Source organism: Miscanthus floridulus, chromosome 4 (assembly GCF_019320115.1).
Source record: "Miscanthus floridulus cultivar M001 chromosome 4, ASM1932011v1, whole genome shotgun sequence".
Taxonomy (NCBI): Eukaryota; Viridiplantae; Streptophyta; class Magnoliopsida; order Poales; family Poaceae; genus Miscanthus; species Miscanthus floridulus.
In genome coordinates, this window is record NC_089583.1 from 90648078 (window position 1) to 90790746 (window position 142669).

Sequence of the window (142669 nt, forward strand, 5' to 3'; positions counted from 1 at the left end):
TGAGCAAGTTCTGGAAGAATCCCTGGTTGTCACGGGATTCGGTAATCGTGATACTGATCCGGAACCTGAGATCGTCAACGAAGGCAAGCCCTGGTTTATGCATTAAACCATTACCTTGTTACTTTGAAAAGTTTATCACCTATGTTACTTATTGCATTAAGTTGATTAATTCAAATGTTACCTATTTGATGCATTGCCTACCTTGATAATTGTTTACCATCCTTGAAGATGTTTTCATTTACAAAGGCGTAGAATGCTTAGTATGCTTTATGATAGGCTTTCAAAGTAAAAGTTTCAATACAATCAAAGATGGCATACTGGCCGAAGAAAGAAAGAAGGTAGAATGAACTAGAGACTAGTCAGGTGACTTATCTTGAATGTTGGGTAATGTTGTCGGCTATGTCGCTTAAAGGCCACTCATTATGGATCTTCTGAATGAGACACTTTTTAGTACTGGTCACATACTCCGGTAAGCCTACTTTGGCTAATCCGATACTAAGATGAATGCCCATGCACTGGGAGTGGAGAGATGGCGGGAGTAGCATGTACCCTCATGGCTGGAATGTGGCCAGATTTGAGGTGTGCTGTGCTCTCGGGTGGCGTGGAGACGGCTTAGTATAAGAGGATCCGGTAGCGAGGTTGATATATGCAAGATTAAGTTCTACATATGTCGTGTGATAAGGAATCCCCAGCTGGGACTTGAATCAATTTGAATTGCTGGTGCTCCACGGATATGGAGACTCGATTCATTATAGAAGCAATATAGGACTGGTGAATTACTAAAATATGAGAAAAGAATAGAATGAGAAGGATTGGAATATGGGAAATGTACATTTAGTTGAGGTAATAAACTAAAAGAACTTAGGGGTAAAACTTAAAAATAGAATAAGAATAGTAAGCTTTTAGCAAAGAACTTTTGAATCTTGCTACATCCTTACCTTGCCCTAAACCCCTGCATCTCTAAAAGTATTACACCCCTTTACGTCGGGTTAGTCTTGTTGAGTACTTTTGTACTCAGGGTTTGTTAACCCTTGTTGCAGGTGAGTCGCATGTGCAGGCTTGTTTTGGTCCCTGCTGCATGTCTGTGTTTGAAGTCAATGACAATGAGGAATGATGAATGGCCTTTGGATAAGGCACTAGTTTGTATGATAAATAAAGTTAATGTAATATTATCCCGCTACTATAGTTGTATGACACTTATGGTATTGTAAGTTTGAAAACAACTGGTTTGTAAACTATGTTATCTTAAGACTTTTGCTATCTTTTACTCTGATGTATATATTTGAATAAACTATTGTAATCTGCAATGTCTGTGATTGGGATCCTATTTGAAAAGAGAATTGTGGATGATTCGGGTTTCCCGAGGACACCCGATAGACCTGTTGAGTTGTTGGGAACTCATGAACGCTATCCGAGGTCTGTTAAGACAATGATAGGTGCACGTGGGCCCGATTCCTTAGGAGGTTCTGCCACATTCGGGCAGAGCATCGAAGCATTCAAGTATTGCAGGCCCATCGTCTCAATTGATGGGACCTTTCTTATAGGGAAATTTGAAGGCACAATGCTTATTTGTATTGGGACAGATATAGAAGACCAGCTTGTGCCATTGGCCTTTGCGGTTGTTTGGAAGGAGGACACGGATAGTTGGTGTTGGTTTCTCAGGCTAGTAAGACAAGTGGTAATTGGTCTAGGACGTGATGTTTGTGTGATATCCGATAGGCATGCTAGCATTCTGAATGCCGTAGAACAAGAGATTCCTAGTTATGGCCAAATACATCACCGGTGGTGCACCAGACACCTTGCTCAGAATCTTATAAGGTGTGATCACACAAAGGACAACTTCAAATTATTTGAGGAGGTTTGCAGGCAGCAAGAGGTTCAATTATTCAAAGACAAGCTAGATGCCCTGAAGTTAGCCATAAATGTTTATGGCAGGCAATTCTTGAGCGAGTTGATGACGTCGAAGGATAAGTGATCACTTGCATATGACACCGGAGGTTGGAGATGGGGCTTCATGACTAGTAACATGGCAGAGATGTTCAATAGCCTTCTAAGAGGTTGTCGTGGTCTGCCTATGACTGCTATTGCCTCATTCACCTTCTACAAGTTGAATGCTTGGTTTGTTTCAAGGAAGAAGCATGCGAGGTCTCTATGGACAGCAGGCAAAGCTTGGCCACTTTTAGCATCTCAGGAACTAGCTTTCTCAAAGAAAAAGTCTAAACGATAGAAGGGTTCATGTTTCGATCCGATCAACCATGAGTATGAGATTCTAGAGGGTGGTGGAACTAATATTGGTGGTGAAGACCGGGGTGCTCAAAAACATAAAGTAGTGATCAATGAGAACAAATGTACGCGTGGAAAATCGACCATATACCATAGGCCTTGCTCCCACATGATTACAGCCTATCGCCTTAGACGTGTTGACGCTGAGGTCCCTCCCCGTATGGCCATGGAGTTCTCTTTGAGGAACCTAATGAGCACCTGGAATCCTCAGTTCGAGCCATTTCTTGATGAGAGTCAATGGCCTACTTATGATGGCCCCAAGTATGTGGCTGATCTTGGTTTACTCTGGAAGAGTAGAGGACCTAGGCAGTGGAAGCGGTTCAGGATGGACATGGACCGAAGGTTGGTTCGATTTCAATCCCCTATTTTTAGAGAGAGTCAAATCTTTTTTTCAGTTTGGGAATCAACCATAGTACATGAAACTTAGAGATAGGTAAACTGCAATTTATGAAATAGCAAATGCACAACGATTACACTCACATCAAAACTAATAATGGCATGTCGCAAACTAAACCTAGCATGCCTTAGGGGATTGAAAGAAACAAGTGATACAGATGTTGCAAAGGTACTACGATTACACACTCACATGAAAACTAACAATGGCATGTTGCAAACTAAACCTAGCATGCCTTAGGAGATTGAAAAGAACAACTCATACAAGCATTCCACATTCGGATTGACTAACAAAGGTTGGTCCTAATAATGCTCCCACATATTGAACTGAGTTGCGCCTTCCCCATAGTATCCTCCAGTTGACAGCGGCGGTGGCGGTGGCGGTGGAGAAGGAGGCCCATGCTTCTTATGGTACGGGCACTGGCAATACGGATTATTGCATAGTGCCTCCTCTGCATTATTGATGTTGTCGTCGTCCGACTTGTCCCTGTTACCACTTCCAGGGCCATACTCTAGGTCAAAGATGCGTCCCTGTAGATATGTGATGTACTGTTGATGGGGATAGATAGAAGGAGGGTCGACCCATCTAGTGAAGCCACAGTTATCTGGACAGCTTGAATCCTGAAAACCCATCTACCAATAAGTACTACTACAAACCAAATGCAAATCTAAAAAAGGAGAGAGTTCAAAGGAAATACAAATCCTCGTGGGCATCTAAAGAAACGACGGCCTCCACCGTCACAGTCGTTGTACATCTGCACAACGCAATCCAAACTGTGGCGGCATTTTGGCCAATCTTCAATGCGCTTGTCGTATGATCTAAGAGGTCTCTCACGGGTAAAGTCACTCTTCCTCTCCAAAGGAAATTCCTCTATTGGTTCTTCAAAAGAATCAGGACCCAGAGAACCCTCCCACACAATCGGAGGTCCCTTCCTCACCCCCTTTCCTCTCCCTTCGCCAAAACCCTTTCCACTCGAGGAACCTCCGCTTGACATTTGCTAAAACTAAACTAGAAAACAAGTTGTGTGGATGTGGAGCAAGACATGGAGCACTATATATAGAGATGAAGGCAGGTTCACCATGAATGCTACTTGACAAAAAAACTTGTGTGCGTACTCATTTATTGAATCTGCAAAGGCTAGATGCTTCATCTGAAAAGCCTACAACCATGACTGGTCATTTCATCTGAAAAGGCTACACCTGTGTTTTGTCACTTTATCTAAATACAGTACATCACTCTGATATTAATTTATTGCGTATACGGATACAACAGTAAACGAATCTAGGCTTTTCAATGAGTTTTCAAATAGACTTTTCATTGACTGCAACAGTACTTGTAGCCCTTTCAGTGACTGCAACAGTACAAGTAGCCTTTTCAGTGATACAAACAGTAGCACTACAGTCCTAGGACAGTTAACGAAGTACAGGGCATAAGACCATCTGAAATAAAAGCATAGTGCATTACAACATAATAAAAAAAAGTCCAGGGAATAAGTTCATCTGAAATAAAAGCAGAGTGCATTACAACATAGTAAAAAAAGTCTAGGGCTACACGACATCGCTCATGAATAAACCAAATACCTACTGAGTGCAATGAGACCACTTTCCCTTCTTCTAGGCATCAGGATTCTCCTCCATCGCTGCCTTCGCTCGACGCACACGCTCAACCTTCTTCTCCCTCTCTGCCCTATACGCAGCAACACGTCTCATTTCCTCCTCTTTCTTATGCTCATTTTCTATAGCCTCTTGTCTGCGTCTCTGCTCAAACCTCTCATTAACCTCCGCATCCCACTCCTTCAGGCCTTCTAGATGCTGCTTGTCTGACTCTTTGATCTCAGTGTCAATCCACTGCTCAAAGTCACACAGTGGTGGAACGGTCTGCAAGAAAAATAAATTGTTACAAAATAAATAAATAAGCAATACTTAATATCACAAGAAAATTAATTAACACACAATAAAAATTCCTCACAATCGATGCACGGCGCTGTTGCTTTGTAGGTTCCTATGCATAATTGGGACACATCCAGTACCTCTGTCTATATGTTTCCTCATCTTCAGAGATGTCTACCTTGCAAGGATCACCACAAAAGCATATGGGTCGAAGAACACCTTCAGGGAAAGGCTTTAGGTCGTAGGGATTTGCCCTCTGGCGACCATAGCTACAATTGAAAGAATTTAGTCATATTAACGGAGAACTAAACCTAAACCTAGGGTTTTCTATTTGTTGCACAAATAATGAATAAACATTGGGATTACCTTGGAATACGAGCTTTACCACGCCTTGACATCCTAACATTATGTAGAAAAAAAAATCAATCCAAAGTACCTTGCAACGAATGTAAAGCTACTAACACTAAATCACCATACCTCCCAAATAAGCTTTTCATTATAAACCCTAAGCAAATTTGAATCCCAACAAACACAAAATTTAACTCAATGATTATAAACCACAACAACAACAACAACAACCATACATTTGGGTCATTCAATCATTTGAACCACCATACATTGCACGAATGACATGAACATAAACCAAACCTATAATGCCAAGTTAAAAAAAACACAAACAACCGAATCTAAATGGATGAAATGAAAGAGGAGAAAGAGGAGTACCTTGGCAAAACGTCAAAACCCTCGATCTGGCCTCCCAAGAGCTGGATTTAGGATTTAGGGTTCGTGGGAAGAGAGAGGGAGTGGGAAATGGCCACCTGTTGGTTCTGAATGGAGGGAGGAGGAAGAAGGGGGCCGCGGCGCGGCCTCAACTGACCGAACCTTGGCGTTGAGTCGGACCGCGCCGAGGTTAGCATCTCGGCGTCAGCTGATCGCACGCCGACCTCTTGGCCCACGAAGCGTTGTTGGGCCACCTGGGCCGCGCGCCGGATGGTGCCAAGAGCTCGGCGTGACTCCCCACCGTGCCGAAGTTAGGCCTGTGGCATTGGCTGACACGACGCCGACGTACTGGGCCCCATGCGCCAGCCCCGGAGTCGTCGGTGACGTGGCAAGGACTCGACGTCGTGTCAGTCGACGCTGACCTTCATACCTCGGCGTGATTTCCTAAGACGCTTTAAAATGGTCTATTTGTAGCAAAAATTTTGGTAGAGGTCTTTTTGTAAAAAAATGTTTTAAAAATGGACCAAAATGCAAAAATTTCACCTCAGGAATCCTCCTTGTGAGTTTGTGACCTCTTATTACGGGGGCCGTGGGCGCACATCGGCTCCGTTCGCGTGCCATTAAATCTGGTTTGATCTGTTTCTTTTTTCATCTGTAATAATGTTTTTGTTTCACAAATTCTTCCAAATTAATTCAGATGCCTCCAGATTTCTCCAAAATTCCTTCCAGTGAACCGGCCGAATGAAAACTTGCAGAGTCGTCCACGGTCGCTAGTAGCACTGGCAGCGCTAGGCTGCAAGGATGCTCCGGTAGTACTTGCAGCAATGCAGTTTGCTCGCGAACACACACGACACACCTCCCGCGCCAGCATTAATGCACAACGTGCAAACTACAGTACATTTATGCTTTTGTTTTTAAATATTTTTTTTATTACTATTCGACTATAATAGTCTTCTCTGAATGCTTCCTAGCTACATCCATTTGCATGAATTCAATTATTATTCGACTATAACTACCATCGATTCTGTTAAGGGGACGCACTGGCTTCGGTTTTGAGCTCAATTGCAGCGCTCAGATGTGCAAAGATCAGATACGCGAGGCATGTAAATAAATTACTGGAAATAAGTGCCATGTTTTTTTTGCGTCTAATGGATGATCTTTTGTGTACTGCCTTAGTCTCTAGTTCAGAACATTGTAATAAATTTTAATGTTAGGTGTGTTTTCTTGTTTTTTATGTGCACTGATGCTTCTTTTTAAAGAAGACTGTAGTCGGAACCATTTTCCATCATCTTAAAAAAAACTACCATCGATCAATTCAGGTTAAATGTCTTTCATGTTCCTTTGTATTCCATTCATATCCCATGGCTCCGCAAATTTCAGCCGAGACCAGATCCAGGTAGTTTTCAGTTCTTTGTTGAGCTTGATAATCCCAGTCTTACACCAAAAATTCAATTGTTTGACCCTCTGGTAAATTTAGATTTTGAATTGTCTTATACCTTACTTAGAGCAGCTGCAGTGTATAGCAAGCTGTAGAAGAACAAAAAGAGACACATGAGCAGGGTGCTAATGGGCATAAAATGCTCTAACCTTTAGCTTTAGCTTGATTTATAAAAGTGAGATTTGAGATAATTAAAATACAATATTTTTCAGATGCATCAGCGTGGCTCAAGTGACTGCCTATGTGTTGTCATCAAATTTTTTTAAATACAAGCACTAGGTGCCGGACTAGGCAATGGGTGCTTCATGCCTTCATCTTCGTTTCGCACCAACCATGCTCCACCGTTCAACACCCACAGAATTCTTCCTAGCACCACCTAGAACCCCCACGTTGCAGCTGCTCTTATGAATTCGTAGCTGCCTTTTTTTTTCCATGAAACATTACTGGATTTACCCAATGTTGCTCATGTCTACTCGAGTCACTGTTGCCTCGGATAGCCACAAGTTGTCCTTGTCATCACGCCAAAATCCATTGGCGCAAGAATTTCAAAACAAATTGTGGGACATTCAATCCATCACTGACATCGGTGAGTTGTTGATCTTTAGCCTGCTATGTATGCCATTCTACCGTAATATTATTATCACTACCATTTTTTGTTGGGGAAATTGGCTGGCGGACACCCACAGTGGTGGTCGTTTGCTGACGGACACCCAAAGTGGAGCTATATGCTAGAAGACACTTTGGTTTGTTGTAATTATACCAGAAGACACCGCGGGCCGGTTTCCACCGGCTGAGGAGAGAGAAAATTTCAGTTTGGACATCCGGTGCCCCTGAGCCACGTTTGGGTCTGGTTGGATCAGCTAATAACCGACCCGAGCCTGGTCTAGTTAACCGGCTCGTCTCCATCTATCTCAGTCTCCCCCGTCTCCACGACAAAGGAAGCGGCGGCAGCGGCTGCGGGCGGGCACGGCGTTGGCGGGCGGCTACGGGTGGGCGCGGCATTGTCTGGCGGGCGTCGTCGACAGGAAAGGGCAAGCAGAGGCCGGTGCAAGATGGCGACAGGCTAGGGCGCTTCGTCCTCGACAGGTTTGCGTGGAGTGAGAGAGGCGCAGCCACTGTGCCCTTTCTGCAGGACGGCAACTGTTGTGGAGCGGACGTCGAGAACCCAAAACAACCCAGACAAGCAGTTCTATACTTGCAGGAATCGGGACTGGGTGAGTTATTTTCATTTCATTTCTTTGTGGTCCATTTTGGCCTTTTGAAATCTTGATCTAGGGTTCATCCCAATCTTGTGTTTTTCGGCGTGAACAGGGCAACAACAAGTGCGGTTTCTTCATGTGGAAGCCACCGAGCGCAGGAGATGGCGTGGATGCTGCAACAGTGATGTCAGGCTTGAAGGCTTTGGAGAAGTCTCTATTGAACCTGACCAATGTTGTTTCTGGTCAGAGGGCTGCTATGAGTAGAATAGGTGGATGAATGTGGTCAGTGTATTTGTAGGAGTTCTGAGCTTTGTTGCCATATGCTTTGTTGCCATGTGGATGAACAATGCATGAACTTTGCTTTGTAATGTTTGTGAAATGAATGGAATGCAGTTATCTGACTGAACAATGTATGAACTTTACTTTGCTTTGTTGCCATGTGGATGAACAATGCATGAACTTTACTTTGCTTTGTAATGTTTGTGAATGTTGCCATGTGCTTTGTAGGAGTTCTGAGCTTTGTTGCCAAGTTTAATACATTTTAATCTTTACCAACTTGAATACAGCAAGCAACATTACCAGTAAAAGGTAGGTGGCACAGCAACCATAATAAGTTGACTAGAATACAATACCAAGTTCAGTGCAATACAATACCAAGTTCACTACAATACCCAGTTCACTACAATACGCAGTTCGATACAATACCAACTACAATACCCTCCAGCTGTTGTAGTTTGTTCTGGCAGTGTTCATATGCCACAGAAGCCACAAAAGCACAGAAAAAGCACATAATCTTTCTTCTCTTTCTGTGTTGCTTGTAGTGCCTACAAGTCCTTCAGGGCCCTCTTGCTCCTAGTGCAAGCGCTTGGACTGCCTGGTAGTTGTGAGGAAGCCTGACTCCTAGTCAGGGGCCTTGGGCTATCTACCACTTGGTGTTTGGCCTGGGTCCTAGTGACTGGGGAGTTTGGAACCCTACAAGATGAAACATGTGGTTAAGATGCAGTAAACTAACTGAAATGAAGGCAAAAGATGGATCATGTACTGTGTAGCTTGTTTAGGAGGTGTAGGCTCAGCAGGAGTCGCCTTCTTCTTCTTGGGTTGTTTCCCCTTGGAGGAGGCCTTCCTCTTCCTCTTCCTCTTAGATGGGTCATCTGTGGTCTCTATAATCTCAACCACTTTTGGCTTATAAGTCTTCCTCTTCTTTGGTGGTGCAGGTGGTGGTGCATCAGGGTCTAGGACAGTTTCATTGCAGGTTTTCTGGAGGTGTCCAAATCCACCACACCTTTTACACCTTCTCTTCCCCCTGCTGCTTGACCCATCTTCCTCAGCACCAACCAGCCTTCTTTTCCTTGGCCTTCCTACTGCTCTATTGCATTTAGGAGGAAGGAGAGTGAAGTCAATGTCCACCTTTTCCCATTCTTCTTTGCCTGGCATCATCTTCTGGGTCAGTGTCAGGATAATAATCACTATCCTCAGCATCATCAATGAGCACATCCTTGTACTTCTCTTTCTCATCATCTACTCCTACATACTCAACTTCATCAGACTCTCCCCAGTCATCATCAACCTCAACATTATCATCACCTTCAGGATTATCATCAACCTTAGGATTAGCATGAACCTCAGGATTATCATCAACCTCAGCATTAGCATCAACCTCAGGATTGGCATCAACCTTAGGATTGGTATCAACCTCAGGATTAGCATCAACCTCAGGATTATCATGAACCTTAGGATTATCAACAGCTTCTGGATTATGAATAGCTTCAGCAGTATGAACAGCTACTGGATTTTCATCAGGCAGAATCATAGCTAATGGCAAACAAATGACCTGACTCTGTTCTGTGCTAACAACAGACTAAGTATCACCAGATGCATTGGCATTACAAACTTGATACTGTAATAAACGAGGACCAGTGTCAACAACCTCTACAGTCAGTGGCACCCTTCTACTGTCTCAATACACATCAAATGCATGTAGCAGAGCAGAATCAAAATCTATGAGCACTGTCTCATCCTTGGTTTTGTCAAAGAAAGTAACCTCTAGTGCTTGATCTTTACCATGAACTATGTCCTCAGCAAGGCAATCATAAAAACCCATCCAACTAAAGATATCCTTGTCCACCACACGCATGAAGTTAGCAGTTACATGATAATCATCGAGCCCATCTGGTCTTTGCTCTACATAGGCAGGTACTCTAATTGCCAATCTACAGGCGGACGTCGGATCCATCCTAATTCAAAAAAAAGACCACATCTTTGGGTCGCGGGGGTGCTACAGATCCTCAGCCCCCCATGGTGGATGACGGCCGAGGCTAGAGGTGTCAGCGGCGGGCACCGGAGTGGATGGCGTCGCGGCGGGAGTGGGATTGGGGAAAGTGACGGCCGCTAAAACCCTAATAGGCGGGACGGGCCGGTTAACCAGACCAGGCTCGGGTCGGTTATTAGTTGGTCCAACCAGACCCAAACGTGGCTCGGGGGTGCCGGATGTCCAAACTGAATTTTTCTCTCTCCTCAACCGGTGGAAACCGGCCCGCGGTGTCCTCTGGCATAATTACAACAAACCATAGTGTCTTCTAGCATACAGCTTCACTTTGGGTGTCCGCCAGCAAACGACGACCACTGTGGGTGTCCGCCAGCCAATTTCCCCTTTTTTGTTTGTCAAAAACACGATAAATCTTGAAAATAAAGCCTCGATAACTGATATCTTTCAGATTCACTTTTATCCCTAAATACGAGTGCATCCAAATAAGTCTCTACGTAGAAATTGAAATGGACTGCAATACTTGTATCCTATCCTAAATTCATCATGCGTCGTATAGTTTATTGCTGTTTAGCAAAAGGACAAGCGTTTGTGGGTTGTGCACGCTTCAGTTCCTTTCTAGCTCCGCAGTTTTTTAGTTCAAATGGATAGTTATCTACAAGACGTCTTGGTTATGTTTAGTCTAAACTTTATTTTGTTTCGGTTACCAGTGTGGCTGGCGGCAAAGGTGTTGTTTTTGAAGTGTGTATGTCTTTTGGCGAGACGTAATAATTGGCATGATTCTATCAGTTGATAGATGAAGCCGGGTATAATCTATCCATTATCTTAAAAAAAAAAAAGCTCATGCGCATACTTGCTCCTGGAATCCTGGCTCCATTCCCCAGTGTTGAAGTATTGCATCAGACCATCATTGGGAAGTGAAAACTGAGAGAGGGCATGCATGGTCATGGGTCACCTGTACTATACTTAAGTCCCCTCGAGTGAGTGACACCTCTAGTAGCTGGTGATTGCAGAATCTCTTCGTGACTTCGACAGACAGCCCCAACCACGGAGGACCGGCCTGTACCATTGGAGGGCAACCATGACACTATAACAGGCCCACCTGACAGCCCATATGCTGGTGGGTCATGTGTCCAAAGACGATTTGATAAAATCCAAACGCAATGTGCAGGTGGTATTCCATCCAAACGTCCGTGCTGAGAAGGAAAAAGTTCATTTTGCCTCCCTTAACTATTATAAAAGTCAGTTTTTTCTCCCTCAACTCTAAAATTAGAAATAGCTCCTTACTCATCTTCCAAAACCGGTCACTTGACCTCCCATGGCTTGATGGTTTTCCTTATATATATATATATATATATATATATATATATATATATATATATATATATATATATATATATATATATATATATATATATATATAATCTTTAAAAAATCGTAATAAATTATAGAAAAATCATAAAATAGAAAATACAATTGTGTTTGACTCTACATGAGTAGATCTACTCACTGTGTAGACCTAATCATGTAAAGTCCAACATAATTGGATTTTCTATTTTATGATTTTTCTATGATTTACTATAATTTTTCAAAAAAAATTAGCTGAAATAAATATAAAAGAAAAACAACCGAGGGAAACAGCCATGGAGTGATCGGTTTTGGAAGATGAGGGAGGAGTTATTTCTGGTTTTAGAGTTGAAAGAGAAAAAGCTTACTTTTGTGATAGTTGAGGGTGGCAAAATGGACTTTTTACTGCTGAGAACAATGGCCTCGGTATCTTGAGCCGTCAACGGAATCATGCACGGCCCATTCGTATGTACAAGTACGTATCAGACGGGACAGGAAAAAAAAAAGGTCGAGAGCGCCGCCAGAGACTGGGCTGGGAGTACGCCATGGCCCACCCAACCCAGCTGAAATCATATTACTGGGACGTGTCTACTGGCGTTACCTGCTGAATCAAAGTTTGTCATGCAAGTAGCCACAATCCGTGTCAACATTTGAAATACGGTAATTATCCTTTGCAGCTTAAGCGGTTTGCATCTCTGTTGTACTTGTACGGTTTCAGACACATTTTTTAACTTTGACAATTGCAATGATTTATGATTTTCTTGTCAGCGTGTGATGGTCGTTCGATGCTTTGGCCCCGAATCAGCGGACTCGACCACCACGTCAGAGTTCGATGCAGTTCCAGCTCCACACCTCATTCGCCGCCGCTTAATCCAAATTAGTGCACCAAGTCCGAAGCTGTATGATCGGCAAAGAACGTAAACGTCCTCACCGAGAAGCAAGCCTGGTTTAGTTCCTCCCCTAAAGCTGGTTTCTATCGTATCGAATGTTTAAACACTTGCATAGAGTATTAAATATAAACTAGAAAAATAACTAATTGTACAGATTACGATTAATTTATAAAAATATTTTTAAGCCTAATTAAACCATAATTTGATAATATAATGCTACAGTAAACATATGCTAATGATTGATTAATTAGACTTAATAAATTCGTCTTGCGGATTACTAAGGACTTCTGTAATTTATTTTATTATTACTATTCGAACACTCGACACCCCGATGTAACACCCGAGGTGACATCTCTAAACTTTACTCCCTGAATTTAAACACCACCTGAATCCACCTGAATCAAAGACGCTTATTTGAAAACATCAGGTGATGAACAATGTTTCTGCACCCGTACAAGGCTAAAATCGTACAACACGTTCTCCGAGTTCACAGACATCCTTCTCTGGCATCCCCCTCTGCCCTTTGTCAAGCACTCAAGCTTTTATGTCAAAGGTTGTACAAACTATTAAACACAACTACGGCCTCCATAGTGAATGGTACTTCCAAGATATCGTCCCTTTCCAGGGATCAAGTGAGATTTCACACACCCAGAGTGGTATGAGCCATCAATTGTCTGTGCCGAAGTAGCGGTCACCATATTCTCCCAGTCCTGGTATCACCCTGAATTCCTCGTTCAGACCATAATCGATTTCAGACGTTACAATCTTCAGCGAAGGAAATCGCTTGCAAATACACTGAATCCCTTCAGGAGCCTGCTTCCACACACACACAAAAAAAGGGAGTGTAGAAGGGGGTTATGCAACTAAACAAAACAGATAATAAGCATTGGAACCATTAAATATGCAAAGAAATATACCGAGATGAGATTGAGGAAAATGATCCGACCCTCAGGAACACCTTTTCTTATCAGAAGGTCAATTGCTTGGGCCACTGAGTTACCTATAAAATAAAGTCATCGTCATGAGCATAGTGAGATCCACCTGTGCTACCAGTTCATAGCCTGATAAATACTGTACAAACTAATTATGAAGCACAAGAAGTATCTGCTTCAAACTCAAGAGAAGGATGTAAGACTGTCCACAGTGTGAGCGGTGCCGAAAAAAATTTCAGTCTGACACAGAGCACCGATGCTTCAGCTCTCCAATTCTCACAGCGTGGGAACCGGTGCTTCACTGTGCTTGTGGACCCTGTGACACACCGTCGTAGCGGCCGCGGAGGCAGAGGCGAACGAGGAATAATATTTTTTAACGTTTGAAGCACCGGTGAACGAACATGCATCGGTGGCCACTTTTTTTTTGATCTCAGCACCGGCTACAACGTGGGCATCGGTGCTCCAAATAGGAGAGAGAGTGTTTGGGCACCGGTAAAAAGCAACGTTGTGGCTAGTCTAACACCAAACTTTCATATTTATTGAGGGCATAAAGAATGACCAGTTAATAATTCAGCAATGCATCAGATTTTACAAGATTTAGGGCATTTCCAAACAGATATGCCAATAAACAAGATTCTTCATTGATTGCACATCTGTGAATGCAATATTGATTATCCTTGAGTGATATTGTATCAGGATATCTCGTAGACCAAATAATTTCTGGACATGTGGATAGTTTCTACAGGATGTTATTTTGTTATCACAACCTGAATCTATTTTTGTCATCACAACCTAAATCAACTTCAGTTCAAACAAACAAGCAGCAGAAACAGAGTAGCAGGCAAAACTGACCTGTACCAAGCACTGGATCCAGAAGTAGAACATGTCGTTCAGCAATATCCATGGGTAGTTTGTGATAAACAAGCTAGATGCAGAAAGTTTATTATAAGTATCCATGGCGATTAGTTTGATCACTTGAAACATACTCCCTCGGTTCCAAAACGTAAGATGTTTTAGTTTTTTCCTAAGTCAAACTTATCTAAAACTGACCAGGTTTATAGAAAAATGCACCAACATATACAACATCAAATTAATTTCATTAAATCCACCATAAAATGTGTTGATAATGTATTTACTTGGTCAAAGTTAGAGAAATTTGACTTAGAAGTTAGGACAAACCCGAAACACCTTACATTTTGGAACGGAGGGAGTACCTGTTAAGGAATCGTTTATCATAATATCTGAATGCTTACCTGCTGTCCATTGTCTCCAACACGATGAATTAGAATTTTACCAATTTTTATTCCTTTACAACAAGCACGCAATGCGTTCTCCATACTCTCACCACTGCAATTAAATGAGGTATAAATAAAGCTAAAATTACTCCATAACTCTATTAATATATTAAAAATGCACAAATTTTACTGCAAAAATGCATTTTGTGTGTGTGTTGGGGGTAGGGGGGTAGGGACATATTGCATGCCAAGGATGATAACGTGGAATTTCAGAACATGTTGCTTGCACAGAAGTTAAACGCGAACATATTGAGTACCAAGTGGTCATAATGATTCATGATGGTGAAGTATGAATCCTAAAAGGAACGAAATACTCATAAAAGAAGAGTATCCAGATAAAGCAGGAGGAAATGTTCCACATATTTAGTCTGGTTTATTTACAAAACTATGTTGCAAGAGCATGGCAAATATGCTAAATGAAAAGGCGAGCACCTGCCATTGATGCTTAAAAAAGAGCATGGCAAATACAAAAGGCAGAAGCTTCTACACGCCAAGATATAATGCAAAATTCTCTACATAACAAATCCTCATGTACATTCTTGTTTAACATCTATCATGAGCCATGGTTAATTCAGAGTGTGTGTGTCCAACTGTACATCATTAAGATCCCTGCTTCTTGAAATGTTTTTGATTGTGTGTTAGTGTTGAAAGTAACTTTATTTGGCTTACCTTCGCACAATAGACACTCCACAGAGCTTCTTACAGAAGTCAACTCCCATATAAACAGATCCTGAACCCAGACAAATATGACATGAGATGACGTTCAACCAAAATCATAGTATTTTTATTTCTCAATGTAAGATACACCTAGGCAAAAAATGACAAAAAACACAAATTGTCTGAAATGAGAAGGATCATCAACAAGCTTTTTATGCCTTTTTAGTTTCGTTTTCCAAAGATATTTCAAACACAATAAAAGAAAATCCTATCCAAATATTTTTTTACAGCCAGCCACAAATTGCCATTTCAAAGTGGTACTAATGTTATCAGCAAACACAGCTAGATACATAACAATGTGGCACAAGTTATCATATTTCAACGATAGGGTAATTGTGGGGGGTATAACCCCAGGTACCCACGGCAATGGACATGGGCCGCACTGCCAGGGGAGGTCCAGCCCATAAGATCAAGGCCTACGGTACTCAGTTCTGGTCGGCGTGCACCGCAAGGCAATCAGAAGGCATCTTGGCAATGAAGGAAGATCTTTTCGGATATGATAGATATCACATTCCTTGTAAACACTTACCATATAACCGAATTGTCGGGTTCATAAACCCGGGGTCCCTCGGGGACCGGCTTCCACGCCAGGGCTCGACCCAGAAAAATGGCCTTTCTTTCTTCTGGACCGGCCCGAAAGTCTAAATCCAACAGACTGGAGCACTCGCTTCAAGCCCAGACCGCCTTCGGCCCATCTCTCCGACCGGAGCACTAGCTCAGGATTAGGCCAGCTCCGAACGGCCTCTCCGATCGGAGCGCTAGCGTCAGGCCCCGGCTGCCTCCGCACGGCCTCCGCTCGGAAAGCCTGACCCGAGGACCGCCTCCGACTCCGACCCCGTGTCTCCTACCGGGATTCATAGAAAAACACCGCCATCACTATTCTCCGACTGGGGACGCCCGCTCGGAAAGAACCAGAAGGCGTGCAGAGAAAGGCAAGGCATGGCTCACAAGTCAACACCACTGTACCAGGGACCATACCCTACACGAAACAATGCTCTGCAGCCACCCTGACACAAAGTATTGTAGGGGCCGCTAGAAACTCCCATATGGTAAGCCCCCTCCGCGTGTCTCTGGACACCGATTGCGGTATGGGCTCCAGGATTTGCCATACCAGGTGAATAAAGCATAGCTCCTCACATGCCACTAGGCATCCAGAAGTATTCTGCAGGTACCGGCGTCATCCTTCCTGAAGAAGATAGCTCGACCTTCCGTACGCATCTGACATCCTACAGCGACATCGACAATATTGGGAGGCTTCAACCATTATCCAGTTTTTATCACCGTAGGCAACTTAGAAATATCTGTACTCTCCCCCTCTCACCTGTAAGAGCCATCCCCTTCATCTATAAAAGGGGATGCACTCCCTCCAACCAGGGGAGATCGATTTCTTCAGGCCCAGACTCACTAGATCGACATCAACGCTCCCAACCACAGGACCGCCCAGTTCCGACCACGACCCTTCCGATCGGAGCCGACCGAACCTCTTGTACACCCCATTCTTCCTCCTTCTCGTTTGTACCCCCACTACAGACTTCGAGCACCTGGGCTCAGGAATAAAGTCGTCGACCGACCCCGACTGGACGTAGGGCACGTTACCTGAACCAGTATAAATCCTATGTCATTGAGTGCTAGACCACCTCCGATCACAACGTACAGCAAAACTACAAATATTTACTAGTTGGTCACTTTCTGCACCGACAGTTGGCGCCGTCCGTGGGGAAGACGTTGTACGTTCAACACCTTTTGGTCATCGGATGGCCCATTTTTCCGCCACTCCCGCCGTGGCGGGCTCCGACGATACGATCCGTTTCGGCTCGCTGGAGTTCCCCGCAGTTTCGCCCGCCGGGATGCGGGTTCCACCCGTCTTCGAGCCATTCCAGGCCTTCCGCTTCGGGAGCCTGGACTTCGTCACCGACCGGCTCGACGTACTCCACCTCCGCGAGGAGGCTCGCGACCCGGCACCCGTCGGAGGAACGTCCTCCATCGACTCCGGGACGCGCGACTTCGACGGCGCGGCATCTGCGCTTCATTCCGAGCAAACTCTCTGCTCAAACCCCACTGTAAGTATTATGCGTGCTACTCACTCTTTATTTGCTCTTTCACCAGTCACCCGGAGGAAATGTACCGCCCACGCCACAAACGCCATACGATCGGTTCCCCTACGGCCTTGCGCCCTCCGCGGACGCCTACGCTCGGGGGCTCCGAAGGATGCTGGCACCGTCCCCCCTCACGTCCGAGTTCGTGGGAGTAGTAGTGGGCTTCGTTCCTGCCATTCCTCACAAACTTCCGGATGATGATGGCGAGAGCAACGGTTCAAGCATCTGTGACGTGGCACCCCGCCACTGTCCGTCCCGGGAGTGCGCTATGGCGGACGCTCCGCGACAACCGCCGATGGTTGCGGAGTCTGTGCAGACTCACCCCTCCGGACCCGCGTGCGGGAGCCCTCGCGTCTGCGCAAGCACACACTGAGGAATTACGACAACGACGGCAGAATCAGCCGCCGTCTGCACCGGCGCCGTCGGTACAGCACGTTGCGCCCCACGTGCCTGGCCTGGCGGGTGGCGCCCGGGGTCGCGCTCGTCAGGTTTAGCACGACATCGTGAGCGAAGGGAACGATGTCCCACAATTCGCCCGGGCCGACCAGAATATCGTTGCTGCAGCAATGCTTCTCTGCGGTGTTCCCGAGCCCGTCGACCCTCAGGAGCGGGCAGTCTACCGAAACCTCCGGTTTCTAGTAGAGGCCGCCGCCGTCCAACAGGCGGAAAGCTCCGCATCGCGACTCCGGCCCTCGCCCTCTCTCCCCACCGGGGGGACAGGGACGCACCAGCCGGATCAATCCGTTCACTCGCCGCCGCAGCCAGCAGGCTCGGCTCGGGGAGTGGCAGCCGCGCCACGGTCCAACCAGGCGCCTGCTCCACACCGACCGCACCGGGACGCTCGTAGTGTCGATAGCAACCGTCGTCGAGCCCGACACGGTAACGACGTCCGCCATACGGCAGCAAACGACACGGACCCTGGCCGAATCATCGAGGGAAGCGGACGTCGTTACCGTGTCGCCTGCTGCCGTATGGCGGACGTCGTTACCGTGTCGCCTGCTGCGTATGGCGGACGTCGTTACCGTGTCGGGCTCGATGGCCAGATGACCGGAGCCCCAGCCTTGAGGGCCCGGGGCCATGGGCCTTCAGCCGGCGCATCCGAAGAGCGCCGTTTCCGCAGCGTTTCCGGCCTCCCACCAACATCACCAAATACACCGGGAGACAAACCTAGGCATTTGGCTTGAAGACTTTCGGCTCGCCTGTCGAGCCGGAGGAGTAGATGATGACTTTTTCATCATCCAATATCTTCCCATTTGCGTAGGGGAGCATGTTCGGGCATGGCTCGAATTCCTTCCACACGATAGTATCCGCGACTGGACAGACCTCAAGAGGGTCTTCGTCGGGAATTTCCAGGGGACATACGTCCGCCCGGGAAACTCTTGGGACCTCAAGAGCTGCCAGCAGGAGCCCAGCGAATCCCTACGGGATTACATCCGTAGGTTTTCCCAACGTTGTAACTCCCTCCCTGATGTCGTCGACGCAGACGTCATCAGCGCTTTCCTCTCCGGGACAAACTGCGAGTCCCTGATCCACAAGCTTGGCTGCCAAAAACCCCGCACCACCCGCGATCTACTCGACGTCGCCACCAACCACGCCTCTGGCGAGGAGGCAGTCGGAGCAGTCTTCAGCGAAGGTCGGGACAAAGGCAAGCCCAAGCGCGCGGATCCAGACGAAGGCCCCTCCACTCAGAGGGGCAAAAAGAACAGAAAGGATTGGTGCCGGACGGACGACACCGCGTTGATCGCCGCAGCTGATCGCGCACCCAGGCAGCCCCAACAGGGACTGCTTGACCACTTCAACAAACTCATGGATGGTCCGTGCCCCAACCACAACTATCCCGTCAACCATCTCTACAAGGACTGCCAGCTCCTCAGGCGCCTGCTGAGGTAGGCCGACAGGCCAAGGGAAGAAAAAGGCGAGGAGGCAGCGACCGAAGAAGGGGGCGCAGCGGACAAAGATCCATACGACTGGAGCATGAAGGGATCCGACCGGAAGCCTACCAACTGAAGGACAACGACGACGATGCTCTCTCCGACGACCTTGGAACGGCTATGTCTTTTCTTATTTTCCTAAGTTTCACTCTTACCTTACTTAGCGAACGCTCCTACAAGAGCTCCCCGACACAAACACTGTTCGGCTCGGAGCGCTCAGGGGCTCCACCAGGGGGCTCTACTACCCCTTTGTTGTTTTTTACCTTAAGTACTCTTTTGCTTTTGTATAAAGAAACTCCTTCCTACCTGAGTAAAAGGGTAGTTCGTTCCTTTGTTTTACCTTACGTAACTTTGCTTTAGAACATTCCGACTGATCGCACCCCGCCTTTTCCTTCGGCTACGACCGGCCGAGCCTCGCGGGCCACGCCCCGGGCTTGTAAAGTTGCAGCCCACGAAACAAACGGGCAGGTACGAGAGAGAAAGAAATTTAAAACAAAATTATGCTAAGGGAGAACTAAGGAACGAAAGGGAACAAGCTTCCCCGAACGGAGCAACTCCATCACAAAAACAAAAACCGATTACAGTCATTAAAACACACCACGAAACGTCTTACACGGGGGCTTCCCCACGAACTTAAAACTTCCTACATTTGCTAACTACTATTATATTTTTACATGCTACTGGGCCGACCCGGCGACATCCGACGACGGTGCAACCGACGAAGGCTCGAGCTGCTCACTGCCCAACGACGCGGCATCCGGCTCGGCCAAGACCGGGGCGACATCCACCTCCAATCCGACATCACGCTCCGGGTTTGCAAAAGGATCCATAAGTCCTCCCCCTCGCTCACTCTTCCTCTCACTTAGGATCTAGTGGAGTGCTAACACCCTTGAAAATGTTTGTGAAAATATGTTAAAACATGTGCACAAGGTGACACACTTGGTTGTTGGCACATTTGAGCAAGGGTTAGAAACTTCACCGGCAGAGTGTCCGCCCGTAGAGTGCGGACAGTCCGACGGTGCCACCGGCGCCATGAACTCAGGTGAACGTGGTCACTGTAAGCGACCGGACATGGTCACTGTAAGCGACCGGACGTTGGTCTCTGAAAGACAGGCGCGTCCGGTCAGTAGCAGCAGAAGAAGCGCAGCGTCGGTCGTCGACCGGACGCTAGCGCTGAAACGACCGAACGCTGGCTGGCTGCGTCCGATCACACTGAAATGGTCGTGCACAGGGGAAACGCCAAGTGACCGGACGCTGGGTGAGTCCGATCGAGCATGACCGGACGCGTCCGGTCGTGAAAAGACGTCTCTGGATGCTTACTAGAAACGACCGGACGCTGGGGTTCAACGTCCGGTCACTTTGAGCTGCTGCGTCCGGTCGTCACTTGACCGTTGAGATCGGACGATCAACATTTGAAGAGAGGGGACACGTGCCACGCATCGCGTGACCGGACGCTGAGGTCCAGCGTCCGGTCAATATGATTGGAGTGTCCGGTCACCCCGTGTTGTGCCCAGTGAAGGGGTATAACGGCTCTATTTCGTGGGGGCTTCTATTTAAGCCCCATGGCCGGCTCAAGCTCACCCTCTTAGCCATTTGCATTGACATAGCAACCTTGTAAGCTTAGCCAAAGCCCTTCCACTCATCTCCATCATTGATTCATCATATTTGTGAGATTGAGAGAGAATCCAAGTGCATTGCTTGAGTGTTTACATCTAGAGGTACTTGGCGTTCGTGTTTCGCTGTGGGATTCGCTTTTTACTCTTGGTGATTGCCGCCACCTAGATGGCTTGGAGCAGCGAGGATCGTCGAGCGGAGAGTGGTGATTGTCTCCGGCTTCGATCGTGGTGATTGTGAGGGGTTCTTGACCTTTCCCCGGTGGAGAGCCAAAAGGTACTTCAGTAAATTACTCGTGGCTTGGGTAATCCTCATCTTGTCTTGGTTGTGCGGCACCCTATTAAGGGTTTGACGTGTGATGCCAATTAGCTCGTGAACCTCGGAGTGAGTGAATCGGCACAACGAGGAGTAGCTTGCTGACAAGCAAGGGAACTTCGATAAAAAATCATTGTCATCATTTGATTCCGAGGTGATTGGTCTTCATTGGTATTCATTCTTGTGATTGATTGGTCCAGTCCTCGACTCGGCGGTATAACCATCTTGCTCACTCTCTTTACATTACTATAAACTAGTTATTAAGCTATTTAGTGTAGCTAGTTGTGAGAGCTTGTTAGTTTAGTTAGTGTGGCTCTTTAGTTAGCTTTTGAGAGTACACCAACTTAGTGTAGTGACATAGTTATTGTGTGGATAGAAACTACATAAACTAGAATTGTGGTAGGTGGCTTGCATTTTTAGTAGGCTGGCGCAACTCTCGCTTCGCCTCATAATTATCTAACTGATTTGTTAAGTGTTGTAGAATTTTTTAATAGGCTATTCACCCCCTCTTCTAGCCATTAGGACCTTACACCGATCAACTCGTAACGCCAACCAAGAGGTTAATCAACCCCTGCGCGGTGACGCCCGTGACCGCATCAACGCAAATCTCGATGTCTACAATCGCATCGAGAACAGTCGTGCCAAGCGACATCAGGCAGAACTCCAACGCCGACAGGAGTACGACGATCAACATGACAACCCCGTCGGCCTCCGACCACTCCCTGCTATCGAGCCAACGGGACCTTGCCCCTTCACAGCAAGGTTGCGAGTTGTACAGTGGTCTGCAGGTTTCAAGATCTTTGGGGTCGATCCCTACGACGGCAAGGCTAATCCCGAGCAGTGGATGCAGCTCTAGGAGATCGCCGTACGTGCCGTCGGGGGAAACAGCGACGTAATGGCAAATTATTTGCCTGTCATGCTCTCCCAGACAGCCAACAATTGGCTTATGGGCCCAAGGAAGGATTTCATCGAATCTTGGGATGATCTCAAGAAAGTCTTCGTCGAGAATTACATGGCAACGTGCCCGCAGCCTGGCATGAAATATGATCTAGAGAAACTCCATCAAACCTCTGGGGAACCTCTACGAAGCTACATCAGGCGCTTCTCCGAAACAAGGAACACCATCCCCAACATCGGGGACAACGAGGCCATCTCCGCTTTCACCAGAGGACTCTATCACCATCAGGAGCTGCGCTCCAAGCTTTACCGCAAGAGGCCCCAGACCATTGGCGAACTCCACACCGATCGGCTGTTCAAGGACGACGTCGCTCGTGCTTCCCGCTCGGATCGCCACCCACGTCATGATGATGATCGCCGCGAAGAACGGCGTTATGAAGATCGCGACAGGCGCTACGACGATCGCGAACGCCGTCATAATGATCGGTCAGAGGGATCAAGGGCCTCGTCGCCGCCGACCGGAAAACTCCATCGACAATGTAGAGCAGCCACGCGCTAAGCGAAATTTCAATGCTGCCTACGAAGAACTTCTTGACGGTCCATGCTTAATTCACAAGAACAGCAACCACACCATGCGGCAATGCCATGGCATGGCCAAAGCTTTCCGCAATGAAGAGAAGAAACGACAGACGCGCAAGGACGACGAATCAGATGATGGCAAGGAGGAGGAGCGTCCTAAGGATACACGACATGCTTTCCAAGATGCCAACAAGACCGTTACCACAATCTTCGGAGGATATGCCGCCTCCGAGAGCAAACGCCAGCAGAAGCTTACCGCTCGACAGGTCATGTCGATCATGAAGTACAACACAGTCGCCGATCCCAAATATCTAGACTGGTCGGAACATCCTATCACATTCAGTAGGGCCGACCAGTGGGCAGATATCCCATACCCTGGGCGTTTCCTACTCGTGTTAAATCCCACCATCCGCAACGTGTCGTTCAAGAAGGTCCTCATCGACGGTGGGAGTGCCCTCAATCTCCTTTTCGTCGGAGCCCTAACCGAGTTAGGCCTCACAAAGGACGATCTCGTCCCTGTTGACTCTCCATTCTGGGGGATTGTACCTGGCAGGGCGTCCCAACCTTTGGGGCAGATCACCTTGCCAGTCCAGTTTGGCACCGCCGACAACTTCTGTACTGAGTACGTGAACCTCTTCATGGCAGACTTCGACACCGCTTACCACGCCATCCTTGGTCGACCAGTTCTCGCCAAGTTCATGGCCGTGCCTCATTATGTCTACCAGGTGTTGAAGATCCTGACGGAACAGGGCGTTCTCACCATGCGTGCCAGTGTCTCCACCGCCTACGACTGCGAAAGAGGACTCGCCATCGCCGAAGCAATCGACATCTCAGCTAGAATGGAGGCTTGCATCGCCGACTCCAAGAAGGTCCATACATCGTCAAGGCTGTGACCCGACCAGGGTCATATAGGTTCTGTGATCAAGATGGCGTAGACATCCCTAACTCCTGGCGCATCGAACACCTCAGGCGTTTCTATCCTTGAGACGTCCTACTAAGATATTTACCCCTTATGTATTTATGCATTTCAATAATGATTTTCTTCATGATGTTTTCTCCATTTGTTGTTTTCTCCGTAATTTTTCTCCAATTATCTTTTGTATTTCTCCATGCTAAACATCTTTAAGATGACGTATACTATCGCCATTAAAATCAGACTGTGCCCTCGCCTCGGTCGGACACGCTCAAGGGCTTCGCCTCCCCACGCGAATTGACTCCGCCAGGCTCCGATTAGGCCCGTTTGCCTACAACTCTGCGTAGCTGCCGTGCCGCTCAAGCCGCCGTGCCGCCAAGCCTCTCGAGCCGCCGAGCCGTTCGAGCCGCCAAGCGAGCTGCCTGAGTCGTAATCAAGCTGCGCCGGTCTCCAATTTTCGCCACGATCTCCAAATTTCGCCGCGGTCTCCAAATTTCGTCACGGTCTCCAAATTTCGCCGCGGTCTCCAAATTTCTCCATGTTCTCCATGTTCTCCAAATTTCGCCATGCTCTCCAATGTTCGCCACGGTATAGTGCTAAGCACTCTCCATGTTCTCCAAATTTCCCCATGTTCTCCAAAATTCACCACGGTTAATTGCTAAGTACTCTATCCATTTTTAAGTGCTCAGCACTCTCCAAATTTTACTCCTATGTCCAGTGCTAAGCACGGAGATTTCGTTCTTTTATATAAATATGAATAAACTCCAAATAAACATAAACTACTCTGCAGGATATATAATTCACCGATACATTGATCCTAATCAACTCTGCTCTGTTTTCTTCATCACCGAGTTCACATATTTTATCTTTAAATCATGTACTACCCGTTCTACATATTTGTATTGCAGAATTATCGTCTGGGTGGTAGCACCACCTGGCCTTCAGGTTTCTCCGCCGATCAACTGGTCAAACCGCTAGGTTCATGACTTCGTCGTTGACCAGTTGGTCGGACTATTCGGCGTTCACTTTTACTCGGCGCTCACTTCGCCGCCGACCAATTGGTTAGGCTACTCGGTGCTCGATTCTCCGTCAATCAACTGTTCGGATTGTCCGTCGCTTCATCGTCAGCTATACCGGAGGCTCGCCAGCTAAGCTGGGGACTTCTCGACGTTTGGATTGTCCGTCGCTTCATCGTCAGCTAAGCTAGGGGCGCCCTTGGTGGTCGGATTTTGCTACATCTCGTCTGTCGATTCGCCTGATGGCTTACTACGTTTTGCCGACGCTGCATGTCATATGTGCTATCAAGGTGGTCCACGTTATCCGGATCAAGGTGCTGATCCTGGGCGGCACGTCAAGGGCCTTGATAAGTATATCTATCGTAGCAATCTACGTGCTAAGCACTCTCCGTTTTCTCCATGTTTTATTGCTCGATATTATCGAGTTTTACTCCACATGCCCAGTGCTAAGCACGGGGACTTCGTCCTCTACACTTAATTCTTTGATCCTGCTACAAGATGCAACTTTATCTTACAGCAAGCTCGGGAACTAAGTGTGTACACTTCACCTAGCGGTGAGTATAATTTTCACAGCTAAGCTGAGAATATATTATTTGATCTCAATATTAATAATGTTCTTTGATCCTGCTACAAGATGTTTCTCTATCTTACAGCAGGCTCGGGGACTAAGTGTGTACACTTCACCTTGCAGTGAGTGTATTGTTTTTCTCCTTACTGGTTTTCAGCTAAGCTGGGGACTAGCTGTGTGCTCGGGTAAGCTGGGAGTTGGTTATTCTAACTAAGTGATCGTTGATATTCTTTGATCCTGACACTAGGTGTCTTCTTCACCTATTGTCAGGCTCAGGAACTACAATGTATACATTGCACCTAGCGGCGCATGTATCGATACTAACATCCTCTTTGACTAAGTCAGGGATGATGATCATCTGACTTCGTCAACGAAGCCTAAGTGTGTACACTTCACCAAAGGTGGAGAATTTTTTAAAATTTTAAACTTGAGCTCCTTACATCCTTCTGGCAAGCCTTACTTGGCTAAATCCGAGATCTGCGTACCAGTTAAACTGGTTGGCTTCGACTTGCACCGCTCGGATCATCAGTTAAACTGGTCGGCACCTCATTTTATTGATTGGATTACCAGTTAAACTGGTTGGCTTCGACTTCCACCGCTCGGATCATCAGTTAAACTGGTCGGCACGTGTTTGGATTACCAGTTAAATTGGTCGGATTATTAGATTAACTGTTTGACTCCAAGTTAAAACTGCTTGGATTTGCTCAAGACGGCGTTGTTTAGCGGATACAAGACGCTCGGGGACTAGCTGTGGGGGTATAACCCCAGGTACCCACAGCAATGGACATGGACCGCACCGCCAGGAGAGGTCCAGTCCATAAGATCAAGGCCTACGGTGCCTAGTTCTAGTCGGCGTGCACCGCAAGGCAATCAGAAGACATCTTGACGATGAAGGAAATTCTTTTTTTATATGATAGATATCGTATTCCTTGTAAATACTTACCATATAACCAAATAGATCTAGGCCTAAACCAACTTGTAACCCTACCCCCAACCTATATAAGGCGGGTAGGGACCCCCCTCGAATTCATCTCATATTCAATACAATCCAACAAAGACACAGGACGTAGGGTATTACGTCGATCAGACGGCCCGAACATGTCTAAATCGTTGTCCCTGCGCATTGTGTCACCATCCGATTCCTATTACACACACCTCCACCGATCATCTACTATTGTGGGTATACCCCTCGGTAGACTACCGATCAGATTTCGTCGACAGTAATCCATTACTGTTGAGGTGGCTAAGTTTCTCGTAGACTATCTCAGGAACTAAGATGGCATAAAGTATCAACTTATTCTAGATAGTTACAAAAGATATTCCTCTGAGCCTAAACCTGAAAGTCAAACATTCAGGATGGAACAAAATAAAAAAAAAGAAGTAAAATACTCATAAGGTGCACAACTAAGCAGCTACGAGATATAAGGTGCCACATGCAAAATACCTGTTGGAGTAATAACCTGCTTTTCTGTAAATGGCAAATGTCCAAGACCATGCTCCACTACCTTACACAGCAAATCCATAAATAAACTAGATCAAATAACTGGCCATGAAGTTGAAGAAGGGAAATAAAGGTTATGAAATAAAGTAGTACCAAACGGATCAATCGATCTGAATAAAAGACAAAGTCAGGTGTAGTAATTTCCCTATCACGAATAAGTGTATGCATTCCTCGGATCTGTCAAATTCATTACAAAAGGCAAGGAATTACGAAAATAGCAAAATAACAGTATAAATTTAAACCAATGGTAAAGATTTCTAGCTTTACCTGAAAAGTTGATTGAACAACATGAACATTCGGATAGATTTTGCACAAATCATGCTGACCAAGTTTGGTACGGATATGTTGAACAATCAGATCAACTGCTACATGGTTATCACCTCCTCGAGGAATGATCACGTCAGCATACTTCTTTGAAGGCAAAACAAAATCATCGAATGCTGGCTTCACAAACCTCCCATACTACACATGCCAACAGCATTTCATGTTGCAATACAAGAAATTGTATATAAAAAGGGGGAAGATGTAAAGGGCATACATATAGCGCAGGGTTATAAACCCAAGGTAAAAAATAATAATAATAGGACTACCTGGTCAAGCACTGAGCTAATATCTCTTCCTCTTTCAACTGTATCACGCCTGATTCGTCGAGCAAGCCTAATATCAGCATCTGATTTACGCATCACGACCCCCCCCCCCCCCCCCAACACACACACGCACGCGCGCGCACAAAGAAAAAAAGGAACAACATTTCAGCTAAATAAATTAAGGAGCAATTCATAATTTCTATAACAAAACAAATGCTACACTGAGAATGAGGATAAACCTGTGTCTACGAAAATTTTCATGTCCATCAGATTGCGAACTCTCTGATCATGGAAGACTAAAATGCCCTCCAAAATAATGACATCTGATGCATTGACCTGGCAAAATGAAATTGGACCATGTGCTTAGTTAGTAAAAGGGTTGTGAAGTTTATTATTAGCTTACAATCACATGAACTTCCTAATTTTAAACATGACAAATCAGAATCCATTTTTTTAGGTATATATTGGTATTGAATTACTGAAATAAACAAAAACACAGAACATAGACATATGACAACTGATGAGATATATAGTATCATCATGATTTTACTATATATGCCAGCTAATTCAACCCTGTTTTTTACCTTATGTGATTTTACAATGCTACTTTTAGAAGAAGTGTGTCGCTCTGCACCAATATCTATAGCTATAACAGAAAAAAAAACAGAATATGACAATAACAAAAAACCAAACCTCCAATTTCTTTGCCTTACTGTAGATTGCCCCTCTGGCGCAGATAAGGAGGATCAAAAATAAAGTTGCAAATGCTCTAAAAAAACACGCAAAGGCAGTTTTGTTGGAGTTAGGTTTATAATTCATAGTATGAAACAGTCATCTAATTACAGACATACAAAAGAAGGAAAGAAATGTTCTACAAAATCATTCAAAGGTCAATGACATGAACTCGAAATCACAAAGGATTGGCAACTTTTTCACGCTGACAAGTTTGTGAGTGACTGCTACCTTCCTAAAGCTGTCAGAACACCGACGATGCTTCTTGAAATCATATATAGGAACATTTACAGGTTGAGCACGTTTCAGTTGTCCCATGCAATCCAGAAGTTGTTCTGTATCAAATGCATCTGCAAGCAAAGAATACAGTCCATCTCACATGTTAACAAATCAATTCAGCTCTGATCGCTGACACAGGCAGGATACCCAAAACAGCAAATGCAGTACCAGGGTGATCAAAATTGTAGTCTTGTGCATGTGCAGACTCTTCAGCAGTTAGGCCACGGTAGAATGAATCCTGCAAAATGGCAAGCCCAAAATGAGTTTTAAGTTTCAACCGGTTTTTCAGAAGTTTCCACCATTAGGTTGGTTTGCACAATTTGTCAAACCAAATCCATATTTGTCAATTCTAACTATCGCAGCCCACAAGAATAGTCAAATGGAAGGGTGTGCACAACCTCACTAGCATTTCCATACAGATACACAAGAATCTTCAGCTATTCCCCATCTATGAAATCACTAGGTTACATCTCCGATCTTCCAGTTCGAATACACTACACAAAACCAGGAAAGTACAGAGCCAAGCTTGACAGGAGGCAGTAGCAGCAGGAGGACGTTCTCAAACCAAAACAATCCAGCCGCAGCCACAGAAGCAGCAGTGAGCACACACACCTGGCTAACGAGCACGACGCGGTGGTCGTGCAGCTGCTGGATAATCATGTCGCACACCGTCGTCTTCCCCGACGCCGTCCCTCCAGAAACCCCTTTGAGAAAATCAAGCAGAAATTCTGAATCAGGACCAACAAATGAGGAGCGGGCTAGGCAGCACGAGAATCCGAGAAAGGGCGGGGCCGAGCCGGCCATTCCACCCGCTGGAGCGGCGAGCGCTAGCAGGGAGGGGTCGCATGACGACCTACCGATGACGAAAGGCTGCCGGGCAGCCGCAGGGGAGGGGAGCTCGGCGGTGCCGTTGGCGTAGACGGCGCCGTTGGAGTGCGTGTGCGCCGCGGCGGCGGGGGAGGAGGAAGGGGAAGTGGGGGCGGAGGTGGAGAGGCGCAGCGCCTGGAGGCGGAGGCCGCTGAAGTGGGCCCCCACCGCGGCCTCCATGACGTCGTCCACCGCCTTCTCCTGCATCGCCTCCGGCGCCGCCGGCCGATCGGGATTCGGGATTGATTCGCAGGTTTCTGGTGGGAGGCGAGCGTGTCACTTGTGTGCGCGGCCGGTGAGCGTGAGTGCGTGACAGTGGGGTCCCGCGGTGCGGATGGAAGCAGCGGCCGTGCGGCGCACGTTGATGAGATGCTCAGGCTGTCTCCACGAGACCTATTGCGCCTGAAAAAAAAATAAGTTTTCGACGTAATACATATAGCCTTCAATAGTATTTATATAAAAAACTTATTTTAAATATTAGAAGAGACCTAACATAAATCTGACCATCCTTTCTTCTATAGACCTATTTATAGGAAGGGTTGTCTTTTAAGTCTTATGGTTGGAGAAAACAAAAAATAAATATTAAATTCTTTGTCTGTAGTGTTACTAAAGAATAAATAAGTTTTGTATTTTGAGTCGTGCTTGTTGTACCATCCATGTGGACGGAGGAAGGCTGGGGTGAGGGGGAATGATGCGTAGGGCGCACCCCGCATACGGAACAGGGGCAGACCGGCAGATCGGATGCTTTGGCTCGCTTCGCCTGTGTGCAGCTATGCGCTTGGCAATTCACTTGTGTATGCAGACCGGGAGGACGAGCATTGTCATCATGCACCGACCACCATCGAGTGCGAATGTATCGATATCACTATCAACAGCCATCAGTGGTTCAGAGTGAACGATTATCGATTATGTAGGATTTGTCCAGAATTGTACTATAATATAGGCTGTGACTGTTGGTTCGCTGAAAATTAGTGTTGAAGTACAGTAGAATAAAGCCATAATATACAGGTAAAGCGAACTAGTCAGATGGTAGGTGCCCTATCGACGTCCTAGTAAACTAAAAATGGTTCTCAATGCTCTGCACGAGGTGTGTGCGCGCTAAATTGTATCCTCGTGTTTGCTAGTTATGGAGGGCTCAACTCAAATGGTCTATAACGAGAAAATGCATAATGACGACATATCCACAAGTATATAGGCATGAGCACGATTCTTATACCCGTATTTAGGCCCTGTTTGGTTTTCATAAGTCAGGTGACTGAAAACCAGTGACTTATAAGTTATGCATGTTTGGTTGTAGATAACTTATAAGCTCATGCCTGTTAAGTGAAAGGTGTGGGCCCCATGCGAAAAATAGTGGTTTATAAGTTTTAAGCAGGGGTGAACCAGCTTATTTCTTATAAGCAGGGGTAACTTATAAGTTGGTGCTGTTTAGCAAAATCAGTCACTTATTTTACTTTTTAACTTATAAGTAGGTGACTTATTTGGAAAAAAACATGCCCTTACTTCTTGTTAACAGCCATGCCAATGTTTCGCCATTTCTGGACGGCACAGGAAGCGTCATATGAAGGGGTACAAGAAGATAATCAGGGCAGACAAAAAGCGTATTGCAAAAGGCGTTCAGCTTTAGGTGTCCTTCGAAAAAGAAATGTGTGGGTTACATGATAGTGGCGTCAAGGCCAACATCAAATTTTATTCTCGCTTAACAGTTTGGGAGCAATGTGAGGATCATCAAATTTTATTCTCGCTTAACAGTTTGGGAGCAATGTGAGGATCAGCTCATATGACGTGCAGGGTCGAACTAGTTTACAGCAGAAACACTAAAATCAGTTTTTGTTCTGAGAGCCCTCAACGCTCTTCCTCAGCACAGATATGACGGCTCCTGGGTCCGCAGCGCCAAATATAGAGCTTCCAGCGACGATGCAATTGGCCCCAGCAGCTGCGGCCACATCTATGGTTGAAGGACCTAGACCACCATCAACCTGATATAACAAATCATAAAGTATTTTCAGCCAATTGAAATTAATGACGGAGAAAAAAAAAACCTACGAGATAAAGAACAATGCTTAGACATGGATGATATTATACCTCTATGTCAAGGGAAGGGTACTTCTTTCTCAGTGTGCGCACCTAATTCACACAGATTGCAGAAAGTGAACATAACTGCTCAACATCAGAAATATACAATAATGAACAATGAGAACAAACCTTATCCATCATTTCTGGCATAAATTTCTGACCACCAAAACCAGGCTCAACTGTCATCACAAGAACCAATTCTACTGGATTTTCTGCTTCCACCTGTAAAATTAATTGTTAATACAACTGTAGGTAGCTTCACAAAATCCATAGCAAGAAATGTCCATATGTCACGCACTCAGAGAAAAGGAAATACAACTGAAAAGGGTTCTGAAAGTTATAGATCGACGATGGTCGATGGTAGAAAGGTTCTATGGAAACAGGTCTAAGCAGCACACTTGATCAAAAGAGTGATCTTTAATGTGGAATTAAGAATGCGCTGCATAGTACAGTTACTCTCATGATCAAATGTATTGTGGTCATAATAAATGAACATCTGAACAAGAGAAATAAGAGGTACTTGTGCAAAATGGTCACTTGATCAAAAGAGTTTAGCAGTTAACAAAGACATAATCGGTAGAATTGTTTTCTTTGCTTGTACATAAACTCTTTTGCTCCCCTACTTAATTGAAAGGCAGAGCTCCTGCCATTGCGTTCAATAATCGCTAGAATTGTAAGTACATATATCAACAAACACCAACAAATTTCAAGAGTTTTTAAGAGCTTGTGAAAATAAAACACCATTACTCAGACCTAGTATGAAAGGTTTCTTGTCTGTGTATAGATAAGTTCACAAGGTGTAGTGAGTGCTTGAAGTTACCAGGGGAAAAACTTCCTCCACTGGAGTACCTGGCCTCAATGATACACCAGGCCGCATACCCTTTGATTTAATGCTTTGGATGAGATCTTGCCAGTTGTCTGCATCAAGTTTTTCCATAAGAAGAGGAGAAGTGAAAATACTAGGCCATTCAACAGATGTGTATTCACCTCTAGCAACTTCTATATGGAATGTGAATCCAGAAGCGCCAGCCTTTCCAAATGGTTCTACGTAATCTGAAGGGTTTGTGACCATAAGATGGCAGTCCAAATATGCTCTAAAAACCAACGGTTAGAACAACTGGGACTGTGAAGAATAAGAAGTCATCCATATAAGCAAAGGATCAAAAGACCATACTTGGTATGTTTCCTCAAGCTCTGGATCACCGGAGCCCCAATAGTCAGATTAGGAACGAAGTGCCTGCATTTGCAAACAGACAGAAAAGTTAAAATAAAATACTTAAAGGGTAGCTTATTTCCAGAAGGATGATCAATCCTTTTTCAGACATCAAAATAGCTTAACATTGAGATGATACTTGAGAGTTTTTTTTTTGAAAAAAAAATGACCCCTGATAAATAAAGTAATGGCAGTGAAAAATTTGGCACTTGTTTGTAATTAGACCATATTTGGCACAGCTCCAGATCCAAGAATTTTTGGAGCTCCTCACTCCTAGCACTAGAGATTCTTGGGGCCCAAGCTGTGGGCACATTGGCATTATTTAGTTATGCAATTCTGTCATTATTTTGGACTGAACACGTGTGTTTAAAACATTTTATTTTATCCTACAAACTCCAAATCCTGCATGGATCTCAGAGCTGGAGATAAATTGCTCTGGTGTATCTTTCATATAATGGACTATGGTAGCGAGTATCTTTCACCATCTTGCAAAAACAAGTGTTCATTTTCTCTATTTACAATCAAGGAATGTTGGATCTTTGATCCAAATCCAACAAATAGAAGTGAACGGCATATTGATTGGCAATTGGACACTTCATGCTTACTGATACTTTCTTTCTCAAAGGGCATCAAGAGAGTTCCCGAAATATCAGAGTAACGCTTACCAGTACTTTCCTTTTCATTATTTGCAACTTGCAAACCCCTTGTGCTTTTATCAATGATGGGGTTTCATTCCAAAAAATATGCAAAAAGCAAAATCAAAAGTATGTTGTTTCCTTTTTCAGGTTGGTCCATAGGACTTTCCGTGTTATTGTTTCCATGCATTTTTATGTGCAGGTCTCCATTTAATTGTAGAGAAATTCTATCATAAGACTCCACAAATTTTGCTGTATGTATTGAATATTCTGATAAGTAAACAAGAAAAGGTGAAAACTGAACAAGAATAAGGGTCTGAATGAGTTTAAGGACAGTGACAATCTGGGTATGAAATTTTACTTTCAAGCATGTATTCATTATATAAGTTACTTCCTGTAAGCTGGGGTAAGCGGCCTTACAATCATGCTAGCGGCTTAAAAAAGGGCGAATGATACTTGAGAGTTATCACCACCAGACACTTCAGTAGCAAACCACAATAGAAGTAACCACATTGGGAATTAGAGACCAACTCACCCATCCTACAAGAAAATATGAGTAACAAGAACAGAAGTTAGCATAGGACAAGCTTTCAATTCTGAATATTTATATCATCAATCATAAAGATGAGGCAGCAGAATTTAGCAAAAATGAAGACATAAGCAGATAGCTACTAGGTAACAGTACCATGAACAAAACGACAGCTAACAGTTTGCAGTAAGCGAATCAGTACATTTGAGTACAGCATTACTGCATTAGGAGGAAACTGATACTAAAAGCAAGCTTGATTTTCAACTTTACATACTCTAAAAGTTAATATTCATCTAACTTTTTCCATGACGACATGCGTATAGCAATACACTGGGTAGGTCGACAGGCCAACAAGACAAAAGCCCAATTCTGAACAAATCCTGCAGAATCAAGAATCGATCACTCTAAATACCACAGTATCGCATAAAACCTGATTTGCATAGTAATTGATCCAACTGCCAGCTCTTCTTCAAAATGATGTGCCAACTCTAAGTTCGAGAAAAAAGGATCCAACGGCAAGTTAGTCAACGATAGCTTAATCCTGCCCACGCCATAGGACACGATTACAGCGTACTCAACCCTGCCCAGAAATACTATCGCTCCTATCAGAGGCCGCTACCGTATTCGCGTTAGCGGTGCTGCGCCTGCGCCCGCGATGGATGAGACGGAATTGGCTGGAGGGGGGAAGGGGATCGTACCATAATGTCCATATGTAGCCAGTCGGCGCCTAGGCGGACCATGCGCTCAGCCTCCGAGGCGAGGTTGGCAAAGTCCGACGACAGCATCGACGGCGCTATCTTCGCCGCCGCCATGTCCGCTTTCCGCTGGGTTGCTTCCTCCCCGGTTTGGTGGCAGAGTAGTTAAGGACTTGATGGGGGCAGGCGGGCAGCGAACACTTTGTGAGACGATGTTTCGGTCGGTCGGCGCCTGACCGGCGGCTTGTAGGGGAGTTGGTGAGGTGGCCGGTGGAAGGGGACGGGAGGGAAGGAGCAAGGTTTTTTTTAAGGGACTGGCTAGGTGCCCTCGTGTTGCTACAGGTATACATGAATCTCATGACAGATAGCCGCATGTGTAGAACATATGTAAAATGTCATCCATTCATTAACAATTTATTTGACATAAAGCTAAATATTAACCATAGAAAAAAAGAGGCATGTTAGAAATAATAACCATCACGTTACAAATTAAACATAAATTCACATCTAGTTATTGAAAATGTATTATAATATAATGAGTACATCCCATCAATAACATGTCCACTCGCTACTTGTCTCCTATTGTTCCTAAATTTCTTCTATTACCTGAAACACAGATGGACACGACAAATATCAGTATCAAAGGACACAAATATAAGAAAATATAACAGTTATACAAAACAGAAGATAATACATTTTCATAAAGTGAGGACCTTCTCGTAGACAATATTTTTCGCGTATATACCATTTATTTTCATCTTTTTTTCTTATCCTTGTTATCACTGGGCGGGACGGTAAGGATCCTAGTGTTCGATCTGGCAGTGGCTCTAGATAGCACAACATACAACTAACCATAAGAGAACACCGGTTCAAGCAAATACACATCAGCATGGGGGATAGTCTGCCTCTGTGCCTTGTTAACCGTCATGACAAAACTGAGTCTAACCGAAAACTGCTTCCTCTTGAACTGAAACGGAAACATCTCGTCGTCAGAGGGGCATAACGGAATCCGTGGTAGGAAGATTCGCTTTTCGGCATGGTCTCCGGCCATAATTTCTACATCAATAGTATTTCTTTGGAACCCTTGAACCACCAGGCTGGTTCCATTGCAAAGTTCACCTGCAGGGTCGATGTTCCTTAGCAATATGACCGGACACCCAATTTTGAGCTTTGACACATGTGGTGGGAGACCGTTGGGGGTCAAGGTGTTGAGGAACTCAGATGGGTAGTAGTTGTTTGGATCATCCACCGCACTGTCAAAACTATGATACACCATCTCATCCCCTTGGAAACGGCTTATCATCTTCATGTTAATCATATCAACCCAATCACTCCACAAAGATAATATTGCTCGTGAGGTGATGTAGCTCTTGTTTGACATATTGACATTGAGGGTAGGGAATATGCAGTCAATTAACGTATTAAGATCACTGTCTTCCCCGGTCTGCGGTATGCATATATCATCAGGAAGATGGATTTCACCATCACCATTAGCTTCCTCAGAGCCTCCCCCGATGCGTAGCAAGTATTATGCAAACCATGGATCGCTCTTTGCCCTCATGTTGCGCACCAGTTTGAGATGTCGCATGGAATTCCAAATGTACGACATCTGCAGTGAGGCACCAACTATTTGAGCCCTTGACCCTCTTCGAACAAGTGGGAGAACCTGCCTAAAATCTGCACCAAACACCACAGTCTCCCCCCAAACGGCAGGTTAGGACAGTCCATGATATCACGGAGGCTATTGTCTAGCGCCTCGACACCTTGCCTCTTCATCATCGTCACCTCATCCCAAATAATAAGGGATGCGGTCTGAAGCAGCTTGGCGGTACCACTCTATTTTATGAAGCTGCAAAAGGCCCCATCATCGAGGGTGAGGGGAATCTTGAAGCGCGAGTGGGCGGTTCTGCCACTAGGCATTATTGAGGCAGCAACACCAGATGTTGTAGCCATAGCAATCTTGTTCTGACTACGTATAGTAGCGAGTAGGGCCCTATATAGATAAGTCTTTCCGGTGCTGCCAGGTCCATCCACAAAGAACAAACCCCCATGATCGCTATCAATAGCAGACATAATCTCATTGTAGGTAGCTTGTTGCTCCTCGTTTAGGGTCTTTAATAATGCCATGTCATCAATGCTTGCCTCAACGCTAGCTTCCTCAAAAATCTCCCTAGGAATATCACCAGATGGATCATATGTGTCGTCGATATCAGGAAGTGGGTACATCCTTATGTCCTTCTGCATTGATTCTAATAACTTTCGAATATCTATGAGGACCATCTACTCCACTACGAAGCTAGACTAGTTATTACGCCTATAGTCCTCTGATATTGCCTCCTTATGCTTTTCCCAGAGTTCTAACACATCACTCGACTCACAAAATACCAAGATTATTGCAAAGAGTCTTCACAGTGCATATGGCATCATCCATAGAGGAGCTTCAGCAAGGCCCTCGTGTAGTGTGTTGTCCACTTCAATGAGTCCCCTTCTTTCTGCAGCTTCACAAAAAGTTAGTAGGAGTTCACTAGAAACCATCCTTAGACCGGTGAACGAGGTTGCACCAGGCACGTGGTTTAGAAGCACCCTAAGATAGTAACACTCCCCTTCGGACGAATTGGCATATACAACTCTTTCGATCTGTCTTAAATGATTCTTTTGCGCCCTCCTAATCCATGATTTTCCCTATGAGTCCCACTTATAGTACTTAGTGAAAGGTTCTAATGGCTAGAGGAGAGGTGAATAGCCTATTAAAAATTTCTACAATAACACTTAACAAACCGGTTAGACAATTATGAGAGTAGGAAGTCCCTCAATCTCTCATACCATGCTCTAGGTGCTTGCTTCAAACCACACAATGCCTTCTTTAACTTGTACACATGGTCAGGCTTCTTGTCATCTTCAAAACTGGGAGGTTGCTCAACATATACTTCTTCATTGATGTAAGCATTGAGAAATGCACTCTTAACATCCATTTGATAGAGCTTTATGTTGTGGGCACAAGCATAGGCTAGCAAGATTCTAATTGCTTCCAATCTAGCCACCGGGGCATATGTTTCTCCAAAGTCAAGACCTTCAACTTGTGTATAGCCTTGTGCTACCAATCTTGCTTTATTCATTACTACTATCCCATCTTGATCTTGCTTGTTTCTAAAGACCCATTTGGTTCCAATCACATTGTGTCCCTTTGGTCTCTCTACTAATTCCCATACTTGATTTCTTATGAAGCTATTTAACTCTTCATGCATAGCATTCACCCAATCAATATCCTTCAATGCTTCATCTATCTTCTTTGGTTCAATGGATGACACAAATGAGAAATGCTCACAAAATGAAGCCAATCTTGATCTAGTTTGCATACCTCTTGAAATATCACCAATGATAGTGTCCAATGGATGATCTCTTGCAATATTGGTTGGTTGGAGGATTGGAACTTGATTGCTTGCACTTGTGAAAAGTCCTTGTGTGGTTTTGGTAATTGAGTGACAACCTAGGTAAACTAATTGTGTTTATGTGAGATACATAGGTGATTAGTCCACAGGTACATATGTGTGAGCAACATATGCCATGAAGGTGAAAATGGCTTGAAGATGTTGCAAAGCTTACACATGTGATGATGAAGGAGCTCATTGCACATGAGACATGACATTGAGTCATGTGATCAAGGTGGAGAAGATCAAGACAAGACTTGGCTTGATGGACCGGTTGCAAGCGTGAAGGGCAAGTCGGAGGCTTTGGAGCAATGGATCACGTGGTGGTGAAGCTTGAGCAAGACTTGGCACCGATGGAGGAAGGCAACGATGAAAAGCAAGTGAAGTCAAGATCGATGAACCAATATGATCACATGATGATATGAAGTGGATCATATCATTGTTGATCGTGTTGGTGCATGTGTTGTATCGACATTGGAGGAGATGGAATGGAATGCGCAAGGCAAAGGTATAACCTAGGGCATTTCATTTCACCGGTCATAGGTGTGTAGAGAAGTTTGTGACCAGGTTTAGGATAGATGGTCGTACTATCAAGAGGGGTAAACTTGTTTGCATATCGGTCATCTAGTGCCACTCGAGTGATCTAACTCTGCATCATCGCTAGGATTGAGTGGCGTGGCAAGTTGAGTGGCTAATCCTTTAAAAAATGATTGTAAAAATGCTAACACACATACACATAGCGGTGTACACTTGGTGGTGTTGGCACATTTCCAAAGGAGATGAAGTTGGAGTTGATGTGGATCAACTCGGCGATGGAACGGAGGTGAGAAGGGTTCGAAACTCCACCGGCGGAGTGTCCGCCCATAGAGTGCGAACAGTCTGACGGTGCCACCGATGCCCTATACCGAAAAGATAGGGTCTCACAGAGTGGACCGGACGCTGGTCACATGGTGACCGGACACTGGGGTCCCACGTCCGGTCAGTGGCGGTAGAGAGCGTGCAGGCATCGATCTTCGACCGAACGCTAGCAGAGTGCATCTAGTTAGGCTGACGTACGGTGATGTAGGCGACACAGAAAAGTTGGAGAAGGACCAGGCGCTGACACTGCGTCCGATCGTGACCGACCAGACGCGTCCGGTCGTGACTGGTACCTTACTAGAAACGACCGGACACTGGGGTTGCTGCGTCCGGTCAGTTTGTGCAGCTGTGTCCGGTCATCACTTGACCGTTGAGATCAAGTGACTAAGGTTGAATGGAGGCGACACGTGGCAAGCATCCGTTGACCGAATGCTGAGGTCCTACATCCGGTCGATATGATCGGAGCATCCGGTCGTCCCGAAATTTGCCCAGTAAAGGGGTAACGGCTAGTTTAGCCCATGGAGCTTTAAATAGAAGGTGGTCTCGGCCATGGCTAGAGCTAAGCACCTTGGGGGACTTTGTGTCCATGCTTGTGAGTGCTTGGGAGCCCTCCATCTCACATATGCTTGATAGTGATCATCCGATTGTGTGAGAGAGCGATACTAGTGTGATTGCATCGTGAGGTTGCATCGAGTGGCACTACGTGATTGAGTTGTAAGCCAGTGGTGCTTGTTACTCTTGGAGGTTGCCACCTCCTAGATGGCTTGGTGGTGGTCTCCATCGAAGCCCGCAAGAAGCTTGTATGATGCTCCGAAGAAGAGCTTTGTGGGGGCATTGTGCTTGCCCTGCGGGAGCCACGAAGAGCAACTCTAGTTGAGCGTGTCATTGAGCTACCCTCACTTTTGGGGTAGGTTCTTGCGGTGCCCGATGTGCGGGCTTGGCGGGTGATGCCAATTAGCCACCGAACCACCAAGTGAGCGGTCGACACAAAGGGGACTAGCGTATTGGCAAACACATGAACCTCGGGAGAAAAATCACCGTGTCAACCTTGTTTTTCCCGTTGGTTTGCATCCTCGTTACACAAGCTTGTAATTACTTTTGCATACATTGTGCTTGTATAGTTGCTTTTGTAATTAGTTAGCTTATGTAGCTTACTAGTTACCTTCTTGCTTGTGTAGCATAGAAGTAGCTCCCTTGCGTGGCTAATTTAGTTTGTGTGACCTTGTTAGTCACATTGCTTAGTTTGTGTAGCTAAGTAATTGCGCTCTCTAATTTGGCATTGGTTGCCTTGTTATTGAGCATTATTAGTGAGCATTAGGTGGCTTTGTGTTTTTGCTTACTAGCATATGTAGGAGCTCCCTTTTTGCTTAAAGTACTAGTGGCATAGGTTTGTGTGCTCTTGCTTCTAAAATTGGTTAGGTGAGCTCTAGCTAGCCCGCACCTTTGTTGCTTAATTAGTATCTTTGGAAGGTGCTAAAGAACATAAATAGAGGGGTGTAGTCTTGGCTAGACCGATAGTTTTAATTCCACACTTATTTCGGTTAGCCGACACGATTAATTTTAGAAAGGACTATTCACCCCCCCTCTAGTCCACCATCTCGATATTACAACTTGCTTGATCATTGGGTTGAGATGATGTACTAGCCACTTGATCTTGTTCATTATCATGAGAGCCACTTGTATTAACTTGATTTGCATCATTTTGCACATTTGAGTTAGAGAGCACTTGCACTTGATCATCTTCATCATCATTCACTTTCCTAGGCCTCAATTCACCAACATCCATATTCTTCATGGCATTTGAAAGTTGAATACCTCTAACATCTTCCAAGTTCTCATTCTCTACTTGTGAACCCTTGGTTTCATCAAATTCAATGTCATGAACTTCCTCAAGAGTACAACTATCCAAATTCCAAACTCTATATGCTTTGCTTGTAGTGGAATAACCAAGTAGAAATCCTTCATCACATTTCTTGTCAAACTTGCCCAATCTAGTGTCTTTCTTCAAGATATAGCATTTGCAACCAAAGACCCAAAAATATGCAATGTTGGGCTTTCTACCATTCAAGAGCTCATATAGTGTCTTCTCTTTCAATGGGTGACAATAGAGGCGGTTGCTACAATAGCAAGCCGTGTTGATAGCTTCGGCCCAAAAATATTGACTAACATTATACTCACTAAGCATAGACCTTGCCATATCAATGAATGTTCTATTTTCCTCTCAACAAGGCCATTTGATTATGGAATGTACTTGGCCAAGAATTGATGTCTAATTCCAAATTCATCACACAACTCATCAATTCTAGTGTTCTTGAACTCACTACCATTGTCACTTCTAACTCTCTTGATGGTTGTTTCAAACTCATTGTGAATGCTCTTGACAAATGATTTAAATGTTGCAAACACATTACTTTTGTCCACTAGAAAGAATACCCATGTGTATCTAGTATAATCATCCACTATCACAAAGCCGTATTTGTTACCACGAATGTTCAAAAAACGCTAGACGCTAGGCAAACGCTAGCCTATGGTTTAGAGTTTAGGAAGTTTAAACATGATTAAACATTTTTGTTTTATTTTTTATTTTTGGTGATGCTAAGTTATTGAGGCAGACAGGCAGTACACATTCAATCTTAACCCTAAATCCCCAATCCAATTCATCAATTGAGTGATTGACATGCAGAAATCAAAACTACAGAGCATGGGAAGATGGGGAGAGACCGAGGGAGCACCTGGAGAGAACGAGCGAGGGGTTGGGCCTGCACCGGCCGGCCTCTGTGTTGCCGTTGTCAACTCCTGGTCCTACACCGGCGGCCTACCCTCTGTTGCAGGCGATGGCCCCTGTGCCTACGGCCTCTGTGGCTGCCAAGGAGAAGGGGAGCCCCAGCGATGACCCCTATGGCCCTACCAACGGTGGCGAGAAGCGACCAGGTGGGAGGCAGGAGGTAGGCGGAGGTAGGACTGGAGTCAGGAGTGCGACAAATCCTGACTCTGTTTCTTGCGACCGATTTGTGCTCTCGCGTCGGGCCCGCCTGTTGTTTTCTGCGCCCTCCCGCGCTTCTTTCCCGTGCCCTCCCGCGCTTCTTTCCTGCACGTGCCACGCGCGATTCCTTCCCTCTTCCCGCCTGCATGCCACGTGCTTCCCTGCTCGTGAGCCACATGTTTTCCACCGCCTAGCTCCGTTTTTTGACCGATTCCACGCCGTTTAATCGCTACCGCGCGTGTAAACAAGCGCCTAGGCACGCCCAGCGTCTAATTGAGCGTCTACCCCCTAAACGTAATGCTAGGCCAACGTTCAGCGTTTAAACTAGATTAAACGATGTTTAATAACGTTTTTTGAACATTGGTTACCACCGATGCTAGTGTATTGTGTTGGCCCAAACAAATCCATGTGCAATAACTCAAATGCTTTACTAGTGCTCATCATGCTTTTCTTGGGATGAGTGTTTCCAACTTGTTTTCCAGCTTGACAAGAGCTACAAAGCTTATTCTTTTCAAACACAACATCTTTCAAGCCTCTAACCAAGTCATGCTTAACCAATCTATTCAATTGTTTCATTCCAATATGACCAAGCCCTCTATGCCATAACCAACCCATGCTAGATTTAGTGAACAAGCATGTAGATAATCTAGCTTCACTAGCATTGAAATCAACCAAGTATAGATTCTCATATCTAAAGCCTTTGAAGATCAAGTTAGAGCCATCTACACTTATGATCTCTACATCATCTACCCCAAATATGCATTTGAATCCAAGATCACACAATTGAGCCACGGATAGCAAATTGAAGTTCAAGCTCTCTACTAGCAACACATTGAATATGCTCATGTTATTGGATATTGCAATCTTACCAAGCCCTTTGACCTTGCCTTTGCCATTATCATCAAATGTGATGCTATCATAACCATCATTGCCATTAGTGTTGATTGAGTTAAACATTCTTACATCACCAGTCATGTGTTGAGTGCACCCACTGTCAAGAACCCAATGCCTTCCTCTGGCTTTATAATTGACCTACAAAAGAAGATCAATTCTTTTTAGGTACCCAAACTTGTTTGGGTCCTTGAAAGTTAGTTACTAAGCTCTTTGGTATCCAAATGGCTTTCTTCTTTGAGCCCATCCATGGTTTACCAATGAACTTAGCCTTTACACCATTTGCACCCTTAGTAAGCACATAGAAAGAATTACTTTTAATGGAGGATACATTAGCATTTTTACTCTTGTTCTTGTACTCATGCTCTTTATGACTAACTTGCTTGCAACTAGTGTAAAACCAACCATTGTTCTTCACAAAACTAGTCTTGTGAGGAGCAAAGGCCGCCTTGTCTTTCTTAGGGGTATAGCCCAATCCCTCTTTGTAGAGAGAAGCTCTTTGGCTACCCAAGCACATAAGCAAGCGGTCCTCACCACCATAGGCCTTAGCCAAGGTGTGAGTAAGCTTATTGACCTCCTTCTTGAGGTTCTCATTCTCAACCATTAGTGAGGCATTACAAGTGAGACCATCACTACTAGATGAGGTGGAAGTAGAAGTACTACAAGAAGGGTTAGTGGGAGGAACAATGATAGTTATAGATAATGATTCATCAATTATATCATAAGTTGAGCCTACATTGCAAGTTTCAACATGCTTCTTTTTATTTTGCTCATCAAGCAAAGCGGAATGAGCCTTTTCAAGCTTTTTTGTGAGCATTGCCAAGCTTCTCATGGGCTTCCTCTAGCCTCTCATGAGTTGCTTTGAGCTCATCAAGGGCTTGCTTGAAGGCTTTTACCTCCTTATTCAAGCTCTTGCATTCCCTTTTCTTAATGTCAAAGTGTTCTTTGGTATCTTCTAGCATGTCAAATAATTCATCTTTAGTAGGTTCATCATCATTACTATCACTATCATTTTTATTATCATATTTCTCATCACTTCCATCATCATAATTTTGTACCTTAGTGGCCTTAGCCATGAAGCATGATGGAGTGTCAAAGAGAGAAGGCTTCTCATTGATTGCAATGCTTGCAAGTGCCTTCTTCTTGGTGGTCTTGTCATCATCACTATTATCATCATCATCACTTGAGGAAGCATCACTATCCCAAGTGACCACATATGAACCATCTTGTCCTTCTTCTCTTTCTTTTCCTTCTTGTTCTTCTTCTTGTTCTTCTTGTTGTCATCATCATTGTCGCTATTGTATGGACATTGAGCAACAAGATGATCTTTGCTTCCATATTTGAAGCATCTTCTTGACTCTTCCTTGTTCTTAGATGAAGATTTCTTTCTTCTAGCATGGTACCCTTTCTTCATCATGAACTTGCCAAATTTCTTGACAAAGAGAGCCATCTTCTCATCATCATCATCATCCCATGAGCCATCATCTTCACTTGATGTTTCTTGCTTAGCCTTGTCCTTGGATGATGTGGCCTTGAATGCCACACTCTTCTTTTTCTCATCTTTCTTTTCTTTCTTTTCTTCCTTCTCATCATCATCTCTATATGTATCATCGGATATTATATCTCCCAACACTTAGTTTGATGTCATGGTGTCCAAACCACTCCTCACTAGAATAGTGACCAATGTGCCAAATCTTGAAGGTAAGCATCTTAAGAACCTGTGGGAGAAGTCCTTGTCCTTCACCTCTTCTCCAAGTGCTTTAAGATCATTAACAAGCACTTGAAGCCTATGAAACATCTCTGGTACACTCTCATCCTCCTTCATCTTGAAGCTTGCAAACTTCTCTTTGAGAATATATGCCTTTGCACCCTTCACGGCTTGAGTGCCTTCAAATGATTTCTCCAATTTCTTCCAAGCCTCATGAGCCATCTCAATATTCTCGATTTGCTCAAAAGTTCTCTCATCAATTGCATCATGAATGGCACTTAGAGCAATGTCATTGTTTTGGAGAAGCACTTATTCGGCTACGGTGGTATTCTTCGGATCACCAATCTCATTTTTGGTTTCTACCATCTTCTACACTTTTCTATTGATTGACTTGATATGTGTGGTCATCTTTGATTTCCAATACGGATAATTTGTGCCATCAAATTAGGATGGCTTCTTGGTGTTGTTGATTTGAGCCATTTTTACACCGAAGGTTGTTAAGCCTCAAATCACGGTGACCTCGGCTCTGATACCACTTGAAAGGTCCTAATGGCTAGAGGGGGGGGGTGAATAGCCTATTAAAAATTTCTACAACAACACTTAACAAACTGGTTAGACAATTATAAGGCAAAGCGAGTATTGTGCTAGCCTACTAAAAAGCAAGCCACCTACCACAATTATAGTTTATGTAGTTTTTATCCACACAATACTATGTCACTACACTAAGTTAGTGTGCTCTCAAAAGACTAACTAAAGAGTCACACTAATCAAACTAACAAGCTCTCACAACTAGCTACACTGAAGAGCTTGACAACTAGTTTGTGGTAATATAGAGAGTGAGCAAGATAGTTATACAGCCCTATCGAGGAGTGAACCAATCAAAAACAAGGATGAATACCAATGAAGACCAATCACCTCGAAATCAAATGATGAACATAATGATTTTTTACCAAGGTTCACTTGCTAGCTGGCAAGCTACTCCTCGTTGTGATGATTCACTCACTTGGAGGTTCACACGCTAATTGGCTTCACACGCCAAACCCTTAATAGGGTGCCACACAACCAAAACAAGGTGATGATCACACAAGCCATGAGCAATCCACTAGAGTACCTTTTGGCTCTCCGCTGGAGAAAGGTCAAGAACTCCTCACAATCACCACAATCGGAGCCGGAGATAATCACCAACCTCCGCTCGATGATCCTCGCTGCTCCAAGCCATCTAGGTGGCGGCAACCACCAAGAGTAACAAGCAAATCCCGTAGCGAAACACGAACACCAAGTGCCTATAGATGTAAACATTAAAGCAATGCACTTGGATTCTCTCCCAATCTCACAAAGATGTTGAATCTATGATGGAGATGAGTGGGAGGGCTTTGGTTAAGCTCACAAGGTTGCTATGTCAATACAAATGGCCAAGAGAGTGAGCTTGAGCTAGCCATGGGGCTTAAATAGAAGCCCCCACAAAATAGAGTCGTTGTACCCCTTTACTAGGCACAACACGGGGTGACCGGACGCTCCGGTCATATTGACCGGACACTGGACCTTAGCGTTCGGTCACGTGATGTGTGCCATGTGTTCCCTCTCTTCAAATACTGAGCGCTCGATCTCAACGATCAAGTGATGACCGGACGTGCTGCTGTGAAGTGACCGGACGCTAGACCTTAGCGTTCGGTCGTTTCCAGTAAGCATCCAAAGACGATTTTTCATGACTGGACGCATCCGGTCATGCTCAACTAGACTCACCCAGCGTCCAGTCAGTTGGCGTTTCCCTTGTGCATGACCATGTCAGTGTGACCGGACGTAGCCAGCCAGCGTTCGGTCATTTCAGCACCAGCATCGGGTCGACGACCGACGCTGCGCTTCTTCTGCTGCTACTGACCAGATGCACCGATGAAAGCTCTAGTTTGGTTTTGGTTAATTGATGAAACACTAAGTGCTAACCTAGTTTATCAAGATGATTATGAGATAGGTAGCACTACTCTAAATGATGAAGCAATGACGAAGATCATGACAATGGTGATGGCATGGTGATGGTAAAATGCTTAAACTTGGAAAAGAAGAAAGAGAAAAACAAAATGCTCAAGGCAAAGGTATAAAATGTAGGAGCCATTTTGTTTTAGTGATCAAGACACTTAGTAAGTGTGATCACATTTAGGATAGATAGCTGTACTATTAAGAGGAGTAAAACTAGTATCGAAATGCGGTTATCAAAGTGCCACTAGATGCTCTAATTCATTGCATATGCATTTAGGATCTAGTGGAGTGCTAACACCCTTGAAAATGTTTGTGAAAATATGCTGACCGGACACGTCTGGTCACACCAGACCGAACGCTGCCAGCGTCCGATCGACTTCACTGTGGAACTATTTTCTGAGTCATACCGGACGTGTCCGGTGTGGCGACCGGACACGTCCGGTCACTGAGTCTACCGCCGAATACTAGACGTGTCCGGTCATCATACCAGACGTGTCCGGTCACTCTGTAACCAGCGCGACTACCTCCTCTTCGACTCTACCTTTTTCACCCTTGCTCAAATGTGCCAACCACCAAGTGTATCACCATGTGCACATGCGGATGCTGAGGCTCAGCGTCCGGTCAGTCTCTACCTGACGCGTCCGGTCGGCCCTGGTGGCTTTCTGGACTCGACCGGACTCGACGGTGGAGTGTCCGGTCAAATTGAGTGTGAGCGTCCGGTCATCGACAGTATGCGCGGCAATGGCTATGATGATTTGAACCGGACACGTGGCAGTCTGGGGATACCGGACACGTTCGGTATGCCGATCAGACGCGTCCGGTATTCATGACTGGAGCGTCCGGTGCTACGTCCGGTCAGTTGGACTGCAGCATCCGATCGGCCCGTGATTTGCCCAGTGAAGGGGTATAACGGCTCTATTTGATGGGGGCTCTATTTACAGCCCCATGGCCGGCTCAAGGGACAACTCTTGCACATTTTCATTGACATAGTAACCTTGTGAGCTTAGCCAAAGTCCTTCCACTCATCTCCATCATTGATCCATTATCATTGTGAGATTGGGAGAGAATCCAAGTGCATTGCTTGAGTGATTGCATCTAGTGGCACTTGGTATTCGTGTTACGTTGCAGATTTCGCTTGTTTCTCTTGGTGGTTGCCACCACCTAGATGGCTCGGTGCAGCGGTGGAGGATCAGCATGAGTTGGTGATTGTTCGTGGCCGTCTCCGGTGATTGTGAGGGGAGTTGTACCTTCCCCGGCGGAGCGCCGAAAGGTAACTCTAGTAAATTGCTCGTGTCATTGAGTTACCTCACTTGTGGGTCGGTTCTTGCGGTGTCCTATCGTGTGGACAAGGTTTGTGAAACACCTCTTAGCCGCCGAACCACCAAGTGTTGGTTGACACAACAGGGACGTAGCGTGTTGGCAAGCACGTGAACCTCGAGAGAAAATCGATTGTCTCTTGTCTTTGGCATTCTCCTGGTGATTGGCTATATATTCATCTTGTGATTGGTTCATCCCCTACACGTCGGTATAATCACCCTACTTACTTATTTACATTCTTATAAACTAGTTGATACAAGCTCTTTAGTGTAATTAGAATTGAGAGCTTGCTTTACTATTTACTTTTATCTAGTTGAGCTCTTTAGAGTAGTAAGATTGAGAGCTCTTAGTAAGTAGTTACATAGCAAGTTTGGGTGCCTAAGTAATCATTACAACTAGAATTGTTGGATAGGTGGCTTGCAACCCTTGTAGAGCTAGAGCAAGTTTGTATTACGCTATTTATCATACTAATCAAATTGCTCTAGTTGATTTGTAGATTTTTAAATAGGCTATTCACCCCCCCCCTCTAGCCATATTAGGACCTTTCAAGTGGTATCAGAGCTGTGGTCACCGTTTGATTAAAGGCTTAACAACCTCAGTGTCAAATTATGGCTCAAGTTGTGTTCAACCATGTGGGGGGCAAACCACCATTCTTTGATGGCACATGCTATGGTTATTAGAAGAGAAAGATGAGAATATATCTTGGTTCAATCAATGATCAAGTTTGGGAAGTGACTGAGAATGACTATGCTATCATTGATCCTGATGATCCAACAAATCAAGATAAGATCAACAAGCAATGCAATACAATGGCTCTCAACACCATATACAATGCCATTGATTCCAAGGTGTTTGAGCAAATCAAGGATTATGATAGAGCAAATGAGGTGTGGAAGAGATTGGAGAAAACATATGAGGGCACACCGGCGGTGAAGAGTGCCAAGTTGTACATCCTCAAGGACAAGTTGACAAGTTTTAAGATGAAGGATGATGAGAGCATCCCGGAGATGTTCCATCGATTGCAAGTCATTGTCAACGACTTGAAGGTATAGGGAGAGAAGATCAAGGATGATGATGTCTCCCATCGATTCTTGATGTGCTTACCTCCAAGATTTGAGATGTTAAGATTGCTCATCATAAGAGGAGGATTGAAGAACATTAACCCCAACCAAGTACTATGTGATGTCATGACACAAGAGACATACCATGTGGAAAGGGAGGGGGATGACAAGGAGGACAAGAAGGAAGAAGAGGACAAGAAGAAGAAAAGCATAGCATTCAAGGCTAGTTCATCATCATACAAAAACAAGGGTAGGTCCAAGAAAGAATCAAGTGATGATGAAGATCTAAGTGATATTGATGATGAGGCTATGGCTCTCTTTGTGCGCAAGATGGGCAAGTTCATGAAGAAGAAGGGCTATGGTGTAAGAAAGAGAAGAGATCACACTAAGAGCAAAGAATATGTGAGAAGATGCTATAATTGCAAGAGCCCCAATCATGTTGTAGCAAATCATCTTTACAATAGTGACAATGATGAGGATGAGAAGAAGAAGCACAACAAGGATAAGAAAGAAAAGAAGGAAAAGAAGATGATCTTCCAAAAGAAGAAGAAAGGTGGAGGCTATGTGGTCACATGGGATAGTGATGGCTCTTCGGATGATGATAGCTCTAGTGATGATGACAAGAAACATCTCAAGAGAGCATTAGCAAACATCGCCATCAACAAGAAGCTATCCATCTTCGACACTCCATCGACATGCCTCATGGCAAAGCCTACCAAGGTAAAATATGATGAGAGTGATGATGAATGTGAAAGTGATTCTTGTAGGGATGATGATGAGGAGGAGGAGGAGTACTCCAAGGAGGAGCTCTTGGACATGTGTGAGCAAGTGCACGCTTGCAATAAGATGAAGAGAAAGGAGTGCAAAGAATTGCACAAGAAATTAAAATCTCTTGAGCAATCCTTTGATGAGCTAAATGACACTCATGAGAGGCTAATGGAAGCCCATGAGAAGCTTGGCAAAACTCACTCTAAGCTTGAAAAAGCTCACTCCTCTCTCATTGAGCAAGTCAAAGTGGAGGAAGTCAAGAAGGAGGAGGCCAAGAAGGAGCAAGTGATGATTACATGTGATGTGGGACTAACATGTGATATTATTGATGATTCTTGTATGCCCACTATAGTTGCTCCCACTAACTCTTCTTGTAGCACTACCACTTCTACTCCACCTATGAATGATACATCACTAATGGTGGAAAATGAAACCCTCAAGAAGAAGGTGAATAAGCTCACTCGTGCCTTAGGCAATGCCTATGGTGGAGATGCCCGCTTGCTAAAGTGCTTGGGTAGCCAAAGGTTTTCTCTCAACAAAGAGGGATTAGGCTATACCCCCAAGAAAGGCAAGGCAGCCTTTGTCACTCCCAAGGCTAGCTTTGTGAAAGGCAATGGTCGGTTTTGCAATAGATGCAAGCAAGTTGGGCATATAGAGCAACATTGCAAGACTAACAAGAACAAGCTACCTAATGTATCCTCAATCAAATTTGATTCTTGTTACATGCTTTACAAGGGTGCCAATGGTGTAAAGGCTAAATTCATTGGTACACCAATTATGGGCCCAAAGAAGAAGGCCATTTGGGTATCAAAGACCTTGGTGACTAACCTACAAGGACCCAAGCAAGTTTGGGTACCTAAAAGGAATTGATCTTCTTTTGTAGATAAATTATAAAGCCAGAGGAAGGCATTGGGTGCTTGATAGTGGGTGCACACAACACATGATCGGTGATCCAAGAATGTTCAATTCAATCAATGAAAGCAAGAGCAATGGGATTGATAGTATCACATTTGGTGACAATGGCAAATGCAAGGTCAAAGGGCTTGGTAAGATTGCAATATCCAATGATTTGAGCATTTCCAATGTGCTACTAGTAGAGAGCTTAAACTTCAACCTATTGTCGGTAGCTCAATTGTGTCATCTTGGTTTCAAGTGCATATTTGGTGTGGATGATGTAGAGATCATAAGTGTAGATGGCTCTAACTTGATATTCAAATGATTTAGATATGAGAATATATACTTAGTTGATTTCAATGCTAGAGAAGCTCAATTATCAACATGTTTGATCACTAAGTCTAGCATGGGTTGGTTATGGCATAGAAGGCTTGGTCATGTTGGAATGAAACAATTAAACAAGTTAATCAAGCATGACTTAGTTAGAGGCTTGAAAGATGTCACTTTTGAGAAAGATAAGCTATATAGTGCATGTCAAGCCAGAAAACAAGTTGGTAACACACATCCTAAGAAGAGCATGATGAGCACATCCAAGGCATTTGAGTTGATGCACATGGACTTGTTTGGACCAACCACATACACTAGCATTGGTGGAAACAAATATGGATTTGTGATTGTGGATAATTTCACTAGATACACATGGGTATTCTTTCTTGTTGACAAGAGTGATGTGTTTGCAACATTCAAATCATTTGTCAATGGCATTCACAATGAGTTTGAAACAACAATCAAGAAAGTTAGAAGTGACAATGGAAGTGAGTTCAAGAACACTAGAATTGATGAGTTATGTGATGAATTTGGAATTATACATTAATTCTTGACCAAGTATACTCCTCAATCAAATGGGCTAGTTGAAAGAAAGAATAGAACCTTGATTGATATGGCAAGATCAATGTTGAGTGAGTACAATGTGAGTCATTCATTTTGGGCCGAAGCAATCAATATGGCTTGCTACTATAGCAGCCGACTCTATTGTCACCCCATGATGGAGAAAATACCTTATGAGCTATTGAATGGAAGAAAGCCCAACATAGCATACTTCCGGGTTTTTGGTTGTAAATGCTATATATTGAAGAAAGGCACTAGATTGAGCAAGTTTGAAAAGAAATGTGATGAAGGTTTCTTGCTTGGTTACTCCACTACTAGCAAGGCTTATAGAATTTAGAATTTGGATAGTGGTACTCTTGAGGAGGTTCATGATGTGGAATTTGATGAAACAAATGGTTCCCAAGAGGAAGATGAGAATCTGGATGATGTAAGAGGCACTCAATTGGTCAATGTAATGAAGAACATGGACATTGGTGAGTTAAGGCCTAGAAAGGTGATTGATGTTGAAGATGACAAGAATCAAGTGCTCTCTAACCCACATGTGCAAGCTAGTGGTTCTCATGATCAAATCCAAGCAAGCACTAGTAATGGCAATGTGCAAGCTCAACAAATGGCTAGTTCATCATCTCAACCAAGTGATCAATCTAATGCAAGCAATCAAGTGCAAGTGCTTCAACCAACTAATGTTGCAAGAGATCATCCATTGGACACTATCATTGGTGATATTTCAAGAGGTGTGCAAATAAGATCAAGATTGGCTTTATTTTGTGAGCATTTCTCATTTGTGTCATCCATTGAACCTAAGAAGATAGATGAAGCTTTGAGGGATGTTGATTGGATCAATGCTATGCATGAAGAGCTAAACAACTTCACAAGAAACCAAGTATGGGATTTAGTTGAGAGGCCTAAGGATCATAATGTGATTGGAACCGAGTGGGTCTTTCGGAACAAGCAAGATCAAGATGGGATAGTAATAAGGAACAAAGCAAGATTAGTGGCTCAAGGTTATACTCAAGTTGAAGGTCTTAACTTTGGAGAAATATATGCCCTGGTTGCAAGATTGGAAGCAATTAGGGTCTTGCTAGCTTATGCTTATGCCTACAATATCAAGTTGTATCAAATGGATGTGAAAAGTGTATTTCTCAATGGGTACATCAATGAGCTTGTGTATGTTGAGCAACCTCCCTATTTTGAAGATGAGAAGAAACCCAACCATGTCTACAAGTTGAGAAAGGCTTTGTATGGATTGAAACAAGCACCTAGAGCATGGTATGAGAGATTGAGGGATTTTCTACTCTCTAAGGGATTCAAGATGGGAAAGGTTGACACCACTCTCTTCACCAAGAAGCTTGAGAATGATTTGTTTGTAATGCAAATCTATGTTGATGATATCATCTTTGGATCAACAAATCAAGAATTTTGTGAGGAGTTTGGCAAGATGATGGCAAGTGAGTTTGAGATGTCTATGATTGAAGAGCTTAGTTACTTCCTTGGTCTTCAAATCAAGCAAATGAAGAATGATATATTTATGAGTCAAGGCAAGTATATCAAGGACATGCTCAAAAAGTTTGAAATGGATGAGAGTAAAGCTATTAGTACACCAATGGGGACAAGTGGAAGCTTGGATAGTGATGCTAGTGGCAACATGGTGGATCAAAAAATGTATCAGTCTATGATTGGAAGTCTACTCTATGTGACCGCATCAAGACCGGATGTGATGTTTAGTGTATGCATGTGTGCTAGATTTCAAGCCTCATCAAGAGAAAGTCATTTGAAGGCAACAAAGAGAATATTGATGTACTTGAAGCATACACAACATGTTGGATTATGGTATCCCAAAGGAGCAAGATTTGAGTTGATTGGATATTCGGATTCTGATTATGCGAGATGCAAAGTTGAGAGAAAGAGCACATCGGGCACATGTCAACTATTGGAAAGATCACTTGTATCTTGGTCATCAAAAAAGCAAAATATTGTAGCACTTTCAACCACTGAAGCGGAGTACATTTCGGCCGGTAGTTGTTGTGCTCAATTACTTTGGATGAAGGCTACCTTGAGTGACTTTGGAATTAGATTCAAGCAAGTGCCATTGCTATGTGACAATGAAAGTGCCATAAAACTCATCAACAACCCGGTTCAACACTCAAGAACAAAGCATATAGATGTCCGTCATCACTTCATAAGAGATCACCAACAAAAAGGGGACATTTGTATAGAGAGTGTGGGCACCAAAGATCAACTTGCCGACATATTCACCAAGCCACTTGATGAGAAGAGGTTTTGCAAGCTAAGGAATAAATTGAACATACTTGACTTCTCCAATATGTGTTGATGCACCCTCACTATATGACATGCCTCTCCTTCGAGCAAAGCAAGGTAAAGTTGATTGACATGTCATCCATCCATTGCTAAGGACATGATTAGAGCATCTAGACATATTTCACATTTAAATAGGCTCATTCATGAAAAACAAATGAATTTGATGCTTATATGGTACCACTATTGCTTGTATGATTGAAATGATCTAGTGGTAGCATATGACATGTTTGTGGGCTTGTAAACCTAGTGTTTGATTTAGAAAATGAGCTATAAGTGTTTAACTCAACATGGTACAAGATAACCCTTATTTGGAGATGTGAAGAAGCTTGTCCTTGGATCAAACCGAGTTAAATATCTTTTACAAGTAATCTAGATTGAACCAAATTGGGAAAATGATTCTCATTTCACATGATTTCACCCCAACATATCTATGATTTGAGGCCACCTTTTGTGCAAATTGTTGACATTAATAATCCTACCCTATCTATACTTTAAGCCTTTGTGGTCATTGATGACAAAGGGGGAGAAATAGTATACAAAGATAGTAAAACAAAGGGGGAGAGATAATATATGACAAAAGAAGGGGATCAATTAAAATTTTGAGCATATAAATAGGGGGAGCAAGCTTATAAACTTGTATGGTGCATTTGAATGTGCATTGCATATGTTTGCTTGCATGGCATAAGTTTTAATTTCAAATATCCATGCTTGTGTGGTGTATGCTAGTTGTAGGTTTGAATGTTGAAATGAAAAACTAGCATGCATAGGCTAAGTAACTAGACTTATGTTCATTCTATGGAAACTAGACCTTTGTATGTAATGTTGATCTCACGGGGTATTCTAGTTCTGGTATATGTCTAGTTACTAATGATGCAAAGGATGGTATATTGGTGCACTTCGATTGGTATCACACTTCAAAGGTCCATCTCTTATACCTTAGCATCATTTGGTAGAAATTGTCTCCTATATTTCCTATCTAATCATATGTGCAAAGCCTTAATCTAAACTCTTAGCACATATGTAGGGGGAGCAATTGCTATCATAAGGAGTTCATGAAACTTGTCCATATCCTTTACACATGGTAAATATGCTTGGGCAAGCAACATGGATTCAATTGAACTTTAATTCATATCTTTGTATAAGGGTTGTCATCAATTACCAAAAAGGGGGAGATTGAAAGCTCTAGTTTGGTTTTGGTTAATTGATGAAACTCTAAGTGCTAACCTAGTTTATCAAGATGATTATGAGATAGGTAGCACTACTCCAAGTGATGAAGCAATGGCGAAGATCATGACAATGGTGATGGCATGGTGATGGTCAAATGCTTAAACTTGAAAAAGAAGAAAGAGAAAAACAAAAGGCTCAAGGCAAAGGTATAAAATGTAGGAGCCATTTTGTTTTAGTGATCAAGACACTTAGTGAGTGTGATCACATTTAGGATAGATAGTCGTACTATTAAGAGGAGTGAAACTAGTATCGAAATGTGGTTATCAAAGTGCCACTAGATGCTCTAATTCAATACATATGTATTTAGGATCTAGTGGAGTGCTAACACCCTTGAAAATGTTTGTGAAAATATGCTAACACATGTGCACATGGTGATACACTTGGTGGTTGGCACATTTGAGCAAGGGTGAAAAAGGTAGAGTCGAAGAGGAGGTAGTCGCGCTAGTTATAGAGTGACCGGACGTGTCCGGTATGATGACCGAACACGTCCGGTATTCGGCGGCAGACTCAGCGACCGGACGCGTTCGATCGCCACACCGGACACGTCCGGTATGACTTAGAAAAATAGTTCCGCAGTGAAGTTGATCGGACGCTGGCAGCGTTCGGTCCAGTGTGACCGGACGCGTCCGGTCGTCCATGGGTGCTTACTGTACTCGACCGGATGCTGAGGCTCAGCGTCCGGTCAGTCTCTACCTGACACGTCCGGTCGGCCCTGGTGGCTTTCTGGACTCGACCGGACTCGACGGTGGAGTGTCCGGTCAAATTGAGTGTGAGCGTCCGGTCATCGACAGTATGCGTGGCAACGGCTATGATGATTTGAACCAGACACGTGGCAGTCTGGGGCTACTAGACATGTCTGGTATGCCGACCGGACGCATCCGGTATTCATGATCGGAGCGTTCGGTGCTGCGTCCGGTCAGTTGGACTGCAGCATCCGGTCGGCCCGCGATTTGCCCAGTGAAGGGGTATAACGGCTTTATTTGATGGGGGCTCTATTTATAGCCCCATAGCCAGCTCAAGGGACAACTCTTGCACATTTTCATTAACATAGTAACCTTGTGAGCTTAGCCAAAGTCCTCCCACTCATCTCCATCATTGATCCATCATCATTGTGAGATTGGGAGAGAATCCAAGTGCATTGCTTGAGTGATTGCATCTAGTGGCACTTGGTATTCGTGTTGCGCTGTGGATTTCGCTTGTTTCTCTTGGTGGTTGCCACCACCTAGACGGCTCGGTGCAGCGGTGGAGGATCGGCACGAGTTGGTGATTGTTCGTGGCCGTCTCTGGTGATTGTGAGGGGAGTTGTATCTTCCACGACGGAGCACCGAAAGGTAACTCTAGTAAATTGCTCGTGTCATTGAGTTACCTCACTTGTGGGTTGGTTCTTGTGGTGTCCTATCGTGTGGACAAGGTTTGTGAAACACCTCTTAGCCGCTGAACCACCAAGTGTTGGTCGACACAACGGGGACGTAGAGTGTTGGCAAGCACGTAAACCTTGGGAGAAAATCGATTGTCTCTTGTCTTTGGCATTCTCCCGGTGATTGGCTATATATTCATCTTGTGATTGGTTCATCCCCTACACGTCGATATAATCACCCTACTCACTTATTTACATTCTTGCAAACTAGTTGATACAAGCTCTTTAGTGTAATTAGAATTGAGAGCTTGCTTTACTATTTACTTTCATCTAGTTGAGCTCTTTAGAGTAGTAAGATTGAGAGCTCTTAGTAAGTAGTTACATAGCAAGTTTGGGTGCCTAAGTAATCATTACAACTAGAATTATTGGATAGGTGGCTTGCAACCCTTGTAGAGCTAGAGCAAGTTTGTATTACGCTATTTGTCATACTAATCAAATTGCTGTAGTTGATTTGTAGATTTTTAAATAGGCTATTCACCCCCCTCCCTCTAGCCATATTAGGACCTTTCAACCGGTCCTTTAGAGACCAGCGTCCGGTCACTTACAGTGACCACGTTCACCTAAGTTTAGGGTGCCGGTGGCACCGTTGGACTATCCCACTCTACGGGCGGACACTCCGCTGGTGAAGTTTCTAACCCTTGCTCAAATGTGCCAACCATCAAGTGTATCACCTTGTGCACATGTGTTAGCATATTTTCACAAACATTTTCAAGGGTGTTAGCACTCCACTAGATCCTAAATGCATATGCAATGAATTAGAGCATCTAGTAACACTTTGATAGCCGCATTTCGATACAAGTTTCACCCCTCTTAATAGTACGATTATCGAACCTTAATGTGATCACACTCGCTAAGCGTCTAGATCACCAAAACAAAATAGCTCCTACCATTTATACCTTTGCCTTAAGCCTTTTGTTTTTTCTCTTTTTTTCTTTTCAAGTCCAAGCACTTGATCATCACCATGGCATCACCATCATCATGTCATGATCTTCATTTGCTTCACCACTTGGAATGTGCTACCTATCTCATGATCACTTGATAAACTAGGTTAGCACTTAGGGTTTCATCAATTCACCAAAACCAAACTAGAGCTTTCACTTAGGAAAGTCCCAATACAATATACTGCGGGCATGTTCAGATGTGTTGTTCTTCTCGAAGTAGGTTGTAAGCATCGACCTTTCAACACTTGGATGATTAAGCACTCGTCGAACACCCTCACGCTGGTGAAATGACACCATGTGCATGGCAGGAAGATGGGGCTGCAAAGACAACACCGAAGGGGACCTATCACTTATATCAAAACCATATATCATCCATAAGGCTTCTAGTGGAGTTACCCATCTAGCATCCCTATACTGTTTGATCTCATTGATGTTTCCTTCATTGTCCTCCTTGTCAACCTCTCTCATAGCCACAGACATGTGGTCATGACCCTTGTAAATGTACTTAAACAAATACTTGACGGCCTTGATGCTCCCACATGCCTCAACATTGATGTGGCAATTGAACAGACATAGGAGGTATGAGTTGTAAGGCACGACCCATTTGTTGTCAAGGTCATGCCCATGAACTTTTTCTTTTCTACCATCGTCACGCCGTCTATAAACTGAGTATGAATCCTTGCCCTATAATGTGGCATCACAGAAAGGTCGCGGGTAACGGTTCTTGCATGATTCATGGCCCTTTGTGCATGGGCAATTGCGATTAAGTACTCCACAAGGGCCATGCATCATATGCTTTGTAACCATTTTATACAAGTTCGGATACTTCTTGTTTGGGAGCTCGACTAAGATGAGAAGGTCATACTGCTCTGGGCACATGATTTTGTAGCGTCCCTCCATGATTAGCAAAAAATGTGCGTGTGGTAGACCTCTCTTCTAGAACTCCACAACATACACATGTGCATGAATCTTTCCAAGGATATCCTTTTTTATCAACATGTGCTTAAGCTCTTCCAGTTTTGCCCTAAAGACCCAATCAATAAGATCTGGATGATCCTGTGGTGTTTGTCCAGGGTACAACTCACGCGTGATCTCATCCCACTTTGGATTACATGTCATATTCAGGAAGATGTCTGGTTTTCCAAACCTCTGCACTAGTGCCATGGCATCCAAGTACCTATGCCTTATGTCCCTTGGGCCTCCGATAAATGACAAAGGCATCACCGCTCGCTTTCCAATAGCTTCTGATCTACCCTCACCGGCATGCAGGCTATCAACCAATCCTTGGTAGAGGTCAGCCCTAATCTCCTTTTGATGATTGCGTATGTAATCCAATCGAGAACTCTCAATTTTGATGTACGTGTCAACCACAAATTGTTGGAAAAGACGCTGGCCCTAAAGTATGGGATTAAAGATTCCTGGCCATATCTGGAACTTGCAGCAGTAGTAGTCACGCATAGAAACACATAAATTTCTCAGAGAGTCTACAAAAAAACTATGGTATTAGAGGTGTTTCTAGGATAACGGTTTGGTATACATGAAAAGTACAAAAAAAGTTAAACAAACATGTTTCTTCTTCTTCTGTACCACTATGAGCCTTACGTAGGGCACGAGCCATGTTGACATCCTCCATGGTAACACCTTTCTTTGGGATATCCATATGCAATCCAAGCTCACCACTAGGGAAGAAGAGTGGGTATAAAAGAGCATCATAGCATCCATGATATGATCGGATGCCATGCCTACTCCTATCTTTCCCATGTAAGACAACACTATTCTAAAATTGACCAAGGAGTTCACTACCCTCGATCCAAACAGCAGCCACCTCCAAAGCCATCGACACGTTGTATGTCCTTTGGTCCAATCGTTGATCAAGGTTAAGTGTGAGACGATAGTCCTCAAGATGTCTAGCTTGCCCCATACTCCTTAAATGTTTTGAGTACGGGTTGTCATGAAGGATGGCCACCAATCTCTCTATAACTTCTTTATCTTTTTGGTACTTCTCTTCCTTACACCTTCGATATCGGTGCTCAAGGCTCAGATCATCATCATAGAAGTAAAGCTCAAGATGTCTGGGCTCCTTACCATCTTCTCTCCCAAATGACCTTGTGTTGTGATAGATCATGCCATGTGCATGGAAGGTATAAATGCCACTGTTTCTGATGTTAGCAGTAGCACTGTCAAGGCGACAACAGAGGGAAGTGAAAAAGAAGTGGCCATTGAAAAACCTAATATTGTTACGAAAGTGCCTAGCGTCCGTGTCGGAGCTCGTCCAAAGCCTCATGAGCTGGTCTAGTATGACTAGCGCATTCAGCTTGACCTTTTCGCTGCGGCAACAGAACCCAAGAGGTTCTTTTGGAAACCTCTTCGCACCGCAGTGGTGGCAATCTGGGACAGGTTTTAGCATGTGTGTCTCCCTAGGCATGTTTCTATACACCTTTTCGAACGGGTCAGGTACTTCAGGGTTAGAAGCCGTGTCTTCCTCAGGAGTATCACTTTGGACAACGTTGTCTGATTCCTCTATTGAAATGACATTTGAACATAAAAATAAAAGGTTAGATAAAGGAGTGGATGTTTATGAAGGTAGTCGGTATATGGTACAAATACCTTGTCCAGCAAACAGGTATCCCTCGTCCTCTTCCTCATCATCTTTGAATATATCGCCCTCATCATCGTCTGTGATCGGCACAGTGCCATGACATATTATAGCTTGGGTAACAATAAAGGAAAGCAAATACTATAAAGAATGTTAAAAGTAGTGCAAATTACCGATGTCATCAAATAATGGTTGTGCAGGTGTAGCTGATGCATTTTGATTGCTTGGTCCAGCACTTTCTGTCAATCACATAATGGACATGGTTGAGATAGAAATAAACTTGTTTCACGTCAAGGAACGAGGGTAGGGAGACCTCGTTACTTACCGTTGTCGGTCACGGTTGACCGAGGTAAGGGCGTATTTTCATCCACGTGGTCTCTAGTCATGCATTCATCATCATTGTTAGCCAGTCCTATGTTCCGACCGATGCGGCTCTCAAACACAGTGTTACGGTGGGCTAACAATGCATGTTTTTGCCCAGATGGAACATTTTGTCTATGTGTCATATGGGCCGATAGTATATCACCGCATACATCATCATCATCATTTGTCTCCTCAGTAGCTTCTAGGAAGCGAATAGGTGTTGCCCTAGATTCTAGGATAGCCCAGTCGTTGGGGCTTATTGTGGGTCCATGAGGCCCAGATGAGTTTGCAGTTGGCCACTCCATCGTTGGATTAAAGAGTGGATTCTCCATCGCGATGGACTCACTATTTAGGGTGTGTTTCTTCACCTCCCTGGAGCGTTTTTTAGCCGCTTTCATTGCCTCTTTGCGAGATGGAGCTTGATTGTAAAGCCTTTGTCGCTTGCGCCTTTGGCCCCGTTGCTCAGGTGTCTTGTTTGCATGTTGCATCCTACACCTTGCTTGTTAACTCTCTCTTACGTGAAGCATCAGTGCATTGTGACTGCATTTCCTAATTAACTATGTTACGAGCAATAATTACATCATCACCTACATAATTGTGTTTTAGTTAAAATAGTAGCGAGACAAACAGTACACACCAAATATCCGTCAAAGATCCTCTCGATTGTATATAAACCTACAGATAGATTTACTACACACAAAAATGTAGGTGTCGATTCCATATTAACAACAGTTTAATTACCCGACAACCGTTTGGATATAAGTATATCATCAATATTGTTTGCATGGAGTGAATCATTCCTATGCAACCAATCATTTGTTTCATTAGGATCCATGTTTTCCTTGTTTGATGCATCCTGACCATCTACCAATTGTGTCACAGCACATACGAGAAACATCAATAGTAATATATATATTATTATTCACCAACATTTATACTATACAACCATTGTTAGTTTCAATGCGTAGTTGTTGCTCCTTTCTTCTTTTATATGCTTCTCGATGTTTTTTTTGTCCCTTTTCTCTTGAGACATTGCATGCCATCAAGCCTTATCCCTTTCTCTCGTGCGTTGTGTAACATCGCTTCCTGCAGTGTTACGTCCATATACTATTGATTATCATTTATATAATATAAACAATATGTTGAATTGAATATAATAATTTCCCTTCTATTTTGGTTACCTCCATTAGTAGTGTTAGTCTTGTCATCCAATGGTGCACGAGATGCACTGTTTTCAATTGAAATAACCCACAATTGCCTGTAGTCTACCTGTTCCTTCGGAAAACATAGAGACCATCAGACCACACCCATATGAGCTTCATGCCAATTCAGGACCAACACACGTGTTCTATTCTATCTTCGCCATCAAACAAAAACTCCAGAGTTACTGATGCATTCAGGTACTATTTTTGTCCAGTTGCTTATTCTCAAATTCTCATACCCAAGCAATCATTTGGAGGAAGGGAAAAAGAAATACAATGACAAACAGCCAAGCACGCATAGATCCTTGACTAAATATCTCAATCATCTGATGGTTGGCTAAAGAATTTGTTATTTGCCATAGGGTATACCAGCAATATGGCAGGACCTGCTATGCATAGTCTAAAATTATGACATGGTAATGCAGGTTGAGGGACAGTTCCCAAAAGAACAAATTCAAGGAGATATGCTTCCACAGAGAATTTGTACTGAGCCGGAGGGCATGCCAGCAAATATGGATGGACCTGCTATCCAGAGTCTAAAATAATGATATGGTAATGCAAGTAACAAATGCATCTTGGGGGATTTTATAGCATCATAACAAACATGCTAGTGAACAGGATATAGTTAATCGCTCCATCAGATATGTTTCAGTCAAGCAAAGTACAGGTTCCATGTACGCCCAACTTTGGATACAGAAAAAAAACTTAAGGAAGCAGCAGATAAATATAAATGTCCTATATAGCATATTAAGTTTATCAACTGAAATGGATACACACATGCAAGCGAACGCACAAGTTGAGGAGAAATCGACACACAAGCAGCTATGAGAGGTAGATGCAGCAGTGGTGATGTATCGAACCATCGAATAAATCAAAAGTCTGACCATTTCAATGCCATCGAGCACAGAATAATCAGCACAAGCAAGTGTCACAGATAACACATATGAAACTGATTCTAGAGAAAATAGATTCGGAGATACTTGAGATACCTGAGGTATGAATCAGCTTCTTTGTTTCTTCTCGTTCTTAACTTCTTGTTTCTGTGCAAAGAAATGAAACTGTTTCTGAGTTTGCTTGTGTAGGTTTCCCAGAGCTTGCATGAAGGTTCCAAGGTTCAAAGCATGTCTACTGTGTCAAACAAGAACACATATTCCTATCAAAATAATGTGAAAGTTTTTTTCACTCGTTCTTGAAGCAAATTCGGAGTTCTCAGGGATACTCTATGACAGGAAAGGAGAATCACCTTAACCATTAGGCTGCACCCTGCAGACATATTTCTGCAAGAAAATTTTCTAAACACTTGACCACAATGACATATATATGAACTTTGGAGCTTGTGGCACAGATTAAAAAAAACTCTAATATTCTCTGTAGCCACTCTTATAAAGTAAAACCAAAAGGCATTCTAAGAGGCATCACATGTATCCTTTAGTTGCAGTAGATGGGAATTCTGAGTTTGCTTGTTTAGGTTCAGAGGTTGCAGAAAGGTTCCAAGGTTCAGTGTAGGGTCAGCTAATTGAAGCAATTGAAAAAACAATTACGGCAGAAGCAATTGAAAAACTGAGTAAAATAATCAGAAAGTATTTTCAGGGAAACCTTTGTAGCAAAAAAGCAGATAATGCTCTAGACACTTTGAGGCTGTACAGTTTTTTTTTTTTTTTTTTTCTGAAGGCACTAAGCAAACAGGCTCCCAGACTTGAAAGGACAATAAGCAAAATGAATTTTGAATGGTTCTGCTACTATTCTAGACAGAAAGCAAGCGTACGTGATTGTGCATGCAGGCAGACTGCCGGATAGTGTACAGTACATGAAAAACTAAAGCTATCCGGCCTATTGCTTATGTGGCAAAACAGAGGTCACAAGTGCTTGCTTCTTTGTGGCCTGCTTTGTGCAAGACATGCAAAGTGAAGCAATCTGGGTGGTGAAAGTAATTGGCCCTTGACTGAAAGATCAGTATATATTCAGAGAACTCTGAACAAGCACATGGATAGATAGCAACTAAACATATTCAGAGACCTATTAATAAGCAGTTAAGCACACATATGGATGCCTAAAACATAAATTCGACAAACACGTGCTGGGCACACCATTATTGTTGGATTACCGCTCCAATCTCCAAAGATGCAAAGTGAGACCGTGTCTAGTCATGTGAGAAAAAAACATGGGAGTGCCTCACCTTGAATGGTCTCTTACGTCTCACAGAATATTCCTGTAGCCACCTTCTTAAGGTGGGCAAGTCCTTGAAGACCATGCCCAACTGAATTTCCACACTGCCATCGGCCTCAGGAGCCTCTAGCAGCTCGTCATCTCTTCCTTCTCCATAAGCATGTTGAGAATGACTAAGGTCGCTGAATTCATGAATCAGTGGATCACGACCAGGACATAAGCATCTGATGAGCTCCATTTCTTGTTCGCTCAAAGTTGCAACTGGGCGGTCATCATCAGAATCAACGGCCCTTGTTGTGCCATAAGGCTCCTCATCATCCGCAATATCAACATCTACACTGTTAGAGGCCATAAACCCTGGGTCCACGTTGGTTGATGGAGGAACAGGAGCACAACCATCATTATTAGGATTGTCTCCTACATTTAAAGCACAAATATGGATACCACTGAGACAAAGGAATGGAATGAACAAAGAATAAGGAGAGCCAAAGTATTACTAAATCACTTACTAGGATGATTCCAATTCAAAGGGATCTCCTAAGGGGCACCTACAATATCATCAGTCCCACATTCTGCACGGACACCAGGACATACACCAATCTCATTGGGGGCGGATTGAGCATCGAGCACCACAACCGCATCTTCCACATCCACCTCACGGTTGGGTAACAGAGGCTCATAGGGTGCCGGATTCTCTGGTGCTGGCGACAACCCATGAGAGAGTGAATGAACATTAGGGGCTGAATACCCATGAGGGGTGGGATCATTGGACAACTTCCGCACAACCAAATCCAAACATTGAAACCCATTCTTCATAACAGTTTTGACATATTTGTCCCATTGAGCCTCTGATGCAATTGGGACCAACCGCCTTAAAATTGTCCCTAACCTGCCATGGTGAAGTACTCCCTCAACTAAGATGACATCTTCATTTGAATTGCATTTAAGCTCATCACGAGCCCTACCAAACAACTCACAAAACAATGACCGATCATCGAATATCATTGGCACCCTTTGCATTCCAACAAAACTGACATTACAAAACTCATCTTCCTACACACTTCCTCCATGATATAGGGTGACTACGTTGTCCATCTAGTTGGTATGCACATCAGCCAAGTTATTACTGGTATATTATTATAAGATAACTAACCATAATATCTAACTACATTTGCTAACTAAATTACCTAACTATCGACCTAAACAAATAAGTATCTAACTGTCTAACTATCTCTATAACAAGATAAGAGATTTGGTAACTACACTTACTAACTAGCTAACTAAATCAATAGGTAACTAACTCCCTAATTATGTCTCTAACAATCTAATCTAACTAAATAAGCTACATACATATATTCCTAAGTATATAATATAACTAAATAAATAAGCATCTAACTTTCAACCTATGTAATTAAATTTGCTAAATATTCTAAAAAATTACTAACTAAATTATCTAAAGTACATTAACTAATTTAAGTTAATAAAAAAATTACCTGGATGGGCTGCTCGCGCACGGCCTGGAGGGGCAAGGGGCGCAGGGCCTGGAGCCCAGCCGGCTGGTGGGAACTCCGGCGAGCGGTGGTAGGCCGCCCTCACCGCCGGACAGAGATGAGGAGGAGGGAAGGGGCGACGAGGGCGGCCGGGCTTCGCACGGCGACGGGGCGCGGCGGCGGCCTGCTGCGGGCAGTTGCGTGGGGGCGCGGGAGCCGGGAAAGAGGGGGCGCAGGGACCGGACGGACGACGGTGGCCTGCTGCCGGCGCAGGAGGCGCGGTCGACGACGGCGTGGACAGGGCGTAGACGGCGGCGGTGAGAGGCAGAGACAGAGCGCGCGAGAGAGAGAGCTGCGGCCGCGGGTTTTGAAATAATGCTCGGCGCCAGAATACATGGCGCCGAGCTCGACGCCGAGATACCGGCCACGTGAACGCTACCTAGGCTGGCCTGTTGTGCTTAGACAGGCACCTCGGCGCCATGAGTCCTGGCGCCGACCCCCAGGGTCCAAAGATGAGTTTAAGTCTCCCAGAGGGCCAAACGTAAATTTTCTTAAAAAAAAGGGCCAAATTGTAAAAAAATTGGGAAATGCCATCCTGTTTTTAGAAAAAAAAAGATAACACAAGACTATGAGACATTTTCAAGCGACCATGAAGCCACGAACTGATTCAAGAAATATGTGACATGTTCAAGCAAGTTGCATGGCATCATGATCACTAAATATTCAAGTCACCAAACATCCATGTTCACAGCTCAGTATCTTCTGTCAGCGAACTGAAACTAAAAGTACTCTTGAATCACTTTGACCAAAGCTTCAGGAAGCAACTTCTACCCTCATCAGGTGCCTCATTCAGTTCAAGCACGAGGCATATGTTTGAAAAAATCACAGGATTTTTTAATTGCAGCATATGTGATTGACATTGCAGGATATAAACAATGCTTTCATAACTACATTTTCTTGTCGATGCTGAATTAGAGGAAGGTATAGCACAGAATTTATTGCAAAATAATACAAACTGCCACAAAATAGGCCCTTTTATCAGAACTCATAAGCATAGTTGTTTCCCCGTTGACAAGGTTTAACTTGTATGCATTTGTTATTCTCCTCAACCACAGAGCAATTACTTATACCACATGATCCTAGTGTAGAACTTTCCGATCATGCCTATAACAAAATTATCTGAACTCATATTGAAATCATGAGAATAAACCAGCCAAGGATTACTTTTTGCAAATTATTCTGTAACTTAAGTAGTGGCTGCATAACTTTAAAAAACATCTCTGTAGGTCATGTCTTACACACCAAGTAGCTGAACACATGAAGCAGGGACATGAAGCCATAAGACTAACTGACAAAGAACTTACAAAGCATGTCTCTGGAGTTCTGTACGTCACGGAGAGGTCTTCAGTTATGAAAGAGAGGCAATCAACGGGCTGTCGCGGAATGGATGAGATGCCTCCCTTGTGATTGTACAACAGATCTACAGGTTCACTCTCTAAAGAAAGGAGCTTTTTCAGATATTCTGGCACTGAATGAAGATCAGTTTCGTCAGACTGAATCACGGAACTCGCTGATGTGTGAAAATTCATGTGTAGTTTCATCTCCTCACCTCAGTTTTTTATGTTTGCAGCGGGGAGGAGGAGGCCGGGTGGCGGGGTCAGCGTCGCGGCCGCGGCAGTCAGTCGTCGAAGCGGCCTTGGAGCGTCTGGGTCCTCCTGCTGCCAGCGTTAGCGACTGGAACACGCGTCTTCACCGTCGGCGGAGGGGGCGGCTGGGGCGCGTCAGGGTCCTCCTGCTACCGCGGGCCGCGAAGCTCGCAGCGGCGAGAAGGTCGGCGACGCTCGTGGGGCGGCTGGGGCGCGTTCGCAGCGGGGAGGAGGAGGCGGGGTCGGCGTCACGGTGTCCTCCTGCTGCTGCGGGATGCGAAGCTCGCAGCTCGCGGACGGTTTGGGGCTGGGGCGCGCAGCGGCGAGCAGGTGCCGGCGGCGTGGAGGCGGCACAGCGCAGGTCGAGGAGGCGTCCCGGTGTCGTCGAGGTGGCGACGTAGGTCGGGGAGGCGTCGAGATCTCCGGGCGCTTTTCGGGGCGGCGCGAAGCAGCGCCGGCGGCGTGAAGGCGGCGCGGCGCAGGCCGGGGTCCTCAAGCTATCGGATTTGGCGACGGAGGGAGCGCAGACCATGGGGGAGCGGGCGCGATGGGCAGCGCAGCGGGCTCGGTGGGGGAGGAGCGGGGCGTGGAGAGGACGGGGATGATCGTGGAGGGAATTCTCACGAGCCATTAAAAAAGATCCGCAATTCTACGTGAGCCACCGAAAAATTCAGATGACTTCACGTGCTTTAACTTTTTTTTTTTCAGATTAGGCTCTAACCATATTAAACTGCAGGGGCGAAAATTCAAAAATATCTGAATATATCATTAATTTTTTTAGTATTTTAACGACTTCAAATAGAAAAACTCAAAACTAGAAAGTTGTAGATCTCGTCGAGATCTATAATTTTCATATAAAAATTATCTTCATTTAATACCGTAAAAAAGATATAATTTTTCTAAGATATATTAATCATATTAAATCATGTTTTTTTTGTGAAATTAAATGAAGATAATTTTTATATAAAAAATATAGATCTCGACGAGATCTGCAACTTTCTAGTTTTGAGTTTTTTTCATTTGAAGTTGTTAAGATGCTAAAAAAATTAATAACATATTTAGATCTAAGGGTATTTTTGACTTTTGACACTTATAGTTTGATACCGTTAGAGTCCAATATAACGGCAGTGGCATGGAGAGCAGAAAAAAAAATTAGAGCAATGGTGCTCAAGTCCGCCGAACTTTTTTCAAAGGAATTACAATCTTTTATAATGGCTCGTAAGGAATTTCCCCCTGATTTTGTGCGGGCGACGGTTGTGCGGGCGCAGCGCCAGGAAGGAGAAGAAGGTTTGACGGGGTGATTACGGAGGGGTGAGGCGTTTACGGGGGTGGGGGGCGATTAGTTTAGTGTTGACAATGACTTACGGATTTTTTTTAGTTGTAGAGATCTGGAAAAAGGAGTAGGTGAGGTGGCCCTCAAACGCTGTTCTTGGGCCTGGTCAAAAGCACAGCCTCGTTCCTTTTCTGAAAAGGTCTATTGTGCGGTCGTCCAGATTTTACTCTCTAATCTATAAAATATTTTTTTTTATTTTTAACTTTTAAAAGTTATAGTTTTGATGGTGATTTTACTGATTGGATCGCAACATTAGAGGAGTAAATCAGACTAAGTTAAAAAATCAATAAGGTAAATCGAACTATAAATAGTTTTATACAAAACATAAAAATTCAATAATTTATCCAAATATATATTTTTGTCCGGAAAAATAATGCAATTAAAAATCCTATAGCTTGGCTTAATCTTAGAAATTTTATAGAAAGTTTATTTTAGTTTGTATGAAACTAGGTTTAGATTTTTCTTTTTTTTCTAAATCATACTCTATAATATGGTGCCTAGCTTGAAATTGTTTGAATCTTGATGAAGTCATTTTAGTGCTTATTTGTTAATAAAATCTTGTTATCTATTATAATTACTCAATGTGGATAGTTCGAACTATGTAGAAGCGTTAGTGAATCGTCCTTAAAATCATTGTTATTCCTCCTATACACTATTGATCGAAATTTATTGTTTTTCCACCGTTGCGAAAGGCGTGATCAAAGAATCTTCACCCTGTTCGTATGTTGATTTCAGCCAGCCCAAACCAGACAGCCAACATTGTTTTTCTCTCACAACAAACCACAACATCGTTTTTCTCTCACAACAAACCAGCACCAACTAGCCCAGAAACTAACCATAGATAGATTAATGTATAGGTGTGTAACACAAACAATATAGCTAGAAAAGCTAAAACAACTTATAATTTAAAATGGATATAGTATGATAATATATATTCTAAATTGTAAGAATTTTAACTTTTCTAGATATAACTTGATATAACTTCTATTATACATTTAGATATACACTATGTCTAAATGCACAATGGAAGCAATATATCTAAAAAATTTATAAACATCTAATAATTTGGAATGGAGAGGGGTAGTATATAGAAGTTAAAAAGCTTGACTTTTTAAAGACAAAGGGCAATTTGAATCTGAGTGAGTTGAAGAGATCTAAAGAGGCTTGTGACATTTCGGATCAAGCCACTCATGTCAAGCTCCCAACCAAATATAGCCTTTCCGCCAATAAGTACCGCTTCAGTATCCATGCAATTTGTTTCAACAAGAAAACAAGCTGACTGAATCCTGGTACAGTATACGCAAGTAAACACAAGTGTTTCTAGGAAGCAACAGCTTTAGACATAAATCTCCAGACAAGGGGACAAGTTCGAAGCAAATGGCATCTGCAGCATTACTGAAGCGTTGGCTTAGTCCTTCCTCAGTTCGATGTACTCACGCTTAGTACCGGCTTTGTTAATGACAACAATTTCCAACTTGTCCCCCTGCATATTTTGCATGTTTGTGGATCAGCAGAATGGATATATATCGAAGAGAAACAGGCGCACAATTTTGGCAATGAGCAAATGCAGCTTACAGTGTAGATGTCTCTCTCAGTTGCAGATGCGAACACATCCTTAACTAGATCGATGGCCTCTGACTCCGACAATGGTGTGACAGCATCCTGCGCACATTGAAAAGATTCTTAGGCTATCTGCTGTTATCATTATTTCTAGTCACCATTCACTTACATATGTGAATGCATATTTGATCAAATAGGTGCTCATTGTACAGAACCACTGCAAGAAACACACAGAAGATATAAATGTGCAGGGTTTACCCTGGCAGGGAGTAATAGAGGACTTGGTGATTTTAGTTGATTGTCCAGGACTGGCATGATCAAAGTAGACCCCGTTCCCTGAGCACTGTAACCGGTTCTCTCATAGGAACCTACTGCATCATAGGTGAAAACACACCCTTTCCCTGTGCAAGTACACAACATATTTTTTTGAGTGTTCATCAAACAAGAAATGTGAGAAAGTAAAGCAACAAATCTTACCCTCGCTGTCAAGCCCACCGAGCACATTGAAGGCGTAATATGGGAAGAAGCGCTTGTAGTACAGGGTATTGGAGAGGAGCTGTGCCATGGCGGGGCAGCTCATCCTTTTATTATGCTGGTGTTGGTATAGCTATATACAAACAAATAAAAGACAATATCGCATCAGTGCTGGTGCAGTTTATGGCGCTTGATATAAAAGAATCGCTTGATATCAACAAAAAGGATGATAGAATGAACATATAAAACAATTTAGACGCTGATAGGAGTTTTAGTTGTTAATTTTACCAATTCTCTAGCAGCTAGGTTCTTGTGCAGAGCCTTAATATCACCTTGAAAGCCAGAAGATGCTAGTACACATTTGTCAGCCCTACACACATAAAGAGAGAATCTTTATTCTTAGGCACTCAGAAGGGAAATCACAACCTAAAAAATACATAACACAGGAATCAAGGTTACAAGCGTCTATGTCACTGTAACCCACTAGCTGCATGTCAGGAGAATGGACGTCATGAGGTAAGCATAGATGCAATCACACCCCCAACAAACCATTTGGCGGTCCTAACCTCACCCCTTCTCTTGTTTTCTTCGCCACCTTTGGGCTCATCGGTCCGCTACGCGTTTAACTGCACACATATGGCCTATACAGTGTACCAGGGCTCTGCTTCATGCTTAAGAGCGCCTAGGGAAGCATCAACAACAACAACAACAACAAAGCCTTTAAGTCCCAAACAAGTTGGGGTAGGCTAGAGTTGAAACCCAGCAGAAGCAATCAAGGTTCAGGCACGTGAATAGCTGTCTTCCAAGCACTCCTATCTAAGGCTAAGTCTTTGGGTATATTCCATCCTTTCAAGTCTCCTTTTATTGGCATCTAATGACTTTTTTTTTTTTTGCAAACACTGACAAAAATGGTGCTCCCACCATTCCAAATTGCAGATATTTCTGGCTTTTCTACATACGTAGCTTTTACTATGTATCTAGAGAAAATGTATATCTAGGTGCATAGCAAAAGCTATGTACCTAGAAAAGCCAAAATGACTTACAATTTGGAATGGAGGGAGTAGATGATAACCATCTTTCTCATAAAGTACAGAATAATCAAAGAAAGCTTAGCAACCTCAACGCAATAGTGACAATACTGGTGAACAAAACAGAATTGAGTTAGACTATATGCACCACTGACTTTCATTAAGGTTTTTGTTGTGCGTCTATGGGCATTCAAGCAAAGGACAAACAAGTTTGCAGAGCAAAAACCTTTAAATTGAAAAGTATTGGGTTATAATCAACAATAGCCATCAGACGCTCTTCCACACCACAAAGTTTTAGCAAAAGAGGCTAACCCTAAAACTGAGCATACAAACAAAGATCCCAAACATCTTTAGATTGATCGTTCGTAAGCCATATGTATATCAGTAGCAATACAAACCAGTATGTAGGTGTACATTTAACATTATCCAACAACACTGACAAAATAAGCGTGGTACATCAAACCAAAGCCTGCCAAAAACAAATTATACGCAAATAGGACAACTGAACTGCATTTTATGAACAACTGAACTGCATCTTATGAACAAATGTTAACAAAAAGACTGTTTGAAGAGGTGACAGCGAGGCTCACTGTGAACCATTTTTTCCACAACAGGGCACGCCCGAATTTCATTACCACTAATTAAGCATATCAATACCATATGTTGTGGGCCCAAGAGAATTCTATATACTTAACAGCCACAAAAGCAACGATAAAACAAACCCCCTAGAATGTAGAGGGCTCCATTACTTCTAGAACCAAACAACTTCACTGCCTGGAAACAGCACCAGCAAACCACACAATTGGAAGCTATTCTCATTGTAAATCTTGAGGAGACAAATCGGTCAAATCCAAGCAATTCGACCAATATATAAGTAAACCTAAATGTCAAGCTTACATCTCCCTTCGCTAATGATGTGTTAATGAATTGCTCATCTGCCAAAACCAGAAGTTTGTTTAGCAAGGAATGTCACCTTTCTTATGAAGAAAGCAGCATCTAACATACTGTTCTATGACGATCTAGTCATCTGAATGAAAGAGCAAACACAGGACATAAAGCTAGGACTAGGAAAATGAACCACATGTAACCCAGTAGCAAGCCAGTCAAACATTATCGTTCACAAAGAGCATACTGAATTAACTAGCCATTAACGAAAAACTACCAGGCAAACGGGGAAAAAACTTACAAAATGTAAGATATTTCCCATTAATTTCGGACCCAATCCTCCAAACACCAAACCCTAGCTAAATCCACCAGCGGCAGCACCAAATCCTGCTACGAATCCAGCCCTACCACCCAAATATTTGAGCCCACGCCACACCAAAATCCCACTCGTGTCTCCCAATCCACAAACCCTAAAGCCAAGACGGCCAGATCGAAGCACGTGACTGGGTTCAGGGACTCACAGGTCGCAGATCTTGGAGTGGTCGCGCGTGAGGATGCTGTATCCGACAGATAGGCGGGTGTCCGCCGCGACTACACAGTAATCGGCGCCGGCGATGGCCACGCAGGTCCTGCAGGACCAAACAGACCCTCGTTAGAGAACACATGGATACGGCCAGCAGGCGAGGTGGGAAGGCGGCAGGGAGCCTACCCGCCATTGTTCTCGTAGACCCAGTCGCCGCGCCTCGACATGGCGGTGGTCGGAGTGGGTTCGCTGCGCGGGTTGCTGGTAGTGGAGTCACCGGAGTTGGAAACACGGAACGGAACGCGAAGTGGAGGAGCAGCGGCGCCGCCTTGCATTTTGTTTCTCGAGACTTTTACATGTATCCTATTAAAAAAAGTTTGTAATTACATACAAGTTATTAAAAAAATTAATCGCACATAAGTGCTATCGTTCTGAACTTCTTTACTCTCTAAGCCATTCTATTCATTTTTCTACTTAATGGTGTCAAACAGATAGGTGAAATGACCATTTTACCCTATGGTGGGCTCCGTTTGTCAGCCACGCGCTCGAGCGAGGTGCAGGCGCGCCTCCCACGCCGCCGCGGCCAAGAAGAAGAAGATGGCGGGGAGCTGCAGCGGCGGCACGAGCCCCGACAGCGACGTCGAGGGCCCCAGCGTGTAGGGAGGCGGCCTCATCCCCAACGGCGGTGGCGAGAGCCAGGAGACGGCGTGCGTGGAGCTGCCGCAGCTGGTCCTTGCCGTGGATCTAACGCAGCGCGCGTGGAGGTGACGCGAGGAGGTCCGCCCCGGCCTTCTCGACCCCGGACAACCGGTCCTCGGGCGAGCTCCGCCCCGGACAGTCTGCCTCTGGCGCGGGCGCGGGCGAGCTCCGCCCCGGACAGCCGTCGCGAGCGCGGGTGCGGGGGAGCTCTACCCCGGCCAGCCGCGGGCGCGCGCGGGCGAGCTCCGTCCCGGCCAGCCGCTGCGGGCGAGGGCGCGGGCGAGCTCCGCCGAGGGCACGCGCGGAGCAGAGAGATGAGGTCGAGTTTGAGAGAGATGATAGGGATGAGATAGGTATTATGGACGTTTTGACTAACCAGACCCACTTGTCAGGACTCTCAAACGGTGAAAAACAAACAGAACACCGACAGAATGGCTTGGAGAGCAAAGAAGTTCAGAACGATGGCACTCGTGTACGGTCAATTTTTTTAATGTCTCATATGTAATTACAAACTTTTTTAATGACATATAAAAGCCTCTTTTTTCTTCCACCTTGATCTTTTCTGGGCCGTGGTCCGTGGGCCGAGGTGGTCATCGAATCGATGGGGGCACACGTGCTGCCGTCGCTGTTCATGGCGGCGGCGGCCGTCACAGTGGAAGGCTCGACGACGGACAACATCCAACCGCTGTCCACGCTGAAGATGCAGGCCGCGCAGGTGGCGATGGACTCCGCCGCCGTCATCCACGCCTCCCCCGATGTGCTCGGCAAGGACGTGAGTACACTGTACACGCGCACGCCATGCGCGGTGTTTGACGCGCGAGGCCTCGCTCATCACTGTTCTTCTCCTGTATGTCCGGCATGCAGGGGGAGGACTCAGCATGGGTGACCGTCAACTTCACCGCGCCGGCGCCTTCCGATGGCCACTGGGTCGCGCTCTTCTCGCCTGCCGACTTCGGGTACGTAATACGCTTGTTCTTTCACCTAAAAATCCTGATGGAGTTTAACCATGGTCAGGTCCCACTGACCTTGGCTGATGCCGTATTTGGTGCAGTACATGTTTGCCAACATCTCGCCTAGCTTCATGAGCTCCGGTGGCGGTAACATGAGCTTCCTGGTGATCAACCAGCGGTCCGACTATACGCCTTCGGTCTGTTTTCCGGTGGCAAGGACAACGTGAGCTCACTTCTAGTCACTACAATACAGACATAATACAAGGAAATTGAACACTGCATATTTGAATATGATCTATCTCGGATTGCACCCTTGGAGCGATGAATGTGCTGCTCCTGCTGTTGCTGCTGCTAATTAAATATCTGATACATCTACCCTTTTATTAATTGCAGCCTAAACTCATTGCGGTTTCAAACAAGATCTCCTTCGCGAACCCAAAAGCTCCTGTGTTTCCACGCCTATCTCAAGGCAAAGAATGGAACGAGGTGGGCTTACTTAACGTTAATTAACACACACTCTGTATATGCTACAAACAATTGTATAGCACAACTTTTTTTCTTGTTTGAAAAAAGGTCGTGCACGTAACCACCGTTTTTGGTGATGTGATCGTGTGATTTCCATGCGACGCAGATGACTGTAACATGGACAAGCGGGTACAATATCAACGAAGCGTATCCTTTTGCGGAGTGGAAGATGATGGGAGAGGAGAGCTCGAAACGGACACCTGCTGGAACCCTCACCCATTGGCGGATCAGGGGGGGGGGGGGGGGGGCTAGGGGGCTGCAGCCCCCCTCGTGAGCCTTAATTCCTCGTTAAATTACTGTAGCATCAAGCATAAATCATAACTAAATCTTTATTATCAATCAACATGTCCATTACTTAGCCCCCTCCTTGATCCCATCCTGAATCCGCCACTGCCCTCACCTACACGCGGAGGCACTTGTGTGGTATAATTAAATGCTTTATTCCTTTCAAGATATCGTTTATTCTATTGATCGGAAAAAGTTATCGTTTACTCTGAGTTAATTTTCTCTGATTTTGACTTGAGTCATAGGAAAAAAAAACTTATAACATCTAGAAGTTCAAAATAAATGCACTACCACGATATATTTAATGGAGAACTTAATAGATTTAATTTGATATATTGTAGATGTTACACCGTTAAAAAAAGTTTAACGGAATCGAAATGGAGTGAGTATAAACTTCTCTTTGAAAATGAAATCATTCCATTCAAGTTGTGTGAAAAAATAGTGTCTTGTAAAGATAAAAGGTAAGCAATATTATCAGTAAAAGTAGACTTGCTTATATGCACGTTAATTTACATTCAGATTGAATGCTGGATGGTTTTAAGTGGTGTATGTTTTACTGAGACAAAATGAAAATCTGCAGGTAAACCAGCAAATGCAGAAGGATACAGAGACCCTGGCTTCATCCACACAGCCTTCTTGAAGGACCTGTGGCCGAACAGAGAGTATGGCCAAGCTAAAAGTGCATTCCCTTTAATTTGTTGCGCGTACTACTACATATTAAAGGAGTGGTTTTGGTAGTTGAAACACTGTGCCCGGGGGGCGTTCCGCTGCTCACAATTTCAACCGGACTTCACTGTGTATGGACGAAAAATACTGTTGACGATCCTACAAATTTCTCTATATTCATTCAGGTTGCTTTAAATTCCTCCTAGTAAATAGGGCCATGCGTATTCGTATCATATTGAGCACGAGCTACCAGACGGAACTGTGGTGTGGGGCAAGTCGTCCACCTTCCGTGCGTCGCCTTTCCCTGGCCAGGACTCGCTGCAGCGCGTCGTGGTCTTCGGTGACATGGGACTCATAGGGGTTCTGACCAAACTTTTGCAGATTTTTACTTAGTGCATGTTTGGTTCGTCTAGTAGCTACTAAATTTAGTAGTTTTTAGTCATTTTAGTAACTTTTTAACCAAACGTTATGACTAAAAGCTACTAAAAGAGCTTTAGTCCTCTCTGGTAACTCTGGAGTTACTAAAAGTGACTAAACTGCTTAGTAGATACTAAAGTTTAGTAGCTCGAACCAAACACCCCTAAGTGACAATACAACACAACAGGTGTACGTACAGTAGATGACAATGCATACACATTTTTACTTGGCAGGGGCAAAGAGACGGGACTAGTGAACTCGCCGGCTTCCAACCCGGTGCGCAGGTGACCACCGACCGGCTGATCAAGGACCTGCCCAACTACGACGCCGTCTTCCACATTGACCAGTCGCCCCTGAAGCTAAACGGCGTTTATTTGTGCACCGTGTGCAGCGGCAACCACGAGAGAACTTACCATGACACGGGGGGCTTCTACAACGGCAACGACTCCCACGGCGAGTGCGGGGTGCCGGCGGAGACCTACTTCTACGTGCCGGCGGAGAACCGGAGCAAGTTCTGGTAAGCGGCGGACCACGGCATGTTCCGGTGCTGCGTCGGCGACACGGAGCACGACTGGCGGCCGGGGTCGGAACAGCACGCGTTCCTGGACCGGTGCTTCGCGTCGGCGGACCGGAGGCACCAGCCGTGGCTGGTGTTCGCGGCGCACCGCCCGCTGGGCTACGCCTCCAACGACTACTACGACACGGAGGGGTCCTTCTCGGAGCCCATGGGGCGGACCCAGCAGGGCCTGTGGCAGAAGCACCGCGTCGACCTCGCCATCTACGGCCACGTCCACAACTACGAGTGCACCTGCCCCGTGTACGAGAACACGTGCATGGACGACGGGGACGGCAGCAAGAAGGACAAGAGCAGCTACTCGGGCACCATGGGCGGGACCATCCACGTCGCGGCCGGCACGGGCGGCACCAGGCTGCGGGACTACTCCGCGGGGCCGCTGCCGCAGTGGAGCGTGGTCCGGGACAAGAGCTTCGGCTACGTGAAGCTCACGGCGACGTAGAAGTTTATAAATCAAGATATCTTATGTTTAATCAAGTTTATAAGGAAAATTATTAATATTAGAGTAACTCCAACATATATGCTCCACTAGGCTATATTTAGATTTGAGTAAATTACACGGCCGGTTCTCAAAGTATTGGGAGGGTTTCATCTAGGTCTCCAAACTACGAAATCGCATGTTTGGCTCTCTAATGTATTCAAGTGATCTCATCCTCGTCCAAGTTAGACACGAGGAGTGTTAGAAGCTGATGTGGTCGTCCATGTGGACATGATTTGGCGCGCCGTGGAGCTGCTGGCGCACGGAGCCGGAGGAGGACGCCGGCTGTCGACGAAATATGGTCGGCAGTCTACCTAGGGGTATGCCCAAGGCAGTAGATTGTCGGCAGACAGATGCGCAAGCCACAAACAAGATGGTGACGCAAGACAGACACGAGGTTTTATCCAGGTTCGGCCGCCAAGAAGGCGTAATACCTACGTCTTGCATCTGATTGTATTGATGTATGTCAATGAGAGATGTTTTTTAGAGGGGTCCCCTGCCCGCCTTATATAGTCCAGGGGGCAGGGTTACAGATCTAGAAACTAATCCTAGCCAGTTACAATTGTCATAGGTGGCCGAATAAGGATTTCTATTCTAACCGACCAGGATCTTGCTTGATCTCCAAATCTGTCTTGACTCCTTGCGCGGGACTCCGAACAGGTTGGCCGGGTCGCGCGTCGTCTTTTAGTGGACCGGACCTCCTGATCCAGGCCGGCCCAAGCCTAGCCGTAAGGGTATAGGGGTTAATACCCCCATAGCTAGTCTCCGAGCACTATGTATTATGCTGCGACACGCCGTTCGATCTCCTTCGACTAATGCGATCCGTCTTCATGTCATCTCCAACTGATTGAAACATTGACCGATCAAATGCGTCAGCATTCTGATCAGAACAGAGAGCTGTAGACCACGATTATAACCGAAGATTTCGGTTGTCCGAAGAATGCATGGTGCTCTTAAAGAAAAAAGAAAAAGATTTCTTTCCTTATCAAGTGTGCCCACTTGTATTTCTGATAAGAAATGTAAGTGACATTGAACAGTAGTAACTCTGGCAATCAGTCAAAGCGTAGGGGTTGATAAAATAAACACATTCACCGCAAGGTGAAGTGTGCCCATTTAGTCCCCGAGCCTGGTAGTAGGTGACGTAGGCACGTGGTGCTAAGGTCTAAAAAAGAATTTCCACTGAAGCTAAGAATCCAACCGTCGTACAATCTTTACGAGATGCACCGCCAAGTGCATCGTACCGATGTAGTCCCCGAGCTTACTGGAAAGCGTAGTATAAGCCTTGTAGCAAGGTCAAAATAAATGCCTCTCGACTGTATGTGAGTACACATCACATGTAGCCGAGGAGAGCAGTCGCCGAGCAGTGGTCGGAGCAGTCCCCAAGCACAGTAGTGGTCTAGACAGTCCCCGAGCACGGTAGTGGTCGGAACAGTCCTCGAGCACGGTAGTGGTCGGAACAGTCCTCGAGCACGGTAATGGTCTGGGTAGTCCCCGAGCACGATAGTGGTCTGGGCAGTCCCCGAGCACGAAACATGCGGCGAAGAAACAAATGCCACTTGTACTATTATTTGGTGTATTTATTTATCTTCTTACTCTGTCAAGTCCAATCTGACACGTCTGGTCAAAAAAGTAGACGGGTATAGCACGTCATACTGCCTTCTTGTCCTTTAAAGCAAACAGTCACTTGGCACCTGTATGGAGGTGCGTCAGTGTGGGCCCTCTCACACTGGCAACGAAGAGGTGCATATATTGGCATAGATCTCGAGGTTGTGAAAACAACCGTCTACAGCGCATGCGCACGTCTCCCAAGAATATTGGGCAGACGAAACGGCGGAACTCTTGGTTATTTATAAAACAGAACTGGTAAGTTACTTTTTTCCGGTCCCCATTACCATTCGCCGCCGTAGCCTTCTTCTTCCTCTTGCCAACCCTAACACCTCGAAATCATCTCCAATCACCCCCCACCGTATCCACTTCCATCAGTAAGGGCGGATTCATGGCGAAGAGTGACGCCCAGAAGAAAACCAGAGTCATGGCGAAGGAGTGGTGGAAGTCAAGAAGCAATGAGCAGACCATCGAGGACATTGTCATCACCGTTGATTTTTTCTCCATAATTTATTATTTTATACATCATGTATTATCATTCTACATATTTATATTGCAGGAATTTCGAGGTATGCTCGGGGACTTCGTCGCTCGCTTCTTGACCTACGCTCGGGGACTGCCTCGATCACTCTCCGACCACAGCTCGGGGACTTCGTCGCTCGCTCCTTGACCTATGCTCGAGGACTGTCTCGATCACTCTTCGACCACAGCTCGGGGACTTCGTCGCTCACTCCTCGACCTATGCTCGGGGACTGCCTCGACCACTCTCCGACCACGGCTCGAGGACTTTGCGTCTCGACTACATGTGACTGGCAACTCGCATACAGTTGGGATATTCTTTCTCATTTAGACCTTGCTACAAGGCTCATACCTTGCCTTCCAGCAAGCTCGGGGACTACATCGGTATGATGCACCTGCCGGTGCATCTCGTATCGCCTATACGACGATTGGATTCTCAACTTAACTGGGAATTCTTTTTAGACCCTGGCACCACGTGCCTATGTCACCTACTACCAGGCTCGGGGACTAAGTGGGCACACTTCACCTTACGGTGAATGTGCTTGTTTTTCGACCACTACGCCTCTGATGATCAAAGATGCTATGCTTCAAGACGCACTTACATTTCTTTCCAGAAATACAAGTGGGCACACTTCCCAGGACAGAAATCTTTTTCTTTCTTCTTAAGAGCACCATACATTCTTTGGACAACCTACTTCTCTGGCGACAACTGTGGTCGGAGATGTCAAGAACTCAAGACTCACTGTTCGGAGAAGGTTAAAATGGCGTGTCGCATCAGAATACATGTCGCTCGGGGACTAGCTGTGGGGGATATACCCCTAGGTGCCACAAGATGGTACATGGGCCGCACCATCTGAGGTGGCCCGGCCCATAAGATCAAGACGTACACATCAAGATTACAAGTTGTACTAGATATTATAATAGTACTAAATTGGATACTTTACTTGTAACCTTGTCTCTTCGGAGTATATAGGGAGAGACAAGGGTCCCCTAGAGGACAGGTTAATCTGTATACATCTCAATACAATACACCAAAGACACAGGACGTAGGGTATTACGTCGACCAGACGGCCCGAACCTGTCTAAATCGCTGTCTCTGCGCTTTGTGTCACCATCTGGTTCCTGATTACACGCACCGTCTATCGATAATCTACCACCACAGGCACCCCCCTCGGTGGACTGCCAACCATATTTTGTTGACACTGGCACCGAACTAGAAGCTCACGATGGAGGACGTGCGATGCCACGATTGGAGATGTACCCGTTGCCGATCATGGAGCAGAAGATGCAAGGCGAAGACAAAGGTCGTACGTGTGTGTGGAGGACCAGAGGTAGGCGTATGGCTGCTTTACGCGCGCATGGTGCAACTAGGTGTCGAACATGGCTACTACACACACACATGGTGTATGTATGGTGCTTCATGGCGGTGTCATTCATCATTGCTGGCGACGAGAGCACTCATGCAGCACGGCTACGGCAGAGCGACAGCGAGGCGCATCCGCGTGCATGGTAGCGTGGCATGGTGAGGTCATGGCGGCGGCATGCCGTGTTCCAGCATCGTCGTGACAGTGCTACCCTCATGTCCCACTGCGGATGCTTCTACTGCATAGGGTGACCCCGAATCGAGAGAGAGGCAGGGCAGAGCGAGATCAAGGGAGGACGACCACGCGTGAGCTTGCGTCCCGTGGCCATGGTGGCTGTCACGCCGAGATTTGGCCCGAGGGGCCTCTACCTTGGATGAGTAGCGGCACAATCTGATGGAGAGGGTGGAGAAGGCCTTGGCATAGCTGGAGTGGAGGGGAACCGGATAATGGCGAGACGACGATGGTGAATTTGGCGGGCGAAGCTCGTCGGTGTCAATGGTGGGGCTCTGGAACAGGGCAGAGAGGAAGAGCAGCGCAACGCTACTCTCCTCATTCTTGCCCACATGGGGCGAGGTGGCAAGCCATGTGCACACTGCCGTAGACGAGAGCTATCACTCTGCCTCGTGCCCAGGCCGTCGTGGGCATGCACTCGGATATCGCTGCCCCATCGCGCACGACCATTGCTACCATACCACCGCCTCCACTTGCCCGTGCGGATGCTCTGCGCCGCCGTGGCTCACACGCGTAGGCATGGGCAGGCCTCTATCATCCATCAATTGCGCCGCCACCACGTTGCCGCTGTCCGCTGCCTCTGCTGCCGCCATACGCCATGTCCACGCTTAAATCATGTCCACATGGACGACCACATCAGCTTCTAACCCTGCTCGTGTCTATTTTGGACCTGGATAAGATCACTTAAATACATTAGAGAACCAAACATACGATTTCGTAGTTTGAGGACATAGACGAAACCCGTCCAATACATTAAGGACCGGCTGTCCAATTTACTCTTTAGATTTTTACAGCAAAAATAAAGCTCCAACAGACTTGCTATCTAGTTTTCTAAAATGGCAAGTGAGCTATCGCTGAAATTTCGTTAGATATAGAAAGCAAGCCAACACCGCTCCCCATCTGCCAAAATCGGTGGCCACGGTCCTTGCCCATGCGCACGCAATCCTCCCGTGCACAGCAATTTCCTTCCCCCGCGCGCGGTGAACTTTCCTATCATGGGGATCCCAGGCCCAACCGTGGCTTGATTCACAATTGCCTAGCTCGCTTCGCTTGATTTGGCATTTCGTAACTTTGGTCGTCCATCGCCTCCTCCCCTCCCCCGCCCCTGCTGCAGCAGCCGCACCACCGGAGTGTCGGCCGTCCGATGTCGCACTTTCCTCATGGACAAAGTCCGCCGTCTGAGCGCCAGGGAGACCCCAAATGCGTCGCCCTATATTGGCTCCCTATTAGTCAGGAATCAAGCGGATGGGAGCAGCAAGACTCATCGGTGCTGCCTTGGTTGGAAAATGCGGTGCAAGGAGGCCAGCGACGATGAGTCCGTCCACCCAACAGTGCCGCCGCTACTGCATCGAACTCTTTCCTCGACGTGTGCTCCGGTGAGTCTAATTTTTAGTAGGTCTCTCTCAGATGCTGCAGTAGTTTTTGTGTGTGTGTGTGTGTGGTAGAGGATTGCAGATTTGACCAACCAGTGGTTGGCACCATGTGCCCAAGATCCATTGTTCTTTCCCCAATTTTCCATCGCTACTGTGGAAATAGCAGTGGCATCAAGGAACCCCCCACTTACTATAGTAAAGCCATTTACTCTTTGATATCTGAAACATGGATGTACTAGCGGTTACAGACCTTTAGTCTTGAGGTTGAAAGCCATTTGTCATCAGTAATAGCTTAAGCTGAAGTCCGAACACCTCGCACCAAACAAAGTTCAGTCATAGACACTCAATTTTGTGCACTTCATTATAATAGATATTCACAAATGGATATAGAAAAGGGTAGTGTTGGGTTCATAAAACCCGGGGTCCCTCGGGGACTGGCTTCCATGCCAAGGCTCGGCCCAAGAGTCTAAAACGACAGGCCAGAAGGATGGCCCAGTCACCGACAGGAAGGTCTGACCGAAGAGGAACAGCGCCCGCTCATCGACTACTTCGGCCCACCTCTCTGACCGGAGCATTCGCTTGGACTCTAGCCACCTCCGGATGGCCTCTCCGATCGGAAGGCCTGGCCCAAAACACTACTTCCGACTCTGACCCGATGTCTTCGACCCGGGTTCACAGGAACCCTGCTCACCGCTCTTCTCTGACCGGTGCACTCAGAGCCGACTGGAGCCATCCGACCGGGGACGCCCGCTCGGTAAGAACCAGAAGACGTGCGGAGAAAAGCAAGGCAAGGCTCGTAAGTCAAAACCACTGTACCAGGGACCATACCCTACACAAAATAGTACTCTGCAGCCACCCTAACACAAACAATATTGTAGGCGCCGACATCTCCCTCCATAGTATTGTAGGGGCCGCTAAAACTCCCATACGGTAAGGCCCCCCACGTGCCTCTGGGCATCGATAGTGGTATGGGCGCTAGGATTTACCGTACCGGGTAAACATAGCGAGACCCCTCACATGCCTCTAGGCATCAAACAGTATTTGTAGGTACCGATGTCTACCATCCCTGAAAAAGGCAGCACGACCTCTCGCATGCATCTGACATTCTACAGTGACATCAACAGTGTTGTAGGCGCCTACCATTATCTTGTACCCGCTGGCGTGGGCAACAAGGCTCGGTAGGCGTAGGCAATAAGGTTCGGTAGCATACATACCCTCACCCTCTCACTTGTAAAGCCATCCCCTTTATCTATAAAAAGGGACGCACCCCCTCCAACAAAGAGAGAGCCCTTCTTGAAGATAACAAGCATCGATCAAGTTCACTAGCTCACGACCATAGAACCACCGGGCTCGGACTCCAAGCATACGCTTGAACACTTAGCTCATAGCATAGCTCCTGTTGCTCTTGGCCCTTCCGACCAGAGCCGACCGGACCTCCTGTACACCCCTTCTTCCTCCTTCTTATTTGTAACCCCACTGCAAACTTCGAGCACCTAGGCTCAGGAATAAAGTCACTGAGCGACCCAAACTGGATGTAGGACACATTGCCTGAACCAGTATAAATCATGTGTCATTGAGTGCTAGGCCATCTCCGATCACAACGTACGGCAAAACTATAAATATTCACTAGTTGGTCACTTTCTGCACCGATAGTTAGCGCCGTCTATGGGGAAGATGATGTACGTTCAACACTTTTTTGTCATCGGATGGCCCACCTTTCTACCACCCTCGCCATGGCAGGCTCGGGCGATACGATTCGCTTTAGCTCGCTGGAGTTTCCCGCACTCTCACCCGCTGGGATGCGGGTCCCACCCGTCTTCGAGCCATCCCAGGCCTTCCTCTTCGGAAGCCTAGACTTCATCACCGACCGGCTCGGCGTGCTACACCTCTGCAAGGAGGCTCATGTCCCGGCACCTATCGGAAAAGCACCCTCCATCAACTCCAGGACGCATGGCTTTGACAACACGGCATCTATGTTTCTTTTCGAGCAAACTCTCTGCTCAAACCCCGCTGTAAGCAATATGCGTGCTGTTATTTACTCTTTGCACCGTACGATCAATTCCCCTATGGCCTCACGTCCTCCACAGATGCGTACGCTCGGGGCTCCGAAGGATGCTGGCATCATCCCCCTCGCATCTGAATTCGTGGGAATGGCAGGCTGCGCTCCTACCGAACTCCCAAATGGCGAGGGCGAGAGCGACGATTCCAGCATCGACGACGTGGCACCCTGCCACCATCCGTCCCGGGAGTGCGCTATGGCGAACACTTCGGGACAGCCACCGGTGGTTGTGGAGTCCACGTAGACTCACACCCCTCTAGACCCATGTGCGGGGGCCCTCGCGTCTACGCATGCGCACACCAAGGAATTATGACAACGGCGACAGAGCCAGCCGCTGCCTGCATCGGCACAGTCGGTACAGCATGTTGCGCCCCATGCACGTGGCCCGGCGAGTGGCATTCATGGTCGTGCCCGTCAGGTCCAACCTGACATCGTGAACGAGGGGAACGATCTCCCCCAATTCGCCCGGGTGGGCCAGAACATCACCGCTATGGCAATGCTTCTGTGCGGCGTTCCTGAGCCCGTCGACCCCCAAGAGCGGGCAGTCCACTGGAACCTCTAGGTCCTAGTAGAAGCCACCACCGTCCAATAGGCGGAAAGCTCTGCATCACGACTCCGACCTACACCCTCTCTCCTTACAGGGGGAACAAGGATGTGCCAGACAGATTGCTCCATTCGCTCGCTGCTATAGCCATCAGGCGTGGCTCGGGGGGCGACAGCCCCGCCACGGTCCGACCTGGCACCTACCCCACATTGACCACCGGTACCCGAGCGGCCCGATCCACACTAGGACGCTCGTAGCATCATCAGCAACCAGCATCAGGCCTGACACGATCATGATGTCCACTGTACAGCGGTAGGCGACACGGATCCTGACCGAACCATCGAGGGGAGCGGTGAAACACGCCCCAGGCATGGTCGCCGTCCAGATGACCAGAGTCCCAGCCCTGAGGGCCTAGGACCATAGGCCTTTAGCCGGCGTATCTGGAGAGCACCGTTCTTGTAGCGATTCTGGCCACCCACCAACATCGCCAAATACACCAGGGAGACAAACCTAGGCATTTAGCTCAAAGACTTTCGGCTCGCCTGTCGGGCTAGAGGAGTGGATGATGACTATTTCATCATTCTATATCTTCCCATTTATGTGGGGGAACATGTTCGGGCATGGCTTGAATTTCTCCCGCACGACAGCGTCCGCAACTGGGCGAATCTCAAGAGGGTCTTCGTCGGGAATTTCTAGGGGACGTATGTCCATCCTAGAAACTCCTAGGACCTCAAGAGCTGTCAGTAGGAGCCCAGCGAGTCCCTGTGGGATTATATCCATAGGTTCTCCCAACGATGCAACTCCCTCCCTGATGTCATCAACGTAGATGTCATCAGCGCATTCCTCTCCGGGATGAACTGTGAGTCCCTGATCCACAAGCTTAGCTACCTAAAACCCTGTACCACCCACGACCTGCTCAATGTCACCACTAACCACGCCTCGGGCGAGGAGGCGGTCGGAGTAGTCTTCGGCGAAGGCTAGGACAAAGGCAAGGCCAAGCGTGTGGACCTAGACAAGGGCCCCTCCACATAGAGGGGCAAGAAGAACAAAAAGGATCGGCATCGATCGGACAACACCATGATGATAGCCGTGGCTAATCGCATGGGCAAGCAGCCCCAACAAGGGCTGCCTGACCACTTCAACAAACTCATGGATAGCCCGTGCACCAACTACCCTGTCAAACACCTCTATAAGGACTACGAGCTCCTTAAACGTTTCTTCTGATAGGTCGATGGGCCAAAGGAGGGAGATGGCAAGGAGGCGGTGACCAAGAAAGGAGGCACTATAGGCAAGGACGAGGACGTTTTCCCCGACGCTGACGAATGCATCATGATCTTCGGTGGGTCCGATGCCATCTGGTCCAAGCGACAACACAAGGTTTGCTATAGAGAGGCATGCGCCGCCGAGACAGCCATCCCCTCCTTCCTCAGCTGGTCAGAATCTCCGATCACCTTCAATCAGAGGGATCATCCCTCCCACGTCGCGAGACCAGGACACTACCCGCTCATTGTCGACCCCATCGTCCACAAGAAGCACCTTACCAAGGTGCTGATGGACGGAGGTAGCGGCCTCAACATCCTATATGTCGACACCCTCGATGCCATGCGCATCCCCCGATCAGAGCTCTGCCTGGTGGGCTCCCCCTTTCACGGCGTAATCCCGGGAGCGTAGGCATACCCACTCGGACAGATCGATCTGCCCATCATGTTCGATAGCCGAGCCAACTTCCACTCGGAGGTCTTCACCTTTGAGGTGGTGGACTTTCTAGGGTCCTACCACGCCATCTTGGGGTGGCCATGCTACGCAAAATTCATGGCGATCCCCAACTATACCTACCTCAAGCTGAAGATGTCAGGACCAAATGGCGTCATCACCGTGAGTAGCGCCTTTTTGCACGCCCATGCGTGCGACCGTGAGCACTACGAGCTCGCCACCACGATCGTCAACTCATCCGAGCTCCCACAGCTCAGGGAGTCATCGGCTCCGGTAGTCCCAGACTACAACATACCAACTTCCTCGACGGCCTTCTGTCCGCTCGAAGAAGCCAAGGCAGTGGGAATCAACCCCGCCAATGCAACCAAGATGGTTCGGATCAGGACCCAGCTCCCAACCAAATAGGAATGCAAGCTCATCGACTTTCTATGCGACAATCACGATGTCTTCGCATGGCAGCCCTCTGACATGCCGGGGATACCACGGGAGGTCACCGAGCACGTGTTGCGCCTTATCCCGGGCTCAAAGCCCACCAAGCAGCGTCTGCATCACTTCGACGATGAGAGGCGCATGGCCATAGGTCAAGAAATCACCAAGCTCCTAGCAGCAAGATTCATCAGAGAGGTATTCCACTCCGACTGGCTTGCCAATCCCGTTCTTGTCAAAAAAAAGACCGGGAAGTGGAGAATGTGTGTTGATTATACTAGACTAAACAAGGCATGCCCAAAGGATCACTTTCCTTTGCCGCGCATAGACCATATAATTTAATGGAGACGGGGATCCCGATCTTCCATCAGGTAGAGGTAACTATCGTTGTGGTAGAGAATGACACACCAATCCAGCTTTAGATCGAAAGATCGAACCCTACAATCTTAGCACCACAGCTCCTCTGGTTATCAACTGAGTCATAGACCAGGTTGACCTCACCAAGAAGGCTAATCTCTTCCTACGTAACGAAGAACACAAGCAAGGATAAAAAAGAACACAACTAAATTGCAGATGAATAATTAAACTCACAAAGTTGGGGTCTCACAAACCGATGAACGGCGAAACTGTTCTTGACAGAATAATCTAAGCAAAACCTAAACCCTAATGGAGGGGCGGTGGCTATTTATGAAGACTCTAGGGTCGTGCAAGACCCCTGGACACGCCCCTAATGGACCCAAACACGATACATGGTCCAACGGACCAAAAGACGGTGTCGCAGCACTCTGGTAGATTATGGACGCTGACTTGTTTCGATGATTACCATTGATTCCGAAGAGGTTTTGACGTAAAACCACTTGGATTGGCTTCCTTATCAAATTATCTTTCCATCCATATGTGGATCATTAAAAATGGAGTCCAGATGCGTCCTAGGTGACTAGTTTAAGGCAGACTAGTCTTGGAGGCCGAGGCAGACTCAAACTTGAGTTGCTTTGGGCCTCCACCTCGGGGACTCGAACCGAATTAGCCTCGGGCCTCCTTCTTGACTTGGACACACTTGCTGGCCTCCTTCCCCTCCATCCCATGTGCCAACACATGGTCGTATGCATGGGTGTCATGTCCTCATCATCCTCCCCTTCTTGATGAAAAGTTGTCCTCGGCGTCGATTGTGCTTGAAACTAATCCTGCACAATATAAAGGAGAACGGGGTTGCGAGGACAAAGAAAACTGAAATAATTGTGAGAAGGAATGTGACCATGTTTCCAAGTTTCTAGCTTGTCATCTCGCATAAAAATGTCAGCAAGCATGTAGACTCCATGATCTGAATGCACACGATGTATGTCAACACTATCCTACAAAAGATTAGAACTAACCAAAGACAATGCAGGAATAGATGGTCGAACAGACATAGGTAGCAACCAATAATGCTCCCCTTCTTGGAAGTGAACTTATTTCTTTAAGGAACGTGAGAAAATGTTTGTATTATTATGGCTGCCCTCTAAACGATCATAATCTTATACAACAAAAGGAGAATTCATATTATTACGAATATATACTCGATGTATCATATATTGTCCCTTGTTGTTATTTATGCCAATAACATGATATGTGTGTTTAGAAAACCAAGGCAAATCAGCATATTTAAAAAAACTCTCTTTCAAACAATCTAGGTTACACAAAACATCAAATTCAATGTAACCCAAAGTATGTAAAGAAGACAACAGTTTAAACTCATTAATTTTAGTAGCAATATGAATAACATGTTTATTTTCAGCATAAGTCACTGGTTCCAAAACATGTAAAACTGAAGCATCTTCAACCAATTCATCTTTGTCACAAGGAACATCAAGCAAATTATCATGGGACAAAGATAAATCAAGAGAGGGTTCTACTAACAATTGCTCTATGACAGCATGGTTTGTGGAATAATTTAGTACATTAAGGCAATTTTCACCTTCCGTGAGTATAGGACCATGGGCATTACCTGTGTTCTCAGCAGGAGTAATAGGTGCATTATGAAGTGATGGTTCTAAATTTCCATATGAGGTTGTGAGCTCCTCATTTTCTTCCACGTCATCCTCTCGCTTATGTACATTATTCTGCAGAAGGTTAGTCATAGCAAGAGGAATAACAACAGATTCTTCCTCTAAATAGTGCACCTCAGCATATGAAGTCAAAACAGGATGTGGATTAACAAATGTTTCTCGCATAAGAAGTTTCATATCATTCCAAGTTTGAGGTTTATCAGAATGATCTAAAGACTCCCACCAAGATAAAGCAGAATATCGCAAAACACTAGTTGCATTTTTTACCTTCCTCTTTGGACACATAAAGCGAGTAGCAAATATGTTATCAATGGCAATTTACCACTCCATGTACTCATCAGCACCTATACCATCATAAGTCGGTGGATACGAACAACCTATCATTGTAAACACAAAAACAAGGAACAAACAATGAAAGTTATCCCTACCAAATGACTACGTGGTTGTAGTGGTATCACTTTTCACAGCAAGTGGAAGCGTCTTACCAAGCTCTTACAAAGTTCTTACCAACACAAGTAGTGGAAGGTACAACCGGTGGCTGGTTCGTGATACCTATGAGGCAGTGGTACTAAGATTGCAAGGCCCTTTGTCTGTACTGATCTGAAGAGTTTGTGGAGCTTAAAAGGCACACAAAGAGTAATATGTATATCTGGCATACAAGTTAGTAACAGAAAGTAATGCTGAATTATAGTCCAAAGTACTTATTCTCGTTGCTGGTCTAAAATGCTCCAAGTACCAGGTGTGTAACAAACAAGCAAGTATGGTGGATAGCAAGGTGATAGGTGTGTGAAAAACAAGTATAGTGGATGGAAACAGCAACACAAATAAGGAACCAAACAACACACGCAAACATAGCTCACTTTGGTCTTCTCTATGTGCTCCTCTAGATATTGTTCCTCTTTTGCCCTCTCTTTTTTCTATTTTTTGGGTTGTCGTTGTTTTTTAGAAAATTTCAATTTTTTTATTTTATTTTTTTGATATTTTTCCTTTACTTAGGAGCACAAAAGAAATAACTACAGAAAATATGAGCTCAAACAAGTGTAAGACGTGGCCTATGGAATTTTCAGAAAACTTGTTCAAAATTGACAAAAACCTTATGACCACGAAAAGAAGATCTTGTGACCACTTTTTGACCAATCTAAAAATTTCGAACCCCAACACGATAGGGGATGGATGGATCCAAAAAAATTTCTAATCGATTTTGATATATGGAACGTCGAAATCGGAGTCCATATACGAAAACTAGACCAGTTTTAAGAATTGGCTCCGAATTAGAGGACAAAACGGAAATAATGTGCGCAAAATTGGTCACAACAGCAAAGATTTGATGGAAACGATGGGGGAAAACACATGAACTAGACTCTAACACGACCTAACCAGCAACAAGACCTCGACCAGGACATAAACTCAACACGATGAACTTTGAAACTGAAATATGCAAAGGCTATGGCGCGGAAGGTTTTAGGACAGGAAAAACGAGTATGGCACTGGACTATGGGACGAAAGCGAAACACTCAAAACTAAGGGATAAATGTGAACCTGACAGTATACCTTAGCTCTGATTACCACTTAATGGATACGGGGATCCCGATCTTCCGTCAGGTAGAGGTAACTATCGTTGTGGCGGAGAATGACACACCGATCCGGCTTCAGATCGAAAGATCAAACCCTACAATCTTAGCACCACAGCTCCTCTGGTTATCAACCGAGTCATAGACTAGGTTGACCTCATGAAGAAGGCTAATCCCTGCCTACGCAACGAAGAACACAAGCAAGAACAAGAAAGAACGTAACCAAATTGCAGATGAATGATTAAACTCACGAAGTTGGAGTCTCACAAACCGATGAATGACGAAACTGTTCTTGACAGAATAATCTAAGCAAAACCCAAACCCTAATGGAGGGGCGGTGGCTGTTTATGAAGACTCTAGGGTCATACAAGACCCCTGGATGCACCCCTAATGGGCCCAAACACGATACATGGTCCAACGGACCAAAAGACGGTGTCGCTGCACCCTAGCAGATTCTAGACGCTGACTTGTTTCAATGATTCCTGTTGATTCTGAAGACGTTTTGATGTGAAACCACTTGGATTGGCTTCCTTATCAAATTAGCTTTCCATCCATATGTGGATCATCGAAAACGAAGTCCGGATGCGTCCTGGGTGACCAGTTTAAGGCAGACTGGTCCTGGAGGCCGAGGCAGACTCAAACTTGAGTTGCTTTGGGCCACCAAGTGGGCACTCAAACTTAAGGGCAATGACATCAGGTATACCCCTCGTACCGCTATTAAGTCTCAGGCTCTCGTAGATTTTGTCGCCGAATGGACTCAGCCTGGGAACTTTTTACCCACAAACCGCAAACCGAACCGAACCGAACCGAACCGAACCGAAATATCGGTTTGTTCGGTTTTTTGTTGTCGGTTCGGTTTATGGTTTTGCACTGTTCGGTGTTTGGCTTCGGCTTTGGGTTTCTTCTCAAACCAAACCGAGGAATCGAACAAACCGAAGTGCAGTACCTACAGACCAGAAAACTGGAAACACTAAAACACCTCCGTCGAGTCGTCGACCGTCGCCTGACTCGCCTCACGCCCTCACGCGGTCACGCCCTCAGTCCCTCATGGCCCATAGTTCGACGGCCCATCAAGACATAAAGGAAACCCCCATCCAGCCATCCTACAGCTCAGCGCGTAGAGAGATAGCACCGTAGCCCGTAGCCGCTCATCCCTAACCCTAAATCATCGAGTGGCGACCGGCGGGCGACTGGAGCAGGTCACGGCGAGCCAACGAGGAGAAGGGAGGTAGGAGGCAGAAGGCTAAGAGCGCAGTCGCAGCCTTGCAGGGACCAGGGAGGAGGCGCGGTAGGCGGCCAGGCGCCCGGCAACACCCTCGTGAAGTTCTTCGACCAAGACAACAGTGGCGCGGACGGAGCAATCCTCCAATGTAAGTTTAGATCGAGCTTCAATTCTTCTTCTGGTCTTCTCCTCTTCTCCTTGTTGTTGTTAATTCCTGATTTGAAACATTTTGTTTCTAGATGGGGGACACAGATGAAACTGTTGCTTGTGAGATTAATCAGACTCAAACTCAAGAAACTAAAGCTAGAGCGTCAATGACTGGAGTGGTAGATGCAAGCAAGGAGCAGCAGGAGAGTAAGGATGGAGAGAAAGCGGATGAAGAATCTAGGAAAAGGAAACCCATGGCTCTAAGATCTGATGTATGGGATAGTTTCAGCAAGGTCAAACTTGATAATGGGGAAGAGAGAGCCAAGTGCAAGTGGTGTCAAAAGCTGTTTCATTATGGCTCAAGAACAAATGGTACGTCATCCTTGAAAGCTCATTTGAAGATTTGCAAAAAGAATCCAAACAAACCAGTAGTTGATAATCAAGCAACTTTGCAACTGACACCATGTGCTGGCACTAGTAGTATGGGTAATGTAACCACTTGGAAATTTGATCCTGATAAACTTAGAAGGATTTTTGCTGAGATGATAATTGAAGATGAACAACCATTTATGTTATCTGAACGTTCTGGTCTTAGGAAATTAATGGCAGAAGCATGTCCACGATTTATTCTACCATCTAGAAGAACAATCACTAGAGCTTGTGTTAAAGTATATGAAGATGAGAAAGAAAAGCTTAAGAAATTTTTTAAGGAAAATTGTGAAAGAGTTTGCCTCACAACTGACACATGGACTGCAAAGAATAGCCAAAACTACATGTGTGTTACAGCCCATTTTATTGACAATGACTGGAACCTAAGGAAGAAAATTATTAGTTTTTTCTTGGTTAAGGGCCATAGAGGGGAGGACATTGGGAAATCATTAGAGAATTGTTTGGCTAAGTGGGGCATTGACAAGGTTTTCACAATAACAGTAGACAATGCTAGTGCAAACAATAACGCAATTAAGTATGTGAGGCGGATCTTGAATGAGTCAAAAGGTTGTTTTACTGAAGGAGAGTACTTGCATATGCGATGTGCTGCTCACATTATCAACCTAATAGTAGGTGATGGGTTGAAGGAAATTGATATATCAATTCAGTGTGTCCGTGCTGCTGTTAAGTTTATCAGGTGTGGAACATCTAGGTTGGTAAAATTTAAGAAATGTGCTGAGTTAGCCAAGGTACAGAGCAAAGCATTTCTTAACTTAGATATTTGCACTAGATGGAACTCAACCTACCTTATGTTAAATGCTGCACAGAAGTACCAAAAAGCATTTGAAAGATATAGTGATGAAGACCCATACTACAAATTAGAATTAGAAGGAGAGAATGGTCCAGGGGTACCAACAAAAACAGATTGGGATAAGGCTAGGAAGATGGCTGAGTTTCTTGAACACTTTTATGACCTCACTCTCCGTGTTTCTGTATAAAGTCGTCCAACATCTCACACTTATTTTCATGAGATTGCTGATGTATTACTTCTGCTGAGAGAATGGTGTCATAGTGAAGACAACCTGTGTAAGGAAATGGGTATGAGAATGTTAGTGAAGTACTACAAGTACTAGGGAGATAAGTATGGTGAGAGGTTGGGAGACAGAGAGAAGAGAGGAGAGAAAGATAAGGGGGATCAGCTGCTCAACTTCATTGTTTTCTTCTATGTTGCTATTGATCCTAGATACAAACTTTCAAAATGCATTAGAATGGGAATTAAGGTAATGTTTGGGGATACAATAGGAGAAAAGCTATGGGATACAGTGAACACTTATTTTCATGCTTTGTTTGAAGAGTACAAGGAAATGTATGCCCCAAAAGATAAGGCACCACAACCTACTGAATCTGAATCAGCTAAAACCAGCACAAGAGTGAGTAGGTGGATGTCAGTAATTACTGAGCAGATTAACAGTGAGGGTGGAACTGTCAAATCTGAGGTAGATAAGTATCTATCAGAAGATAATGAGCTGGACACAAAAGGATTTGACATTCTAAAGTGGTGGAAGGCTAATTCAACAAGATTCCCAATATTATCTAGAATGGCCCGTGATCTGTTGGCGATTCCTATCACCTCAGTTGCCTCTGAGTCAGCCTTCAGTGCTGGTGGCCGAACTCTTGATGACTTTAGGACCTCACTAACCTCAAAAATGGTTGAGCGCCTTGTTTGTGCAAATGATTGGCTTCATGGAGGAAACTATGTTAGTGTTGAAGAGGACAGCGAACAAATGTTTTTGCTTGAGGAAGGTAACATATTAAATTATTAGTTGCTTCTAATGTGCTTCATGAATCATGATTCATACATTGTACTAACTTAGATCATCTATTCTTTATTTATTTTAGAACTTGGTGGCCTATTCATTTCTAAGGAATCTACTACAGCTACTGAGTCCTGACTCCTGATCACCTGGTAAAAGGTACATTCGTCTGTTTAATATTTCTTGAACTGCTAAGATTCACTAACTGAGACACTGAGTCACTGAGATCACTTGATGGCTGCAGGACCGTGGACTGCTGATGCTCCAGCCTCCAATAGTCCAGCCTCTAGACCTCCAGTCATATGATGCTTGTAGACTTGTAGTACTTCAAATGTGATTCTGTCCAGTACTTGTCTCCCCACTTGGTGTCTTGGTGTATCAGTGTATGGAATGGATCCTGGCATATGATGCTGCTGCTGGCCTGCGGCTACTTCTCTATTTGAATAATGAAGAACTCTTGAATCTATGTAATTCTATTCTATACTTCAGCACTGATCTATACTATTGTCTACTTGTCTTGAGGCTTGTAAGCTTGTAAACTTGTTGATTTGTTGAATTTATGTAAGCTTGTTGATTTGTTGAATTCATACACTGTACTAATATACCATTTGAGGATTGTAAGCTTGTTTTCTGGAGTGCTTGAATTTATGTAAGCTTGTAAGCTTGTTTTCTGGAGTTTCGGTTATTTCGGTTAAAACCGAAAACCAAATAGAAAAAATCAAAACCGAATTATGCGGTTTCCTATTTTCTAGAGAACCCATCAGGGGCTAAAGTCTGAAAACTGAAGTTTTAAATAACCGAATTAACTGAACCAAATTGTCGGTTAAAACTAAACGCCCAGACTGAGAATGGATGGAGGTCCAGCTACCGACCCCGGATGTCACCCACAAGTACTGGATAATGTACTTCGACGGGTCCATAATGGTGCCTGGCTTAGGGGCCAGAGTGGTTCTGATCTCCTAGACGAAAGTAGGCTCCATTACGCCATCCGCCTCCATTTTTCAGCTTCAAACAATGCCACGGAATATGAGGCCTAGATTAACGGACTACGCATCACCATCGAACTCGGCGCTACGTGACTCTACGTTCGCGGCGACTCAGAACTAGTCATCGATCAGGTCATGAAGGAGTCTTCTTACAAAAGCCCCCTCATGGCAGCGTACTGCTAAGAGGTGCATAAGCTCGAGGACAAATTCTGAGGGATCGAACCGCATCACGTCTCTCGAAGGGACAATGATGTCGCCGATTTCCTTACAAAATTGGCCGCCAGGCGGGATCCATCCCCAAGTGGGGTCTTCATCAACGACACCCATGAGCCGTCCGCCCGCATCCTAGAAAGTCCAATCCAGACACACCTCGATGCCCAGCCAGCACTCGGGGGCTCTGACCCTGATGCTAAGCCAGCGCTCGGGGGCTGCGATCCTAGTACCTCTATGACGATGTCACCCACGAACGTTGCCGTATTGGCACTCGACCAAACCGACTGGCGAGTACCGCTACTCGCCTACCTCTGTGACATCAGGTTTGGAGCCCACCAAGCAGCGTCTGCATCGCTTTGACCCGAACGAGCTGTCCGCCGGCATCCTAGAAAGTCTGATCTAGACACACCTCGACGCCCAGCCAGCACTCGGGGGCTCCGACCCTAATGCTAAGCCAGCGCTCGGGGGCTCCAATCCTAGTACCTCTATGACGATGTCACCTGCGAACGTTGCCGTATTGGCACTCGACCAAACCAACTAGCGAGTACTGCTACTCGCCTACCTCTATGACATCAGGTTCGGAGCCCACCAAGCAGCGTCTGTGAGGAGGTTCTCCCACCCGAAAGGACTGAAGCTCAATGGATCACTCGAAGTGCTAAGACCTTCGTCGTGCTCGGTGATGAACTCTACAAACGGAGTCCGTTAGGGGTACTCATGAAGTGTATCCCCACCAACCAGGGGAAGCAGCTCCTCCTTAAGGTCCATGCTAGAATTTGTAGACATCACGCGGCCCCAAGGTCGCTGGTCGGAAAAGCCTTTCATCAAGGTTTTTACTAGCCCACCGCGCTACGAGATGTAGAGGAGGTCGTCCACAGATGTGAAGGATGCCAGTTCTACACTCGGCCAACACATCTGCCAGCACAGGAACTCCAAACCATCCCCATCACCTAGCCATTCGTGGTCTATGGCCTCGACATGGTGGGACCCCTCAAAAAGGGCCAAGGCGGTTTCACTCACCTACTCGTAGCAGTCAACAAATTCATCAAGTGTATAGAGGCCAAGCCCATCACAAACATCCGCTCGAAAGAGGTGGTCAAATTCTTCCTCGACATTATCTACCGGTTCAGCATTCCTAACTATATCATCACTGACCACGGAACCAACTTCACCAGAAAGAAGTTCCTAGACTTCAGTGATAGATATGGCATCAGGATCGACTAGGCCTTGGTCGGACATCCACGAACCAACGGTCAGGTCGAGCATGCCAATGGCATGGTCCTACAAGGACTCAAGTCACGCATCTTCAATAGACTCAACAAATACATTAGACGATGGGTGGCAGAGGTCCCAGCAATCCTCTAGAGCCTAAGAATAACCCCGAACTGATCCACAGGGTTCACGCCTTTCTTCCTGGCTTATGGAGCTAAGGCAGTGCTGCCCTCTGACCTCGACCATGGTGCCCCAAGTGTGAAGGCTTTCGACTATGATCGAGCATGGAGGCTTAGCAAGACGCAGTCGACCTGCTCGAGGAGGCCCATGAGATGACCGTCATCCACTCCACTCGCTATCAGCAAACTCTCCACAGGTACCACGAAAGTAATTCGACCCAATCGACAAAGAAAAAACACAAACTCTCTCCGCCATGGGAAGGACCCTATACGGTGACTGAAGTAATCCAACCGGGCACCTACCGACTAGAGGACGACAATGGCAATGCTCTCACCAACACTTGGAACATTGAACAGCTACGTCGTTTTCCCCTAAAATTTGGTATTACCGCTTTTTTAGTCAACACTTACTCCTAAAAAGCACCCCGGCCCGAACAGTTTTAGCCTAGGTCGCTCGGGGGCTACATAAGGGCATAATACCGAATATTACCTCTGTTTTTGTTGTCACATGGTAAACAAATTTATCCCCGAATGGAAGCACATTTCCTTTCCTTTAAACTGTCCTACGTAACTTTGTTCTCACTCCTAACCGAACGCACCCCGCCATGACCTATGGCTATGAGCAGCCGAGCCCCGCGGGCCATGCACATGCTCTTAAAAAGCTGCAGCCTACGAAACTAACGGGCAGGTGCAAAAAAGAAAGGACAAAAACAATAGCTACGCCAGGATAAAAACAAAGAACAGATAGTGATTCTGTCATGGAGAATAGGACTGCTGTGTTCGTTAATACAAAAACTATTCACATAGGGGCTCACCCACGAACGATGAGCGCGAGTCCCAGTCGGACATTTCCGACTAAAGCTCTCTGAACCCTGTCACTCAAGCCATCAAGGTGAGCATGTGTTCATTAATAAAAAAATTGTTCACACAAGGGCTCACCCACGAACAACGAGCGTAGGTCCCGGTCGAACATTTCTGACTGAAGCTCTCTGAACCCCATCACTCAAGCCATCAAGGTGAGAACTACCAACCCCCCCTATTTCCTTACAATCATTTCATACATCCATACGCCCAAACCTCTCAGATGATTCAGGCCCTGAACTACCCGGGGGCTCGGGAACTAAGCATCGCACGTGCAGTGAAATGCATCACAACATTCTGTGTTGCGTCATGAAGCGGCGGTTGCCTCATTTGACATGAGCAACCAATAGAGCCAGGGGAGAAAAACATAGATGAGCCCCGTGCAGCCCTCGCCCAGTCTGGCAGACCGGGTCATCTCAACCTTCTTGTTTGATCCTAAACCTCTCGCTAAACCCACATAATCTCCATCGAGGGGAGGCCATTAGGCCACCCGGGTCGATCTCCAGAACGACCCAGGCATCTGCCGCGTTGTAGGTAAAGGAGTAGTGGAATGTCATAAGAGGGCTATGCCAACCCCATCATGAACGACAGACCCAGATTCCACTCGATCACACCCGTTAGCGAACTCACCGAGCATGTCACTTGAGCCCGAGCGATCGAGACAAGCGACAAAACTCAGCCCCTCCGGTTGTGAGGAACCGAGGATGGGGTAATGCACACAACTCACACCGACCCCTACTAAGGCCCAACAGGGCTCAGGGGCTCAAGACAAAAATCCTGGGACTACGACCCCAAACTCGCCCCTTCTGACTGCGCTCCAAAAACCTGGGTTTGCGACCCCAATCTCGCCCCATCTGGCTACGCTTCCGACTGCGCTCCGAAAAACCTAGGTTTGCGACCCTGATCTCGCCCCATTCGGCTACGCTTCCGACTATGCTCCAAAAAACCTGGGTTTGCGACCCCAATCTTGCCCCATCCGGCTATGCTTCCGACTACGCTCCAAAAACCTAGGTTTGTGACCCCGATCTCGCCCCATGACTCCGGCTCACCCGATCCCACGGCGCGCATTGACGCCAGGATTAGTGAGCCCTGTCTCATCCAAAACTAACTGCCTCACCCAATCCCATGGCGTACATCAGCGCCAGGATCAGTGAGCCCTGTCTCATCCAAAACTAACTATCTCACCCGATCCCATGGCGCGCATCGACGCCAGATTCAGTGAGCCCTGTCCCGTCCAAAACTAACTACCCCACCCGATCCCATGGCGCACATCGATGCCAGGATTAATGAGCTCTGTCTCGTCCAAAACTAACTGCCTCAACCGATCCCATGACGCGCATCGACGCCAGGATCAGTGAGCTCTGTCTCATCCAAAACTAACTGCCTCACCTGATCCCACGGCGCACATCGATGCTAGGATCAGTGAAGCTCTGTCTCGTCCAAAACCCTTGACTGACTCCCTCGCTCGATCCATGGTGCGCACCGACGCTAGGATCCACACGCTCCCTCTCACCCAATCTCTCAAAACAACTAAAAATCACCTCAGCTGCACAATGACGCCTTGGACGACAAAACTCTGTCTCAAAATAAAAAAACTCCCCCACTAAACAACACAGGAAACCCCCCAGATGGTTCTACCCAAACCGCCTAGGGGCTCGGGGGCTACACCCGCGGGTGCGCTCTCGCGCACCCGTCGGCAAAAATCCCCCCGGGCGATTATACCCGAATCACCCGGGGGCTCAGGGCCTCCTATCGGGTTCATAAAACCCAGGGTCCCTCGGGGACCAGCTTCCACACCAAGGCTCGGCCTAAGAGTCTAAAACAATAGGCCGAAAGGATGGCCCAGTCACCGACCGGAAGGTCGGGCCGAAGGGGACTAGCTTCCACGCCCGCTCATCGGCTACTTCGGCCCACCTCTCTGACCAGAGCGTTCGCTTCGACTCCAGCCGCCTCTAGACGGCCTCACCGATCGGAAGGCCTAGCCCAAAACACTACTTCCGACTTTGACCCCACATCTCTGACCTGGGTTCACAGGAACCCTGCTCACCGCTCTTCTCCGACCGGCGCACTCAGAGCCAACTAGAGCCATCCGACCGGGAATGCCCGCTCGGTAGGAACCAGAAGACGTGCGGAGAAAAGCAAGGCAAGGCTCACAAGTCAAAACCACTGTACCAGGGACCATACCCTGCATGGAACAGTACTCTACAGCCACCCTAACACAAATAGTATTATAGGCGCCGCATCTCCCTCCACAGTATTGTAGGGGACGCTAAAACTCCCATACGGTAAGGCCCCCCACATGCCTCTGGGCATCGATAGCGGTATGGGCGCTAGGATTTACCGTACCGGGTGAACATAGCGAGACCCCTCACATGCCTCAAGGCATCAAACAGTATTTGCAGGTACCGACGTCTACCATCCCTGAAAAAGACAGCACGACCTCCCGCATGCATCTGACATTCTATAGTGACATCAACAGTGTTGTAGGCGTCTACCATTATCTTGTACCCACCGGTGTGGGCAACAAGGCTTGGTAGGCGTGGGCAACAAGGCTCGGTAGCATACGTACCCTCACCCTCTCACTTGTAAAGCTGTCCCCTTTATCTATAAAAGGGGACGCGCCCCCTCCAACAAAGGGAGAGCCCTTCTTGAAGATAACAAGCACCGATCAAGTTTACTAGCTCACGACCACAGAACCGCCGGGCTCGGACTCTAAGCACACACTTGAACACTTAGCTCATAGCGTAGCTCCTGTCGCTCTTGGCCCTTCCGACCGGAGCCGACCAGACCTCCTGTACACCCCTTCTTCCTCCTTCTCGTTTGTAACCCCACTGCAAACTTCGAGCACCTGGGCTCAAAAATAAAGTCACTGACCGACCCAATCTGGACGTAGGGCACGTTGCCTGAACTAGTATAAATCATATGTCATTGAGTGTTAGGTCACCTCCGATCACAACGTACGGCAAAACTACAAATATTTATTAGTTGGTCACTTTCTGCACCGACAGGTAGTTTAGTTGAAAGCAGCAAGGCTACCAACTAAGATCAAACATTTTAGTTGCCCGTATCATGGATGAGTTTCACTTATTTTCAATGTTATCCTAGACGCCGTAATGCTGGAACTTGTGTTCCATAATTACCCCACCATTTTGCTGTATAAAAATTCATATTAAATCAGCACAAGATAGTAAAACTGAACTGAAGCATACATTTCAGTTTTTTTGTGTATGCAAATCTAAATTAAAGCGGAAGAGAGCACAAGACATTATATAAATTTAGATATGTATACTCTGTAGGAAAAACTATGGCTGCAGGCTGCACCTTTAATCACTAAAAAAATACAACTAAAATAAAGAGTCATTACCTGGGTTAAAATCAAAATCCTTTCAGCCAGCCGTTGCTACTAGTTTTGCAAGATGTCCTACTTGATCCTTAAACTTGATCAACTCCTCATTTACTACTTGATTTTGCTTGTCATAATCACCATGGTAAAATGTTTCAACAGCTGACATCAACCCATCCATGACTAGCTCACTTGCGAAGATAGTAGGATCATTATAACTGTAGTATGGATTTAGAAAATATGCAGCCAACTACAAAGGTGTGTCAAACATGGTTTTTGGTTGAAAGAATTTTTTCATATTATTTAATGCCTGACAATCTTTCATATTTAAGTTACAGTTCTTGTCTTGTCCTTTTTGTATAATTTCATAAAACTCTGTCTTTTTGCTTGTACTTGACAATATGCTCATAACATGTTCAGTTCATCATCTTACAGTTACATGTTACTTGTGTTCTGTTCATACAGCCCAAATGGATTTAGGGAGATCTTTTACCGACATGATTATGCAGGGCTTCACTCCAGCTGCAGTGTTCAACAATATCCCACTTCGTAATGATGTACAAGCACGCGATGAGGTCACTGCTGCGGTGAAAGGAATTCAGAAAAGGTCCAAAAATTTCACTGTTAAAGAGGACGAGATGTTGGTGTCAGCATGGCTAAATGTGAGTTTGGATCCTGTGCGAGGAGTCAATCAATCAAAAAATACCTATTGGAAAAGAATACATGATTACTTCCACGCACACAAGGATGTTGATTCTGATCGCACACAAAGCTCTCTAATGAGTCGGTGGTCTGGTATACAACATGATTGCAACATATTTGCTAGTTGTGTTTCCAAGGTAGAGGCCAGAAATCAGAGTGGTTCATCTGTCGATGACAAGGTTAGATGACCTCTTGACATGCCAATTTCTTATATTTTTGCATAATCTCATGTGTCACCTTTGTTTTCCATTGCAGCAAGCAAACACATTAACTATGTATAAGAATGATGACCCATTTCATAGGACTTTCCAGTACATACATTGCTGGAAAATTCTTAAAAAACCATTCAAAGTGGACGCATAGGCGCCAGTAAATTGAAGCTCAGAGACCATTCAACAAAAAGCAAAAGACCACTGCTAGTTCAACTCCTGCTACTAATGTAGACGAGACTCATACTACAATAACCACAGTGGACAGGCCTACTGGGACTAAGAAGGAAAAATAGAAATTAAAGCAGCTTTCCAGCATTGAAGCTTTGGATTATTTATTGGCAAAGAAGAAAGAGATGGATGCTGAGAAGGAGATGAAGAAAGAGGAGAGGGAGTTGAAGAAAGAGGAAAGAGAGTTGAAGAAACATGAGATGCTCCAAAAAGCCCTTGCTTTGCAGGAAGAAAGGATAAAACTTGACAAAGATAAATTTGATTTCGAGCGGGATCGAGAAGAAGAAAGAATTATCAATGTTGATATGAGCACCATGTCAACCAGACAACAACAATTCTACGATGATCAACAGAAGAAAATACTTGCAAGATGGCTTGGAAATTAGTAGTATCATGATCTTCAATTTTTAGATTTGGGCATAGTATGAGACATGTCTAATTTTCTGAAACATTTTAGTTGCCTCTAGTTCACAGCGTATTGGATTGATTAATGTTCTTGCATGAACCTTGTTATCTATATTATTCTATAAAGGAGCTGCTTTTGGCGTTCGCACCATCACATATATATGTTAATGCATGAACAATGTATCTGTACATACTGATAAGGGTAGTATCAATGCCATCCATTGTATCAATGCCTTGAACTATTAAAAGACAGATCAAATAAAATTGCAGGGCATCCTCACCTAAACATATATTTATTACAGTATCTAATAAATCAAACAAAGAAGATAGGTCTAGAAACTAATATAGAATGCCTTGATGTTGTGATAGTACATAAAATTATTCAACAATACTTAATGCCGTGCGAGAGCAGATAAAGGGGTATGCACCTTTGCACCATCGTTGGTGTACTCGGCACCTTGCTGAGAATCTACTCTGGAAGGATGGTGTGAAGGGTAACTTTGATTTGTTCTAGGAGGTGTCGGTGCTTTGGAACCAGGGGTCCCTCAACCAACGAGTGAATTTGTGCTGCGTGCCCCTAATCCTGGATGGTGATGCAAAGAGACACAAGGTTTATACTGGTTCAGGCAATTGAGGCCCTACGTCCAGTCCGAGAGATCGATCTTGTATTCCTTGCACCGGAGTGCTCATAGTAGGGGGTTACAAACTAGGTGAGAGAGGGAGCTAGCCCCAGGTCTCGGCGTGGGTGGTGCGGGCTACTTGAGGCGTTGTTCCCAAGCAGCGTAGGAGTGCGCAGTTCTAGCGGTGTGTTCGTCTTTCTCCGGGTCGCCCCTAGAAATGGCCCCGGTCCCTCCCTTTTATACTCTAAGGGAGACCTGGGACCGTACATAGATTGCTACATAGCGCTTCTGTAAATGGGGTGGCGTGTTCGAGCCCTGTAGCCGGCCACTGTTGTGGTATGGTCGATGGAGTGGCCCCGTCCTTGTCGTGCAGAAGTGACGCGCCGGTCATACTCGATTTTGTACGTCGTGGGGCTCCAGTACAGCTTGATGCAGGACATGGCGGGCGACGTGCTGGTCACCGTGCAATGACGTCGTAGGGAGCAGCGGCCCTACAGACTGCCGAGGCCGAGCCATCGTGGGGGGCTCAGCGGACATGGATCCTCAGGCTGCCGAGCCCCTGAAGCAAACTGCCGAGGCCTTGGGGGGAGTTATTGGACCTGGGTACTGATTCGAGGCCACAGTAGCCCAGACGTGGCTTCCCCACGCTGCGTTGTCCTCGGAGCAGGAGTTGGCAGCACAGTGAGGCATGGGCGTCCACCATGTGTATGGTGGTTAGTACAGTGGCGGGTAACCCCTGCCCAGTCCGGGACGACGTGCAGGTCATCGTGTGATGACGTCGTGGGGAGCTGTGGCTCTGCAGGTGCTGAGGCCAAGCCATCGCGGGGGGCCCCGGCGGACGTGGGTCCTCAGGCTGCCGAGCCCCTGAAGCAAACTGCCGAGGCCTTGGAGGGAATTATTGGTCCTGGGTACTGATTCCGAGGCCACAGTAGCCCAGACGTGGCTCCCCATGCTGCGTTGTCCTTGGAGCAGGAGTTGGCAGCTCAGTGAGGCATGGGCGTCAACCATGTGCATAGTGGTTAGCACAGTGGCGGGTAACCCCTGCCCCGTCCTGCCTCCTGTCCCGTCGGCCATTCCGCTGTACTGTGCCGAGCATGCGGCCGATGTCAGGGGCAGCAGTTGGCTGAGTTAATGCGACACGACGTTTTGTCAGAGGGACGGGAGAAGGAAGAGGCAGCGGAGTGCTGCCGAGCCCGCCTCGCGCGAGACGGAGGGTCAGTGGCCCGGCCGAGGCCTTTGGCGGGGAGTCGCTCGAGGTCAGTGGTGAGGGGGCCTCGGGCGAGTCGGAGAATCGGCCGAGGCCAGCGGTGAGGGGGCCTCGGGCGAGTCGGAGAATCGGCCGAGGCCAGCGGTGTTTAGCTGGTTTCGATCTTTACGAAGTCTAAGCAGTCGTTTTTTGGGTCTTGCTTAGGGTACCCCTTCTCACGGTATCCGACAGTAGCCCCCGAGCCTTGGGGGGAGTGGAGGCACTCCCCCTGAGGTTCTGACGAGGATTGGCTCTCGACAGTTCCCGTTGGGATGGTGTTTTGTACTCGAGGTTTCGGTGGGTGCGCGCGAGCGCACCCGCCGGGTGTAGCCCCCGAGGCCCTGGAGGAGTGATTTCACTTCTTCAGGGGCTTTTTTCTCTTTCGAGTGAGGGGTGTTTGCCGGGCCCATGGGTGCGAGTTCGGATCGCAGGGCCTTGACGATGCTGCGGAAAAAGCCCCTCAGCCTCCGCCTGGAGCGAGAGGGCCGTCAGGGGTTCCCCCGGCTTTTTGTACGACCCCCGTGCTTCCTTTTCGCTCGGAAGGAGGGGTGGAAGATGCCGTGCTACCCTCGGTGGGCGCGAGCGTCGGCATTTCCGGTGAGCTGTTATCGGGTAAGTCCGAGTGGAGGCCCGTACCCCGTTCGCTGGGGGTCGGCTAGCGGTCCGGAGACACGCTCCAAGAGTACCGGCGGGTTTCTCTAGTGGGTGCCGAGGCCAGTTCGCTGGGCCTCGGTGGCTCGGTGCCTCCCTACGGTGGGATCCCATTCGGAGACCTCCCTGCCGGTCTCGGACACTGACACAGGGTGCGCCCGTACAGGCTCGCCCGTAGTCGTCCCTGACTCTTTGCCCTGGGGCAGCTGTCGAAACCCCTGGGGGCCCAGCCTTCGAACCCCTGGACCGTAACGGGCTTGGGTCGCTTTGTCTTTATCTTGGGCGTAGGAAGAGCCCCGAGCCTCCGCACGGGGCGAGAGGGCGGTCAGGGGTCCTCCCGACTTTTTTGTCCGTCCCCCGCACGTCCTTTTCGCTCGGACGGGGGGCTGTTTGCCGAGCCCACTCGTGTGCGAGCTTGAGCCGCTGGGTCTCGGCAAAGTTGCAGGAGGAGCCCCCGAGTCTCTCGCGCGGAGCGAGAGAGCGATCAGAGGTCCCCCTGGCTTTTTGGTTCGCCCCTCGCGCGTGAGGGTCTGTCTGCCGAGCCCCCCTCGGGTGCGAGCCTAGGTCGCGGGGTCTCGGCGTCTTTTGCAGAAGGAGCTCCCTAGCCTCTGCATGGAGCAAGAGGGCCGTCAGGAGCTCTTCTGGCTTTTTGAACGACCCTCGCGCTTCCTTTTCGCTCGGAAGGAGGGTTTGTTTTGCCGAGCCCCCTCGTGTGCGAGCCTAAGTCGCTGGGCCTCGGCAATGTTTTTGCAGGAAGAGTCCCTTAGCCTCTGCGCGGAGCAAGAGGGCCGTCAGGGATTCTCCTGACTTTTTACTCGACCCTCGCGCTTCCTTTTCGCTCGGAAGGAGGGGTGGAATGTGCCACGCTACCCTCGGTGGGCGCGAGCGATGGCAGTTTCCGGTGAGCTGTTATCGGGTAAGTCCGAGTGGAGGCCCGTACCCCGTTCGCTGGGGGTCGGCTAGCGGTCCGGAGACGCGCTCCAAGAGTACCGGAGGGTTTCTCTAGTGGGTGCCGAGGCCGTTCGCTGGGCCTCGGTGGCTCGGTGCCTCCCTACGGTGGGATCCCATTCGGAGACCTCCCTACCGGTCTCGGACACGACACAGGGCGTCCCAAGCGTTTCGCTTGCTTGGGCCTCGGCCTCGTATAGGCTCGCCCGTAGTCGCCCCTGACTCTGTTGCCCTAGGGGCGGCTGTCGAAACCCCTAAGGGCCCAGCCTTCGAACCCCTGGACCATAGCGGGCTCGGTGCCCAGTTCCTTTGCCTGAAAGGAATCGGGGGGGTTATTTCTCTCCCTATGGCTAACAACGGCAGGCGCGTCTTTTGAGGCGACTTTTTCGGGGTAGCGAAACGGCGCCTGCTGCTGCTGCGGTTGGACGCGACGTGGCATCAGCCGACGGGACGTATCTGCACGCACTGATTTAATGAGGAGGGAGTGGGCGCGTGGGCGGTAAAACCGGATCTGGATAACCGCGCCGGATCTTTTGGGGGAAACTTCCCCGATTTCGTCGCCCGGCGGTTTCGTCTTGTCCCTGCATAAATACGCAAAGAACCTCGCCCTTCCCCTTCTTACCTTTTCCGCACTCGCCTTTGCTGCCTCCGTGCCGTTGCTGAGAGCATAGAGCGCCGGGGAGGAGAAGGGGAAGGGCGAGAGACTGAAAGAGAGAGGGAGAGAGATTACCGCCGTAGCAGCGTCCTCCGCCGCGCAATGGCTGGTGGTCCCGTCATCCTCCCAGGCGGATCCCTGGGAGCGGTCCGACGTCACCGAGGAGAAGCTGCAGTCGCTCGTGGAGGCCGGTCTTCTTCGCCCGATCACCGACCCTGACGAGCCGGAGTGGATTGCTCCGGGGAACGAGTCGGAGCCGAGGCCGCGCGACGGCTACGTGGTGAGCTTCGTCGTCTTCCACGAGCGAGGCCTCGGGTCGCCGGTGGATAACTTCATGCGGGCGCTCCCGCACTACTATGGCGTGGAGCTTCACAATTTCAGCCCCAACTCCATCGCGCAGGCGGCCATCTTCGTCGCCGTCTGTGAGGGGTACTTGGGGATCGCTCCCCACTGGGAGTTGTGGCTCCACTTGTTCCGAGCGACGTTCACCACCAAGCCGGGGGGAACGAGGGGGGCTCGGAAGGTGCAGAGGGCCGGCGGCTGCACCCTTCACGTATGCCAAGACCGGCAGTCCCTCTACATCCCGGCCCAGCTGTCCTCGTCCAACCGTCGTTGGTATGACGGCTGGTTCTACCTCCGCAACGACGGCGGAGGACTTCCCCCTTATACCGGGCGGGTTGTAGAGAGTCAACCAGAGAAATGGGGATACGGCGTCGTCAAGGTCGATCAGCCTAGGCTGGAACCGCTCTTGAGGGCCTTGGGGAAGCTGCGTGACCACGGCCTTTCGGCGGCCGTGGTCGTGGCGGCTTTTCACCGCCGGAGGGTGTTGCCGCTGATGGCCCGGCGGCGGCGGCTGTTCGAGATGACGCCGGGCGATCCGATCGCTGGTGTCAAGATGTCCGCCTTCGCCCTTACCGATGACGAGACCCTGCGTCGGGTGAGAGAGGCGGTAGACGGGAAGCCGAAGATTGATGATTTGATGCCGTTCCCGATGCGCCCGTCGCGGGGGTATGTCTCGCTGGTAAGTTGGATGTTGTCGAGGCTTTCGCGGCCTTCTTGTTTTTCGTTTTTTTTCTTTTTTGTCTGTTGTCTTACTTCGTTGTTCCCACAGGGGATAAGAGACGTGCGAGGCTCCCCGCCGCCCGTTCCCGAGGACGCCCGGTGGCGATCCGTGAACAGGGCGCGTGCCGAGGAGGAGGAGAAGAAGAAAGATGCCAAGGAGGCGAAGCGCACGAAGAAGCTCCTCGCGCGCGAAAAGCTGGACGCCCGTCGCCGGCGTCAGAAGCTCGACGGTCTCCCGTTGGAGCCGTCTCCCTCGTCGTCGATGTCGGATTCTTCGGGCGACGGCGGCGGGCGCGAGGTGGGGACGGCCTGCCTGGAACACCTCCCCGACATTAGGGAGATGGTGCCCGGGGCGCCGGCAAGGAGCCTGACGCTCCCAGGAGGAGGAGGTGTCCCGGGGCCGGTGGCGGCTCGTCCCGGGGCCGAGGCCGACACACCCGAGGCGCGGGTGTTGGAGGAGCGTGCCGTCAGCCCGATGGGTTTCGACTGGTGGAGGTGGAGCCGGCGACGGTGGGGGCGACCCCATCGTCTCCGCGAAGGGTCGAGGAGGTGCCGGGGCCCGACGGAGGCCAGCTGGCACCGGTGGACACCGAGGCCGCGCTGCTGCCACCACCGCCGCCGTTGCAGAGGAGGCTGGCGGTGTCGAAGCGGCTGCATCCCCGTTCGCGGTAAGCGTTTTTTCTGGTGGAGTCCGTAGTACTTCTTGTTTGCCCCTCGGTCGCATGCTGACCTTGGGAGTGTCTTTGCTTCCAGCCAGACGCATCTGGTGGAAGATCCTCCCTTGGCGCCCCGTAAGGCGCTCAAGGTGAATGTTAGCTCCTCCGCCCATCAGGCAGCGGAGGCGCAGGCTGGCGTGCAGCGTGGCTGCGGCGTCGGGCGGGGCCATTTCGGAGGAGGCGGCTGCCCAGGAAAAGGGTGCCGAGGCAGCCGCGGAGCGAGGTGGAGGAGGAGGAGCCCACGCCTCGCGATGTCGTGGGTCTTGGGGCGAAGGAGGCTGGGGCGTCCACCATTGCCGAGGCCATTGAGGGTGAGGCCAGAGCCCCCAAGACCTCTAAAGCCAGGGCGGTGGACGCCGGGGCCACCGAGGTAGAGATGGCGGAGGCCAGAGCCCCCGGGTCCATCGAGGCCGAGGCGATGGAGGTGGAGACGGAGCAAATTTTGGCGCCGCCCCTGGTTCAGACAATCTCGTCTGATGATTCTTCCCGAGGGAAGGAGGCGGCGGACGTCGAGGCGGCCAGTACCACGGAGCAGCCGGTCCCAGATCCCGCCGAGGGGAGTTCGGCCCTTGCCCGGCTACGGCCCGAGCCCCGTGGGTGGAACTTCCCGCGTGTTTTCTGGCGGAACCAGGCTGATCCCGAGGGGGAGCCTGTGTTCGCCCTTGAAGATATCGCAGAGGGGGGGCGGTGGGATACCCTCGAGCAGTACCGCCAACTAGCAGTGCGGTCGCTGCAGACTGGCGATGACTATTATGGGACGGGACTTGCCCGGTGTCACCCAGGTAAGTACTTTCCTCTCCCGTGCCGAGTTGTTTTCTCTTCGAGTCCCCTCGTAGTGTTTTGACGCGCGTTTCTTACCTTTATAGGAGCTCGAGACCCGGTCCCTTGGGAAATCGGTGTTCCTACGAAGGGAGAGGGATATCTGGGACCAGCTCCGGCGGCAGAAGGGCCTGCTTGCCGATGCCCAGGGGCTTTTGTCAGCGCGGAGTGCGGAAGTGGAGGACCTCCGCCTTCGTTGTGCTGACCTTCAGGCCGAGTTGGTCACGGCTAAGGGGCAGGCTGCCCCCTTGGTGGCGAAGATCAAGGAACTGGAGGAGGAGCGAGACTCCTTCAGGTCTCGGGCCCAAGAAGCGACGGCCTCTGCGAAGGCCACAGCCGGGCAGCTGGGTGCGGAGCAGAGCGAGCATCAGGCGACGAGAGTCGCCTTGGCAGAGGCTACCAAGGCGGCCGAGGCCTCTCGGGTCGAGGTCCTAGCCTGGAAGAACAAGGCCGAGGGTAAGTTCCGCTGAACCGTGTTCCTTGTTCCATTTGTTCCGGTTCGCGTTTGACTCCTGACCCCTCGTTGCGACGTAGATCTGAAAAAAGAAGCTTCCCAGGCGGCTGAGGCCTCCGTCGCAGCGCAAGCGGCGCTGGATGTTGAGGTCCGGGAGCACGAGGCGCTACGCAGCGCTGTCCGTACCGCCTGCGAGGCCCTGGACGTCGAGGAGGTCCAATCAGCCAGCTCCCTTGGGAGCCGCCTGATTGCGTTGAGCGGCCGCGTCCACGAGAGGCTCCGGGGGGCGTTGCACACGGGTGTCAAGCGCGCCCTGGCCGTCGTCTCCTCGCACTACGCCATCAACCTCGAGGCTGTCAGCGATGGCTATGTGTTGCCAGAAGATGACGAGGAGGCTGATGCGGAGGTCGTGAAGCTGTTGGAGGCGGCCGAGGCACCTGGCACGGCGCTGGCTGGTCTATTTGAAGAAGAGGTGGTCCCTCCCGCGCCGGCCACCGATCCTTGAGCTTTGACCTAGGGCCAAAAGGGGCCATGTAACCGGATTGAGTTAGTTGCCGTATCAGTGACGTTTTTGTGGCTGTTGAGGCCTTTTAAAGTATTTGCGTATGTGCGTCTTTTAACCGTTTTCTGTTCTACTTCCGAGCCTGTGCCCTCTGTCTCGATCTTGGGAACCCGCAAAGAAATCCCTCGGGACTTAAGCCGTCCTTCGGCGAAGGGTGGTGAGGGAGCTGCCGTAGCCCAGAGGCGTAGGCCGTTCTCATGACTCGACCGGCCCTTTGGCCTCTAGACAAACTTTTGGTCTTTGGGTTTCTTGTGAAGGTCCCGTCGGAGCGCGAGAGAGTTTGGCGTAAAATTTTTTTGAAAGACCATTAACCAACGGTTTCGGGACTTAGGGGGTTTCCCCTTTTTAGCCCCCGAGGGAGGCTCGGCTTTGCAGAGGCAGAGCCGAGTCTCCCTTATAGCGCTATTGTGACGTCGAGCCCCTATTGATAGACAAGCTCTCTGCATAGAACTTCCTCGAAGCTTACGCTATCCTTTGGGTGAAAAGGTGGTGAGGGAGCTGCCGTAGCCCGGAGGCGTAGGCCGTTCTCACGGCTCGGCCGGCCTTTTCGCCTTTGAGACGATCGTACGGTCCTTAGGTTCTATACAATCGACTTGTCTATAAGGGGGGGCCTCGAAAGATTATAACAACTAAGAACGCTTCTTTATTGTATTTCGAGAAACAATGTAAACAACGTTTGGAAATTTAAGGGTAGAAATGACGTAGCTGTTCTATGTTCCAAGCGTTTGTGAAGATTTCGCCCTTCTCGTTGGCCAACTTGTAGGTCCCAGGCTTCAGCACTTGAGCGACAATGTACGGCCCTTCCCAGGGTGGGGTCAGCTTGTGGCGGCCCTTGTTGCTCTGCCTCCGTCTCAGCACCAGGTCGCCCACCTTCAGGTCTCGGCTTTGGATGCGCCGGGCTTGGTAGCGCCATAGGGCTTGCTGGTACCTGGCTGAGTGTAGCAGCGCGACGTCTCGGGCTTCCTCCAGTTGGTCGAGGGCGTCTTCGCGGGCAGTGCGGTTGCTTTGCTCGTTGTACGCCTATAGCCTCGGGGAACCGTATTCTAAGTCAGTGGGGAGGATGGCCTCGGCTCCATAGACTAGGAAGAACGGTGTGAATCCCGTGGCTCGGCTTGGGGTATTTCTTAGGCTCTAGATGACTAACGGGAGTTCGGCAAGCCATTTCTTGCCAAACTTCTTCAATTGGTTGAATATTCTTGGCTTAAGGCCTTGTAGGATCATGCCGTTGGCACGCTCTACTTGGCCATTCGTCCTTGGGTGCCCTACGGCCGACCAAGCCACCCGGATGTGGTGGTCGTCGCAGAACGTTAGGAACTTGCGTCCGGTGAATTGTGTCCCATTGTCAGTGATGATGGTGTTAGGAACCCCTGAACCTGTGGATGATATCGGTAAAGAACAGCACCGCTTGCTCGGATTTGATCTGAGCGATTGGACGAGCCTCGATCCATTTGGAGAATTTGTCGATAGCTACCAGCAGATGGGTATGGCCCCCGGGTGCCTTCTGCAGAGGCCCAACCATGTCCAGCCCCCACACAGCGAATGGCCATGTGATGGGGATGGTTTGGAGGGCTTGGGCCGGAAGGTGCGTCTGTCGAGCAGTAGTACTGGCATCCCTCGCAGGAGCGTACTAGCTTCGTGGCGTCGGCCACCGCCGTTGGCCAATAGAAACCTTGGCGGAAGGCGTTACCTACGAGCGCCCGAGGCGCCGCGTGGTGCCCACAGACTCCCGCGTGCAAGTCCCAAAGTAAGGATTGGCCAGCCTCGGTGGTGATGCATCGTTGGAGAATACCAGATGGGCTACGCCTATACAACTCGTCGTCGCAGAGGGCGTAAGTCTTGGCGCTGTCGCGCAAGCCATCGGGCTTCGGTTCTGTCAGCAGGCAGTTCTCCTCGAACGAGGTGATCAAGGAAAGGGACTCGCCAGTCCAGTTCCTTGGTCGGCCTTGGGAGGCTCTGCGTCAATCACCATGGCCTCGGGCTCGGCGGGCGAGGTCTCGGTGGCAGAGGGGGCCTCGGGCCCTGCGGTGGGCTCGACCGATGGGCCCTCTTCCATTACTGAGGCGTAGTCGACTGGATGGCTTGTGGAGGTCTCTGGCGAAGACGTTCGGGGGGACCGGGGTCCGTGCAGATGCCATCTTTGCTAGTTCGTCCGCGGCCTCATTGAACTTTCGTGCAACGTGGTTGAGTTCGAGACCGTCGAACTTGTTCTCCTAGGCGACGTACCATCGCAGCAGTACGCCTTCATTTTGGGGTCATGGCAGCTTGACTCTTTCATCACCTGATCGACGACGAGCTGCGAATCACCCCGTATGTCGAGACGTCAGTACTCCAAGTTCGATGGCGACTTGCAGGCCGTTGATGAGGGCCTCGTATTCGGCGACATTGTTGGAGGCGGCGAAGTGAAGCCGGATCATGTAGCGCATGTGTACTCCGAGGGGCGAGACCAGGAGCAGGCCCGCGCCAGCCCCAGTCTTCATCAGAGACCCGTCGAAGTACATGGTCCAGCATTCTGATTGGATCTGAACAGGGTGGCAGCTGTGTGTCGGTCCATTCGGCTACAAAGTCGGACAGGACCTGTGATTTGATCGCTTTCCGAGGCGCGAAGGACAAGGTTTCCCCCATGAGTTCGACAGCCCACTTGGCTACTCTACCCGAGGCCTCCCGGTTTTGGATTATCTCTCCCAGAGGAAAAGACGACACCACAGTCACCGGGTGGGACTCGAAGTAGTGACGCAGCTTGCGTCGAGCCAAGACTACGGTGTAAACCAGCTTCTGGATGTGGGGGTAACGCGTCTTAGTTTCAGAGAGCACTTCGCTGATGAAGTAAATAGGTCGTTGGACGGGTAGAGCATGTCCCTTCTCCTGCCTCTCGACTACTACGGCCGCGCTGACCACTTGGGTCGTCGCGGTGACGTAGAGCAAGAGGTGCTCGCCCTCGGTGGGCGGTACCAGGACGGGGGGGTTGGTCAGCAGTGCTTTGAGCCTGGCGAGGGCTTCCTCGGCCTCGGCTGGTCCAAGAAAAGCGCTCGGACTTTCTCAAGAGGCGGTACAGGGGCAGGCCTTTTTCGCCGAGGCGCGAGATGAAGCGACTTAGGGCCGCAAGGCATCCCATGACCCTCTGTACTCCCTTGAGGTCTCTGATTGGTCCCATGCTGGTTATAGCTGAGACCTTCTCTGGGTTGGCCTCAATGCCGCGTTCCGAGACTATGAATCCCAAGAGCATGCCTCGGGGGACCCCGAACACGCACTTCTCGGGGTTGAGCTTGATGCCCTTCTCTCTAAGGCATTTGAAGGTCACCCTCAAGTCATTCACGAGATTTTCGGCCTTTCTGGTTTTGACCACTGATGTCGTCTACGTAGGCCTCGACAGGTCTGCCCAATGTTGTCGCCAAAGACCTGGGTCATGCACCGCTGGTACGTGGCACCTGCGTTTCTGAGGCTGAAGGGCATCGTCACGTAGCAGTACATGCCAAACTGGTGTGATGAAGGAAGTCGCGAGCTGGTCGGACTCTTTCATCTTGATCTGATGGTATCCGGAGTACGCATCGAGGAAAGACAGGGTCTCGCACCCTGCGGTGGAATCAACTGATCTGATCGATTCGAGGTAATGGGAAGGGGACCTTTGGACAGGCTTTATTCAGACCGGTGTAGTCTACACACATCCTCCACTTCCCATTTTTCTTCTTGACTAAAACGGGGTTAGCCAACCACTCTGGGTGGGATACTTCCTTGATGAACCCGGCCGCCAAGAGCTTCTGTACCTCCTCCCCGATGGCCCTGCGCTTTTCTTCGTCGAAGCGGCGCAGGCGTTGCCTCGCCGGTCTAGATCCAGCCCGGATGTCCAGGGCGTGCTCGGCGACTTCCCTCGGTATGCCCGGCATGTCTGAGGGACTCCATGCGAAAATGTCGGCGTTCGCACAGAGAAAGTCGACGAGCACGGCTTCCTATTTGATGTCGAGGGTGGCGCTGATCTTCAGCGCCTGGTTCGTCGGGGCATGCGGGGTCGACTGGGATGAGTTTGATGGTTTCAGCGGGCTCGAACGCCCCCGCACGACGCTTGGAGTCAGGCACCTCACCACTGAGCTGGTCTAGGTGGGCGATGAGGGTCTCGGCCTCCGCAAGAGCCTCGGTCGTACTCGATGCACTCGACGTCGCAGTCGTATGCATGTTCGTACGTGGATTCGATTGTGATGACACCATTAGGGCCTGGCATCTTGAGCTTGAGGTAGGTATAGTTGGGCACTGCCATGAACTTGGCGTAGCATGGTCGCCCCAGGATGGCGTGGTAGGCTCCCCCGAACTCGACTACTTCGAAGGTGAGGACTTCCTTGCGGTAGTTGGAAGGGGTGCTGAAGCAGACGGGAAGGTCGATGCGCCCGAGGGGTTGCGTGCAGCCTCCCCGGCACGATGCCGTGGAAGGGTGCAACGTCGCCTCGTAGCCTCGACCGATCGATCTCCTAAGAGCTCTAGGGTGTTGGCGTAGAGGATGTTGAGGCCGCTGCCTCCGTCCATCAACACCTTGGAGAGTCGGGTGTTGCCGATGATCGGGTCGACGACCAGCGGGTACTGCCCGGGATTCGGAATACGGTCGGGGTGGTCACCTCGATCGAAGGTGATCGCCTCTCGGGACCAGTCGAGGTACTGGGGGGTGGCCACTTTGACCGAGAAGACTTCTCGGCGTTCCCTCTTACGCTGCCGCAGCCGTAAGGCATGCTAGGGCCCATCGAAGATCATGAAAGCGTTGCGTACCTCGGGGAACCCATCGTCCTTGTCCTCGTTCCGACCGCCGGCGCCCTTCTGCTTGGCGTCGTCGTCGGGGAGCCTGAGCCTGGCGTAGTAGCACCGCAGCATGGTGCAATCCTCGAGAGCATGCCTCACCGGACCTTGATGGTAAGGGCAGGGCTTCTTCAGCATGTCGTCGAATAGCCCGGGGCCGCGGGGGCCTCGGGGATTCTTGCGATCTGTTGTGGCGACATGGATTGCCTCGAGGACCTCCTGCTTCCCTGGGCGACCCTTCTTCTTTTTCTTAGGGAGGTGGGAGGCTGAGGCCACGGGGGCCTCTTCCCTCCGCTTACCCTTGGAATCGGCGTCGGGGAAGATGGCTTCAACAGCCTCTTCCCCTGAGGCGAAGCTGGTGGCGATGTCGAGGAGCGTGGCAGCAGAGCGCGGGACATTGCGTCCTAACTCTCGGACCAAGTCCCGACAAGTGGTGCCAGAGAGGAAAGCCTGGACGATCTCCGAGTCGCCGACGCTGGGTAGCTCGGTGCACTGTTTGGAGAAGCGCCGGATGAAGTCTCGGAGAGACTCGTCCGGCTTCTGGCGGTAGCTCTTAAGATCCCAGGAATTCCCAGGGTGCACGTAAGTGCCCTGGAAGTTCCCGACGAAGATCCTAACCAAGTCGCGCCAGTCGTGGATTTGCGAGGGAGGGAGATGCTCGAGCCAGGCTCGTGCCGAGTCTGACAAGAGCAGAGGGAGATTGCGGACGATGAGCAGGTCATCGTCCGCGCTGCCTAGCTGGCAGGCCAGGCGGTAATCGGCGAGCCAGAGCTCCGGGTTGGTCTCACCGCTGTACTTCGCGAGATTGGCCGGCTGTCGGAACCGGGCGGGGAAAGGAGCCGCGCGGATGGCCCTACTAAAGACCTAAGGGCCTAGCGGCTCAGGGGAAGGACTGTGGTCCTCACCGCTGTCGTAGCGACCGCCTCGGTGTGGGTGGTAGCCCCGGGCGGCTCCATCGTCGTGGCGCCGTCGCCTGCCAACTACTTCGTGGTCGCCCCGTGCCTCGCGTTGGTCTCTAGGTCGATCGCGTACTGAGGGGGCCCTGTTGACCGTCGGCGTGCGAGCGGCCTCGGGACGGACCGAGGCATCCTGGCCCCGGCGAGGTTGCGCTGTGGGCTGCTCCGAAGTGCCTCCGCGCCGGCGGGAGGCGGAACTTTCGGCCTGCTGCACCGCTGCGGTCTCGAGGAGGTCGCGGAGCTCTCCACGGACCCGTCGCCCCTCGGTGGTGGAGGGCTCAGGCATCGCTCGGACCAGCATCACAGCCGCTACGACATTCTGGCTAGCGTGATTAAAGATTGGGGGCGGCTCTCCCCCCTCGTTGTCGTTGATGCGGTGATGGATGTCGCGGGCCCTCCCTCGGGCTCCTCCGCCCTCACCACGCCCTTGCTGCTCCTGCTCAAGAGTGTCCCGAAGCTATTGTAGAAGGAGTCGGTCTTGTTCGACCTTGGCTTGAAGCTCGCGGAGCTGCTCCAGGTCTGGGCGTCGATGTCCCCCGCGAACGGGATTCTCGTTCCGTGCTGCCGGGGGTTCGAGACGCGGAGGTGTGGCGTCGCCCGCCCCTGCCCGGGGCGGGGAATGGTTGCCTGTCCTCTCGTCCTCTTCGCCCGCCCTTGGCATCCCGAGCCCGACATGGAAGCACTAACGAGATGGATCATAAGTCCCTTCGTCGTCGGAGTCGGAGTAGCCGAGGCAGTAGTCGCTTGCAGCCAAGAATTGGCGCAAAGCCCCAGGGTTGTGGAGTTCGGAGAAATCCACCCTGGGCCATGCCTCATCCTCGTCCGAGGAGTCAGAGCGGATGCTCAGGTCGAGAGCGAAGCGCTGGCGGCGTTCCGAGGGGTGCTCGTGAGTGGCAGCGTAAGCGTAGGCGTAAGAGGCGGCGACATTTCTCAACCCAAAGGGGTATGGTGACGGTGCCGTCTCCATATTCTGCCCCGCTGGGGTCGGCTCTTTAGGGAGTGGTGGAGCAGAGCTAGACGACTGGGCATCACCGCGAGCCGCCGGCGATTTTCCTTCGTCCATGCTCAGGCCAGACAGGTCCCCAGCCAGGGACCCCGTACCAATAGTTGGTCGTAGGGTATCGGTGGGGAGTGGCGTGCCGCCCTGGGTTCGCGTAGCATCAGGGTGGCCTTGCTCGCGTCGTGCCTGGCGAGCATGGCGAGAGCGGCCGCCCGGGCGCCGCCTATGCCTGGGCTGCCGGGGCGTGACTTCATCGTCGGACGGTGGGGCTCGAGGGGTGAGGAGCACCATGTCGTACTCATGCCCTAGAGACATGAACTCTAGGCTCCCGAACCAAACTATGGTGCCGAGACGCAATGGTCATACGGGGTCTGCCATCCGGAACTTGCTAGGATGACGAAGCCGACACGCAGCTTCCCCTACCTGGCGCGCCAACTGTCGGTGCTTTGGAACTAGGGGTCCCTCAACCAACGAGTGAATTTGTGATGCATGCCCCTAATCCCGGATGGTGATGCAAAAAGACACAAGGTTTATACTGGTTCAGGCAATCGAGGCCCTACGTCCAGTCCGAGAGATCGATCTTGTATTCCTTGCACCGGAGTGCTCGTAGTAGGGGGTTACAAACTAGGTGAGAGAGGGAGCTAGCCCCAGGTCTCGGCATGGGTGGTGCGGGCTACTTGAGGCGTTGTTCCCAAGCAGCGTAGGAGTGCGCAGTTCTAGCGGTGTGTTCGTCTTTCTCCTGGTCGCCCCTAGAAATGGCCCCGGTCCCTCCCTTTTATACTCTAAGGGAGACCTAGGACCGTACATAGATTGCTACATAGCGCTTCTGTAAATGGGGTGGCGTGTCCGAGCCCTGTAGCCAGCCACTGTTGTGGTATGGCCGATGGAGTGGCCCCGTCCTTGTCATGCAGAAGTGACGCGCCGGTCATACTTGATTTTGTACGTCGTGGGGCTCCAGTACAGCTTGATGCAGGACATGGCGGGCGACGTGCTGGTCACCGTGCAATGACATCGTAGGGAGCAGCGGCCCTGCAGACGCCGAGGCCGAGCCATCGTGGGGGGCTCGGCGGACATGGATCCTCAGGCTGCCGAGCCCTTGAAGCAAATTGCCGAGGCCTTGGGGGGAGTTATTGGACCTGGGTACTGATTCCGAGGTCACAGTAGCCCAGACGTGGCTTCCCACGCTGCGTTGTCCTCGGAGCAGGAGTTGGCAGCACAGTGAGACATGGGCGTCCACCATGTGTATGGTGGTTAGTACAGTGGCAGGTAACCCCTGCCCAGTCCGGGCGACGTGCAGGTCATCGTGTGATGACGTCGTGGGGAGCTGTGGCTCTACAGGTGCCGAGGCCAAGCCATCGTGGGGGGCCCCGGTGGACGTGGGTCCTCAGGCTGCCGAGCCCCTGAAGCAAACCACCGAGGCCTTGGAGGGAATTATTGGTCCTGGGTACTGATTCTGAGGCCACAGTAGCCCAGACGTGGCTCCTCATGCTATGTTGTCCTTGGAGCAGGAGTTGGCAGCTCAGTGAGGCATGGGCGTCAACCATGTGCATAGTGGTTAGCACAGTGGCGGGTAACCCCTGCCCCGTCCTGCCTCCTGTCCCGTCGGCCATTTCGCTGTACTGTGCCGAGCATGCGGCCGATGTCAGGGGCAGCAGTTGGCTGAGTTGATGCGACACGACGTTTTGTCAGAGGGACAGGAGAAGGAAGAGGCAGCGGAGTGCTGCCGAGCCCGCCTCGCGCGAGATGGAGGGTCAGTGGCCCGGCCGAGGCCTTTGGCGGGGAGTCGCTCGAGGTCAGTGGTGAGGGGGCCTCGGGCGAGTCGGAGAATCGGCCGAGGCCAGCGGTGAGGGGGCCTCGGGCGAGTCGGAGAATCGGCCGAGGCCAGCAGTGTTTAGCTGGTTTCGATCTTTACGAAGTCTAAGCAGTCGTTTTTTGGGTCTTGCTTAGGGTACCCCTTCTCACGGTATCCGACAGGAGGCTACTCGATAGCTTGAGGACAAGTACTTTTAGGAAAAGTTAGAGCAGGTCAAAACCGCATCAAATGTAGAAGGTAGACAATGGCTCATAGGTTTGATGAGGGATTTGGAGAAATAGACGAGAGCTCACGACGCCGGTGGATGGAGGTACGAGTTTTAGTGTAGCAACATGGCGGAGTCATTCAATAAGTTGCTATTGTGGATACGTGGTATGCCCGTGAATGCAATCGTTCAATTCACCTTCTATAAGCTTGTTGCCTGGTTCCACGATAGACATGCCCATGCATTACAGTTGTGGAGTGATGGAGAGATATGGGCTCCGAAACTAAAGGCACACCTAGAGAAGGCAAGAGAAAGGGCTGGCACACATGAGGTTACATGCTCTGATCACGCCACAGGGACTTATTAGGTCGAGCATAGGGGCAGTACAACGTCCGATGGCGAGGTCCGAGAGTCGATGATACATGTGGTTGTCCTCCAAGATTTCAAGTGCACTTGTGGTAAACTAAGGCAGTACCACTTTCTATGTTCTCATTTGGTGGTAGAAGCTAGGTATCGCAACTATAATATCGAGAGGAGGATACCTCATGAGTTCAGTGTCAACACGCTTGTGGACACATGGAGCCCCCGCTTCGTGTCTTTTTAGGACCCTAGAGAGTGGCCTCCATATGATGGGCCGAAGTACATTGTGGATCTAGCTTACCATTAGAACAAGCGTGGATCAAGGCAGAGGACGAGGCACAGGATGGTTATGAATCAGATACCTGGAAGAACGAGGCGTGGGAGAGGAACTCCATTTGTTACTGACCCCAAGCAGTACGAGTGCGGCAAGTGCGGTAGACTTGGCCACAATTCATGAAGTTGCCATTGGCAGATTAGTGAGGTGCGACTATTGGTTGATTTTATTATTTTATATTTATTGTATTCATTTAATTAATTATGCATGTCTCAATTTATGCTTGTATTTGTGTCAATTACTTATACATTTCTAAGTTCATGTTTCATTGTATATTGAAATTCTAATTCATTCACTTTTTTCTAGGATGGAGCAATTCCACCTGTTCGACCCGACGTACGAGATGACCCACCGAGGACGTCTCAAAGCGCTGGGGTAGGTAATAATCTATAAGTTTTGTTCAAAATTTGGTGAGCGTACATGTGTTCGTGAAGCAACAGGAGACGATGTTTTATTCGATGTAGGACCTTTCGCTCCTTCGTCCTAGAACCCACAGTGGGTTCTTGGACATGCAGTACGACGATAGGTACACTCCTTTCCTGCAAAGAGCTGGCCTGGATATCATCTCTTTTTAGGTCCATCGTGGGTTGCCCAAGTTTAACTCAGTGGCCATAACTACGTTGGTTGATAGGTATTAAATTGAATCATTGCATCCATTCATGGCCATTTGTTCATGCGATTGACTTTTTGACAAGTAATCTTGCTTTGTCTTAAATATAGGTGGCGACCAGAGACTCAGCTTCCACCTACCTTTTAGGGAGATGACAGTCACGCTCTAGGACTATCAGAAGATGCTAGGCCTAAGGATTCACGGCAACCTAGTCACCGGGCAGTACAGGTTAGAGGCCTAGAGAGCACGAGTGGAGGCCTTCCTTGGGCGTGAGCTTGGCGAGCAAGGGGCTCGCACTTCTAGAGTTCCCATCTCCTGGCTACGGGAAGAGTTCGCATAGTGCCCCGAGGAGGCAGATGAGGAGACAGTTGGGTACTACTGCAGGGCATGGATCCTACACCTGTTTACCTGCGTTCTCTTCCCCGACGCCATGGGTGATAGTGCGTCCTAGATGTGGATCCACTGCCTCAGTGACTGGGACCAGGCGGGTCACTACAGTTGGGGCTCTATAGTCTTGTGTTTTCTATACCGGTAGCTGTGCGAGGGGTGTCGTCGGTCTTCGTCCAACCCGTCACTTGGTGGATGCGTGTACCTGTTACAACTGTGGATGTGGGTTCATCTTCCAGTTGGCCGTCCAAAGGTTTTGGCTCGTTGTGAGTGGTTCCAAGGTTAGCCTCTAAGTCGGCAGCCGACGTGGGTGTACCTTTGGGACCAGGTCAGGGTTCCATACACGAGGTTAGACCGGGTGTACATTGAGTTCACGAATGAGCTAGACACGCTGACGGCGTCTAGTGTAAGTAAATTTTATTTTTCATGCTTGTTTAAAAAGGATTAGTATACCATCTAACATCTTGTTTGGACATGTTGCAGGTGGAGTGGGAGTCGTACGGTGGAGAGGACGCACTTCCTTTTTAGTTGAGCAATGTTTGTGGGTTCGACGATGACTTCTATAGAATGAGGTGCCCTCTAATCTGCTTCTATGCTATTGAGTTTCACCTGCCAAATAGGGTTGCACGCCAATTTGGAGTGAGACAGCTTTGACTTATGGCTCTGTTCTCGACTGGCGTTGACTTACACAAGTAAGTGGTTTGATATTTCAAATGTCTTGTGATGGTCCATTTCTATTAATATGGTGACATGTATATGAATTCAAGTAATGATGACATACGTGCAGGTTGGATCGTTAGAAGAACAAGAAGATTTTTGACTGGGAGAGGCACCACCAGTCCTTCATTGAGCAATGGGAGGAGATGCACGATAATGTGGACGACAACAACGAGCCGCACATGAACTATGAGTTCAGGCGGTACCAAGCTTGGTACCAGTGTGTGACACGTTGTAGGCTAAGGGTATAGTGGACAGAAGATGACTATGCTGACATCGAGTCCTCCGACGATGAAGACACGGCGTACGACCAATCGACTCGTGCAGAAAGGCAGGACCGATCTTGGACAGAGTGGTAACCCAATTGTCTTATTTTTCTATGTTAAGTTGCACAACATTACATTAGGCGTTCTTGGACCAACATTAGGAGTTATCTATTTTAGTTAGTGCCACCTTTGAGCCGTATCACCCTTACAATAGGTTAGATTCTTGTACAAAAGAAAACAAAATCTATTGCTATCTGTTCAGAAGTATTATTACTGAGAACTTTATTGCAGGGCAATACACTCAAATGCTCAGTTGAAGAGATTGAGCGTATTCGGCTGAGAATCAGGGACGACTACATGCTTGGCTTCCTGGATGTAAGATTAAAAATATTCTTTCAAACATATCATTAATATGTTAGATTGTTTGAGTTAACATAGTTTTATACAATAGAGGCTGTCACGTCATCTATGCCGTGTGGCTGGTCGTTGTGGTTGCAGGACGGACATGATGCAAGATATGTACATTCCTTCCATAGGCAGAGGAGGCTTGGGTTCATCTAGCCAAGCAGCTATAGGAGATAGGGACGAGGACGAGGAAGACGACGACGATGACGTGGACAAGAGGCACAAGGAGCTTGGCCCCTCTTAGCTCCATGACGCTCCCTCAACTCATCCTACACCGCCTCTAGGCACTAGGCGACGCTGTCCATGTGACCCTTACACTCCAGGTACGAGCGCTCTCAGTCACAAGGGTAAGGGCAAGAGTAGGAGGCAGTGAGGGATGTGGTAGTTGTTAGTATGCACTATTATGGATTTTTTATTTACTTTTCTGTAACTATTTGGGACTATATGGATATTGTGGACTATTTGGACTATGCATGACATATTATGTTGGTTGTGATGTTCGTTGTGGTTGTATTTTGCTCCTTGGATGATTAAATGTTTGGAATATATAATGATGTCTCTGTTTGTAACTGTGGATGCTCCTAAAACAAGGGAAACTCTTGCGAATTTTTTCCATGAATCATTAATCATACTACACTGCTAAAAAGACATAAATGTAGTACATAGATTAACTATAAATTTGTTAGAATGCGTATAATCCAAACATATCGTACATATGCTTTGTAAATGAATCTAGGGTTACCAAGCAACAGTGAATGATTCTATGCTTTTCAGACAATAAAAATAGACTTTTCAGATGCAAGGACAACAATGATTTATCACATCACTGACATAGTACTGGCATGTAAGGAAGCACAACTCCACTCTATCTCCACCATCCATCTTATGACTGTTTGATCCAAGGGTTGAGGTGAAGAGGCACATGGATCGCTGATATGGCACATTGAGAGGCCTTCATTCCTCCTCTCAATCTATAAATAACCACTCACTCCCTCTCATTCACACACACAACAAGGAAGAAGAACACTCCACAACATTTTCTTTTATTGTAGTACCAATGTCTAGAGAGGAAAGGGGAAGGGAACTACCATTAGGTGGGAGGGTCCTCTTGGTTCCGATTTCTTTGAGGAAGCTCTTTATGAGAGGTTCTCAGTTGAGAGCAAAAGTGATTTCATCAAAGAGGCACCACTGAGAGGATACGATGAAAGGAAAGAAGAGTGGCCAAAATGCATGGTGAGGACTGCCTAGTGCAGATGTTCACTGAGGGAATAGATAGAGGTCGTCATTTCTTCAAATGCCCGCGAGCATGGGTAATTGCTATTACTATTTGTTTCTTCAGTATGTTTCTCTTGTATATAACTTACACGACATACTTATTGTAGTCTTCCTTGGTCGAAGAAAACTATGGGTTCAGTAGGTGGGTCGATCCTCGACCTATTTATCCACATGCGGAGTACATCTACTACCTATAGGACCGTATCTTCGATCTAGAAAGGGAAGTTAGTAGTGGTTACAAGGACGACGGACAGGACAATAACAACAATGGTGCCGATTCACAGGAGACACTCTGCAATGATCCATATTGCACCTGCCCTAACCACAAGAACAAGGGGCCTCCCCCGTCACCCTCGCTGCCACCACCAACAACAACAGGAGGCTACTATGGAGAAGGTGAACACAATTTGCTATGTGGCCACACTACTAGGATGACTTTATCTTTTTCGCATACCACATCTATGTGTTTTTCACACTCTGTACCCAGGTTCAGTACATGTTCTCACATGCCATTTCATGTGTTTCATGTGTTGAATTATATAATGTCGTACGTAGTTAGGTTTTATTTGTAGCACATGTTCACATTTCAATACGTCCGTAACATTAAGCGGAATATTGAGACCATAAATAATGAAAACAACCATATAATAAAAAGTTCAATACTATGCCACATTAAACAATATAATAATACTAGAAGTACGTGCTGATACTACACATAGGGGTAAATGCACTTCCAAATCCTCAGTCTGAAATATATTGAGTAAGCAACTCATCATCCGAGTATCCTCTACTACAACCCTGTTGCTGTGGCTAGGCTCACCTACGTTGCTCTGACCGGCCTGTCGCCTGTAGTAAGCATCCTCTGCTTCATCTGCGACCGCTACTGCCTGAGTGAAGAACACGTCGTCATCCTCCTCTGCCTGTAAGCACGCCTCTATTAGACCGATGAGCTCGCTCAGTCTACCAGTGTCTTCCTAAGCCTCCTCCGTCTGCAAGCCCGCCTCTGCTAAAGCGATGAGCTCGCTCAGTCTACTAGTATCATCCTCAGCCTCCTGTGCCTACAAGCCCGCCTCTGCTAGAGCAATGAGCTCACTCAATCTGCCAGTGTCGTCCTCATCCTCGTCCTCCTCATCAGACAACACAATCGGTGATTGAACGGTGCGACCAACTCGTGATCTATGCTCATCTAACTTCTTCTCCTCATACCTTGCACGAGCCAGCTCTGCGGCATGTTCCTCGCTGCAACCAATCCCTTCATGTATGAAATGCAATCAGTTAGCAACGTGATTATATTACATTTAAAATCAGGCAACGAAAAATGCTTTCAAGCACTCACTAGCACATAATGCAACAACATGCTCATTCAAGACCTACATCTGTACTCTTGTCTCCTCCCTTGCCTCATTCCTTGCCCTCTCCTCCCCCAACGTCATCCGTCTCTCCAATTCCCATTTGTTAAGCCCAACATCGATCGAGTTACATATACCGCGTTGTCTAGCAAACTCACACATCTTTTCTTTATGATGTTTAACGAATAGTTGACGTAGTCAGGTCCATATCCCCTCTTCCGTGCAATTACTTGCCTCTTCTTCAGTTCATCCAAGAACTTAGCTTGACCATCATAACATTCCCACCTGCATTTCCTTGTGCTCTGTTCAAACAAAAAATTATATCATATGTCTTTGCAAAATAAACAAAATACGATTTTATGTTTACCACAAAAATAACCAACCTCATCATACTCAACCATATAGCCGCAATAATGGCCTATTCTAAGCTCTGAAGGAACTATGCCATAGTTGGATTTAACACCACATTCGCACATGACAGGAGGTGCTTTGTAAATTACACTTTCTTTCTTCTTTTCCTTAACCTTTTGTGATTCTTCTAGCCATTGGTTCTTAGGACCATACAACCACTCCTTGAAATGACACTTCGCCATTGAAAACACCTAAATAAGTAGACATTAGTACATTGACACATATAGCTCAATATTTCAACACATACACTTTGCACTTACTTCATGCTTGTTTAGACACACAAACTCCAACGTATTCTCAGGGTTTATCACAGCTCGATCTCCACAATCGCACAGAGAAGGTTCCTCGAGTCGTCTAACTACGACTAGGTGCTTCTCCTTAGCCGTCATTGGCGGAGCGTTAGAGGGGGGTGGAACGCACCGCTTGAAATGCTCACGTGGATGTCTCCCTCTAAACCAATCATCGAAAAGAAGGTACCTAGGATCAAACTTGTCTGTACCGTCGATCCACTGAAAGAAAAAACACCTCTCATGGTCCTACACAATGAGATTCCAACAAAATATTAGTACCATACTTACACAAATAAAGAAAAAGGATAGTGGAAATAATTTCTTACATTAGAACAACTGCATGTGTAGAAGCAACGCGCCGCTGTGTCCGGATATTTCGATTGAAAAACATGGGCCGGGAAACCACAGTCACAGTTAGAGATAGGAAGGTCAGGAGGGACGGGGGCATCTTTGCTAGACGTGTCGGGGTATAATTCTCGAGGACGACCCCGTTTTCACCAAAACTCCTCCCGAAACATTTCTTGCATCTAACAAAACGGATGTAATTTAACAAATATAAATCAAAACATCACAAATAAATGTCAATAAGAACCATAACTACAATACAACCAATTTCTTTTTAAGAACCAAAAGCAGTTAACATTAAACCCTAAACCTAGAGTTTTCTATTTGATGCACAACAATGAACCCATAACATAACTACATGCGCCTAGGTTTGCTAGCTTTTTCACGGCTTGGCATCATCTTACGATTGTATAATACATATATTGAGGGATAGAATAAAACCCTAAGTGATGACGATTATTACGTTCAAAAATCCGACTAATATATACTGAATTGATGCTAAAAAACTAGAAGGGGAGCGAGGATACCTTGCTCTCGAAGATCTATGGATCAAACCAAAGTTTTTAAGGTCCAATATTCGTGAGGTAGGGTGAAGTGAGAAGAGAAAAAATCCAAGAGGGAGGAGAAAGAAGAGAAAAAATGATCGGGCAGGAAGGTTGGGCCGGGGTTAAATAGCAGGGAGCTTGGCGCCGAGCTCGACGCCAAGATCTATGACGCCGAGCTCCCTGCCATGGCACCTACCGAGCTCAGGAGCTCGGCGTCAGAGACGTTAACACCAAGGCGTGTTAGCTCGGCGCCAACATCAATGACGAGTTCATTTTCTGAAATATTTCCTGCAAGGATTTATTTATGAGAAACTAAAAAAAACTAAAATATAAAAAATTCGGCCGGCAAGACGAGCCTCCTGGCGGTGGTTTGGAAGCCGGAACCTGGGCGGGACGCGTAGGTGACGTCGCCGCCAGGACGCACAGGGATCGTAGTCTCCTGGCCCAAACTCTGTTCAACAGAGTTATTTTTAGTTATAAAATAATATTTTTCTCTTATAATATTTTAGCATAATATTAATATAAATAAAATTTCAGCGTACCCAAACAGAACACTGATGCGAAGCCGCAGAGCTGCCAGGACGCCGCCGCGGGATGAGTACGTGCTTCCTATTCACGCGCGAGGAACAGGTCCGAGCCTCCGAGCTGATGGGAATCTGCCGGTAGTTACGTGACGTGGCATCTTTTCAATATAGCATATGAGAAATAGCCAGCCTCTCGTGAAACTCTTCTTTTTTGAAAAGTTTTGTATTTTATAAAATAGCTAAACTATAAAATTTGGCTATTAGTTTTATCATATTTGTTGGAGATGCTCTTACAAACAGACGCTTGCAACATATGTGTACAACCATTGTAATATATGCAACATATCTAAACTTTTGCAACATCCATCTAAAACACGTGCAACATATCTCTAAAATACTTGAAACGTAGGTTTGCAACATGCGTTTTTCACCCTTCTTCCGTGCGACGCAGAAGAGAGAGGGGAACAGCCGGTTCTGGCTAGCCGGTGGCCGAAGATGGTGGCGCGGCCTAGCAGCGGCCAACTGCGCCTGTGCCTGGCCTGGGCCCGGCTAGCGATGCCCCCACTCCTAGCTGCCTGGCCAAACGCGGCGTCCGAGCGCCTGCGTGGTTGCTGCTGGGTTGGCCTGGCCAGCTAGCGGCACCGACGAGCGGCCCGACCCTGGCGGTGGCGAGGAGGCTCGTTGGCTTGGTGGAGGCAGCCGCGGCGAGTAGGCAGCGCCGTGAGGCGGTGCCAAAAGCCGTGAGGCGGAGTAGGAAAATGTCATAGCGTCTAGTTTTTTTAAAGAAGTCGTCGAGGTGTCTCGTTAATTTGGTAGAAGGGAACAGGCTTGTTAGGCCGGTCCGCACGCCTATCAAGGAGCGTCCGGGCAGATGGAGACCCTCACTGTAGCATTAGCGATATCTACAACATCAAATAGGTTTCCCATATAAATATATTTCGTTATAAATTTATTTGTAATTATATGGTATCATAAATATTAATATTTTTTACAAATAAATGTTGGAATTAAAATAGTTTGACTCAGAAGTCAAAACAAAACTAGAATGACATTCTTTGAGATGGAGGTACAGTACTATACGGTATATTATACATTGAACATGTAATATTGCAATTGTCAATGAACTAACAAACGTTGAATTGATGGATCCCAGTACGCATTGGCAGGATATTATGAGTTAACAAAATATTTTTAATATTTTAATAGTGCAGGGAGATTCAATTTAATAGTGCAGGGGGATCCAATGTAAAATGTTGCACACGTGTTTCCAGAATTCAAAATTTCAAACGAAAAGGCGTCCTCCTCTTGTCTTCTCGTCCACGGCTCTGCCCCACCCCACGCCTGCGGGCCGCGGCCATCAACCCCACTCTTTATAAGTACCCGCAAATCCCGCATCACACCATTACCACCCTCCTCTCCCCACTACCTCTTCCCCCGCACACGCGCGCCGCGCAAGCAGCGCAGACCCGGCAAAATGGTGAGCTCTCATCTCTCAGCCTACACCGTGCTTCGCATCTCCTTCGATTGTAGGTGTGTGTGTGTGTGTGTCCTGATCGTGGTTGTGCCGCTCCGATGCAGGTGATGGCTCAGAAGACGAAGGAGGCGGAGATCACCGAGCAGGATTCGCTGCTTCTAGTAAGTTTCTTCTCATCTCCTCGCCCATCTCCGCGTCAACTTCGATTCCGTGCGATTCGAGTGGTTTCGGGCGGCTCCCCGCCGATCGAATCGTTGTTGTTAGATCGAGATGTTCCCCTGTGATTTCTGAGCCGTGTTTGCACAAGGGTTTCGTCGTCATGGGCTTGTCCGATCAAATTGGGGTCGATTCGAGCATTTACATGCTCGCGTATCAAGTTGGTTTGCATTTGCGGGGTCGTTGGTGGATTTTGTTTCTCAGTTTTACCCGTTTCGCGTGCGCGGATTCTAGCGCGCTTGATGCTCGAGCAGTGGGGTTTTGGGGTTTCACTGGTCTCTGCTAGTTTCTCCTTCCAATGGTTCTAGTTTGGTCGGTTCGGAGCATGCTCAGTATCTTCTGATAACTCAAATTACGTTTCGTCCCTAGTTCTCCGCGAAACACTCTCGAATGTGTGGATAAATTTGGCTGTTCCGATGGATTTCATGGCTGGTACACACGTATTTGGTAGTTTTTTTTTTCTCTTGCTGCTTGCTTGTTCGAATTCCTTCACTGATTTAGAAGCGTCTCCCCTGGGAAGGTCCTCTACTAGGTTCCCCGTCGATTCGGTCTAAAACTAGTGCGGAACTTCTCTTTTGTTGGCGGTCTCATTTCTGTGGTTTTGGAACATTGCTAGAATGCTAACTCTTGAACTGATAAAAGAAGGTGGCGTTGGTTTTCTAGTTTTCTGGTTGATTTCGGCGATTCTCAACATTGATTCCAGTAAATCCTCTCAACTTGGCTGTTGGGAAGTATTAGTAAGGACCTGTTAATTTGCGTTTAGATCTCATCAGTCTGCAATGCATCATATATACATGCCTATCATTTTTTTTGTGTGCTTACACTGTTTCTCATCGTTTCATTTTTCTGAGAAATTAGTACTTCTGATGGCTGCAAATTATTTCTCCAGGAGCCTCTAGAAAATTATCAATCAATTTAATACCCACTCAGGTTGTGTTGATTAATTTAGCCCTCCATCGAGATAATTTTTGTGGATTGAGGAGCAGATTTCATTAGTACCCATTTCCCCTTCTTGCTTAGGTTTGCATGTGGGATAGTGACATATTTATGTCCTAACATATCTTCAACAGAAACACAGCTTTTATTTGATCTTTAGCTCGACAATATCAGTGTCCATGTTCATGGCAGTACATATTTTGATTTCTACTTTGGGTTTGTAACAAACAGTACATATTTCTGCATTAGTTTTTGGGACCATAAACTCTTGCACAGTTTCTAACTGGTTGCTGCCTTGTATCAGAATATACTCTGCTGTGGAATCATAAGAGCTTATTAAGCCTTTCCTAGTGTGCTCTAGTAATATCAATTTCTTCTATGCGTTACAGCAGAGTTCTGGTAACCATATGAAGAATAACAGCTGTGTTCAATAATGCTTGGTTTGGTATAGAAGTTTTGCTGCATTATCTACTTGAAAAAGTTGTGTGGTTTACTTCCAATTAGATTACTCTTGTTTGTGTTATCCTATACCTTTTTGTATGTGCAATCAGTTGCAGTTTGTTTGGAATGCTTCCATTATGTTTCCAGAATGTGATATAATTTTGGATAGAATTCTGGATGTGTGATGCTTTTAGCTGCAGTTGCATAATGCTTCGAATCATCGCAACACCATTTATATTACAGGCATTAGTTCACTTTCATATGTTCTTAAAAAATGTTTCATACAATCATACTATACATGTCTGTTTGTGATAAAAAAAGTTTGTTGGTTGCCCCTCAATTTGTGTTTCACTGTTGAAAGACAACTCATCTATGTTGTGTTCTTTTGGTGAACACTGTAGTCCATTCCGATTCTTTTTTTCAAGGGCTTCAACGTTTTATGAGTTGATGGTTGTTCAATGATTTCTTTCAACATGTATCTAGTGTGAGAAATCATAAGATAGCCTGCTTTTGTTTGGATATTTCTGATAACATGATGTTACTTTTATCCAACAGACTAGGAATTTGCTCCGGATTGCCATATACAACATCAGCTACATCAGAGGCCTATTCCATGAGAAGTACTTCAGTGATAAGTCGGTTCCAGCACTAGGTTAGAAGAATTGGCAATAACTTTAAGTATAGTATCTATGTCCAAATCAACAGCTGCTGTCATTTTACCTCAAAAACACTTATATTGCTGCAGAGATGAAGATTAAGAAGCTGATGCCAATGGATGCTGAGTCAAGGAGACTGATTGATTGGATGGAGAAAGGTGAAACATGTCCTGAGCTCATTCATTGTCTACTACTTAACAATTGCTACCTATCTCATTTACTTCTAAAAAAGTCTGTTGTATTTTGTTTGTTTTGGACATCGACATGATATGCACATCTCCCATTTTTCTAACTTACTTGGACAAATTGTTGAGGAAAATTCTACTTCTATGTATTCTACAACATATTATTTAATAACAGAGGTTGTACGTATCATGTGTGACACTATTGTTCTTGTTTTCTTATGTGATCAACTTATGGAATCAAACTTTTAGGTGTCTATGATGCTTTGCAAAAGAAATATCTCAAGACCCTCCTCTTTTGTATCTGTGAGAAGGAGGAAGGCCCGATGATTGAGGAGTATGCTTGTAAGTTTCCCCCCTGTGGAATTGCATATCAGGTTGGATTGGGGGCTTCTTATGTGTTGTTCTTTCCCTACAGTCTCATTTAGCTACCTCAACACCAGTACCGAGGAAGTTGCGATGAACATGAGCCGTACAGGGAGCAAAAAGGGTAGTACTACATTCACTTCAAATGCTTCAGAAGTAACTCCTGATCAGATGAGGTACTCTCTTACCTTGGATGTTAATTTTCTTGCATGAGCATGCAGTCTTTGTAAACGAGCTAGTGTTGCATTCAGAATGTTATGATTTGAAACAATTCAACATTATGGTTTTGCTGTGTAAGAACATGCTGAACAATATGGGGTTAATTATCTATCTGTTGGCTATGATAAGAGTACACAGTTCTATCAAAAGATGAACAGATTATACTTTTCAGTTCACTTTTATGTAGACCAGGTGCCATATATTGCTCTTAGTTTTCTTGACTTGCCTTACAGAAATCTAGTAATGAAGGTCATCATCCTTGTATAATGGGGCTATAGTGCATCTGTAGATCAATTAATGTGTTCATGTTTTTTATCGAATGTGCCTGGTGGGTGGGAAAATGACAATTTTAATATATGATGATCATATCCTGACATATGGTTTTCTTTCAGGAGCTCTGCTTGTAAGATGATCAGAACGCTGGTTTCACTTATGAGGACCTTGGACCCAATGCCAGAGGAGGTATTTTCAGACATCCTGTAATTTGTTTACGAATTTGCAATATATTGCGCTGATCTGAAACTGGGGTCTGTTCTTTAGCGAACCATTCTAATGAAGCTGCTGTACTATGATGATGTCACAGTGAGTATAACTTTTGTTCTGTTTATTTATTTGTCCATATCGATACTTGGGGTCTGCCACAGCAGATAACCTTGTTCTTTTGCTCTCAATAAATGAGGAGATAAATTCTCTTGTTCTTCTTGAATCTGTTGGTAGAAGTCAACCCAGCTTCTTTTTTCCATACTGGCAGCCTGAGGATTATGAGCCTCCTTTCTTCAAGTGTTGTGCTGATAATGAGGCCATAAATATATGGAACAAGAACCCCTTGAAGATGGAAGTGGGCAATGTCAACAGCAAGCACCTTGTGTTAGCTTTGAAGGTAAAGGATAAATGAGGCAGAAGGTCCTTTGACCTTTTATTTTTGAATTAAAGATGATGCTTCTCACAGTTTGTTCTCCTGTGAAGGTCAAGAGTGTCCTTGATCCATGCGATGATGACAATGTTAACAGCGGAGATGATGGAATGACTGTGGATAATGAGTCTGATCATGATGATGACTTTTCTGACACTGAGGTGAAGAACAAACAGATCAATGCTATGATATATTAGTAGTGCCGTGGCATTAATTAGCAATCTAGTGTGTTCCTAACATAAAGATACTTAACTCTATACCTATATAAATTATGTTCCTTTTATCTGAAGTGTTGCTTGGCATTATCTTTTATTGTGTTAGGTTCATCCATCAAAGGCGGATCATTACGTCATAGCTCCTAATGGTAAGCATGTCCTCAGCTATGTTTGCATTTGCTGTTTCTGCAATTATTAATACAAATTTTCTTACAGATGGAAAAAGCAAAGGTCAGGGCACTGGTACTATTTCAGAAGGTATATTTTGTTTGTGTAGCTTCATTTGCAATGCATAGATTTATTCTTCATTACTACTTAAGAGAGACACATCTTGTTAATTTAGTAATGTGTTTGTATGTCTTGGGTAATTGGGAATTTGATATATTATAGTTGTCCGTGCACATCTGCTCCTCTGACTTTCTATGTTTGCAGATGATACTCAAGATGCTGCTCATGAGGAAGAGCTAACTTCCCAAGTAAAGAACTGGATATGCTCAAGAGACAACGGAGCAATTAATGTTTCAGATGTCCTTTCTAACTTCCCCGACATAGCAACGGTAATTAACTTTTGTTCCATATGTTGCTAGATTTCAAAGCGACAGACTTATCCTGGTACACTAATGCATGTAAATCAACCCATATTTTGATATGCACACACGAGTTGTATGGCCTATTTTTGACAACCTTTTGTTGAATATTTTGCAGGAATTGGTTCAAGGTAATGCAGGAAATAAAATCAGCCCTTCCTCGCTCCTGTTGCAGTCTTAAATTATTAGCTAATGATTGATTTTTCAGATATTATGGAGAGGCTACTTAAAGATGGTGTACTATCCAGGGCAAGCAAAGATGGTTATACTGTTAACCAGGTCAGCCTAATGGACTGCTTTTGTTTACCATATCTTATGATGTTATTCTCTTATTTGTAAAAAAACGTACTGCCTTCACTAACAAGACATATGGACGTTTTCAGAAGGCTGATCCAAAAACACCGCATATAAAGAAGGAGGCCATCATGGCAGATGTACCACCAACTGAAGTAACCAAACACAACAATGGGGATCTGCTATATATGAAGGTGAACCTTCTTTCACCCCTAGATTTTGTCTGTGTATGTCACCTGCTTATATATAACATAATATTACAGGCATTATATCATGCACTTCCCATGGATTATGTGACAATAGCCAAACTTCAAGGAAAGTTGGATGGGGAAGCCAGCCAGAATATAGTCCGAAAGTTGATTGACAAGATGGTGCGAGATGGATATGTGAAGAATTCAGCTAACCGAAGACTGGGTAATTGATCGAATCTGTACACAGAAAGTCCTGAATGCATTATACAGTTCTAGTATTTTACTGAATGGTTCATCTATTATGTTTGTTTATTGGTGAAGTGGCAGTCCAGTGAGCTGTGTTTGAAGTATTTTAACTCACGACAAACTATTCTTAATCATAGCCACATTTTCTACGAAGGGACAACTGAACCTGAAATAACTGCAATGTGCATGGCTACCACTTGCATTATTTGATGAATTCCTGGACAAGTTTCCTTGAGGTTGGAATATGTTGTTTTAGTTAAAACTAAGACTTGTTTATGGAACTCATTGAGAATTATGCATCTCATCTGGGATTTTGGCATTACAAGTTTACAACTTAATGTGTTAGAAAATGAGTCAGAATGCCTGATGTTGTCGTTTTGTAGTCCTAACTTCCAATATCAATCATCTGAAATCACAGAAAAATGGAATGATTCTACCATGCTATGTGATACAGCGATACCCATTAATTTCTTTTGTTTTTCTACTAACCATATTACTATGCCGCTATAGGCAAAGCTGTCATTCATTCTGAATCTACCAACAGAAGGCTCCTTGAGATAAAAAAGATACTGCAAGCCAATGAAGGCGAACAGATGGTAACATATCATGTACCTATAAGATTGCTGTATCGCTAGCAGTATCTAACTGCTCATTGTGGCATTACATTGCCCCACAAATCAATTAAAATACTGCTACATTATGCAGGCCATTGACACCAATACAGAGCATGCTGAGCCTGAGCACAAAGACCTTCTGAGAGGTAAGTGTTAACAGCAATCTGCATCTTCACATTACTTTGACAACAGAATTGGCATTGCCTCAGTGACATGAGGCCGTCCAAATTATTTTTTCACAGACCATGAAGTGAGAGATGGCTCCACGATGGGTTGCTTCCACTCAGTCGGATCTGATCTTACTCGTACTCGGGAGCTACCAGAGCTGCAGCAGAATGTGTCCATGCAGAGCGGGCAAGAAGCTTCTGCTGTGGGTAAGGATCCAAACAGGACTCCCACAAGTGTGCGTGAGGTATATACACAATCTGATCACCCAGTAGTCTAGAAATGTTACAGCCTAGGGTCTTTTGGTGATCTCAAATATTGTGTTAAATGTACTTTTCTGAAACTTTCTTGCAGCCGGCTGTACCTGTTTGTTCCCTGGAGAGTGGAGTGCTTGGAAAGAGAATCAAAAGGTCTCTAACTGGTGGAAGTGAGATGCAGTCTACCCAGGACAAGCGATCCAGGAAGGCTAGCATGGTAAACTCGACGTTTCTTCTCTGAAATGAGCATAAGTCACACATAATTCAATCCTACAAGATCAATATGTTCATCTTATACCCAACATCACTGCTGCATGACAGCATGAATGCAGAGCTGTAATTTTCCATGAAAATGCTGCAGGTGAAGGAACCGATACTCCAACATGTCAAGTGCCAAAACCCTCAGGCTCAGTGAGGTGGGGTGACAGGAGTAGCTAACTTCATAGTTGAGGCGACAAAGTACATATTCAAGTTCAGGTCCTTGTGCAGATATACTAGTAGACAACTACAGCAGTCACTGCAGAAGTAGATACCACTCCCCATGTTTCGCAAGGTAGAGAGTTCCGCGATGTAGATTCCAGTCCCAATGTTTCGCAAGGTAGAGAGTTCCGCGATGTAGATTCCAGTCCCAACGTTTCGCAAGGTAGTAAAAGTTGTAGACATCTGTTAACCTGTTGCTCTTTTTGATCTGGTGATGAGCATTCTCTTCTACAAAATCAAACAGATGTTTATTGACACAGAAATTGGACATATGAAGCTTCTGTTGAATGCATGATAATTCAATGATTATGGATTTTATATTCCACTTATTTTCTGTTTTCATGTTGATACTGTTACACTCAATACAGCAATATGCTACATCGAAAGGAATTTAGAGCCATATACTCTTTGATCATAAGACAAAAACATCTTCCCTAGTGGAGCATGCCTCCAATTGGTGAACCGAGAATCAAGGATATGTTACAATCTTTCTCGACAAAGTGATTCTTCCTACAGCGAACTTCTATTAACTTGTCCAACTCGAATAGTTTCGAGAGCATGGAAATGGGCAAAAGATGACTTGTCCCTCAGTTTTGTACTTTTGTTATGTAAACATAAATGTTTGCTATTTTGGAAAGGAAAAAAACTACTACATCATCTTCTCCTGTCCTATGCACTAAATCACCTTGGCTAATGAAAATGGAGCTATTTACAGGAGAGACTTGAGGAAAAGTGTGTTGAAATGTTAACAAGTACTCCCTCCGTTCACTTTTACTTGTCGTTTCAGACACGCTAACAGAGTTGTTTGCAAGTCTAAATCATTGTCTCAAACAACAAGTAAAAGTGATAGGAGGCAGTATATTAGTATTCAAAAGAACACATTTTTGTCATCAAGGGAACAAAATAACAATATATTTAGAAGCATATCACAAAAACTAAAATATATATGACCATCTATGTGCAAACATGAAGGTTCTTTTTTGCGATAGATGCATCCTACATTCGAATCTTATGCCAAATTAACTTCACTCAAATAAGGCGCACACCTTAGAATAGATTCCATTTTAATCTTTCTCTGCCTTTAATAATACTACCTGCAAGGAACTAACCTGAATTGGGTAAGACTACCTGCAAGGCAGCCTTGCACAGCAGATGAACAAATTCGTTTCTTTAGAAACCATGCTTGCCACTTTTTCACTATTCAAATTGTATTGATCAAATCCACTATGGTGTCTAATCAAGCAATTCTTAAAGAATCAAGCTGCTTCTCTAGCATCAACTCTGTGGGATCATTCAGCACACCACTTACAGCTTTCTCCCATCCACTTGACACCAAAGCATTCACCTTAGCTAGTCTGCACAACACTGACTCTAGCAATGCCACATCTCCTTCCATCTCAATCCCCTGGACAAACTTCTGTGCACCATCCTTGCTTGGTGCAAAACCCTTGAAAACCATCTCATCCAAAACCTGGTTTGCTTCAAGAAACTCCCCAGCAGCACACATCCCATCAAAGAGCATTCTGTAGGTCACCACATCTGGATGGCACCCCTTCCTTGGCATATCCTCAACCAATTCACTCGCATCCCGCCACCGGCCCAACTTGCACAACCCTGCAACCAATGTATTATAGCTCACCGCATCCGCCTTGCACCCATTCTTCTGCATGTCGTCAAGCACTGCAAATGCACCACCAAAATCCTTCTCATCCTCACAAAAGCCTGCAAGCATCGCATTGTACACCACCCTATCAGCCACAATCCCCCTCCCCTTCATCTCCTCCAGCAATCCAACAACCGCACCTTTCCGTCCTACCCGGAACAACGCCCGCACAAGCGTCGCATATACAGCAGAATCCAGCACAAGATCTTCCTTCCCTGCCATCTCTTCCTTGAGTCTCACCGAGGCATCCACATCCCCTTTCTCACAGAGCCCCTTCATCAGACTTGTATACACATAAACATTCGGCGACACGTCGTACTGCCTGACCAGGTGGCGCGCGTGGTCGAGGGAGCCGGACGCGGCCGCCGCTCGCATGAGAATGTTATAGGTGCACGCGTCCGGCGGGATCCCAGCGTCACGGCAGACGGCAAGGAGGTCGCGGAGGGGGGCGCGGCAGGCGAGCAGGGCGTGGAGGAGGGTGTTGAGGGCCCTGGCAGTGCGGGCCCCCGGGAAGGCCGGGTGCGTGAAGGCGCGGCGCGCGGCCGTAGGCGGAGATGACGCGGCAGAGGAGCTGCTCGCGGGGCCGGGGACCCGAGGAGGAGGAGGCGAGGCGGGAGAGGATGGATTCCATGGCCGGGAAGAGGCGCGCGGCGGCGAGCCTGGAGATGATGAGGTCGTAGCAGCGGAGGGAGTAGCGGAACGGCGTCGCGGAGGCAGGAGGGTTGAGGAAGAGGCGGAGCGCGGCGGCGGGGTCCAGCTCGCGGCGGAGCACCGCGGCGAGGTGGTACGACGAGAACTTGTTGCCCGCCATGGCGCGTTCTGGTGGGGAGACACGTGGTAGTGTGACAACGCAGTGGTGTACAATTGTACACGCAGGCTATCCACAGCAAATGCAGCTGATGTACAGAGCATGCTGGACTGCTGGGTCGTCTGAGGCAAGTGCAGCTGATGCACAAAGAAACCTTGAGAGGTGAGTGCAAGATCTGCATCTCCACTTTACTTGGACAACAGAAAATAGCATTGATTCCAGTGACATGATGCTGTCCAGGTTCTGTTTTCACAGTCGACGAAATGAGAGATGGTTCCACGATGGGATTGCAGATAGACAGAGCACCATGTTCATGTTGACTGTGATCTGGCTATGTTGTCGTTTCGGAACTCGGATGAGGCTGGAATTTGGACCCTCGCTAGTTGATAGCTGTTGAAGGCCGCAGCAGTGGCATTGAAGTTGGGCGATCGATCGGTCGGTACGGGGTCTCCATGGATGGGAACTGGGATCGTGATCAAGCCTTAATTTCGCCCCATGTGCTTATGTTGCGGTACACCTGTGCTAACTGATCCAGCTACGGGTTGGGTTGAATGATTGATCAAATCCTTTGGGGGCGCTCCCTCCGTTGGCTCGACTGTACTGTATCCTAGTTATCGCCGGCGGCGCGGTGGTCACGCCTCCTGGAGTTATTGGGATGTAGGGTCGTCCTGGGTCCCGCGGCTTCCGGTAAATCGACGGCATGTTCGCTTGAACTTATCGGCTTGAATTAGCAGTCATGAAATAATGTTTTTCTCTTATGACAAATTAGTTTCAGTTGGCTTATCAGCCGCAGAAACCATCAGCCGAATGGATCGTTACAATGGTACCCTTTTCTTACAAAAGCAATAACATCTGTTTTGATAGTAGTATACGGTGTATACTCCCTCCCTTCTAAAAATCACAAGGTCAATTTAGATTTATTGTAAGTTATTAAACTTCTTCAACTTTGACAAATCTAGTTTTGTGTTGTCGACGATGTATTTTTCTATAAACTTCAATTATAGTTGTTTGATTTAAAACAAATCTAAATGACATGGAGTAGTTTAGAAAAGAGTTAAATGCATGGGTGGTCCATCAACTTGCACTCTAGTTTCACTTAGGTCCATCAATTCTGAAAGTGGGTTTTTGGGTCCATAATCTTTATTAGTGGCGCATTCCTAGCCCATACCCCTTGTTTCAATTTTTTAACTGACGTGGCACCTTCGGGTCTAGGTGGACGCCGCACACACGCATGCAGGTGCATGCATGGCTCTCGGCGCACGTGCCCCAGGCGGATGTCGTGCTCGACCTGCTCACCGGCTCCAAGACCTTCGTGTTCGCGGCGTCGCTGCTGCACCACTTCTCCGACGCCTCGGACCTGGTGAACTCGGTGAGGTCGGTGCGGTAGCCGGAGAGCGCCATGTAGACAGGCAGGAAGAGCGCGATGAAGAAGGAGTCGAGGCGCTCCGTCATGGTGGCGCCGATGGGCATGCCGTCGGGGAGCGCCAGCCCCAGCATCATGGGCCCGATCATGTACTTGAACCCGATGGCGTCCGTCACCAGCGCCGACAGTAGCGCGACGATAACCACCACCACGAAGGAGCTCCAGCCCCAGTGACGTCGGTGATGAGCGATGCCGTGAGCGCGTCGGCGATGACGGGGAAGGAGGAGAGGGAGAGGCGGACGACAAGCTCGGTGACGAGCGAGGAGCCCTTCAGGTCCTCGGGCAGCGTGGGCTGGAGCGCGTGGAAGACGGGCAGGGTGACCGCAAGCGGCACGACGGTGCCCATGATGCCGACGGCGACGGCGATGGCGTGGCCGCTGGGCCGACGGAGGAGGCTGAGGTCAGTCTTGACGCCCATGGAGAAGAGGAAGAGGATGAGCGACACCAGGGGCACGCTCTCGAGGATGTAGGTGCCGCGCTCCGAGAAGAGCACGTCGCGGAAGGACGCGCTGCGGTCCAGCACGGAGGGACCCAGGAAGATGCCGACGAGCATGTGTGTGACGAAGCGGGACTGGCCGAGGCGGCGAAGCACCAGGTGCGCGGCCGCGGAGAGGACCAGGATGACGGAGACCTGCACGAGGAGGAGAGGTAGGGAGAAGCGCAACGGTTGGTCGCCCAGGAACATGCCCTGCGAGTTCACCAGGTTGTTGTCGGAGCACGCCGCCGCTAGCGGCTTCACTGTCGGCTCCAGAGCCCGCGACGTCAGGTTCGCCACCGCCATCATCTCGCTCTCCCGGTGCGGCTCCCTCGCCACGTTAGACGGGCCGAGGTGGCGGACGCCGACTCCGGGTGCAGCAGCGACGCCGCGAACGCGAAGGTCTCGGAGCCGGTGAGCAGGTCGAGCGCGACGTCCGCCTGCGGCACGTGCGCCGAGAGCCATGCATGCACCTGCATGCGTGCGTGTGGCATCCACCTGGACCCGGAGGTGCCACGTCAGTTAAAAAATTGAAACAAATGGGGTATGGGCTAAGAATGGGCCACTAATAAAGATTATGAAGCTAAAAACCCACTTTCAGAGTTGATGGACCTAAGTGAAACTAGAGCGCAAGTTGATGAACCACCCATGCATTTAACTCTTTAGAAAATAAAGTATGAATAAGCGACAACAGTTACTAATATTCTTTTCTAGCAGGTGCCAATGACATTGCCCATCCTCTGAATGAAAGGAAATTTCTTTTTGTCCTTTTTGCACCTACCCATTTAAAGAAAATATTCATGAAATATGAGCATGCGTGGCAACTGTCCATTTCTTAAGATCAGTGTGGCCTCACAATAGCAAAATGTACACAACACAGATTACTTATCCCATATCTTCTAAAAGATTATATAAATGATCTCCTATCATTAGTAACGTAACCTTTTCTTCTCTCCCAACAGGCGGATAGAGGACAAGAGATGGATCTTTCCTTAGGATGGGTAATCAGCTGGGGGAACTACAATCTTTTATATGGCATATTTTTAGAATTGCGATGGATATAAATAATCTGTTGGAGACGCTTTTAAGCCTTTTGTTTATGTTTAGACGTCTCTAGTGAAACAAGTATGACATGTCCGTAGTATATATTTCTTTTTATCTAGGAAAAAATGGTAGACCGGTGCTGGCGCTGCTGCTAGCCTGCTACAGTGCTACTAATAAACTGGTTCAGAAAGTCTTTTTTTCTGTTTTACCTGAAATTTTAGAGCCATTTACATGAAATTTGAACGGTGCGCTGGATGAATAATCTGTTTATATATATATATAACTCCATTGCTTTGTGCCGGATTCCGGCCGGATCGGCGTGCGCCAAGCGGCTCGTGAGAGGCCTGCTCCGCGAATCGGCCACTGTCTCGTCCGACCCGGGAGCCCAACAAGCTAAAACCTGTAGCCAGCAGCAAGCGAGAAAATTGAATATTTGACACCAATCTACGCGCATGTGAATATTTGACATCCAATTTGCACGTCGTTGAAAATTTAACACTCTGAATGTGAATTTATTGAAAGTAGGTGTTTTCTTCTTTTTTCCATTCAACATTTTTTCTATTTCTTTTGGCTTCCAAGATAAGGCTGAATGATCAAAGGTACTTTAGTCATTCAGCCTTGCCTTGAAAACATAGTACGAGATGCGTTCATTCTCAGAAGAAATGGATGGATAAAGATCAAAGGTACTTTAGTCATTCAGCCTTGCCTTAAAAACAGAGTACGAGATGCGTTCGTTCTCAGAAGAAATGGATGGATAAAGATCAAAGGTACTTTAGTCATTCAGCCTTACCTTGAAAGCCAAAAGAAAATAGGAAAAAATATTGAATGGAGAAAAGAACGAGAAAACACCTGCTTTCAACGAATTCGCATTCAGAGTATTAAATTTTCAACGACCTGCGAATTGGATGTCAAATGTTCATGAGCGCGTAGATTAGGTGTCAAATATTCAATTTTCTAGCAGCGGTGGTTGGCTGGTTCGTGAAGAAATACTATTGGTTGTTTTTTTGAGAGAAAAGTACTGTTTCCGTTGGAAATTTACTATCGTTTAATAGTAGCCACAACCAAACGAGAGTCGCTCTCCTGTCTCCGCGTGCTGCGGCCAGGCGGTCAGCTGCCGAGTTGCGCCCCCCCCCCTGCTTCACCCTCCCCAAACGTTCACACGCAAAACGCGGGAGCCGCCGCGATGCCGACGAAGCCGCCACCCGCCGCCGAGTTCGAGTACTGCGAGCTGTGCCGCCATCACCACGACCATGGCCGGCGCCATTGCTACGTCACCAAGCACCGGAGAAATCTCGACGCCGCGCTCACCTCCGTCCGCTCCAAGCTCTCCGACCTCCGCCGCGCCTTCCTCCACGGCTCCCCCTCTTCCCAGCCGCCGCGGGCCCGTCTCTGGTGCCCCTTCTGCTCCATCGACCTCGACAGCCGCTCCGCTGGGTACTCGCCACCTATCCTTTGTCCCCGTACTCTTAGGGTTTCGGTTTGGATTTACATATGGTTTCGATTGCAGCGTGGATTGCCCGGTATATTATGCAATTGAACACTAGTAGGCTGAACCCTAGTACATTAGGATCTGCTCAGTACGGCGGGGGTTGGAATCGTCATAAGGTTTTCAAAGCACTGTAGATAAAGGTTTTCGGAGCACTGCAAGCATAGTGAGTTTTGGAGGAAAAGTTAAGTCTGGTTCTCTTCTATTGCAGTAAAAATGCCATTTACCATTTGGCAAGCAGTGAGCACCTGAAGGGTGTGAAGGATTTCCTGCGGAAGCACGGGGGAGGGATGGATCAGGTGGACTCGCTTAGGATTTCAGAGGATGTGCTTGCCAAGGTGTGTCTTATACTTTCATTTTTCTCTCTGTTAATAGGAATTAACATGATATACATTTTTATCACTCTAGTTTTGTGAAAGGATCTACTTAGGTATGTTGTTGTTTGTATTTGTTTCTGCACTGACCTGACAAAATGAGATGTTATGGTACGTGGCATGTGGATCTCTAATGTTTTTATTTTTTAATTTCAGTGGGAGAAAGGCTCGGAATCCTTGAGCACAGGAACGAAAAAGGGGACTGAAGGGCTGATTGGACCATGTCTGAAGCAGATAAAAGATATCCAACATGAATATACCTGTGAAAGTTTGGATAGTTTTGCACAAAACAATATCCC

At 47.0% G+C, this 142669-nt stretch overlaps 6 protein-coding genes, 1 long non-coding RNA gene and 5 pseudogenes across 20 annotated transcripts in view; 5 read left to right on the forward strand and 7 right to left on the reverse strand.

Annotated features, from left to right (window-relative positions):
* Nucleotides 1-12819: 12819 nt before the first annotated feature.
* LOC136549987 (uridine/cytidine kinase UKL1, chloroplastic-like) lies at nt 12820-29588 on the reverse strand. The gene is made up of 14 exons (XM_066541418.1): nt 29253-29588; nt 29008-29099; nt 28564-28633; nt 28348-28466; nt 27624-27720; nt 27388-27467; nt 27065-27259; nt 26891-26974; nt 26741-26801; nt 15320-15380; nt 14609-14702; nt 14208-14280; nt 13341-13423; nt 12820-13236 (listed from the first exon to the last, which is right to left on the reverse strand). Exons 1-14 carry the CDS (start codon nt 29467-29469, stop codon nt 13090-13092), a joined length of 1473 nt encoding a protein of 490 aa, XP_066397515.1. The 5' UTR covers nt 29470-29588; the 3' UTR covers nt 12820-13089.
* A 1263-nt stretch (nt 29589-30851) lies between these two features.
* On the reverse strand, nt 30852-34729 carry LOC136549988 (ribulose-phosphate 3-epimerase, cytoplasmic isoform). Its single transcript, XM_066541419.1, has 8 exons — nt 34414-34729; nt 33722-33726; nt 32513-32575; nt 32326-32432; nt 32159-32256; nt 31468-31560; nt 31348-31389; nt 30852-31241 (listed from the first exon to the last, which is right to left on the reverse strand). Exons 1-8 carry the CDS (start codon nt 34525-34527, stop codon nt 31086-31088), a joined length of 678 nt encoding a protein of 225 aa, XP_066397516.1. The 5' UTR covers nt 34528-34729; the 3' UTR covers nt 30852-31085.
* A 23839-nt stretch (nt 34730-58568) lies between these two features.
* On the reverse strand, nt 58569-60589 carry LOC136548801 (uncharacterized; annotated as a pseudogene).
* A 170-nt stretch (nt 60590-60759) lies between these two features.
* LOC136549981 (uncharacterized) lies at nt 60760-67195 on the reverse strand. Of its 12 annotated transcripts, none has more exons than XR_010782120.1 (8): nt 66511-67195; nt 66266-66429; nt 64905-65496; nt 63921-64300; nt 63422-63828; nt 62235-62522; nt 61225-61312; nt 60760-61129 (listed from the first exon to the last, which is right to left on the reverse strand). It is a non-coding gene; the product is annotated as an uncharacterized lncRNA (long non-coding RNA). The 12 variants fall into 12 exon arrangements; XR_010782118.1 differs by having other exon boundaries at nt 62235-62370; nt 62489-62522; nt 64905-66429; XR_010782119.1 differs by having other exon boundaries at nt 62235-62373; nt 62489-62522; nt 64905-66429.
* A 1881-nt stretch (nt 67196-69076) lies between these two features.
* Nucleotides 69077-72700, reverse strand: LOC136552082 (proteasome subunit beta type-1-like). Its single transcript, XM_066543630.1, has 7 exons — nt 72537-72700; nt 72349-72456; nt 70203-70284; nt 69918-70047; nt 69699-69841; nt 69456-69542; nt 69077-69363 (listed from the first exon to the last, which is right to left on the reverse strand). The coding sequence occupies exons 1-7, from the start codon at nt 72683-72685 to the stop codon at nt 69289-69291; spliced, it is 774 nt and encodes a 257-aa protein (XP_066399727.1). The 5' UTR covers nt 72686-72700; the 3' UTR covers nt 69077-69288.
* Nucleotides 72701-73717: 1017 nt separating this feature from the next.
* On the forward strand, nt 73718-76908 carry LOC136548803 (probable inactive purple acid phosphatase 27; annotated as a pseudogene).
* A 14947-nt stretch (nt 76909-91855) lies between these two features.
* LOC136548804 (zinc finger BED domain-containing protein RICESLEEPER 2-like) lies at nt 91856-94144 on the forward strand (annotated as a pseudogene).
* Nucleotides 94145-101272: 7128 nt separating this feature from the next.
* On the forward strand, nt 101273-102407 carry LOC136552083 (rRNA-processing protein FYV7-like; annotated as a pseudogene).
* Nucleotides 102408-128054: 25647 nt separating this feature from the next.
* LOC136549982 (meiosis-specific protein PAIR2-like) lies at nt 128055-136155 on the forward strand. Of its 2 annotated transcripts, none has more exons than XM_066541412.1 (22): nt 128055-128122; nt 128224-128280; nt 130268-130364; nt 130458-130526; nt 130803-130895; nt 130969-131092; nt 131528-131597; nt 131676-131717; nt 131887-132015; nt 132102-132209; nt 132370-132412; nt 132480-132521; nt 132696-132820; nt 132969-132981; nt 133059-133129; nt 133234-133338; nt 133408-133558; nt 134092-134177; nt 134287-134341; nt 134438-134607; nt 134715-134834; nt 134979-136155. In XM_066541412.1, exons 1-22 carry the CDS (start codon nt 128120-128122, stop codon nt 135030-135032), a joined length of 1827 nt encoding a protein of 608 aa, XP_066397509.1. In that variant the 5' UTR covers nt 128055-128119; the 3' UTR covers nt 135033-136155. The 2 variants fall into 2 exon arrangements, with proteins under 2 accessions (XP_066397509.1, XP_066397510.1); XM_066541413.1 differs by having other exon boundaries at nt 133237-133338.
* LOC136549985 (putative pentatricopeptide repeat-containing protein At1g53330) lies at nt 135193-137825 on the reverse strand (annotated as a pseudogene).
* Nucleotides 137826-138744: 919 nt separating this feature from the next.
* Nucleotides 138745-139772, reverse strand: LOC136548805 (cation/H(+) antiporter 18-like). Its single transcript, XM_066540192.1, has 2 exons — nt 139192-139772; nt 138745-139150 (listed from the first exon to the last, which is right to left on the reverse strand). The coding sequence occupies exons 1-2, from the start codon at nt 139770-139772 to the stop codon at nt 138745-138747; spliced, it is 987 nt and encodes a 328-aa protein (XP_066396289.1).
* Nucleotides 139773-141624: 1852 nt separating this feature from the next.
* The window catches only part of LOC136549983 (TITAN-like protein), a 5456-nt gene continuing 4411 nt past the window's right edge, over nt 141625-142669 (forward strand). For both annotated transcript variants that reach the window (XM_066541414.1, XM_066541415.1), the window contains exons 1-3: nt 141625-141944; nt 142208-142334; nt 142527-142669. The exon at nt 142527-142669 is cut by the window's right edge and continues 236 nt beyond it. In XM_066541414.1, coding sequence (XP_066397511.1) covers nt 141694-141944; nt 142208-142334; nt 142527-142669 — 521 coding nt within the window. In that variant the 5' untranslated portion in view covers nt 141625-141693. The remainder of the gene's footprint in view (nt 141945-142207; nt 142335-142526) is intronic.

Bases quoted from the DNA above. Each gene is read 5' to 3' on its own strand.
- LOC136549982 (XM_066541412.1), top strand. The intron at 128,281-130,267 runs GTAAGTTTCTTC...TTTATCCAACAG, and splicing joins AGCAGGATTCGCTGCTTCTA to ACTAGGAATTTGCTCCGGAT. The intron at 131,598-131,675 runs GTATTTTCAGAC...TCTGTTCTTTAG, and splicing joins TGGACCCAATGCCAGAGGAG to CGAACCATTCTAATGAAGCT.
- LOC136552082 (XM_066543630.1), bottom strand. From the start codon at position 72,685: ATGCAAGGCGGCGCCGCTGCTCCTCCACTTCGCGTTCCGTTCCGTGTT. The intron at 69,842-69,917 runs GTAAGATTTGTT...GTACTTGCACAG, and splicing joins CGGTGGGCTTGACAGCGAGG to GGAAAGGGTGTGTTTTCACC. The intron at 69,543-69,698 runs GTAAACCCTGCA...CAATGTGCGCAG, and splicing joins CTCTATTACTCCCTGCCAGG to GATGCTGTCACACCATTGTC.
- LOC136549987 (XM_066541418.1), bottom strand. From the start codon at position 29,469: ATGCAGGAGAAGGCGGTGGACGACGTCATGGAGGCCGCGGTGGGGGCC. The intron at 28,467-28,563 runs GTACTGCATTTG...CTTTGCTTGCAG, and splicing joins CTACAATTTTGATCACCCTG to ATGCATTTGATACAGAACAA. The intron at 14,703-15,319 runs GTAAGCCAAATA...ATTTAATTGCAG, and splicing joins GGAGTGTCTATTGTGCGAAG to TGGTGAGAGTATGGAGAACG.
- LOC136548805 (XM_066540192.1), bottom strand. From the start codon at position 139,772: ATGGCGGTGGCGAACCTGACGTCGCGGGCTCTGGAGCCGACAGTGAAG. The intron at 139,151-139,191 runs GCTCACGGCATC...CTGGGGCTGGAG, and splicing joins TTCCCCGTCATCGCCGACGC to CTCCTTCGTGGTGGTGGTTA.
- LOC136549988 (XM_066541419.1), bottom strand. From the start codon at position 34,527: ATGGCGGCGGCGAAGATAGCGCCGTCGATGCTGTCGTCGGACTTTGCC. The intron at 32,433-32,512 runs GTATGGTCTTTT...GTTGGTTTTTAG, and splicing joins AGCTTGAGGAAACATACCAA to AGCATATTTGGACTGCCATC. The intron at 31,561-32,158 runs GTAACTTCAAGC...TTAATTTTACAG, and splicing joins TGGAGGAAGTTTTTCCCCTG to GTGGAAGCAGAAAATCCAGT.